General features: G+C 43.3%; 1 protein-coding gene and 1 non-coding gene across 2 annotated transcripts; one reads left to right on the plus strand and one right to left on the minus strand.

The window, feature by feature from the left end:
* The first annotated feature begins 9,764 nt into the window (after nucleotides 1-9,764).
* On the plus strand, nucleotides 9,765-106,369 carry ILRUN (inflammation and lipid regulator with UBA-like and NBR1-like domains). Its single transcript, XM_077754740.1, has 5 exons — nucleotides 9,765-9,909; nucleotides 48,520-48,674; nucleotides 55,240-55,437; nucleotides 85,747-86,075; nucleotides 103,092-106,369. The coding sequence occupies exons 1-5, from the start codon at nucleotides 9,788-9,790 to the stop codon at nucleotides 103,125-103,127; spliced, it is 840 nt and encodes a 279-aa protein (XP_077610866.1). The 5' UTR covers nucleotides 9,765-9,787; the 3' UTR covers nucleotides 103,128-106,369.
* Nucleotides 81,107-81,210, minus strand: LOC144224100 (U6 spliceosomal RNA). The gene has a single exon (XR_013332909.1). It is a non-coding gene; the product is annotated as a U6 spliceosomal RNA (small nuclear RNA).
* Nucleotides 106,370-130,397: the final 24,028 nt, after the last annotated feature.

Consider the following 130,397-nt stretch of genomic DNA (forward strand, 5'->3'; position numbering starts at 1 on the left):
AATAGGCTCCAGGCTCTGAGCTGGCAGTCAGCACAGAGCCCGACGCGGGGCTGGAACCCACGAACCGCGAGATCATGACCTAAGCAAAAGTCGGATGCTTAACCGACTAAGCCACCCAGGCGCCCCCAGAGTTTCAGTTTTATAAGATGAAAAAGTTCTAGAGATTGGCTACACCACAATATGAATATGCTTAACACTACCGAACTGTACACTTAAAAATAATTAAGATGGTGGAGCGCCTGGATGGCTCAGTCAGTTGAGCATCTAACTCTTGATTTTGGCTCAGGTCAAGATCTCATAGTTCGTGAGATTGAACCCTGTGTCAGTGTTCAATCCCAAGGGCCTGCTTGGGATTCTTTCTATCCCTCTCTCTCTGCCTCTCCCGTGTGATCTCTCTGTCTCTCTCTGTCTCTCTCTCAAAATAAATATTTAAAAAAAAATAGTTAACATGGTGAATTTTATTACATATTTTTAAAATTACAATTAAAAGAAAAAAACAGGCATCTAAACAATTTTGTTGTGATGTGTCCCCTCAGTAGACTGTTTCTCAAACCCTGTGGAAAATCATCTGGGGCCTGGATAAGGTCTCCTAGAAGGTCTCTTTGGGCATTCCAGCCCACCCTTCACTCCTTCCTCTCCTCCCAAGTCCTACTTGATCTGTCTACTGCTCATTTGGCACTTGAGTACATGTTGCTTTGTACTGTTAGCTACCTTTATATAGTTATTTGTAGAAATGCATGTCCCTGTGTCTCCCCCATAAGCACTTATGCCCACCTCATTTGAGCTTCCAATCCTGGAGAACAAGCACAGAATGGAAGTTTGGCTTATAGTCATGTTTATACAAATACCAATTGTATAGCTGTAGGTTAAATTGCAAAATTTTTTTCTTTTGTTTGACTTATTCTTTTGTTTCACTTCAGTGATCTTTTTTTTTTTTTGCAGCATTTTCTATATTGAAATGAATAAACTGAGGTCCACAGAGAAGCTTAGTAATTTGTCCACAGTCACACAGCAGAAGTATGAAGGCTCTCTTTATGGGCCACTGTCCCTAACTCAGCCTTGCTGATAATAAGTCAGTGGACACTTGTTTGCTCAACTGGAGAGCTCATTGGGCTGTTAGCTGCTTTCTAGGTTTTGCAGCTTTATGAAGTTTAAGACAGCTAACATGGGGAAGAGAATGTCAAAAACTGAAATGAATTCATGTTTGTCAAGCCCCCAGGTCACCCAGTTTTCTTTTCTTCAAAATGAAGTGTCTCTTAATGTTTTATGACATGATTATTTTATTAAAAATCTGAAAATCCAGATAAAAATGTAAAAATATCCATTATTCCCCATACTCAGAGATTGTTATCATTAATACCTTGAAGTACCTCCTCCCAGACATCTCTTGCACTGATTCATGCATCTGTCAGAAATCAGAGCATAGGTACTACTACTGTTTTCTCATAGCTTTTTATTATTTAAGAATATACTGTAGGGATGACTGGGTGGCTCAGTTGGCTAAGCGTCAACTCTTGATTTCGGCTCAGGTCATGATCTTATGGTTCATGGGTTCGAGCCCCTCATTGGGCTCTGTGCTGACAGCTCTCTCCCTCTCTCTCTCTCTGCCCCCTCCCTGCTTGTGTGCTTTCTCTCTCTCTTAAAATAAAAAACTTAAAAAAAAGAATATATTATAAACATCTTTTTATGTTAGAGATAACAGATCTATTAATTAAAGAATCAAGTTGATCTATTTATTTCTTTAAATATAAAAAAGGACAAAAAGAATTAAAATTATTATTAATTCTCTATATTAATATTGCCAATCTTTTGCTATATATTTGTTTATACAATATGCTAATTTACATCCTTTTTTTTTTCACTTAACATAGTATAGGCAAGTTTTGTTCTAAAAATTCTTCAAGTACACACTTGTTAAAACTTTGGAAAATACAGAAAACTGTAGAAAGAAAAACAGAAATACCCTGCAATTTTCCCACATGATATAATGTTATATATTAAAATGTTATTTCGATATATTTCTTTTCAGTTGTTTACTGTGCTTATTTTAATGAGTTATAGCTATAATCTAAAAAACAGGATTATGCTGTATTTATGGTTGTGATGCAGCTTTCAAAAATTGACACTAATGTAAGGATTTTTTAAATATCATTAAGCATTCCTCAAAAATGTGTTTTCAAAAGAGGTATATAAAATTCTACCTTACCAACATAATTTTGAAATGTTATTTAAAATTTTTATCTTTTTTTTAATGTTTTTTAATTTATTTCAGAGAGAGAGAGACAGCGTGAGCAGGGGAGGGTCAGAGAGAGAGGGAAATACAGAATCCAAAGACAGGCTCCAGGCTCTGAGCTGGCTGTTAGCACAGAGCTTGACGAGGGGCTCGAACCCATGAACCGTGAGATCATGACCTGAGCTGAAGTCAGATGCTTAAGCGACTGAGCCACCCAGGTGCTCCAATTTTTATCTTTTTAAAATGACTACATGCTCAGTGTAAAACCTCAATTAATACAGAAATTTAACATTAAAAGTGAACATTTCCCATAAATTGAGTTGCTAGTTTTAGCAAATAAAAACACAGGATACCCAGTTAGTGTTTGTGACCACTTATATTTAAAAAAAAGTTGTTGCTGGGGTGCCTGGGTGGCTCAGTTGGTTAAGCATCTGACTCTTGGTTTTGGGTCAGGTCATGACCTCATGGTTGGTGGGTTTGAGCCCCGCATCCGGCTCTGGGTTGTCAGTCCAGAGTCTGCTTGAGATTCTCTCTCTCCCTTTCTCACTGCCCCTCCCCTGCTTCCTCTCTCTCAAAATAAATAAATAAATAAATAAACATTAAAAAAAAATGTTGTTTACCGGAAATCAAGTCCAACCAGTTACCCAGTTGTTGTGTGGCAACCCTACCATAAACTCACTTTCTTCAACCATTGGTATATATTTCCCCAGATATTTTGCTATGCATATATTCCATGCACATACATAAACATATATACTTACTCTACTTTTTATATAAATACAGAAGAGATCATAGTATATATGCTGTTCAATAGTTTGCTTTTTAAAAAAAAACTCGGTCTTCTACATCTTGTCATGTTAGCTCATATAGGTCTATTTCATTCTTTAAACAGTTGTGTACATTCTATTGCACAATTATAGTATAATCTAATCAAAGCCTTATGGTTAGTCATTCAGATAGTTCCCAATTTTTCAGCATTACCAAAAATTTTGTAGTGATCATCCTACATATATCTTTGGCCATCTTTTTTAGTTATCTGTATGATATCTAAGATGCAAAGTGCACATTTAAAATTAAATAGCCACTGCCAAAACACCCTCCTGAAAGGTTTTTAAGAATTTGTAAACCTATCGACATTGTGTTTTTCTTCACGTCTTGTAGAATACTGGCTATGATCAATCTTTGCCAAACTGACAGGTAAAAATGATATTGCACTTTCGTTTTAATTTGCACTTCTTAATTATTCATGGTATTCAAAATATTTTCCTACATTTACAGGCCATTTGTATAATTTTTCTTGTCAAGCGCCCATTCATGTCCTTTGCCAATTTTTCCTTTAGATTGTTTTTTCCATCTTTATCCTAATAGCTGTTTGTTTTTAAATTTTTTTAAAAAATTTTTACAGTTTATTTATTTTTGAGACAGAGAGAGACAGAGCATGAGTGGGGGAGGGGTAGAAAGAGAGAGGGAGACACAGAATCCGAAACAGGCTCCTGAGCTGTCAGCACAGAGCCTGACGCAGGGCTCAAACCCACGAACGCTGAGATCTGACCTGAGCCAAAGTCAGATGCTTAATGGACTGAGCCACCCAGGCACCCCTGTTTTTTAATTTCTTAATTTCTTTTTTAAGAGAGAGAGAGTGTGAGCAGGGCAGAAAGGCAGAGGGAGAGACAGTATATGTTAAGCAGTCTCCATGCTCAGCACAGAGGCCAACACAGGGTTCGATCCCACGATCCTGGGATCATGACCTGTGCTGAAATCAGGAGTTGGACGGTCAACCGATTGAGCCACCCAGATGCCTCAAGAACTGTTTATTTATTAAATGATAATATTAGTACTCTGTCCTGTGTATTATATTGTCCTTGAATTATCCTTTTGTCTTTTGATTATGCTCATGGAATTTGTTAATTTTATTTTTTAACTTTGAAGCAAAGTTTAAAATTTTTTACACAGGCAAAACTATCTGTCTTTTCTTTGAAATCATGATTGGAGATTTCTTCCTCTAAGATTATCAAAATTTTCATTCAGGTTTTTTTCTTTTATAAATTTTTTTTAGTTCTTTTTATTTTTTTTAATTTATTTTTGATATAGAGAGAGACAGAGCATGAGTGGGTAAGTGGCAGAGAGAGAGGGAGACACAGAATCTGAAGCAGGCGCCAGGCTGTGAGCTGTCAGCACAGAGCCCAATGCGGGGCTCAAATCCATAAACCGTGAGATCATGACTTGAGCCGAAGTCAGAGGCTTAACCAATTGAGCCACCCAGGTGCCCCTCATTCAGGTTTCTTTCTAATTATTTTTTTGGTCATAGATTCATGTAAAAGTATATTGGTGAAAAGAATGAATCCACTTCTTCCCATAAATATTTTTTCAACAATTCCCCTATTGGTGGACATTTGAGTTATTTCTAACTTTTTACTATTATATGTATTATAATACTTCTAATGAAAAGCTTTTTTGTAAACCTATGATTTGGGGACTATTATATATGAACATTATTAAGGTTACTCACATCAATTCATCTGAATTCAAACTTTTAGGAAAAATTACATCAATTTATATTCCCAGAAGCAGTGGTGTTTGAGAGTACCTGTTTCTCCATATTCTTACCAACAAAAGTTATTATAAATTTTATTAAAGCTTTGACAATCTGATTAGGCAAAAGTGATATCTTATTGTTGTTGTTTTTGAGAGAGAGAGAGAGGACACAAGCATGCAGAGTTGGGGAGGGGCAGAGGGAGAGGGGAAGAGAGAGAATCTTAAGCAGGCTCCAAGCCCAGCACAGAGCCCAAGATCCTTGAGATCACGACTGTGAGATCCTAAGCTGAAACCAAGAGACAGACACTTAACTGACTGAGCCACCCAAGCCCCCCTACCTTATTGTTGTTTTAATCCATTTCTTTAATATAAGTGGCTTAATACATCTTTTAATATGTTTATTGACCATTTGTATTTCTTCTTTTGTAAATTGTCTTTTTGTTTCCTCATTTTTTTAATGTTTATTTTTGAGAGAGAGAGAGAGAGAGAGACAGAGTGTGTGTGGGGGAGAGGCAGAGAGAGAGAGGGAGACACAGAATCCAAAGCAGGCTCCAGGCTCTGAGCTGTCAGCACAGGGCCCAACATGGGGCTCGAACTCACGAATGGTGAGATCGTGACCTGAGCTAAAGTCAGATGCTCAACTGAGCCACCCAGGTGCCCCATCCTTGGTTTTTTTTTTTTCCCCCTACTGGAGTTTGTTTTAAGTTTATTGAATTTTTTAGTAATCTCTACACCCAGCATGGGGCTTAAACTCATGACCCTGAGATCAAGAGTCACATGCTCTCCCAACGGAGCCAGCCAGGCGCTCCCAAGTTATTATTTTTAAGAGTAGGATATCCATCTCTACCTAGAAATCAAAATCTGTATTCACATGATTTTCTTAATTTTTTAAAATAACTTGGTTCTTTTTTTACTTCATCTAAGAGATAAGGTATTTTGAATGGAATCTGGAGATCTTAATGGAATCTAAGAGAAGCAGAATAGCCAGGACTCAAGATGATAGGAACTTCTCTCTCCTAAGCCTTCAGGTCTCTCATCTTTGTTTCTCTCTTCTTTGTGGCACTCTTTCTGCAGATGGGCATAATTACATTTTCATGAGTGCCCCACAAAGACGGTCTCTTCTCTATATTTCTATCACTCACTTTCAGGTAAACAGCCCAGGACTGCCCCACAAACTCACTGAATTCAGTTCCAAATTCCAGAGAGAGAGAGACAGAGACAGAGACAGAGACAGAGAGAGAGAAGAGATGATTGGCTGATCCTAGGATGAGCATCTCCCTTTTGTCCAATCAAGTAGGATCTAAAGGAAAGGGCAATGTAGGACACATATGGCTGCTGGAGGCCACCCAGAAGGTCATTAATGGTTAGCAGAAAAGGAGGTCATTACAGTTTGGATATATACCCAAAAGGTTTCTATGACAAGTTGCTTTTATCATATAATGTACCATAGCGTCTATTTGGACTCTCTCTGTTCTCTGAATCAGTTATGCTGTGGCATAATCTTAGTACTAGCTGGGCTTGGCAATTCTGAATCTTAGGACTTAGAGATTTGGAACCAATCTAGGCTGCCTTGGTGAGAAGAATCACTTTTCTCTCAGAGTTTCAACTTCTAATGATTGAATGGCTTAACTCCTTTAAGAAATTTTGAAACTGACCTAGTCTGGGGAGCTGGGGTTAATTTAAATTTCTTATACAAGATCACCAGCCTGAGAAATTCAGAAAGAAACTGGCTGGTCATAGGATATTCCAGGCAGTGGCATCTCCTGGCAAAGCTCCTGACATAGTTCTGAGATAATACCTGGAAGCCCTTTTGGAATATTGCCATCAATCAGCTTTGCATCCTTAGGGATGTTCAGCAATTTGTCCCTTTGTCTCGCAACCAGTCCTCCTCCATGCTCTCTTTCCAACAAAACAAGGCTACAGAGCCATTAGGTCAGAACCATGCATGTTAATAACCCCTCAGGGTTACGTGGAAATTCACATTTCTGTGAGTATCCTGATTGGCTAACACCTCATTTTCTCCATTTCATATTCCATCCCACAAAAGAATCCTTCAATGGAGGGTGGAGGGGCTGATTCTTCCTTCATACCTAATGTGCCAGCCACCTTGGTCAGTGTTTTTGCATAGTGGTTAGGGACGGGACACTTCTCTATTGTGTGTGACTGTCCCAAGAATTGCAGAAGACGATCATCCTTGGTCCTCAGGGAATTAATATTGGCCAGGGTACCACATCCAATCTCATGAGAACCAAAAATGTTCCCGCAATGTTCAGAATTCACTTGGGGAGTAGTTACACTCTTTTGAGATCACTTCTGTCATAAACTGAAGTTCTGGGCCACTTGGGTCTCTTATTTGCAAGGATCCCTTTGCATTATGTGGGCTGTTTATGCGTGAGTCAAGACTTTAATACTGCATGGGGGTTGGCCAAGAGTTGTTAGTTTTTCTTGGGTCAGTATTCTAACGGAGTTTTCAGGTTTATAAGAAAACAACATTTTCTTCTTTTGGATCCTAGGTCAACACAATATTAATCCATGGATATTGCAAGTTAAGACACTTAGTTTTAGTTAATAGAGTAACATCAATTTCTGATTATTTTGTACATAAGGCCAAACTGAACTCAAAGTATTAAAGGAATTGTAGTAGGACACAGTGGATACAGTGCTAGACTGGGAATTTGAACATCCCTTACTAGCTGTGTAATCTTGGGTGAATCAGTTCCCCCCTCTTGGTTTCAGTTTCTTCATCTGTAAAACAGGGAGGTTGGGCTAGACAGTCTCAGGTTTCTTTTAGGTCTTATATTGGGATTTTTATAATCTGTGTCCCCCATTCTACCACCCATAAGATTGGGACAATATGTGTTCACTTTTTTTTTTTTTAATGTTTTATTTATTTCTGAGAGAGAGAGAGAGCACAGAACCCGAAGTAGACTCCAGGCTCTGAGCTAGCCATCAGCACAGAGCCCGACACGGGGCTCAAACCCACCAACCGTGAGATCATGACCTGAGCTGAAGTCGGACACTTAACCGACTGAACCACCCAGGCACCCCTATGTGCTCACCTCTGAAACACACAGAATTTTCCCCAGTATTAGCAAAATATTCCAACATTGTGATCACCCAAAAATTAGGCCTTGGCAGTGATCTAAGTTCTACATAGGTCTTAGAGGCCTAAGAACTGTTTCTTATAAAAAACTTAAGAACTACTGTACTATATGAATTTGTACATATTATAACTGTCTGCTGTTAAAGTTATCTCTCATAATATATTTATGTTGGAAGGAAAAAAAAACACTGGAGAAGGGTGGTCCCTTATTAGGAAAAAAGAAAGGGCATATATTTAATATTGTAATAGAGGACAAGGGAGATTTGAAATGATGTAGAAGCAAAGCCAGGTAAAGAAGTATCCTGGGCTACTTGTATCATTGTCTTTTTTTTTTCTTAATTTTTAAAAAATGTTTTATTTAGTTCTGAGAGAGAGAGAGAGACAGCATGAGCAGGGAAGGGTCAGAGAGAGAGAAAGGGAGATACAGTATCTGAAGCAGGCTCCATGCTCTGAGCTAGCTGTCAGCACAGAGCGCCATGCGGAGCTGGAACCCATGAACTGTGAGATCATGACCTGAACCAAAGTCAGACGCTTAACCGACTGAGCCACCCAGGTGCCCCTCATTGTTTATTTCCAGAGTTGTCTTATGTTTATGGCCACAGTACTAGTTATTATTTCTTGAAGTGTTTTTTATGGAACAGGCACTGTTTTGAGTTTACATTTTTTATCTCACTTATTTCCTTACAGCAATCCTAAAATCCTGGGCAGGCACTGTGATTATCAATAACTGGTAGAATGAGAATTCTAAATGTGTGTGACTCAGGACCCAGGCTTTTAGAGATATTTTATTTTACTAACAGAAATAGAATGCTTTCTCTTTGTAAAACATCCTAGCAACCCAGACACTACTGTTCACTTATTCTAGTACTGTCTGCTGTTGAAACTGTTACGGAAAACATAACCCATTAGGAAACTGAAAGCTGGGTTTTAGTTTGGCTGCTCCGTATTTTTGGACAAGACATACAAGCTTTCTGGATCTCACCTTCCTTATTTGTAAAGCAGAGAGCTACTTGAAGGTAGACCATTTCTTACTCATCTTTTCCCCTTTGGATGTGGTGGTGTTGGGCAAATGGGAATGCAAGGGGGTAGACAAAATGGTCCCTATGCTGCCTTTCACATTCTTTGATCTTGAAATTGAGCCTTGACCGCGCAGGTGTACCATATTTACGGCAATCTTTTGCTGCTATTTTAAAAACAGAACAAGGCATGCCAAATCCTCGTGACTTAACCTTTGTTTTGAGAGGGTTGGTCTTGACAGTGTGGGTGGGAGATTATGTGTGTTGCTGTCTGCACTTCAGATTGATGTTTGTATCGAGGCCTCCTTTTACTTCCCAGTCTTGATACTACAATTGCATAACAGAAACGGCACTGATAAATTGTAGTAACCATCGACGAGAGTGGCTGGGAACCACGCATTCACGGCACTTAACGATCTGGGAAAGCAGCTCTTAAAACTCATGCAAACAAGCCCTTCCAGGACGAGGGGCAATCCCCTGGCCGAGAGGACTGTGTCCTGCGTGCACTTTGGTACTTGACCTTGCCATGGTCTCTTCTCCTCCCAGGCTTGTTTCCTCACCTGCAAAATGGTGGGCTGTAGACCAAGATCCCGGAGCTTCTCCCGAAACCCCGGGCTTTAACTCCTCCCCTTGAACGTGGGGGCGGGGAGAGGAGAAGGTCAGGCCAGGAGTCACCCTCAGCCTCCGGGCGGTCCCTTTCCTCTTTCCCACTCCCCGCCCCCTCGCTCCACCTCGGTGAGGTCACGCGGGGGACGTCACGAGGTTGTGACGCCATTGAAGGGCGGGACTCCGGGAGAGGAAGGGGCGGGGCCCAGGCGGGCGGCGCTTGCGCAGTGGGCGCGGCGCGGGAGGAGGCGGAGGCGGCGGAGAAGNNNGGACGTGGACCTGGACCCTGAGCTGATGCAGAAGTTCAGCTGCTTGGGCACCACCGACAAGGACGTGCTCATCTCTGAGTTCCAGCGGCTGCTCGGCTTCCAGCTCAACCCGGCCGGTTGCGCCTTCTTCCTGGACATGACCAACTGGTGAGCCGGCCCCACCGCGCCAGCCCTGGGGCCCGCGGGGAAGGGAAGGGACACCCGAGCCCGGCGGCAGGGCGGGCCGGGCGGCACTGAGGGGCACCCTCTTCCCTGAGCATGGACCGAGTATGGGGCAGCCTCAGGGGCATAGGAGAAATGTGGGGACTGAGGAAGACTAGAGAGAACGTACGAGGGGAGTGGGGGGCCACGGAGTGCAGGCGGGGCGGAAGGGAGACTGGGGAGGGGTTCCTGAGGTTCTGTGGAGAATTTGGGGTCGAAGAACGTGGAAACAGGGGAAAGACTTGAGTATCCAGACCATAGGGATGGACCTGGAAGCCGGAGGGCTGTGGTGTTGGTGAAGAGTAAACCGTACAGGAAATCTGAATTTGGGGAGTGGGGAAAAAGCTTGGGGGTATGGAGTTAGGGTCGAGGAAGACAGGGATGAGGGGAAACTCCGGGGGAGAATTAGGTGTTATGGAAGAAGCTGGGGCAATGGAGAGACTTGGGAGTTAGGAGATGAGAACAGATACTGTGTGTGTGTGTGTGTGTGTGTGTGTGTGTGTGTGTGTGTGTGTGTGTGTGTGTGTGTNTTTCTCCATTCTTAGATAAGAAAAAAGGAAAAATATTTTGGGGAAGGACAAGTGAGTACGGGAAGAGAGCTGACTTTCCGTAAAGTTGTGCCAGGGAGTAGTGGGATTTGCTAGTAGTAGATCTACTAACGGAGGACCGAAGAGTGCCAGACTTGGGGCAGGGTCTGGGAAAGCCTTAGGAAAAGCGAAGGAAAGAGAGGGAACTTTCTGAGAGGACTAGAGCCCTGGACTCCAGAATGCCAGATGGAGAGGGGGCTTATCTGAAATACAACTGGGTTGTTTGGGAAAATGGAGAACTTGGCTTAGGAAAACTAGGAACCAAGTTTTTTGGCTTGGAGTCTCCTTGTAGAATTGGGGCAGAAGACCATGGCGCTTAGACCAAAGGAGTGTTTCTTGGCTTTGGATGTAGCGCTGGCTATTTTTGATAAGCAAGACTTCTTTCTCCTTGTTCTCTGAAGAGGGGTTGTTGAGTTCACTTAGGGTGAGTGGTAAAGGAGAGACCATTAGACTTCTTTTGAAGGGATTTCAGGTGAAACAACTCATTTTTCTTTGGTCAGAAAGCCATGGGATGAGTGCCCTTTGCTCTCTGTGTTTGGGCATTCAGTCCCCTGACATGTGGAATCTTGTTTCTCTTGGCATCACTTATACAACCAACTTCCCCTTTATTCCACGTCCACCGAATGCCTCAGGCAATGCCAGAAAAAAGAGTCTGTAAGCTTAGTCTTTATCCCATTTCTCATCTAGTCCTGTCTGGAATGATGCTCATCTTACTTGTAGCTATGGTCACACCAAAGATGATGTGTGAAATTTTTTTTTTCTTTGTAGCTTCATTGCTGGGTCTTACTATTTCATCTTTAAACTTGATTGTTATAGCAAGTGTGGGATTGCATTTCCAGATATTTAGAAAACTTTTTGAGGCATTGAATGCCAGAGATAGTCTTTATAATTAAAGAAGCATTTATGATCCCCACTTATTATCTTTTATGTCTGGGAAGAGAGGGACTACAGTCTACAGTAGTTTTCTGAACGCCAACCTTTGGTGTTTAAATAGCCCTTTAAAGGGGTTATTGAAAACACTGAGAACAGGTATTAAACACTAGTGAAATTTAGAAGTAAAGCTGTATCTTGACGAGGGTTGTTCTTTTGCCTGCCAACTTCCCACCCCCAGCTCTTTTTCTTCCTTGTTTACACTAGTTCAGCATAGGAAACTTGGCATATTGTTGCTGCCAGTTTGGTAGGGGAGGATCATTATTTCTCCCCACCCCCTTGTGAGTTGTACCATTTAAACCCTGCCCTAATAAGTTTTTAGTTCTTTAGAGTCAGTATTTATTAGGATAATTATTGTGGCTACAAAACCAGTGTAATGAATTTTATGTGTATGAGGTGTGTGTGTTTAACTTCTAAGAGTGTTTGTTTTTAGGTTTTGTGAAAGGTGAGGCCCAGTGTGGGTAAGAAAAAAATAACCTGAAAATTATAGTTGCATTATAAAATTTTTATTTGAATTTTTTGGTAAAAAATAATTAAGCTCAGTGTCACAGAGTAGCATGTATTCTAATGAGGAAGCATCTCTGTATGAAACAAGGTGGGATACATTTCTGAGCAAAGTAGTGAGCCATTAAAAGATGTATTCAGGTATTAAAGCAGTTAGAAGTTAGTAGCTTCTAGGAATGCAGGCAATTAAGTGATAATCCAGCTTTAAGCCACCTTATTTTCTGGCTGTAGAAGTCATATTCTTGGTCTTTGATTATAAAATGAAAAATTATTTGTGAACTGAAGGAAGTAAGGCTTACTGTTCTTTTCTTTCTAATGAAAGCAGTTAGCCCCAGTATTGTATTTTAATTTCTATTTTGACTTGGTTAAGTTCATCGTTAGATTATGTTATTCATCTTAATTAATACAATCTAGTTAAAATAAATACAGTCATGCATGCATACTTGGTCAAAACATTTGTGTGTGTTGTTTAAGAAATATAGAGTCTAGAAATATATTGTTTTTAAGTGTCATTTAATGTCTTACTTTGTTGAGATCGTCCTAATACAGGTTGGCAAAATCTCTCAAATTGCTGTGATTAACCTGTTGACTGTGACTTCTTAAGTGCCTGCTCTGGGTTGTAATAAATGACCACCATTCAGTTGGTTGATGACTGTTAGAAAATAACGTGGTAAATCAAAAATCATTATTTTAAAATGAAGGCCATAAGTTTTCAAAAGTGAAACTCAATCTGGAAAGACTTTGCTTTTCTTTTCAAAAGTAAATATTTTTTGTTGTTGTCAGTAACACCTTTTTAAGAAGCTGTCAAAAAACTAAGTTGAATGTTTTGGCCTTGTCAGTTATCTACTCTCTAAAAGATTCCCACCCCCCTCGTCTTTAGTTCATTGTACATTTTATAAATATTTGTAATTTTTAATTTGGAATGAGGTATTGTTTCAGCTTCAGCATTTTGTAGTGTTTCTACCTGAGTTGGCAGCCATGCTGCTGGGATTGGTAGAACCACCTCTTAAAAACACTAGTCAGTTTTCAGTTCCTCAGTGAGTACCGAAAATGAGTAAGTGGTGTGATGAAAAAACCCGGTGTGATGAAAAAACCCAGTGGGCCGAGCCAACCGAAATGACTCATAGATTAGCGTCGCTTTCTCTAGGTGGAATGTCTTGCAGATACACTATGGACAGTGAGTATAGAACCTGGAATTCTAAAGCTGGAAGTTGGCTTAAGAGATTCTCCAGTTCATTCCAGTTTTTCCTGAAGAATTGCATATAATCCTTCCAAGACAGTTTATTCTTGCATCCCTGAGGGCAGAAATTTGCATGATACCTTATTATAGTGTTTAATTACCTTTCTAGTTAGAATTATGTCAAAACTTAAATCTCACTTACTACAGTTTAAACTTTTTCATTGCTTATGCCATCCTTGGAGAAGGAGAGTATCTAATTGACACCTTTCTTAACAGGGCAGAAAGTTTCTGTTCATTCAGATCACTAAAATTTTTTCACTGTTTATAATTTAAACACATTGTTTAATGATTTCTCATCCTTTAAATGTAGTCTAATAGATTTATCTTTTTTCCAGGGGAAACTGACATTCACAGGAGAACATAGGATTACATACGATTTTTAGAAAATTTTACATAAAACATACCATTTTAACCAATCTTAAGTGTACAGTTTAGTGTTACATAAGATTTTAGATTCTCTTCTGGTCCTCAAAATCACTGGTCTCTCATAGTTTTAAAGTGAGTTGTTCTTTAGCATTTGTGACAAGAGGCAAATAATACTTCTAGATTTTATTTTTTAACACTTTTAGATTTTTAGAGGACATTAACTTAGGAGTTAGTACTGGCCTTATTTCTTAGTATAAGTATAAATAAAATATAGTTGACTAGCATGTAGACAGTGTTGGCTATTTATTTGGCTAGCCCTTGGCTAGTTGTGGTGTTGCAACATTCTAGCTTACCTCTAGGTATTTTCAGGAAGTAATGTATATTTTTTGGAGCATTACATGTGCCCACAGTGGATGGAACAGATGTTTTCTAGAAAAGCAACTCAGAAAAACATTTTTGTGAGATCATGTCTTGCTGACTTTGTCAGCATTGTCAGAGGCACCCTACTGGATAAAATAAAGGTTAACTGATATAATGAAACAAAATCAGTTGAACCTCCTCTTTCATAGTACCTCACCTGCCTGGTCTTAATCCATTTTTTCAGTCACCCGCATGATAAATGAATTTCTGATCCCCTTTCTGGTTTATGTGTATGAGTCTAGGAAATGTCTGGAAGCAAGACTTTTGTAACATAAATCATGATATTAGTACTGGGTTCCTTGAAAAAAATGTGTGCCAAGCAGCAGTTTTAGGAAGAGGGTAGGGAAGGATTGCATAACACTCAGTGATAGAGTATTGTATAGTCTATAACATTTTTAAGAAGGTTGAGAGTTCTTTGGGTATTCTTCACTTTTTTCTATCTTTTTTTGAGTGGCACATACGAGTTTGGGACTCTGGGTATAAAAGAAAGTTTAATAAACAAACGTTTATAAATCTAGATTCATTTTAGTTTTAAAAGGAGCACAGTAAAAAGTATGTTGTCCTGCAGGATGTCTTTACAAACAATATTGCTGTGGGTCTTGTGTTTCTGATCACAGATGAAGTGAAAGCTAATCTCCATTACAGCTAGGGTGGGTGGAGATGGTTTCTTCACCATTTCCTCTCTCCCCACTCCTTCCACACACAGTTTCTGTAGCACATAACAACAAAAACTATCAACCAGACAGGATTTCAATAAATGTATTTTGGGTAGCACATAGTGGAACACAAAAGCAGAAGACAGCCTGTATTATACTTTGTGCTCTGATAGGAAAAGACAGTGCCTGAAATGATTAGAGAAAAGTTTTGGGATAATGAGGAAACATTCATATGTCAGTACTGAATTAGCTGAATTTCAGAACAGGTAGGAATGGACTGAGTCAAATAGAACCAATGATTCACAAAGATGGAATGACTGCTATGGGCAGGTTGCTTTCTTAGAAGTTTTGAAATGATTAGGGGATTTGAACTGATGGAAAAGTAGTGTAATGTAGGGAGGATGTTTCCTGAGTGAAACCAGGAAGGAGCAAGTGGAGCAGAACCATCTAGAATATTGGCTTGGCTATAATGCAGCTAATGGGATCAGGAGTAACAAGACATGGAGCTTATTTTTATTTTTGGCTTGGAATATTGCTGATTTTTAAAAGATTGAGGTGAAATTGACATAACGTAAAGGTAAACCATGAGAAAGTGAACAGTTTAGCATATTACCAGTGTTGTACAACTACCATATATATCGAGCTGAAACATTTTCTTTCTTTTTTTTTTTTTTTTTTTTTTTTTATTTCTAGGAGAGAGAGAGAGGCAGTGTGAGCAGGGGAGGGTCAGAGAGAGAGGGAGTCACAGACTGAAACAGGCTCCAGGCTCTGAGCTGGCAGTCAGCACAGAGCCCGACGCGGGGCTTGAACCCACGAACCGCGAGATCATGACCTAAGCAAAAGTCGGACGCTTAACCGACTAAGCCACCCAGGCGCCCCGAGCTGAAACATTTTCATTACCTCAAAAGGAAACCCTACACCCGTTAAGCAGTTGCTCCTTATTCCCTAGAAACCTAAGCCTTGGCAACCACCCAGGTCCATTTTCTCCCGCTTGCCTTTGACAACTACCATTCTGAATTCTTTTCTTATGGATGTACCTATTCTGGATATTTCATATAAATGGAGTCATACAATATTTGTCCATTTGTGTCTAATGTCTTTCAGGTTTCATCCATGTTGTGTAGCATGTATCAGTACATCATTCTTTTTTATGGTTGAATAATGTTTCAACAAAGTATGTGTATACAAGAATTTATCCATTCATCTCTTGATGGACATTTAAGCTGTTTCCAACTTCTGGCTATTGTGAATAGTGCTGCTATGAAAATGTGTGTACATGTATTTGTTTGAGTACCTGTTTTTTACTTCTTTTGGTTATATACCTAAGAGTTGAATGTGTCACTTTTTCAGGAACCACCAAACTGTTTTCCACAGCAAGCTGGAGTATTTTATAATCCTCCTAGCAATGAATAAGGGTCTGCCCCAGTTTGTCCATACCTTGCCAACTACTTGTTATTTTCCTTTTTTTAATTACAGCCATTCTTATGTGTACGAAGTGGTGCCTCATTGTAATTTTGATTTGTGTTTCTCTAATTACTAGTGATACTGAATGTCTTTTTATATGCTTCTTGGTCAATGCATACTTCCTTGGAGAAGTGTTTATTCAAGTCCTTTGACCTTTTTTTAAAAGTTTAATTGTCTTGTTCAGTTGTAAGAGTTCTTTTTTTTTTTTTTTTTTTACAAATAGTTTATTGTCAAATTAGTTTCCACATAACACCCACTGCTCATCCCCACAAGTGCCCTTCTCCATGCCCATTCCACCCTTCCCCCCACATCCATCAGTCCTCAGGTTTTTTTGTCAGCATTCAAGAGTCTCTTATGGTTTGCCTCTCTCCCTTTCCCCCACCATTTCCCCCCTTCTTCTCCCCCTTGTTCCTCAGTTAAGTTCCTCCTAATCCTCCTATACGTGCAAACATGATATTTGTCCTTCTCTGCCTGACTTATTTCGCTCAGCATAACACCCTCAAGGTCCATCCATGTTGCTACACATGGCCAGATTTCATTGTTTCTCATTGCCATGTAGTATTCCATGGTGTAGATAAACCACATCTTCTTGATCCATTCGTCTGTTGATGGACACTTAGGCTCTTTCCATGTTTTAGCTATTGTGGAGAGTGCTGCTATGAACTGTAAGAGTTCTTTATATATTCTGGATACTAGACCCTTACCAGATAAGTAATTTGCAAATCTTATCTTCTATAGGTTGTCTTTTTATCTTTTTATTATTATTATTATTATTTTTGATAATGTTCTTCAGTGCACAGGTTTTTATTTTGATCAGGTCCAGCTTATCTAATTTTTTCTTGTTTGTGCTTTTGGCATTATATCTAATAATCCAAGATCATGAAGATTTATCTATACGTTTTCTTCTAAGAATTTTAATTGTTTCACTTCTTAAATTTAGGTCACTGATCTATTTTAAGTTAATTTTTACATGTGGTGTGAGGTAGGAGTCCAGCTTAATCCTGTGGAGCTTAATTTTGATCATGTCATTTGCTCTGGGACTGACTTCTCATTGACTGCATTACTGCATTAATATGTCCTTTACTTGTATTAAATATACATTGTCTTTAGCTGAACCTAAAAATTGGGCCAAGAAAGTGTGCAAGGTTTTCTAATGGGGGAAATGTTAGGTATGTTCTGTTAGGAACCAAAATTAAATGTGTATTTACTTATTTTTAAATTTATTTATTTATTTTTGAGAGAGAGAGAGAGCATAAGCAGGGGAGGGGCAGAGAGAGAGGGAGAGGGTGAATCCCAAGCAGGTTCTGTACTGTCAGCACAGAGCCCGACATGGGGTTTGATCCATGAACCTGGAGATATGACCTGAGCCCAAAACAAGAGTCAGAAGCCTAACGGACTGAGCCACCCAGACACTCCTAATTGTGTATTTAAAAGGTCAGCTTATCCTTTTCCCCATCTTACCCGCCATTCTCTCTGATTTTTCCCTGTTAGTAGCTCCATTGGTCTCCCAGAGATTAGGCTTGAACTGAGTTCTATCCAATGCCCTCTCTTTCCTGGACACCTCAAATCACTTGCCAAACCTCATTCATTTCCACTCTATAGTGCACTTCCCAACTCTTTTTTTCCATTCCCTGTGCCACCACCTTAACAGGAATACTCTCCAATTTTTTTTTGGATGTTTTTCTACATCTGTCTTTCTTCTCTCCAATCCATTTTTTGGACATAACCACTACCAGATCAATCTTTCTAAATCATGGTTTTGATCTGGATCATTTTTTTTTCTCAGAAACCTTTAATAATGCCCTTGTTATATATCACATAAAGAACAGAGCTTTAGCTTGACATTCAGGGCCCTCCATAGATTGGTCCCTGTTTATCAGCCTCTACCTATCCTGCATACCTTTATGCTGGATATCTTGCTTCTCTCTGCTCCATTCAAACTGGTCTGCTGCTCATTTCCCACACATACTATTGCTTTCCCAATTTTAAACTTTTTTCTTCTACCTAGAATGTTGTTCTTCCCTTTTCTTATTATGCCTCATGAAATCCTATTGGTTTTTTTTGTTTTTTTTTTAATTGGGACACCAGTCATTGTTCGTAGTAGTGCTGTCTTCTGAACTCCAGTCTTGCTTTTTTGGTAACGTTGATCCCATATTCTACATACCCTGGGTAGGAAGACATACCCTAACAGCCTTTGGTTCTCCCTAAACATAGGATGCAGTAAGGTGCGAGGGTAGATTTTATGGAGACCTTGAGGTCCAGTGCTGTTAGAAGAAACCATTTCTATAATCTAAGCTCTTTTTCAGGCTGTTTTGTAGATTTAGTTTGCCGTGAGATGTAAATGTTGTTAATATATGTTTCATGAAAGAAATTAAAATTTAAGTAACAGCAGGAATATTGTTTCTGGAAGCAATTTGAGCCCACTAAAGATTGGCTCCATCTTGGGGTGCCTCAGGACTCAGTCAGTTAAATGTCTGACTTTAGCTCAGGTCATGATCTTGTGGTTTGTGGGTTTGAGCCCCGAGTCGGGCTCTGTGCTGACAGCTCAGAGCCTGGAGCCTGCTTCAGATTCTGTGTCTCCCTCTCTCTCTCTGCCCCTTCCCCACTCACACTCTGTCCCTTTTCAAAAATAAATAAACATTAAAAAAAAATTCAAATTATTTAAAAACACTGTATGGATCAAATGAATCTCATCTTCTATAGGTAGGGTGTATTCCTTGGGCTACTAAGTTGTAACCTCTGGACTAAAAGTGAGAAGATAAAATCCCTTCTCTTTTCCAGATATAGCCAGTACTATCTATTTCTTCTGTACCTTTTAGAAAATTTACATGCCTGTAGAATTTTACATGTGTATATGTATACACATATACTTAGAGAATTTTCCGTGTGTGTGTATTTTTTAAACAGCAGTAGTATTGCAATTTGAATAATTGTTCTTCCTATCCAGTAGTGGATACCCAGCCCTTGTACTGAAGTAGTTGTCAAAATACTTGGATAGGATGATCAAAGAGATCTATGCTTTTCTAAATAAAAGTGTAGTGGTAGATGTAATCTCTTCAGATTTGATCTCTTCAAATACAATAGATTTCTTTCACTGTATTGAGCAACAGACTCTCATCTAGTAGTTGTATGTAATTGTTAAAACTTTGTTTTGCTGTGTTAAGAGCGAAATATGTTAAGTAAACGAGTGAATTCATATGAATTTGCTTATGAGATATTTTTTAAAATTTTTAATATTGATTTATTTTTGATAGAGGGAGAGACAGAACATGAGTGGTGGAGGGTCAGAGAGAGAGAGGGAGGCACAGAATCTGAAGCAGGCTCCAGGCTCAAACACTCAAACTGGGAGATCATGACCTGAGCTGAAGTCAGATGCCCATCTGACTGAGCCACCCAGGCGCCCCAGCTTATGAGATATTTTCAGAGGACACATTTTATAAGGTTTTTTAAAAATTTATTTTGAGAGAAAAGGAGAGAGAATCCCAAGTATTCTCCACACCATCAGTGTGGAGCCTGATACAGGGTTTGAACTTATGGTACTGTGAGATCATGACCTGAGCCCAAACCAAGAGTTGGATGCTTAACTGACTAAGCCACCTAGGTGCCCCTATAAGTTAAACTTTTTAGGGACCCAAAACACAAGACTGAAACTTACTGAAGAGGTTTAACTCTTACTGAATCATCTTGTGCAGATGAAACTAATACATTTTTAACTTGTAAGGGTAATTGATTTTGTGACTGGTTTTCTAATGATTTGCCAGAGCTAATATATGTCTTTGGAGGGGAGCAGTTTATCCATATATGGAACTCATCCCCACTGAATGGTACTGGATTTTAAAAGACTCACTTTAAAAAATGAACAGTTGTGTTTTCTTAGGTGTGAGCCTTGGTTGGTACTATGAAGTGTTTCCAAGGGCTCACACTTGAATTATTATGCTTGAGGTCAGTGATTCACAGCCTGTTATGGAACAATAGCCTACTACTCGATTGATTGAATGATACACAATGTGCTTCTAAAATGCTTTTTGGTTAGGATTAGTTTCTAAAGTAAATTTTGCTTTTTAACTAAAAAAAATGCTTTGATAATGGGCTTTCAGGACGGTAGAAATCACTGGCTGAGGGATGGGGTTTTGCATACAGCTATATAACTTGGAACCAACTGTTTAAAATTTAAAAATAGTAATTATTTTATTATGATGTAAAGTTTTATTATGGCTTAAATCATTGCAAATAATCTAGAAAGTGCCAGTAAGCAAAAAGAAAACAAAAATAAGCCATACTCACAGGAGACAGAGACAGTTTTAACCCTTTCATCTGTATTTTTCTAGTACATACCGTAGCATGTTGTATGTGTGCATGCCTGTGTTTGCTTTATGAAAGTGGAGTATTTACTGTATGCCAGGTACTGTTTCAGTGATTGTTTACTATATAATTTAATGCTCACAGTAATTTTAGGAAATAGTTATTCTCATTTTACAGAAAAGGAAAAGAGGCTCAGTAAAGTTAACTCGTGTAAAGTTACACGGGTGATAAGTGGTAGAAATAGAATTCAGATGTAAGTAGTCTGGGACCAGAGTCTGTGCTCCTCCTGATTGCTGTGCTAAATTTATACGCTTGGTGGGTTTCTAGGGCTGCCATAACAAACTATCACAGCCTGGGTGGCTTAAAACAAAAAAGTTACTGTCTTCCAGTTCTGGAGGCTAGGAGTTGAAATCAAAGCATCGGCAGGGCTCTGCTCCCTTTGAAGATTCCTAGGAAAGAATCCTTCCTTAACTCTTTTTAGTTCTTGATGGCTCCTTTCTGATGGCATTTCTGGGTGTTCCTTGGCTTGTAGCTGCATCACTCCAACCTCTGCCTCAATAGTCACACGGCCTTCTTTCTTGTATGTGTCTCCAGATCTCTCCCCTCCCCTGAAAGACACCAGTCAGTCGGATTTAGGGTCGAACCTAATCTGAACTCATCTGAACTCCTGGCATCTGTAAAGACTATTTCCAAATAAGATCACATTCTGAGGTTCTGGGTAGATGTGAGTTTGGTGGCAACTCTTAAACCACTACAAACACAATTTGTAATCTCCTTTCACTTAAAATCTCGTATCACTATTATTCATTTTTCTTATTCATTATTCATTATCATTCATTCATGAGTTTGAGCCCTGCGTCGGGCTCTGTGCTGACAGTTCGGAGCCTGGAGCCTGCTTCGGATTCTGTGTCTCCCTCTCTCTCTGCCCCTCCCCTGCTCAGACTCTGCCTCTCTCAACAATAAATAAACATTAAAAATTAAAAGAAAATACTTTTTTGTTGGATATCAAGGTTATGTTTAATTTTTTGTCACTATAAATCCAGTATTGAATATCCTTGTAGGTGAATCTTTGCTTGCTTCCTTAATTATTTCCTTACAAGTTTTTCTTAGAATTAGATTGCTGGGCTAAAGATAAACATGGTTTTTAGTGCTCTTAATATTTAATTGCCAAATTGTCTCCCTCATAAAGGTCAGACTAATTTATATTTCCGCCAGTTACTGTGTGAGTAACTGTTCTTTTAATACCTCATCAGTGCAGCATATTGCAATTAAAAATGAGGGTTTTTTTTGTCAGTTTGATAAATAAAAAGTGTGATCTTGTTTTAACTTGTATTTTGTCATATCTGATGAGTATTTTTATGTCCTAAATGTCCATTGTATTTCTTTTATGAATTGGCTGAACATGCCCTTTGTCCATTTTTTTTTAATAAGGAAGCTTGCCTTTTTGGAAAATGGATTTTTTTCCTTACTGTAAAAGTAGTAATACTGAATACAGAAAATCGGCAAGTACAGAAATGTTGAGCAAGACATATTGCTGTAGAGCCTGCTTTTTCACAGAACATAGGTATCTTTCAATGTCTGTATTTCGTGGCTGTTGGTGTTCCATTACTCGAGTATTCTGTAATTTATTTAAGCCATTTATTGATTTTTGTTGCTTTTTGCTATTAGAAATATCTTTTATATTTGCCTAATTCTTTTCTCTTAGTGTTTTTAATATTTTTTAAAATTTTTTTTGAGAGAGACAGCATGAGTTTTGGGAGGGTGAGAGAGAGAGGGAGACACAGAATCTGAAACAGGCTCCAGGCTCTGAGCTAACTGTCAGCACATACCCCGACGCAGGGCTCCAACCCACGAACTGTGAGATCATGACCTGAGCTGAAGTTGGACTCTTAACCGACTGAGCCACCCAGGTGCCCCTCTCTTAGTGTTTTTAAAAAATTGTGACATGTATTTAGAGAAATTCTACAAGTGGGATTGCCAGGTCAAAGCTATGCCCTTTTGAAGGTTTGTGAACATTGCCAGATTGCCTCCATGAAGGATGTAACAATGGTCTCAACAGATAGGCATTAGAAAGCTTGCTTTCTGAAATGATGATTTTTAATTTTTGCTGACTAGATTTATCTGATAGGTAAATGTTTAGATAAATGTTGATTTAGTTTGCATTTCTTTTTTTTTTTTAATATTTTTATTTATTTCTAGGAGAGAGAGAGAGAGACAGCATGAGCAGGGGAGGGTCAGAGAGAGAGGGAGATACAGACTCTGAAATAGGCTCCAGGCTCTGAGCTGGCAGTCAGCACAGAGCCCGACGCGGGGCTCGAACCCACGAACCGCGAGATCATGACCTAAGCGAAAGTCGGATGCTTAACCGACTAAGCCACCCAGGCGCCCCAAGTTTGCATTTCTTTGCTGGTGAAATCTTAAGTTTTATGTGTGTGTTGGCTATTTTTTTATAGACATATATTTTTATTTTGGAAAGAAAAAGTTCTAATGAACCCTGTGTACCCATCGTCTTGATTTCAGTCATTAATTTTTTCTTTTTTTTTTTCTCACCAAAGAACAGTATTTTTTTAAAGCAGATTTCATCTGTGTGGTGGCTAGTTGTTTTGGTGTTTAAAATGTAACAACTTTATTGAAATATAATGTATACATCCTAAAATTTACCTATTTTAAGTGTACAGTTCAGTAATTTTTGTAAGTTTATAGGTTTGTATAACCTTCATCACAAGCCAGTTTTAGAGCATTTCTGTTACTCCCGTCAGATCTGTGCCAATTTGAGGGGCGCCTGGGTTGCTCAGTCAGTTGAGCATCTGATTTCGGCCCAGGTCATGATCTCACAGTTCGTGAGTTCGAACCCTGTGTTGGGCTCTGTGCTGACACCTTGGAACCTGGATCCTGCTTAAGGTTCTGTGTCTCCGTCTCTCTCTGCCCCTCCCCCATTCACACTTGGTCTCTATCAAAAATAACCAAATGTTAAAAAAAAAAAAAAGATTTATGCCAATTTGTTTTCAGTCATCCCCAGTGCCATGCAACCACCATTCTGACTTCTATCCCTGCTAATTTGCCTTTTTTGTTTATTTCATGTGACTGTGAACATGAAATATATGGTCTTTGTGGCTGGCTTCTTTTCTTTATTAGCATAATGTTTTCAGGGTTTATCTACATTGCAGCATGGATCATTAATGGAAGTTCATGCTATTTTATATTACTGCTGAATATTCTACATACATTAAAAAATAATTATTGTTACTAAAAAATCATTATTCCAACAGTACCAAAGACTTTTCAGTAAAAGGAGGTTAAGTCTTTTTTTGATTCTAGGTTTTGTGTCTTTTCCCAGAGACAGTACCTGTTATTGGTCTCTTGTGTACCTTTCCAGATGTTATTCTACATAGCTTTAATACTTTTAAAGGTCTTTGCTTTTTGGCATCTTTGTCATTTCTTTTTAAGTTTATTTTTGAGAGAGAATCTCAGGCAGGCCCTGAGCTGTCTGTGTGCAGAGCCTGATGTGGGGCTCAATCTCACGAACCATGTGATCATGACCTAAACTGAAATCAAGAGTCACTTGATTGATTGAGCCACCCAGGTGCCCCTCCATCTTTGTCATTTTAAAAATTGATATTTGTGAGGCACCTGGGTGGCTCAGTCGGTTAAGCATCTGACTCCAGCTCAGGTCATGATCTCATGGTTTGTGAGTTCGAGCCCCGTGTTGGGCTCTGTGCTGACACCTCAGAGCCTGGAGCCTGTTTCAGATTCAGTGTCTCCCTCTCTCTCTGCCCCTCCCCCACTCATGTTCTGTGTCTCTCTCCTTCAAAAATGAATAAACGTTAAAAAAATTTTTTTAATTGATATTTGTAAGATCTTGGACATATTTTTCTAGTTTTCTGTTTGTGTTTTAACTTCTTAAAGTTTTATTTAGATATATAATTATAAAATGAATATGTGTTTCTTATGAAAAGTTTAAATAATACATTGATTCCTGTGTTTCCCTCCCTCAACTCATTCTGTAAAAGTAGCCATTAAGTCTATTTTTTCAGAGACACTGTGTACCTTTGTAGGCCTATATTTGATCAGAGTGGTCAAAGAGTCCAAATGTATGCTAATAAGTTATTACAATACTTTCCTCCATTCTACATGCAGATTTAAATCCCTCTTAGTTTTTTTTTTTTTTTTTAAAGAATTGTCTTCAATATAGATAGCTAAAAGTCAGTGAAAGTAGTTTCTGATAGATGTCTTTAGGTCTTAAATGTTAGGTCTTATTGAGAAATTTTGTCCTCCAGCGCCTTAAAACAAATTTTGATATATTGTTAAGTATGGACTTTAGGCCAGGTCATTTTACATCCATCATCTGCTTCAGTTGTCAAGAATTTTTCAGAGAGCGTGATCTGTAGGTGTACCATCTCTTGTAAAGAGGTCTTCTCTCCTCCCCTACACTTGAAAATGTGCACGTACACATATAAATGGAACCACGGTATACATACTATATATACAGTAGATATACATTAGGTTATTTAACTTCACAGTATGCTGTGGACATCAGTTTTTTAATGGGTGCATGGTATTTATTCCATTGTGGCTGACATGTTTAATTTAAATATTTCCTTTTTGATGGACAGCTAGTTTCCAGGTAGTATTTGCTTTTATAAAGCTGCTTTGGTACAGGTATCTTTATATACTTGTGGGTACCGTTTTAGAAGTGGAATTGCTGGGGCTGGGTGTATGGGCAGTTTAAATTTTGATAGGTAATATCAAATTCACTCCAAAAATATTGTAACAATTTTCATTTTTACTATCCCTGCAGAAGAGTCCTTGTTTTGCCACACTTTTATCAACTCAGGAGTGATCTGTGTCTTTACATTGTTGCTGGTTGGTAGGTTAAAATGTATTCATTTTCATTTGTATCCCTTTAATTATGAATGAGGTAGGACATCTTTCCATATCTTTATTGGCTATTTGTTTTTTCCTTTAGCTTTATTGAGGCCATTTGTACTTTTCTGTGACTTATTTGTTTTTTCTTCTCTGTCTCAATTGTATTGTTATTCTTTCATTAACTTGTTTGAGTTGTTTATATATTAAGGAAATGAGGTTCTTATTAAATACTTGCCTTTCCTCCAGTTTCTTTTAACATGGCTTATAATAGTTTTTTGTTTTTTGTTTTTTGTTTTTTTTACTCTGTGGCACTTTCTTTGTGAATTTTTATGAAATTGAATCAGGCAATCTTTTCTTTTTTTTCATTTCTGTTTTCGGTTTCATGTTTATAAATCCTGTCCTCACATAATTGTTACATAATTATTATTTACCTCTGTTTTCTTTATGATTGCATGATTTACATATAAATCTTTTATGTAGTTGAAATGTATTTGGCAGTGTGGTAGGAGGTCGATATCCTAACATGTTTTTCAAATGATAAGTTGGTTTTCCCATTTTTTTTAGAAATTCATATTTCCCTCTAAAGATTTGAAATGCTACCTTTATTATGTATCACATGGTTATATATATATACACTTGGGCTTGTTTTTGTCCTTTTCCCTCTGTTTATGTCCAGTTTTCTAGGGTTGAATAAGTGTTTTAAGTTTTGCTTAAAATATTTTTAAAGGCAAGTACATCTCTTAGAATTTTTCAGTTCATCCAAGTTATAAATGCACATAGTTTCCAAGAGTAAAGTAAATTTCTACAGGCTTGTTAAAAGAACCAGGAATTCCAGACCCCCTTTTCCTTCTTTCAGTTCCTGGAAGCAATCTTTTTCAATTCTTTCAACTGATTTTGAGACTTTTGTCTCTCTATTGAATTATTTTCTGTTTTAACCATTACTTGTTTATTTCCCACAGGCAGATGAGGATTTCATTCTTTGATAGCCAGTATGGTGGTAAAGAGCAAAGTTCAGAGTTTTTGCTATGTACTATCAATGTGGCCTTTGGCAAGTTATTACCCTCTCTGTGCCTTGGTTTCTTTGTATATAAAAACAATATCCTTTTTTTTTTTTTACTGAAGATTAATTAATTAATAAGTGTAAATAAAGATTTAGAGTTGTGCTTGGCACATGGTAATTGTTAGTTTCACTTACCCTGTATCCCATTCCCCCATTGTAAGTATTTGCAATTTGGATAAGTCAGTTTTCAGTGTTTATGTTGTTTTAATTGTTTAAATGCTTATTGACACTTGAGCTGTTAGTATACCTAGGTTCATTTTCATTTTCTGTACAATCTTTTGCTGCCCGAAGGGTAATAATTATGTAGACTTTTGGTTTGTCTAGTCTCTTAGATAATTTTTTTCCTAAGTTATTCTTGATGGCCTTACAAACCATGAATCTCTTCTTCATAGGTTCAGACAGTGTTCTGTCAGTTTTACCTTTTTGAAAACGTTTCTTCCGGGACATTCTACCTGCTCTGATCTGGACTGGTTGAGCTCTGGGTGTGCTGCACAGCTCTTACTCTGGGTACCCTGGGGATTTCTTTCACACTCCTCCTACTCCTCACCCTCTGTTGGAAACCTTGTTTCCTGGACCCCATTTTTTTAAACTTCCTGAAAGTGCAGAGGAGATAAAATTTGAGACTTTTGTATTCTTAAACTATACTTTACTCTGATGCTTAGTCAAGATCCAGGTTTGCTTAGGTAACAGTTTTCACGGTTGGAAATATTTTTTCTTAGAATTTTGAAGGCACTGCTCCTTTGTCTTCTGTTTTTCCATGGAAATGTTGAAATGTAATGCTGTTCTGATACTTTGTTCTTTGTTTGAATACTGTCTTTTCCCTCTCTGGAAGCTTTTGGTAACTTTGCTGTGTCCCTGGTGTTTCGAAGTCTGATGGGGATACATTTCAGCATGTATTTTCATACTTTGTGCTCAGCTTTGGGGAGCCCTTTCAGCCTGGAAACTACCCGCTTTTTTTTGGGAGGTTTCTTAAGTTAGTCCTTTGATTTCTTCATTTTCTGGGTTCTCTTTTTTTAGGTCTCCTGTTTTTCAAATATTGGTCCTTCTGGTCTGGTCCTCTGTCTTTCACTTTTCATCTTTTGACATTTTCTTTTGCTCTGTTTTCTCGGAGATCTCAGTGTTTTCTTCAAGTTGCCATTTCTGTTCACTTTTTAGTCTTTTTCCTTTCATATGGAATGCTTTACCTTAAGTATTTGGTTCTTGGCTGTCTACTCCTATTTAAAAGTAGGACACAGAAAGTGGATTGGAAGATGTGGACCTGACTGTAGTTTTTGTTAAGTGAGAGCTTTAAAAAGCCCCACCCATTTCCTCCAGGGTGGGGCATTCACCAGGCTAGTGTACAGTGTTTAGACAGATCTAACTGTTGGGTTTAGGCAAATGCATAACCTCTCCTATTTTTTTTTTTTTTTATCCATATCTTCACCTTCACTTGTAGGGTACCTGGTGCTGTTAATTCCTGAACCTTTGGGGAATCCTCATTTTAAGTCGGGTTGCTTCTCTACTTTTCCCCACTGCTGGCTGAGGAGGATTCAGCTTTCTCAGGTTGGCTAAGTCACATTTACCACTTGTTTGTCTACCTTCCAAAGCCCCAAATGTTGCTTCCTCACTTGTTCATTTTGTTCTTGTGAATTTATGGCTTTCCCCCCCCATATGTTTTAGTTTGTTTGGGCTGCTATTATAAAAATACCATAGACCGTATGGTTTATAAACACCAAAAATTTATTTCTCACAAGATCTAGAGGCTGGGAAATCACAGAACAAGGTGCCAGCAGATTTGATGTCTAAATGAGGGCCTGTTCCTGGTTCACACATGGCTGACTTTTCATTGTAACCCCACGAATTTGAAGGAGTGAGGGAGCTCTCTAGGGTGTCTTTTATAAGACACTCTTCCCATTTATGAGCCCCCCCCCCCATGATCTAATTATCTCTAAAAGCTCCGCCTCATAACAGCATCACATTGGGGGTTAGGTTTCAACATGTGAATATTGGAGGCACGAACATTCATTCAATCTATAGCATCATACCTGTATTTTATTTTATTTAAAAAATTTTAATGTTTATTTTTGAAAGGGGGAGACGGGAGGAAGCAGGGAGGGGCAGAGAGAGAGGGAGATACAGAATACAAAGCAGGCTCCAGGTTTTGAGCTGTCAGCACAGAGCCCGATGCGGGGCTGGCACTCGTGAACTGCAAGATCATGACCAGAGCTGAAGTCAGACACTCAACCGACTGAGCCACCCAGGTGCCCCTGCCCTTTATTATTATTTTTTTAAATATTTATTTATTTTGAGAGAGAGCGCAAGCAAGCAGGGGAGGTGCAGAGACAGGAAAAGAGAGAGAATCCCAAACAGGCTTCGCACTGTCAGTGTGGAGACTGATCCAGGGCTCAAACCCACGAATGGTGAGATATCATGACCTGAGCAGAAACCAAGAATCAGAAGCTTAACCAACTGAGCCACCCATTCACCCTGCATACCTGTATTTTACGGGGGGTTTGGGGAGAGAGCTGGTGCCAGCGCATGCAATTTTTCCTTGGAAACTGAAAGGAAGCATTGGATTTGCCTCTAGAATTTTGTTTTTCCTTTTCATTCTTATTATGATTTATATGATTGGGATATGATATAAAGTTTCAGCATGCCAATTGAATAATTGATCCATTGTAATGATGTTATGTATATAGGTAGCTTTCCTTTGATGAAATGGAACTGTTTTACCTGAAGGATGAAGAACAAATTATAAATCGTTATCACTGGCTATAAGCTTATAGTTGGTTTTTATTTCCTTTTTTATACTTTCATTTCTTTTTTATACTTTCATTATTCATCTTTTCCTCTTTAATTCCTACATTTTCTACAATAAATAAATGTAATTAGGAAAAAATAACCCTAAGTTGAGAAAAGTTGTTAATCAAATCCTTGGATAAAAATTGGCTCTAGACCCCAGTGTTCTTTACCTCCTTTAGGTAATCTGCGGTTACAAACACTAAATTTGGGGAGGGGGGTGTGTTTTGCAGAGTTCACTCTGATATCCCAACTTTTTATTTTGGAGAATTTCTTTTAAAAATTTTTTTCATGTTTTATTTATTTCTGAGAGAGAGAGACAGCATGAGCAGGGAAGTGTCAGAGAGAAAGGGAGACACAGAATCTGAAACAGGCTCCAGGCTCTGAGCTAGCTGTCAGCACAGAGCCCGACGCGGGGCTCGAACCAACGAACCCTGAGATCATGACCTGAGCTGAAGTCGGATGCTCAACCGACTGAGCCACCCAGGTGCCCCACCCCCTTTTTAAAAATTTTTTAGTTAGGGGCGCCTGGGTGGCTCAGTGGGTTGAGCATCTGGCTTCGCCTCAGGCCATGATCTCACAGTTCATGGGTTCGAGCCCCGCGTCGGGCTCTGTGCTGACAGCTAGCTCAGAGCCTGGAGCCTGCTTTAGATTCTGTTTCTCCCTTTCTTTCTGACACTTCCCTGCTCATGCTGTCTCTATATCTCTCAGAAATAAATAAAACATTAAAAAAATTTTTTTTAATTAAAAAAGTTTTTTTTATTTTGGGGAATTTCAAAACTAGAAGAATTGAAAGACTAGCACAATGAATACCTATATAATCGCCATTTTACCACATTTGTTTTATTTTTAAGAACCTTTACTGAAGTACAATTTACACAGCATAAATTATCTCATTAAAAGTGGATAATTGAATGATTTTTAGTAAGTTTACAGAAGTGAGAAACCATCACTAGAATCCAGTTGTCTAAAATTTCATCATACAGTAAAATTTCTTCTGCCTGTTTACTGTTATTCCCCATTACCATGCCCCAACATCAGGCAACTGCCGATCTTTTTTATGTCTCTAAACAGTTGCCTTTTCTCCACCTTCTATATTAGTAGAATCATAATATGTGGTCTTTTGTATCTGGCTTTTTTTTACTTAGCATATTGTTTGTGAGGCATTCGTGCTTTTATTCTTATATATTTTTAAGAATATTTATTTATTTTGAGAGAGAGAATGAGAGAGTGCACCAGAACAGGGGAGAGACAGAGAGAGAGAGAGAGAGAAAGAGAGGGAGGGAGAGAGAGAGAGAGAGAGAGAGAGACAAGAGAGAGAATCCCAAGCAGGCTCCATGCTGCCAGTGCAGAGTCCTGTGGCTGAACTCCCAAACAGTGAGACCATGACCTCAGCCAGAATCAAGAGTCAGATGCTTAACCGACTGAGCCACCCAGGCGTCCCTGGATTGCTATTTTGTATTTAACTTTTTATTTTTTACAAAGTAACTACCATTTTATATTTAACTCTTTTCCAAAGTAACAACCACTTACATTCCCACCGGGGATATATACATATAAGTATACTGTATATAGATTTATATGTGGGAATATATACATATAAGTATACTGTATATAGATTTATATATTTTTATTTTAACCATTTGAGATAAATTGCAGACAGGTTGACATTTCAACCCTTAGCCCTTCAGCAAAGATCTTCTAAGAACAGTGGCATCATCCTGTATTACTGTCACTCTCTAGGAACTTAGCATGGAAACAGTAGTATTATCCAATATGCATTCCTTGTTTAGATTTTCCAATTTGTTCCCAAAATGCTCTTTATAACTTTTTTTTTTAATCCAGGATCTTCTCAAACATCTCATGTTATACTTGTCTCTTTACTTGCCTTCAGTCTACAGCAAGTTTCACTCATCTTTGTCATTTGGATGTTTTATGTCATTGACATTTTTTGAGTCCAGCCCATTTGTCTCTAGTGTGTCCTATATTGTTGATTAGTCTGATTGATTCCTCACAGTTACGTTCAGGTTAAACATTTTTTTTGTTAGAGGTAATACATGGATGATCCCATGTCTTCTGTTGTGTTACATCAAGAGGTAAATGTTGTTGCTTTGTCCCATTATTATGCTAAATTTGAATATTTGGTTAAGATAGCATCTATCTCTTTTTTTCCTTTGTAATTAATAAGTAATCTGTGAGACACTGAGTGTATCCTTTTCCCCAGCAGTCTTTGTCCCAGCTGTATTAGTGTCCATTGATGATCCTTGCCCTGAGTCACTTATTGCCTGAGTGGGTTGCAAAAAGGTAAATTTCTAATTCTATTGTTCCTTCTTCATTTATTGGCAATTCTTTTGTAAGGATATTGTTAATTTTTAAGTGAAACTTATCAAATTCAAGTCATGAAGGATTTTATGGGGAATGAAGATTTTTGGTTATTTATTTATGTATTTTTAGAGAGAGAGCATACATGAATGGGAGAGGGGGCAGAAGGAGAGTGGTGGAATGAGAGTCTCAGGTAGGCTACATGCTCAGCATGGACCCCGAATGCAGGGCTTACTCCCATGACCTTGGGATCGTGACCTGAAGTGAAATCAAGAGTTGGATGCTTAGGGTACCTGGGTGGCTCAGTTGGTTAAGCATCTGACTTCAGCTCAGGTCATGATCTTCCAGTTTGTGAGTCGAGTTTGAGTCCATGTTGGGCTCTGCTGACAGCTCAGAACCTGGAGTCCGCTTCAGATTCTGTGTCTCTCTCTCTCTCTCTCTCTCTGTCCCTCCCCACTCATGCTCTCACTCTCTTGCTCTCTCCCTTTCTTTCTCTGAAAAATGAATAAACGTTGAAAAATAATTTAAAAAGTTGGATGCTCAACTGACTGAGCCACACAGGCATCCCTTTGCTTATTTTTTAGTGTATCTTAATAATGTGGAACTAAGTGTATTTGCCTTACCTTCAGCCACAGAGGATCCAAAGAAAAGGTACCGGAGAGAGAGATCTCCTTGACTTTTGTGAAGCCTGAAATATATAAGCTCCTTCACTGTGGTTCCATTATTTTAGGGTGTTTGCTGCTCTTCTCTCTTTGAGAGACCACTCTTTTAAAGGAAGAATCAGCAAAAGCTATAGAAAATTTTTTTCCTCAATTTTTTAGTTTTTCTTTGTAAACCAAATTGGATAGATCCCCTCACCCCCCCACCCCGTTTTCTTTTGGATGGATTTGTGAGTTTTTGGTAGTAATCTAACTGGTGATAAATATGCAATGTCATGTAAGTAGCTATTTTTTAAAAACTCCTTTTCTTCTGTGATGTATAAAAATGCCACAGTTGGATAAGCTGTCTAGACTGAGTACTTGTCGTCTGTAGCTAGTTGCCCAGAACATGAAAACATTAAGAGTATGTGACATTGTTTGCAAGTGTCATAGAACTTTTAAAGGAAGCAGTCTTTAAATGCTGTCTTCCTTGTTTTTTCTCAGTGATTAGTTACCAAAAATGGTAGTAATCTCTGACATATTTATGCTGTCATTTTATTAGTGTGTAAAAAAGAGGGGAGGGAGGACTTGTTCCTCTCAGGTTTGTGAGCTGTCATAAAATCTTGCCTTTACTGCATTTCACCAGGTTCCATCTAATTCAGTTTAGTCTCCTAACTGTAAGTATGTAGCTTTTTAAAGGTACCTCTCTCATATGTACCAGAGAGTATCCAAATATAACCATAGAGTATTTGGAGATGGGTTGGCTGAAGAATGAGTAGAGTTGGCATTAATGCCATGTGGCATTATTTGGTAGTGATGATAAATTGCATTGGCTTTGTTTATCACATTACGTAGAACTTGGTCAAGGTTTATTTTCCTTTTTGTTCTTATGGGAGAAAATGATTGATAACATAAGGGCTTTATTTAGAATCTCTCTTAGATGACATGTACCATAGTATGTGTTTTTGGAGATGAGGTATACTGAGGTTTACTTTTATTATCTCCAAAAATGGTATGGTTAGCATTGTTCTTTAGGGGAGATGAAACTGGAGAGGCTTTGAAGCCGGCCTCTTTAGCATTACATCAGGGAAGTGCAAAGGTAAGACACTTAGACAGGTACAGAGCATTTTAATTAAAGGTGTGTAGTATTGTAGTATTTCTTTTCAAAACCCATGCATTCTTCTCTGTATGTGGAAACATTTGAGAATGGAATATTTGTTTATAGTTTAGCTTTTAGGCACTTTGTCCTTTCTTAAAAAATAACACTCTCCAAAGTTTCTAGTATTAGCTGTCTGACTAGGCTGCAGGATAAGATGCATTTGACCACTGCTGGCTTATTGTAAGTTTCCTGTTGGTAAACATACTTTTGAAAACCATAATTATAGATTTACCTGATCATTTCGTAACTGCTACTTAAAATTATGTCCCAGAGAAAGTTTCATGAACAACAATAAACCACAGATGTTTTGTTTATGAAGATAGCTTTTTGTCTGAATCACGTTTTCTGTTCGTCATTCTGGGACTTTTTGGGTATCCTACGTTTAATGTCTCCTCTGGGCCATTCTAGTTAGTATTTTAAAAAATTTCAGTTGGCACTGAACCTAGTGATTGTTTACTTTTTAGGAAATATTCATGAGTGTTAAGTTGGGGGTAAGAAAAATGGGAGTTATTTCTAAATGTGCATCTTTTAATGGGTAATTGAGTCCTTAAAAGCAGAGTTATGATGAAGGAAATGACTCAGCACTTTTTAAATTGTGATCTTACTTTAGTCTGCTTTCATGTTTATAGTTTTTTTCCTTTTATGATGGATATTTTCAAATATATAGTGAGGTAGAAAGAATAATGTAACAAATAGACATTCATAGGTTTTGCTGCTATAGTAAATTCCCACAGACTTTACTTTAGTGGTTTAAAAAAAACACCAATTTATTATTTTACAATTATAGAGTTCAGAAGGCCGAATGGGTCTGACTAGGCTAAAATAAAGGTGTTTTCAGGGCTGTGCTCTTGTTGAAGAATCCATTTTTTGCCTTTTCTTCCTTCCAGGGGCCACATGCATTCCTTGGCTTATGGTCTCATTTTTTCATCTTCTAAGTCAGTGAGTCCTCACGTTGCTATCTCCTTGGTTCTCTCTTCCAGTTCCCTCAGACCACTCTTAAATAAGTGATTACACTGAGTTCCCCGGGATAAACCAGGATGATTTCCCCAGGATAAACCAGGATGATTTCCCCATTTTCAGGACAGCTGATGAGCAGCCTTACTTCATGACCCTAATGCTTACATGTTATGGAGAGTAGGACATAATGGGGCTGATGAAAATATTCTAAAACATGGTGATGGTTTTACAGTTCAGTAACTTTACTAAAAAAATCATTGCATTTGTACAGTTGAAATGGGTGAATTTTATGCTATGTAAACTATATTTCAATAAAGTTTTGTTAGTAAACTTTTAGATGCTCTTTTTTAGCAGTCCAAATTTCTTTTCTTTTCTTTTTTTTATAGTTTATTGTCATGTTGGTTTCCATATAACACCCAGTGCTCATCCTAACAAGTGCCCTCCTCCACGTCCATCACCCATTTTCCCCTCTTCCCCACCCCCATCAACCCTCAGTCTGTTCTCAGTATTTAAGAGTCTCTTATGGCTTGCTTCCCTCCCTCTCCTTAACTATTTTCCCCCTCCTCCTCCCCCATGGTCATCTGTTGTTTCTCCTGTTCCACATATGAATGAAAACATGGTATCTGTCCTTCTCTGCCTGTAGAAGTGCAGATTTCTTAATGAAACTTATTGGTCCCATCCTAATTAAGTTTTGTAAAGTTGTGGTAGAGTGCATATAACCTAAAATACACCGTATTAATCATTTTTACACATACAGTTCCGTTGTGTTAAGCATATTGCACAACCAACCTTCAGAACTTTGTCATCTTGCAAAACTGAAACTTTATACCCATTAAACAATAACTCTCCATTTCCCCCTTCCCTCTGCCTCTGTTAGTCATCCTTCTACTTTCTGTTTCTGAGTTTGACTGCTCTCATATAGGTGGAATAATTGTGACAGCTTATTTTACTTAGTATAATGTTTTCAAAGTTTACCCATGATTTTCCTTTATTTTTATTTAAAGTTTTATTTAAGTAATCTCTACATGCAGCTGGGGCTGGAACCCACAATCCCCACAGTCCAGAGTCTCACACTTTTCTGACTGAGACAGGTACCCCAGATTTTCCCTTTTTAAAAAAATTTTTAAATGTTTATTAAAATTTTTTTTTGATGTTTATTTTTGAGAGAGAGAGAAGGAAAGAGAGAGAGACACCACAAGTGGCGGGGGGGGGGGGGCAGAGAGAAAGAGATGGAGACAACAGAATCCAAAGCAGGCTCCAGGCTCTGAGCTGTCAGCACAGAGCCCAACGCGGGGCTCGAACTCACAAACCATGAGATCATGGCCTGAGATGAAGTTGGATGCTTAACCAACTGAGCCATCAAGCACCCCTAGATTTTCCTTTTTAAGACTGAATAATATTTTGGGGTGCCTGGGTGGCTCAGTTGGCCAAGGATCTGACTCTTGATTTTGACTCAGGTCATGATCTCAGGGTTTGTGAGTTTGAGCCCTGCATCAGGCTCTGTTCTGTCAGAGCAGAGCCTGCTTCAGATTCTTTCTCTCCCTGTCTCTCTGCCTGCCTCCTGCCCTCCATCTCTCTCAAAATAAATAACCTTAAAAAAATAAAAGACAATAATATTCCATTGTATGTGTATACATTTTATTCATCCATTCACCTGTTGATGGAGACTTGCGTTGCTATCATGATTATCACCTTTTGGCTATCATGATTAATGTTCTGAACATTGATGTGCAGTTATCTCTTTTTGAGATTCTGCTTTTAGTTCTTTGGGATATATACCCAAAAGTGGGATTACTGCATCTGAGTTAAGTTTTAATTTACCTTTCCAACTCCTCCTCTTCCTCTTAGAATTGACTTTGCACCACATGTATAGACTATCTATCCCTGAAACACACTATGTAATTTTGGATTAATCTAGACATATTATGTTGTAGGTGACAAAATCATTCCATTTTTATTTTTTACTTTTATTTGCTTATTAAAAATTTTTTAAGTTTATTCTGATAGAGAGAGGGTGTGCGCCAGCATGTAAATGGGTGAGAGGCAGAGAGAAAGAGGGAGAGAATCCTAAGTATGCTGTTAGCATAGAGCCTAACATGGGACTTGATCCCATGAACCATGAGATAATGACCTGAACCAAAATCAAGAGTCAGATGCTTAACTGACTGAGCCACCCAGGCTCCCTTATTTATTTATTTTTAGAGAGAGAGAGAGAGAGAGAGAGAGAGAGAGTGTGCTAGTAGGGGAAAGGGGCAGAGGGAGAGAAAGGGAATCACATTCAGCACAGAGCCTGATGTGGGGCTCAATCCCACAATCCTGGGATCATGACCTAAGCCAAAATCAGGAGTTGGGCGCTCAACTGACTGGGCCACCCCAGGCGCCCCAAACTCACTTCAGACTAGATAGTGCTAAAGGTGTGTGTGTCGGGGTGGGGGGAGGTATTTTAAAGATGTTGGTATGTTACAAGAACCCAAAGACCTGAATATGTTTGGGCTTCAGGAAAAACCGGACTTTAAAATATCTCAGGTTTCTGGGGTACCTGGGTGGCTCAGTCGGTTAAGCATCTGACTTTGACTCAGCTCATGATCTCATGGTTGGTGAGTTTGAGCCCCACTTCGGGCTCTCAGCTGTCAGTGCAGAGTCTGCTTGGGATCCTCTGTTTCCCTCTCTCTCTGTTTCTCCCCTGCTCATGTGCACATGCTCTCTTTCTCTTTCTCTCAAAAGTAAGTAAACATTAAAAAATTTTTTGAATGTCTCTGGTTTCTTTCTGTCTGTTCTCTATAGGTGTTTGCAGTGCTCTTCTATCTCTGCTGAACGGAACCATGACTGTCCAAAGCTCTCATATATGTAGTTTATAGTCCAGAAACTTTGGGAAAAGCTTTCACTTCCAAATTCTGGGGTGCCCCCACCCTCACTTAACTATGGAATGGCCTCATTCTGTCCTGAGGAATCATATATGGAAGTGAGAGCATTGCATAAACAAGTAACAACTACACATGCTCTCACATCCCTCCCCAGTGGGAGATGAGTCCTAGTCAAGTCTAGCTATCACACTGTGACTTATTGTCAAAGGTGCCCCATCCCACCAGCTGAAGACCACAGGATGATAGTCGTGCTTTCCCTATTTTGGTCTTGATTGGTCCAGATAAACATTTGCATGATCTTGCAGCCTGTGGGCTAAATGATAATTTTTTTTAAATTGTTATCATTCCTCTGCCCTCTGTAATATAATCCCATCATGAGAGGAAAACCAGATAAAAAGGGGAAAGGAAAAATACTGTATTTTGGTAACAGTTTATTCCATTTATTAAGCACCTTCTATGTGCCGGGCACTATTCTCAGCCTGGAAGTTGTATGCAGAAAGAATACAGAGCATATACTATCTTTTATAGGACTGGAGCAGTAAAATACAATCAACAATTCTTGTGGTCACCTGTTAACTCATTTCACTGTTAGAAGATTGAGGCTTTAGCCTGGCTTGCCCCCCAAAGATCCCTCATGTCTAATATTACTCAGGGCCACCCTTGAGAGGAGCACAGGGGACAGGATGGGAGATAGTTCTTTTTATGAGGGCTGTGCTGCTTTAGCTTTCTCCTTCCAATAGGATACCACCTTTTGGACCTAGGGTTTGACCAGGAGTATAATAATTACAGCCTCCTGGGGCGCCTGGGTGGCCCAGTAAGTTGAGCATCCGACTCTTGGTTTTGGCTCAGATCATGATCTCATGGTTTGTGACTTTGAGCCCTATATAGGGCTCCACACTGCCTGTGTGGAGCCTGGTTGGGATTCTGTCTCTCTCCCTCTGCTGTGTGCTCTCTTTTTCTCTCAAAAATAAATCACACTTAAAGAATTACAGCCTCCTGATGATGGAACTTTTTTCAGACTTCACTGCTTATCCATTGCATACTGGTGCACTCCCTTTGAAACCCAATGCCAGTAATAATTAGGCTTTTTAGTCTCCAAGATTGCTGAAGAGAATACCTGGGAGCAGGTTTAATTCTCTTTAGTTTTGCTTATCTTCCTGGCTTAAAGGCCTCTACCTCAGGGCACAGGTGGAAAATTCTGGGTTTAGAGCTTTCTCCAATCTCTGTGGAATGTGACTCCTTTAAATTTACCCCCTTCCCAGCCTCATTTCTGTAAGATACACTTTATAATGGGAGGGGATGGCAGTTTGGGGGAACCCCGTGAGAAAGTCTTGAAAGGCGTTATCTACATCCTATTCATCACGGTCTCACTGTTTCTTAGTGACACAAGGAATTCACTTGGTGAATTTCAGCAATTATCTGACCATTAGAGGTTTCGGATCTATGGCTCTAGGCAGAAAGGCCTTTGCTTAATTATTATATTCTTGTCTTGTTTGTCATATCTTCCCTCTAGGATGCTGGATTGGACAAGATGGCGTTGTTTGCAGATTGGATTGTTTTGTGGAACCTTACTGAAGTTAGCATCGTCTTCTGTGGGCAATTTTTTTTTGTTGTCCAAAGCTCCTAAAGCACAGTGTAGCTTTAGAGTGCATATGGAGTGTAACCAACTGCTTTGCCACGCACAGGGACTGCTGGCTTCCCAGCCCAAGTGGGGGGTGGGGAGGGCTCTTTTCATTTTGTCACACACTTAGGGTTTGTCTCTTTTGCAATACCTCAGGCTTGTATCAGTTAGGACTTTATTGGAAGTGGTGAACAGAACCTAGTTGTCAAACTAGCCCAAGTGAAAATGAGAATAAATAATGAGGATACTGGGACATATCTTAGAACCTAAGTTAGAAATTCATTTGGGCTTCAGAAACAACCAGAACCAGGGACTTGAGTTTTGTCAGTCCTCTCTTTTTCTGGCTGCTTGTGAGTTTGTGGTCTTTTTTTCTCAGAAGCCTGCTTTTCTGTGTCTTTTAGTCCCATGGGCAAAACATGGCACTAAAAAGCTTCAGGTACTCAGGGAGAGATTGCCATCTCTTTCGGCTCCAGTCCCAAAGTTTTTGGGGAAGGGTTCAGATAGATTCAGCTTTGGATCAGGCATTCTTTCCTGGACTAATCAGTTGTGGCGTGGAGCAGACTGATTTATTAATGTTATGTTCTTATTTTATTTCTGCTTTCCTTCAGACAAGGAGAGCAATTCCCAGAGAGAAGAGGCATGCAGCTCTTCTTCGTCTATGGGCCTCTGCACATTCTCTTCCTCTGTCTGACTACTCCTTCACTCCTCTAGGTGGTTAACAGGTCCATCAGTTTTGATATTTCTGGTTAATGAAGCTTTCCCTCAGTTCCTAAGTTTGAATTAGGTTATTTCCTCCTCTGTACTTTCATATTCCTTGGTTATGTTTCTTCTCTGACATTTATCACCTTGAGTTGTGATTATCTGTCCTCACGTTTTTCTTTTTCTTTTTTTTTTTTTTTAAATGTTTTATTTATTTCTAGGAGAGAGAGAGAGCGTGAGCAGGGGAGGGTCAGAGAGAGAGGGAGTCACAGACTGAAACAGGCTCCAGGCTCTGAGCTGGCAGTCAGCACAGAGCCCGACGCGGGGCTTGAACCCGCGAACCGCGAGATCATGACCTAAGCGAAAGTCGGACGCTTAACCGACTAAGCCACCCAGGCGTCCCTGTCCTCACGTTTTTCTTAATAGACTTTTCGTTCCTTCATAGCAAAGACTTTGTCTTATTTATTTTTATGCTTACAGTTCCTATGGTCATGAGTGAATTAAAGCTTAAGTAAAATAAACAAGTAAATGCTGCATACTCATTAATTGGCAAAGACGGGGAAATTTTGTGTTTATAATGTACTTTGATGCATTCTAAGATACATACTGTTGGTTCCTTTAGTCCTAGAGACTATTTGGTGGGATCAGGAGATATCATTTAGGGTGATTTTTTTTTTTTTAATGTTTTATTTCTTTCTGAGAGAGAGAGAGACAGCATGAGCAGGGGAAGGTCAGAGAGAGGAGGAGATACAGAATCAGAAGCAGGCTTCAGGCTCTGAGCTAGCTGTCAGTACCGAGCCTGATGCGGGCCTCGAACCCACGATCCGTGAGATCATGACCTGAGTCGAAGTCCTATGCTTTACTGACTGAGCCACCCAGGCGCCCCTCATTTAGGGTGATCTTGAGCATGAGGATAGTACACTTGAGTTGTGGTGAGGTGCCACGCATGTCTCAACTTGTTCTCCCACTTGATAACCCAAATCTGAGCTTCACCATTGATTGTACTTGACATGTAAAGTGTCACCAAGAACTAGGGTCTTAAATAGGCAGGATCCTACCCACACCCAAGAGTTTGTCCAGCTTTTTTTTTTTCTCTTAAAAATAGTTGATCTTCAACATGTAATGCTGGGGCAAGTGAATAACCACAGGCAGAAGAATAAAGTTATACCCCTGTCTTACTCCTTATACAAAAATTAAAATGAATCAATGGCCTAAATATAAAAGCTAAAACAATCAAACTGTTACAAGAAACATAAGGATAAATCAGCATGACCTTGGATTTAGCGATTGTTGTTAAGATTTGACATCAAAAGCATGAGCAGCAAAAGAAAATATAGATAAATCGGACTTTGTCAAAATTAAAGCTTTTGTGTATCAGAGGACATTATTAAAAAAGAGGAAAACCAGCCTATTTGTAAGCTGTCTATCTGATAAGTGTCTACTGTCCAGAATATATAAAGAACTCTTACAACTCAATAGGAAGATAAACAGCTCAGTCAAAAAATGAACAAAGGATTTGAGTAGACATTTCTCTGAAGAGGATATACAAATGGCCAAACAAGTAAATAAAAAAGATGTTTAAGGTCATTGGTCATTAAGGAAATGCAAATCAAAACCATAGTCAGATATTACTTCATATCTAGTAGGAGGCTATAACTGGGAAAAAAGAAAATTGTTGACGAGGATTTGAAGAAATAGGAGCATTTGTACATTGCTGGTGGAAATGTAAAATGGTTCTGCTACAGAAACAGTTTGGTGGTTCTTCAGAAAGTTAAGCGTAGGAGTGCCTGGGACTCTCAGTCAGTTGAGTACCCAGTTCGTAGTTTCGGTTCGGGTCGTAATCTCAAGGTTTGTGGAATCCATCCTCACGTTGGGCTCTGCACTGAGCGTGGAGCCTGATTGGGATTCTCTCTCCCTCTCTCTCTGCCTCTCCCTGCTCATTGTCTCTCTCTCTCTGTCTCTCTCAAAAACAAAAAACCCAAAACCATAGAATTACCATATGACTTAGCAGTTTTACTTTTATGTGTATATCCAAAGAAATGAACCCATATGCTCACACAGACAGTTGAATATGAATGTTTGCAGCAGCATTACTCATCATAATCAACAAGTAGAAATTACCCAAATGCCCATTAACAGATGAATGGATAAACAAAATGTGGTGTGTACATTTCATGGAATATTATTCAGCCATAGAAAGGAATGAAATACTGATCAGCACACTACAATTTGGGGTGAATCTTGAAAACATAACACTAAGTGAAAGAAGCCAGACACAGAAGGTCACATACTGTATAATTCTTTTCATGTAAGTTATCCAGAATAGGCAGATTGGTGGAGACAGATCAGTAGAATAAATAAATAAAGCCAGGGGGAAGGAGGAATCATTAATGATTAGTTAATGGGTATGGGGTGTTCTTACTGGGTATGAGGTGATGAAAAAGTTTTGAAACCAGAGGTAGTGGTTGCACAACATTGTAAATACACTAAATACCACTAAAGTATATACTTTGGTTACTTGTATGTTATTTGAATCTCACCTCAATTTTTTTTAAAAAGGGAAAATAGTTTGATCATGACATATTATCTAAAGGCACTTAGAAACTAAACTTCTACAATGCCAGTGTGGATATGACAGTGTCTTTAGAATCTGCGTTTTTAAAAAATAAGCCAAATTTATTATCTCCGATGACAAGAATACTCAATGTAAGTTGACTTTGGGATTGCCAGATTTAATTTGATGGTTTATATCATCAAGGACACAACAATTATTTCCCTCTTTCTGATTGATCATCCTTAGCATATCAACCTCATCCTCATTAAGTCTCCTGAGTTCCCAGTAGGTCTCTTCATGTTCCCAAGATGAATTCTATTTCCTGAATTTTCTTGATATATTCCAGTGGCAGGAAAAAGGGTTCCTTCTCTCTTTTTTTTTCATTTGCCCTTTTACTATTAACTTTTCAAACCTACAGAAAATGTTAAGGAATTGTAGTGCTTACCCTTGTACTTACCACCTAGATTCAACAGTGGTAAACACTTTTTTCATAATTTCAAAGGTCAAATTATGTTTTTCTCTATTTAAATGTCTTTTGAATCATGTGAAAGTTACAGGCATCACAACCCTTCATCCTTAAATATTTCATCATGCTTCTCCTAAAAATAGGCATTCTTATAAATAACCACATGCTAAGTTACAAAAACAATTTACAGAAATTTTTACTAATAAAAAATATCCAGTCTGTGTTTAAATTTCCTTATGTCTCCATATGTGTCTTTTATAACCCCTTTTTGTGTTTTTAACAAATTAGAATGCAATTAAGGACCTTAAGGACCGTGTATCCCTTTTGGTCTTACATTTCTTTAAATCTAGAACAGTGGCACTACCTTACCTTTTCATTGCAGAATGCTTGATTTTTACTTCCTATTTGGAAAAGGTATAACTGCTGATGGTAGTTACAAAGATCAACTTTAGGGGTGCCTGGTGGCTCAGTTGGTTGGGTGTCCGACTTTGGCCCAGGCCATGATCTTGCTGTTTGTGAGTTCGAGCCCTAAATAAACATTTAAAGAAAAAAAAAAGATATAGAAAATAGCCAGGAAAAGAGAAGAAACAATCTTGGACTTGCTAGGGCTCTAAGAAGGGGGTAAATTTGGTGTGAACTTGCTCCTCTTAATGAAATGTTCACAAGTTCTTTTTTTTCTTCTCACTGTCTTCACATATTAAATAGTATCATCCACAAGTTAACTTTTAGGTTTGAAAATACTGAGTTTTGTTTAGCCCAATTCCTATTCCCTACCTGCAGTCATCTTTTTGGTTTGATGAATTTTTAGTTTTTTGGGTTTTTTTTTAATATTTTTATTTATTTTTAGGAGAGAGAGACAGTGTGAGCAGGGGAGGGTCAGAGAGAGAGGGAGATACAGACTCTGAAATAGGCTCCAGGCTCTGAGCTGGCAGTCAGCACAGAGCCCGACGTGGGGCTCGAACCCACGAACTGCGAGATCATGACCTAAGTGAAAGTTGGACGCTTAACCGACTAAGCCACCCAGGCGCCCCTGAATTTTTAGTTTCTTAACAGTAGTCACAAGTACTTATTTTTTGACTCTTCTTTCTGATCTCCATGTTTGATTCCCACTGAGTTGATGTTGGAAAGCCCTAGTACGACCCTTACATATTTTACTAATCCCTTTTCTAGTCAGATTTTTCAGTCATTCAGAGATAATTGCAGTCACACTGGTAGGCTTGTGGCCTTAGGAGCAGTATCATTGGCATTCCACAGGTGAGAGAAACTTCTTGTAGTTTGGAATAAGTATTGCTCACAGTCCAAAGATGCTATTGTTTGTGGTTAGCTGGATTAGTTCATTATTCTGATTTCCTATTTAAATAGTGCCCAAAATTTGGGTAGTTTTCTTTTTCTCATAAATAATTTGGATCTTTTTGAGTTTTTTGTTCAGAAGTTGAAAGAGAAGATATCTAATTTTCCTGAGAATCTGAGCTAATACTTAGACTTTGGATATTCCCTCTGAATTCTGATTTCCTGATTTTCCTAACTCTTTCCTACCTCCATATTTTTGGGTGATGTTCCTGACTGTATATTCAGCACATAGATGACTTTTCTTCATAAGATCAGTAATCTGACCTATGTATGTATACATAGTACAACAATAAATGTTCTGTGTTTGTGAAGTTTTGCAAGATTAGATACTTGACCATTTTCAATAGTTCAATTTAAGGGAAGGGTTACAGCTAGTTTGTTTATAGAATTTGTGATGGTATTTATTATGTTCTTAAGAAAATCAGGTGTTCAGGGCGCCTGACTCAGACAGTTGGCATCTGACTTCGGCTCACGGCATGATCTCATGGTTCATGAGTTTGAGCTCCACATCAGGTTCCATGCTGACAGTGTGGAGCCTGCTTGGGATTCTCTCTCTTCCCTGCCCCTTCCACTTACTTGCTTCTTCTAAATAAATAAAATAAAATAAATTAAATTAAATTAAAAAATAGATATATAAAAGAAAATCAAGTGTTCAGAGTGTTCCTAGATAATTGGAGGGTTCTGGATAAGTTAAAAGGTTTTTTTTTTTTAATGTTTTTTATTTATTTCTGAGAGAGACAGCATGAACAGGAGAGGGTCAGAGACAGAGGGAGACACAGAATCCGAAACAGGCTCCAGGCTCTGAGCTAGCTGTTAGCACAGAGCCTGACGCGGAGCTCGAACCCACGAACCATGAGATCATGACCTGAGCTGAAGTTGGACACTTGACCAACTGAGCCACCCAGGCGCCCCCAACATTTTATGCCTTTGAATAAATTCTCCTGATAATTGACGCTCTAGTCTAGGGTAAGTTATTTATCTGTCAGTGCATTTGTGGCCTCCTCTATAAAAGCAATACTGCTTCTGAGTTACAAAACTGCATTTCATCAGGGAACACATATCAACATCATCAAATTCTTCTACATGAAATCAGGTTAACCTGATTATGAGTATAGTTGAAACTGTGTTGTGCACCAAGCCCATTTTTCATTCAAGTAGGAAAAGCTGCCTTGGGCTGATAGCCTCAGTATGAGAAGCAGTTGGTGTTACCCTTTTTGAATGTCCCTGGTTTGCTGCATGCAGTCTGCTGGACTGTAGGCTTTGTTAAGGTAGGGGCCTCACCTGTCTTGCAATCTCTTCTGTCCCTGGTCTCAGGTTGAGTGCTTAGCACATGGATAAATGCTCATTATTAAGTATTGGTTGAATGCCAACCTTAAGGCATTTATACACATTATCTCATGCATTCTGCACAGCCAACTTTGTAATATAAAATATAAGCCAGCCTTCTAATAAAAAAAAACTCAGCTTTGTAGATGAGTAAAGTGACATAGATACATAGCCCCTTGTTCAAAGCCCCACAGCCAAGCATAGGAGCAGCCTCTAAACAAAGCCGTTTAAAATTTTACCATTTTAACCATTTTTCAGTGTACAGGTTTGTGGCATTAAGTATATTCACAGCCATCACCATCTTCTTGACCTGTGCCCTTTTCCCATTGGCACACTGCCTGCCTTTGCTCTTCTGGGTGCTTTTGGTTTAATGTGAAATCAGGTTAAAATTTTTTGAGCACAAACAGTGAAGGAACCTGGAAGCTTAAACTTTCAGACTACGCTGCATACAGAGTCTGTTTTCTCCCTTTTCTCATTTCCTCAGCCAGCTCTATTTCACGTACAATTTCTTGTTAGGTAATAATAGCTGAGTACGTTGATTTGAACGGGAATATGTGCTATCATATCTACTTGTTCTCCCACTGAATTGGAGCTGCTTGGTCTATTTCTGCTGTTGCTTGGTCCAGTCAGGCAGTGATCTAAGTGGTCCAAGTGGTGAGAAACTGTGTACCCACATTTTGAGCTGTGTAACGTATGGGTTAGAGCACCACTGGGCTAAAGTTCACTCTTGGCCTTGTACTTGGGAAGTTAATTTGCTTTGTCATCTCTACTCCTGCTTCCTGCCAGGAGTCCAGTTTAGTACTTTCAGTTTCACTTTGGGATTTAAAAGTGTTTCTTAATCTTTCTCTGGCTGAATTACATATATGATACAGGTGCAAAGAAATGGTTTTGTTGGCTTAGCTGTGGGATGTGTTAGTATGTGTGAAACAAGATTTGAGTAGGGGGACAGATCTACCGAAGTAGGTAGTTGAACTTGTTCATGTTTCTACTGCAGTGGTCTTGAAGTCCTGTCTGATATCAGGCAGAGCCAAGCGGTGAAACATGACAGATGCTGGGGCTGAGAATTGGCAATTGTCCTGAGCGCACAAATAGTTTCTTCCCTCCCAAGCATATTTTACAGCCAAGTGAACAGAAAACAATTCAGCAGGCTACTTGCTGGAGTTCCTGTGGCAGAAAAATCATCTTTATAAAAAGGTAGACACATCGCTTTTAGAAAAAGTTTTCAGAAGAACAAAATGCAACTAGGCTTATTTTTCTTGTCCTCATTTTATCCCTGATTCCTAAATGTAAGACTGATTCCAGATACACTCCTAAGGCCTGTTTGTGCGTGGTAGAGGCTGGGCGTCCTCAAGTTTGACCAGTCACATATTACTCATTTTGGATCACAGTCAGCGAAGGAAGTTGCCGGGAAGACTAAAGTCCAGACCTTCCTATTGAATAGTCGAACAAACAGACAGTTTGGCCCCTGGCCCAGCTCTGCTCTATGTAAATTTTATCTGTTACACACACAACAGGCAGGCAGTTGGTGGTGGTGTAATTCCAGTCATTACTGAGTAATATGACAGGCCGCCAATGCACGAGGCTTGACCTGAGGCAGCTGCTCTAAATATAGCCTCCCTTTCTGGCAGCTGCAAACACCTGGAGGAGCAGGCAGGCCCCCAGCAGAAAAGTACTTGCTGTTAATAGTATGTCTGTTGAACAGTTGTATACTGTCAGAGCTTATTTCATGCTATGTTTATGCATAATTAAAAACAACCCACTGGATCCATTGGTTTATGGCTGGGTTATGTGTAGAAAAATGCAGTTTGTGGTGTTGTCTACTGTGCGGACTGGAGATGATGTCACTAATTTAAGTAAGACCTTAAGAGGAGCAGTTAATGTAATTACTAACAGTTTCTTTGATCTCTCTAATGAATACAGCTTGCTCAAACCCCTTAGTGGCCTTTGGTTTCTGGCATAGATGAACATGCTGTCAATCATGTATTTCTGTTCAATTAGGGACTCTGGTTTGTATGCTTGGTAGTTCCTTCTGACATAAGGGGTGTATGAGTAATTAAAAAGAACACCGACATTTACAAAATAGTGTTTCCAAAACAGAAACTACAAAGGCTTATAAAAACATGTAAGAGATACTTAACCTTTCTAGTAATAAGATAAAACAATTTTTTAAATAAGAGACATCAATATTTTAATTTTAAAAAAATTTTTTTAAATGTTTATTTTGAGAGAGAGAGCAAGAGAGCTAGTGGGTGAGGGGCAGAACAAAAGGTAGAAAGAATCCCCAGCAGGCTCCACACATAGTGCAGAGCCTGATGCTAGCTGGATCCCATGACCATGAGGTCATGACCTGAGCTGATATCAAGAGTCAGACACTTAACTGACTGAGCCACCCAGGCACCCCAAGAGAAAACCATTTTAAGGCCTTATTGACATTTTGCTTTTTACCTGTCAGATTGACAGATCTAAAATTTTGGAGGAACACTGTTAATGAGCAAATGAGGAAATATCCACTCTCGTACATTCTTGGTGGGAGCATTCATTAAGTGTACAACTTTATTGAGGGAAGTTTAGATGCCTGTTAAAACCACAAATCCATACCCTTTGACCTAGCAGTATCACTTAATAGGAATTTATCCTACAGATGCATTCGTGTATATATAAAAATGATATGTGCTTTAGCTTATTTATGGAAGAATTAAAGATTGGAAACAAACTCAGAAGTGGACTCTTACATAAGTAATAATGTATCTGTACAATGGATACAGCTCTAAAAAACACAATATTCATTCTGTACTGATATAGGAATGTCTTCATGGGAATAAAGAGAATAAAGCAAAGGGCAATGCATAATATACCACTAATTGTGTAAAAGGGGAAGAAGAAGGAATATACATCATTTGATTGTATGTGCATAAGGAAGTTCTGGAATGGTATTTAAGAAAGTGATATGAACAATTATGGCTGTGTGCATGTAGGAAAGAAGAGATAAGATGGCTATTTTTCACTGTACAAAACTTCCTGAACTGTCTGCATGTATTGCCTTTTCAAAATATTAAGTACTTTAACTGCTTTTTAAAATCGAGCTTTTTTGAATTCTAGTCACAGTCATAGAGGAGCTATCTTTCTCTTACCCATACTTGCTATCCTTGTGGGTAAGAGGGAGATTTCTTCATATTGTTGCTGATGACGCTAATGTTTGTTACTTTTTACGTGGGCACCTTGGGAGAAAAGTGATGCACAGATTTGTTGGTCCTGGGGTTTTTCCTGTTGTCCTTCAGTCAGAATCAGTAGATTTGAAGATTTATATACTAGGAGCCTTCGGTTCTATAATAAGTCCTGAGAAATAAGTTTTTTCCATTTGTTTGACAATCAGGATAATATACTCTGGACAGGACTAAAGACTTTTGTCTTTTCTTTTTGTTTGTAGGAACCTACAAGCAGCAATTGGCGCCTATTATGACTTTGAGAGCCCAAACATCAGTGTACCCTCTATGTCGTTTGTTGAAGATGTCACCATAGGAGAAGGGGAGTCAATACCTCCAGATACTCAGTTTATAAAAACATGGCGGATCCAGAATTCTGGTAAATGGATAATAGGCAATTCTTCATTGCCCAGTTTCCTTTTCTTCAGTAGTTAAAAGAACTAGGGAAATGTTTTAGCTTAAGCTATGTGCTTTTGTAATTCTGAGCTTTTTCGTATACATGATGTAGGACTTTTTGTGCTGGTGTGATGACCAAACATCAATGAAATGTCCCCTGCTTTAGATCAGGAAAAATAATTTAGATCTTTCATCCTTTTTTTTTCTTTCTTTCAGTTTAAGTCTTGATGGCTTCTAAACAATTCAATATTCATTTGACACCAGGAGCTAGGCCTGTGTGTGGTGGTGTACCTGTACAGTTCTACTCCATCATTTTAATTCTGCTCTAATTAATCTTCCAGTTCTTTCCAGCAGACTAGAAGAGGTACATCCTTGAATAGAACAAGGCAGTGAGAAAGAGCTGTGAGCATCTGCTCTTTTGAAAGCTCATTTCTTTATAACCATAAGGATGATTCTTTATGAAATTTCATCGAGGTATCTCTCTGTAACATTAATACCACCTTGAAAAATAGGGTAAGAAGTGTGGGGATTTGCTCAGAATGGAAAAGATGGAAAGATTGAGAAGTTTTTTTGAAGCATTGTTTTGATGTACTGCTGACTTTTAAGGAAAATTAAAAATAAGTTAACAATAGTTCTTTGAAAATAGTATCTGAATGTGTCTGGTAATGGTTAATTATTACCTTTTACTTGTTATTATAATGACTTTTTAAATTTGAGTGGGTGTAGTATTGCTGGTTTCATCCAGTAACAATGCTGCTGACTGGATGAGGATGCTTTAACTTCCCTGTTACTGAGGACTGAACAGGGAAATACTGAAAGATGGAAAACTAGGCAAAAGGCATATTTAGCTAAAAATCTTTTTTGGGTGTGGGGGAACTCTATCTAGCAAGGTGTGATGTGAGCTGATTCAAAACTCTTGGGACTCAAACCTATAAAAGTGATCTTTTATTGACTGTTTACTTTTCAGTTCTTTAGACTTTATTTTTTTTTTACCATGGGGAAAAACTGGCTACACTAGCCTTTTTATATAATAACTGATGTACCAAATTGTTATTCATAGTTTCTCTGGCTTATCTAGAAGTAATTCTCCCTTGGATGGAGGTTCAGTAGGTGACTGAGGAAATGCATTCGGTCTGGATTGACCGGTGGTATAGATGACTGGGGGCATTCCTGGCTGTATACAGTTTTCATTAGCTGCTTTTCCCTTTTGGTTATAATGGTGTAGGGCATTGTTAGTTTGAGAGGCACATGGTAATATGGGAAAATAGCCATGTTTTCTACTTTTTTGAAATTCTTATTTTTTTTCAAAGGTGGTTTATTTTTGCCTAATTTCTTTCCCTTTGGGGAGTGTCTCATTTCTTTCTCACTCTTCTTAATGTTGTTGACCTTTAAAAATATTATAACGGGCGCCTGGGTGGCTTAGTCGGTTAAGCGTCCGACTTTCGCTTAGGTCATGATCTCGCGGTTCATAGGTTCGAGCCCCGCGTCGGGCTCTGTGCTGACTGCCAGCTTGGAGCCTGGAGCCTGTTTCAGTGTGTGACTCCCTCTCTCTCTGACCCTCCCCTGCTCACGCTGTCTCTCTCTCTCTCTCTCTCCTAGAAATAAATATAACATAAAAAAAAAATTTTTTTTTAAATATAACAGCCTCTTTAGTTCAGCTTCTGTTCATTATATTTCTGCTCTCAATTACTAAAACCTGCTGTGTTGCTGGTCAAAACACCTTTTGAAACTTATACATGAGGGGCGCCTGGGTGGCTCAGTCGGTTAAGCGTCCCGACTTTGGCTCAGGTCACGATCACATGGTTTGTGGGTTCAAGCCCTGCTTCAGGCTCTGGGCTGACGGCTAGCTCAGAGCCTGGAGCCTGCTTCTGATTCTGTATCTCCTTCTCTCTCTGACCCTCTCCTGCTCATGCTGCCTCTCTCTCTCTCTCAGAAGTAAATAAAACATTAAAAAAAAAAAAAAGAAAGTGATACATGAATAAGTTTTATTTTGTTATAAATTTAATCTAAGACATCACTTATTTGTGGTGAAAACACTGAAAATAAAATGGTCAGGCTTTCTGTGAGTTCTTTATAGTGTTTTTAAATATTGAAAGTTCTTAGAGTACTGCTGAAATATTTAAAATACTGTTGGGTTGTTCCTGGGGTGCCTGGGTGGCTTAGTCGGTTAAGCGTCCGACGTTTCGCTTAGGTCATGATCTCGCGGTTAGTGGGTTCGAGCCCCGCGTCGGGCTCTGTGCTGACTGCCAGCTCAGAGCCTGGAGCCTGTTTCAGTCTGTGACTCCCTCTCTCTCTGACCCTCCCCTGCTCACGCTGTCTTTCTCTCTCTCTCCTAGAAATAAATAAAAATCTTTAAAAAAAATAAATAAATAAAATACTGTTGGGTTGCAGAAACCATTTTATATTTCAGGAAGCCTCTGGATACATGTGCTCACTCACTAGACAGTTCCTTGAGTTACTGGGAGATGGGAGAGATTGATCTAAAATAGCTAGAATGTCAAATCAGAGCCCCAAAGAGCCTGCCTTTTATCTTGACTTGGAGAGAATCCGTATTGGTGGGCCTCGCTGCGTTTTCTGCTTGCTTTTGTGTAGTAACTCCAGTTTGAAGTAGCCTCCAGCTCTGCAGTCTTTCTTCCTGTTAAAGGACATTTCTGTGCCTGAACACCTCTCGAAAAGTTGGGCAGCACTTGGCTGGAGATTTTACCCTTCAGGTTACTTTGAACACATAGATTTTTGTGTCCTTCTGAAAATTGTTCATCCAGTTGTAAAATAGTTTTGTATCTGTACACTAAATGCATTCCATTTGATTAAGGAGAAATTGGCCTCCCCTAAGTAGTAGGTGTGTTATTGAAGAGAAAGAGGACAAACATGCACGTATACTGGTTCTTCAGCAGCATCCTAATCAGGCCTGAGTTCTTTCTGGAAATAGAGTAACACAGAGAAAGGGCAGGCCTTCTCCTCTGGCTCTTTTACTCTCATTCATAACCTTCTCTAAGAGATTAGTGCTCACTGAAATAGTTTCATAAACAACTTTGATGGCATCTTTCTGCTGTTATGTTTTAGGCATGCCAGGCATTCAGATACACAACAGATGAGATTGATTGGAACTGCATATAGCTGTCCTACCAGTTTCCCCAAAGAAGATGGATGTCACACATTGTTTAAAATTCAGCTTTTAATACTGTTTAAATCCTTAGATTCAGATCATAGAAAAACCTAAGTGAGACATTTAATGACAGATACAGGATCCCAGGATCCAAACTTTTGGCACTATTTAAGAATTAGAAGCTTGGGAAGTTCGACCAGGAAACCTTACAATTAAAATGGAAAGTGAAAATTGGAAACTGCCCCTCCAAGGTGAAAATAGATAGTTTTCCTTACCAACACTTAGAGCTTCCCAGTAGTTACAGCCATGCTCTCTTGTCTAACCGCAGTGACTGCTAAGCTGAGCGCGTTATGGTAACTCTGGTGTTTCTTGGACTTCGGTGAAGTAGTTGTTGTGCTTGTCATGTGAGAAAGTGGCTTCAGTGTCAACTTTATTTTTTGTGAGCATAAAACAAGAGTTGTCCTTGAGAAAGAACAACTATTTTCTCCATTTTTCTTTTGGCTCCTTAAAATACTTGATTTCTACCTTTCTCTTCAGTATGATTATAGAGAAGGTAATTCTGCTTCATCTATTCAGCAAATTTTATTTATATTCCTATAACTTTATATCAGGTACAGGGAGGAAATGGTGACAAGATCAGTGAAAGTCCCTATTTGCATGTAGCTTAATTTGAAATGGAATCTCCAGACTTCTAGGGGTTAAAAAATATAGGGGATCTTCACTGAGGTTTTTTTACTTCCTCATCACTCTTTGGATATTCTTTACAGTCTCCAAACTATTTCTATAATCACTTAGACCTAGTAAGCCCAGGCTTTCTGGAACTGATGCACTTTTATTAATTTTGCCATGTTCTCTATCATCTCAAAATTGCCATATGTCAGGATTTTTTTGTTTTGTGTTGACTTTTTATTTTTTTGAATAAAATTATATTCCATAATAACTGGAAAATCCCAGCCTTGATCCTATGCATGCTTATGATACTTGGGAAGTCAGAAAACACAACTTAGTCTTTATTTTCTTTTAGATGTATCTATCCCCCATGAAGCCATTTTGTAACTAAGACTTAATTTGAAACCCTGTTGTATTTATTATATTTTTCAAGTCCAGATTTTAGGTATGCTGGTGGTTGATACAGCTCACCAGTATTTCCCTTTCTTCTGTATTAAGAACTGGTATCTTTGATCTTTTTAGAGTTTACCTATCCTACCAGGCTGAAAAACTGTATGTTGTGGTTGTGAACTCCATTGGTAACTCTCAGAAGGGAAATGATTGGTTCTTCACATATAGCAGGTTAACATTTCAGAGTTGATGGTGGATAATTCATCCAGTTTTTTCTTCTACATGCCCTCCAGGTAACACATTTCTAGAGTATCTGGCATACTACAAAAGATGAGGACTGTAATTGTATAGTTTGTTGATCATTTACTGTTAACCAGAGAACTCAGTCCCCCTGGAGTATGGCTGCACCGCCCATTTTGCGTAGCTGACAGGTCTGAGTGGCCCTGTTAGCTGTGGTTGTGTGCTCAGGACAGCCAAGTATGTCCCACACCCAGAGAGCCTTGTTTTCCTTATTTTCTTAGAAGTTCAAAAACAGATACATTCTTGGGTTTTCATACAAATAGATGTATTGTTTCAGGTGTGTGTCTATGGGTGTGTGTTTGAAAGAATAATTGCGAATTTAGCCCTAAAACAGCAGTGTAATTTTCCTCTTGATCTTGGTCTTTAGAGAGACTGACATTTTCCAAGGTGCTTCATGCCATCTGCTACTATTCTCGACCTAAGACAAATACGCTTTTGCCAAGGCCCTAGGCCCCAGAAATGAAGAACAGAATTTGCACGTATTGCCAGGTTGTCATCTACAACCTTTCTACCAGCAGCAGCTGCCCTTTGTGGTGGTAACTTGGGAGGGCGCTTTGCCGGCAGGTGGGTTTTTAGGAGGGTGTGACAAAACACAGCGCCATTGCTTCATCTGCTACAGAGTGTGCTGTTCATGACGGGGCTGAGGTCTCAGCCGTGCAGCTGTAGTTGCTTTTTTCTCTGGTTCCCTTTTCAGTCGTGAGTCATCAGGTATATCAAAACCGGCCTGGCACTTTGGGAGTTTGGTACTGAGGCATGCTAGAGTACTCTTAGAAAACAAATCTCAAGCCTGCTTTGTCCTGAGAGTCTGGCCATATCTATCTTTTCACAGTGGTGTATTTTTATAATGAATGTGTATATCCCCCCAGAGGATAATATAGAGGTTTGTTTGTTTGTTTCTTTCTTTCTTTCTCTCTCTCTCAATGTTTTGTTTTTGAGAGAGAGATAGAGACAGCGTGAGCAGGGGAGGGTCAGAGAGAGAGGGAGATACAGAATCTGAAGCAGGCTCCAGGCTCTGAGCTAGCTGTCAGCACAGAGCCCTACGCGGGGCTCAAACCCACGAACCGTGAGATCATGCCCTGAGCCAAAGTCGGACGCCCAACCAACTGAGCCACCCAGGTGCCCCTAGAGGTTTCTGTCTACAGCGAAAAGGAGTATATTGGAGAAACTTCACAGGAAAGATAATCTCTAGTCACTGTGTGGCCCTATGATTTGTTGGAACAAAGTATATGGATTTCTCATTTTGAATTAGTTTACATGAAAATAGGTACCCAGGGAAGAGGTGCCCAAATAAGATCTTTGTCACTTCCAAAGGAGGAAAGATATTCCAGCCAGTGCTTTTCTCTGCATTGCTATTCTACAAGTACGTCTGGCTGCTGTCATCACCCCTTAGACCATAGTCCATTGTGTTGTTACCAGGGGAGCTCGCCCGTTCCTTCTTTCCTCGCTACTATTTGAATCTGAAAATGAAACTTTCACTTGATGCCTCTGTCTTGTATTTGCAGAGTCTCGTGAGTCTCTTCATAGTTAAGGACTCCAGAAGAGAAGTCATACATCAGGGGAAAAGTTTTCAAATGAAAATAATACAGGAACTATTCCTCATGTGTTTCATCCTCTTGCCTTGATAGAAAAAGTGGGGACAATCAGATGTATTTTTACTTTGAATGTCAGCTTAAAAAGTTCAGGTGAAAATGGGCATGTGTTACCTCTTAGTAAAGAAAGCAGGCCTCCGAAGATGTGGGCCTGTGCTTCAGTTCCATGGCTCTCCATGGACATCATTCCTTGGTTCTATGGATTCACTGTGACGTATCACCTTCCCTGGGGTCCCCTGAAACCCTTCTTCTTGAGGAACTGACTTGCTTTGGTCATATGTCCCTTATCTTAGGGATAGTTTGTTGGTCAGAGGTTGTTAACTCTGATAATCCTTCTGATCAGTCTTGTGACATTATCTAGCTCAAGGATATGTGGCTAGGTTCACGTATGTGTGAAAGACCGAGAAAGAGGCCTCTTCTACAGTTTTGTAATGAACTGCACCCAGCATAGGACCACTAATTGCCTAACATTTTTTTCTTTTGCTTGAACTCAGGGGCAGAGGCCTGGCCTCCAGGGGTTTGTCTTAAATATGTCGGGGGAGACCAATTTGGACATGTGAACATGGTGATGGTGAGATCGCTAGAGCCCCAAGAGATTGCAGATGTCAGCGTCCAGATGTGCAGCCCCAGCAGAGCAGGAATGTATCAGGGACAGTGGCGGATGTGCACTGCTACAGGACTCTACTATGGAGGTGAGTATGTCCTTGTGCAGCCCAGGGTGAAGGAATTAAGGTAATATCTTACAGCATTCCCAGTGTTGCTCACAGAGCCTGTCAAATTACGTAACAAGGCATGGCCTCTTTTAAACAGTCACCCCATGCAGGTAAATGACTTGAATTTAATGACTAATTGATTCAGTCTAATGCTCTCCCTTTTACACTAGGAAGTTAGTTAAAATTTAGCGAAGTGCATGAGTATATATATCTTGCATTCTAAACAGTGATTTAGTAGTGCTGCTCTTTTTCTTATATAATCTAGTAGATGCTATAAGAATACTGAAGGCAGTCCTTGCTCTCAGAGTCTCATTAGCTCGAAGTCATGTAAAAAAAGAGAATGCACTAAATGTGCGTTCTTCTCCCAACCTGAGGCCCTGTCAGCACCTTTCACTCCTTCTCTTTATTGCCATACTTTTTGAGCAGAGTGAGCTACACTGTCTCTTCATCCCTTTTTCATCTGTTCTTCAGCCTCGTCTGTTCTTACCCACTCCAGTGAAATGAAAATCACAGACTACCCAGTTTGCAAATCCGGTAGGCACGTAGTCTTCGCACTAACTGACCGTCTTTCGTTTGGCACCTACTCCAAATGGTTTTTGAAATGTGTATCTTCCTAGACTCACGTGATACCGGTCTTGTTTCTCCTCCTCTGGATGGTCTTTCTCTGTGTCTGTCTAGTCTCATCTTTGCCCTGGGATTGCTAGATTCTGAGCTGGGTCCTGTTCCTGCTCAGTTACCTCATCCCTCCACATGGGTTCAGCTGTCACCAGTACAGCTTACGTGGCGATGTTCAGATTCCTGTCTGTGGCTGCAGACTCTTTTCAGAGCTCCAAACCTGTGTTTTAACTGCTGATGGACAGAACACTTGGACATCCTATAGATTTCTGAATCTTAGTATCTCCCAGATGAAACTTACATTCTTCTCCTTAGCACCCCGCTGAGGTGATCAGGCAGGATCGTTGGGATCACCTTTTATTCTGTTTTACTGTCCTTCATCACAGATCAGTTCCTATTGGTTCTACTGTGTCCCGTGTCCTGGTAATCCAAAGAAAAATAAATGGTAAATAGTTCCTGCCCTCAGGGAGCTCTTGACTGGACTCAAGGCCAGTTGGACCTTTGGCATGATTATAGGGGGTCCTGAAATGTTTTCGTAGCCACTGGAAACTTTGTGTATTTTTATAGCCTCAAGAAATTTTAATGTTAGGGTGTCTTCATAGTGCTTATGTGAGATCATTCTTTGCCTAAAACCTTCATGCCTACTGTAATGAAGCCAACTCCCTTGGCATGGGGCTTAACGCTCCTCACGATCTGGCCTCGTTTTCACTTTCATCTTCGGTCTCCTCTTCACTCCCCCGCAGCCAGTACCCAAAGATGCCACATGCTTTCACTTCTCCCTGCTCTTGCTCGTGTTGTTCCTATGGCCAGAAACCTCTTTTTTCTTCTTGCCAGTAAACTTCTGCTCATCCTCAGGGCCCTGATGAAGTCACCGTTCCTTCTTCCCCCTTTCTGCCTTGCTCACTCTCCTCGCTGCTTCATGGAAATCCATCCCTCCTTTTTTCATGAATATTATGCACAGGCATGATGATGTTCTTATTAACACATTGTATTTTTGGTGTTTTTATTTTTTAGTTAATTTTTTTATCTTGAGAGAGAGAGCATAAGCAAGGGAAGGGCAGAGAGAGAGAATTCCAAGCAGGCTCTGCACTGATGCAGGTCTCGAGCTAACAAACTGCGAGATCATCATGACCTGAGCCAAAGTCCAATGCTTGGACAGACTGAGTCACCCAGGTGCCCTTAGGTGTTTATACTTACCCTTTTCTCCTACTAGACTGTGAATTATTTGTTGAATAACAAATGGATATGCAGTCATGTATTAGAATGCAGAAATCATTTGTCCCTTTCCTTCTGGATTCTCTTTTCAGGCCATTTCTTCTAAAAACCTTTGTACCTACACAGTTGGAAGTACAGTTGACCCTTGAACAACATGGGGGGTTAGGTGTGCTGATGCCCTCGCACAGTCGAAAATCCACGTGTAATTTTTGACTTCCCCAAAACTGTACTAATAACTTTTGTTGACCAGAAGCCTTACTGAAAACATTAAGTCGATTAACACATATTTTGTAGTTATATGTGTTATATACTGTATTCTTACAGAAAAGTAAGCTAGAGAAAAGATGTTATTCAGAAAATTGGGAGAGAAGATACCTTTACAGTACTGTACTGTATTTATATATATATAGATATAGAAATCCACATATAAGTGGACCCACATAGTTCAAATTTGTGTTTTTCAAGGGTTGACTGGTTTCTCCCACTACTGAGCTCCCATTGCACTTTTTTCCCCTTGCATTTTCTTTTTACTTCTCCCTTCCTTGTCTCTCTTTTGCACTTTACCTCTTTCTGCCCAATTAATTTGATGAATGTCTCATATCACCTTTAAAATTTAGGGTGATATATGTCTTAATTTATCTTTGCAACTTCAAAAAGTTGAGCCCAATGCAGAGTGGCGATCTTTTTTTAAATGAATGTCAGTGTTTTTAAAGAGCGGTATGACTGCATATGTGACTTTTAAAAAAATCCATTTGATGCAAAGATAATTGCTTCTTACTGTTTTCAGGTGTTTGAGAATTCTGCTCGTATGTGTGGTCTGTGTGTGTTTTAGTGTTAAGATCAAAAAAGTTATCACTGTGTGGGACATTAAAATTTATACTTGTAACATTCCTCTCAAATTCTAGAAGTAGGTAGAGTACAAATATGCTAGCTTTGGAGGCAGTAAAGAACTTAGAGCCTTTCTTGGTCATATAATCTGTGAGTTGTTTCTTAGGACTTTGTGAAATATAATACCTTCAAGAGATCTTAATCATTTATCTGGTTCCATCATTTTCAAAGCATTGTTTTAAGTCAGTAGAATGCTTTCCTTTATAAATAAGCATATATGAATGCCCCCTCAAAAAAGGAAAACATAAAAATGAAACTGGTTTTGGACACCTGGGTGGCTCAGTCAGTTAAGCATCTGACTTTGGCTCAGATCATGATCTCACAGTTCCTGAGTTCGAGCCCCTATGTTGGGCTTGCTGCTGTCAGCACAGAGCCCATTTCAGTTCCTCTGTCTCCCTCTATTAACTGCCCCTTCCTCACTCTCATGTGTGTATGTGCTCTCTCTCTCTTAAAAATAAATAAACATTTAAAAAAATGCAACAGGTTTTGTGGAGTTGGGAGCCTCCTTAACCTGTGTTTGCCTGCTCTGATGACCTCCACTGCTTTGTGGAGTAGAGTTAGCCAACAGTTCATCTTCTCTAGTAAAGAATTTAATTCCATTATACAAACTACTTCATTTCATTGAATCCAGATTACTGTTGATTATAACATATCCTGATAGCAGAGATGGTACATTACTGGCAGCATGTGAATATAATGTACATAAAACCACAACTATTATGCACATATTAAAAAAATAAGCTGCCTTGTTAACCATGATTGGCTCTTCCCAGTTTTTCTGCTCATTCTTAGTTTGCAAACTCATAGAGTGTACTGTAGTGGTAAGAGTTTGGAAAGTGAGTCTAGGTTGCAACCTGTGCACAAACTTGGACAAGTTAGGTAACTATTCAGTGTTTGATCTTTCTGTTTTAACAGCAAAGCTTGTTTTGTTTTTGATGGGTGATGTCTTTTATAGTTTTTAGATGGTTTCTTTTTTTATTTAAAAAAATTTTTTTAATGTTTATTTTTGAGAGAGAGAGACAGAGCATAGGCAGGAGAGGGGCAGAGAGAGAGAGGGAGACAGAGAATCCGAAGCAGACTCTAGGCTCTGATTTGTCAGCACAGAGCCTGATGCGGGGCTTGAACCCACAAACCGCAAGGTCATGACCTGAGCCAAAGCCGATGCTTAACCGACTGAGCCGCTCAGACACCCCTAGATGGGCTTCTCTAGAAAGAATCCATTCTCTTTATTTTTATAATAACATGTTTCAGTTAATTCCTCTTCCTCAAAAGGGCTTTTTGCTATATTTAATAATTTATAAAGTAGATCCCCTTTCCCGATTTTAGATTGGTTGTGCTCTCCCAGAGTCTCTCCAGAGAGGTGCTCTTGGCATGTTGTGTGGACAGTTCTTCATTATGTGGGGCATGTTTATACGACCCTTGGCCCTCTCTCACTAAATACCTTAGTTTTGCGTATTCATCTTTACCAGCAACCTCCTTCTGCCACGCACGTTTCTAACTCCCTTGGTCGAGTACCACTAAGTATCTGATTCCTGGCAGATTTGTTTTCAAGCCCAAACCTTTTCTTTTATCTTCTTTTTACAGATTTTTGCTTCTTAGATAAAAGCCACCTGTTGTCAATACCTGCTATATGTTAGGCATTTTACTGGGCTGTGTACCTATAAATCACCTTATAAGGGAAGTATGAGCTACATTTTATGGCAAGGAAACTGAAGACTAGAGATAATTAATAATTTGGGGTTCAGTGAAAGTTATAAATTATAGTTATAAATTAAGAAAAGTAGTTTTATGATCTTTGTTAATTAATTTAGCTCTCACTACTGCATAGGATTCACGAAGACACTTTGGCTCCAGGGTGTTGATTTCTTGTCAAGGTTTAGGGAAGATGGGGTTTATAGTCGCCACATCTTCTCCACATTTCCAGAGTGAGTTGGGAACGAGGTGTGGGGGGGTAATATTGGTGGGGCGGTTCTTAGGTAGTTGGGTAAATACCAGTTTATCAGTTGCTCAAGAAGTTTCTGCCTGCTAGGAGATGCACAGTTCTTATAGGACACTTGACTCTTGGGAAGCAGTGAGCAGCGTGAGGGGTTGTCACCATTTTAGTCTTGATACCAACAGTAACACGTTTCTCTCCTCCTAATCGAGTGCCCTCTTCCAGAATTCCATAAGAGAGATTTGCCCCTGCACTGTGATGGTTCCTTGTAAATTAGAGGTGTTCTAGTTGTTAGTAAGCTAAGATGAAGTACTGGTGTGGTCATCACGTGCTGATGAAGATTTCTATCACTTGAAGTAGCTCCTCTTGTTAAATAGTTCACATGGGTCCCTGGGGACATTGCACATGTGCATTAAATACTCAGACATAATTCATTTAGTTTCTCAGAGGTTAGGAATGGAACATCCCTTATTAAGCTCCTAAACCATAAATGACCCATGTATTAGGAAGTATATTGGGTGCTCTCTATAAACCACACTGTTTATTTCTTAAAACCTTGTTAACTGCTTCTTCCACCTCCTCCTATTATGGAATGTCCTTCCTAGCCAGGTGATGCGGGATTGTCCCTCCTCATTCTTCTCCTACATTTTAACTGATCAGTGTTATAAAAGAAGCTCTGATTTTATACAAACTTCTATATTCCACACTGTGTCTTCTATCTAGATGCTTCTCTCGGCATTTCTGCTAGTTCTCTTGCCCTTTTGCGTGTTGAACACACCTTTTTTTGTTTGTTTTAATGAAGAATAATTAACATGCCAGTATTGTTTTAGTTTCAAGTATGCGACATAGTGATTTCATATTTATATACAGTTGCCATATATTTTTATACTGTTATTTCTTTGTATCTATGCATCTGGTTTTGTTTGGTAAATTGTTTTGTTTTTTAGATTCCACATATAAATGAAATCCTATGATACTTGTCTTTGACTTATTTCACTTAGCATAGTACCCTCTAGGTCCGTCCATGTTGTCATAAATGGCAAGATTTTATTCTTTTTTATGGCTGAGTAATATTCATTGTATGTATATGCCACACCTCCATTATCCATTCATCTATTGATCAACATTTAGGTTGCTTGCATATCTTGACTATTATAAATAATGCTGTGATGAACATAGGGGTACATATGTCTTTTCAAATTAGTTTTTATTTGTTTTTTTATGAATACCTGCTGGGTTGTATGGGAGTTCTATTTTTAATTTTTTGAAGAAACTCCATGCTGTTTGCCAGAGTGGCTGCATCAGTATACACCAGCAGTGTATAAGGGTTCCTTATTCTCCACATCCTCATTAAAACTTGGTATTTCTGGGGGCAGAAATTTCTACAGGCTGTAGAGCATGTGATTCTTGATCTTGGGGTTGTGAGTTCAAGCCCTGTGTTGGGCATGGAGCCTACCTTAAAAGATAAAACAAAACAAAAACTTGATATTTCTTGTCTTTTTGATAATAGCCATTCCTACAGGTGTGTGTGGTATTATATTATGGTTTTAATTTGCACTTTCCTGATGGTTGGTGATCTCAAGCATCTTTTCATGTTGGCCACCTGGATGTCTTCTTTGGAGAAATGTCTATTTAGTTGACTTTACTTTTAGAACCTCTCTCTTTTATATGTTGGACTCAAAAGGTTCTCATTTGCTTCCAGAAGATCCTTAATAAGGCACTGTTTCAGTTCTGGTCTTTAGAATTCTGCACTATCAGAAAAATGAGGGGTGCCTGGGTGGCTCATTTGGTTAAGTGTCTGACTCTTGATTTTGGCTCAGGTCATGATCTCATGGTTTGTGAGATTGAGCCCCATGTGGGATTCTCTGTCTCTCTCTCTGTCTCCTCCTCGCCCTGCCTCTAATGTTAAAAAAAATTTTTTTTAAAGAAATATGAGCAGCCTTTGAAAACAACAGATTTCTTTTTTGATAAAGAGGTGCCTGGGTGGCTCAGTAGGTTGAGCATCCAGCTTCAGCTCAGGTCATCATCTCGTGGTTCGTGGGTTCAAGCCCCGCGTCGAGCTCTGTGCTGATAGCTAGCTCAGANGCTAGCCTAAGCTGAATGTGACTTGTATGAGAAATGTTCTTATTCTTAGAAAGGACATTTCAAAATGTAAATGAGATCTAAAGTCTTTAAATATCTTTATGTTTAAGGTTCATGTTAAGTCTATAAGGTGATGTGCTATTTCAGCTTCAGAGAAGGAAGCCTGCTGTTGGTAGTAGTGCCTCACAAGATGGAGTAATTATTTGTGTCTGGGTAGTTCTACATGAGTCAAAGGCAATGTGAAATGACTGTACTGTTCAGATTAACTTCTAAAATGTACATATGTGGGTCATGAACCTCTATGGAACATAGAAAAATGAAGAAATAAAATGAAACAGTGACCCATAAAGGACAGTAAATAAAATATATGCATGTCTAAGTATGAAGCATTAAATGTAACTAGTTTGAAATTCAACTGCAAGTAGTTTTAATGTGTGCTGTTAGTGCTAACAGTTTGCTTCATAATTAGTTTTATTGTTTCTCTGTAGGCCTAATATGTATATGTAAGGATTTGGCATAAGGGCAAAAATATAATTTGAAAGCAGCATCTTTTTTTCTTATGGTAGGTAAAGCCCATTTGTTACCAGAAACTTCTCTAATCTGGAGTTAGTTTCTAAGGATTCTAAATCTGGGGATTGACAGTTCCTTAAAAATGTTTTTAACCAGGGGCGCCAGGTGGCTCAGTCAGTTAAGCATGCCACTCTAGATTTCAGCTCAAGAAGTTCTCGCAATTCATGAGATCTAATCCTGCGTCAGGCTCCATGTGCTGACAGCATGGAGCCTGCTTGGGAATCTCTGTCTGTCTGTCTCTCTCTCACATACACACACACACACACACACACACACACTCTCTCTCTCTCTCTCTCAAATGAGTAAACATTAAAAAAAGTTTTTAACCAAATCTAATTCTTATTGAAATATTAATATACTTCTTGTTAAAGAGAAAAGTGGTTGCAAAGTAACTTTTATATTGATATAAAATATTTAAAAATTTTAAAGATTAAATAAGCATAATTTGCTTTTAAAAAGCTGTATATGTAATCCTTTTTTGTGTGTATGCACTGGTAAGGGATATAGCTGAGGCTGGAGCTAGTTAAAAAGTGTTTACTTAATATAGCCCTATCATAATAAAACACATAAAAGCTGCACTTCTTTGATTCTTAGGTGACAGTAATTTTCATATTACCTTCTTTTGCAAGGGGAGGGGTAGAGCCATTACATTAAATGAACACATTTAATTATATATATTGATTTCAGAAATAATAAAAATGAGGAAAAAAGAAAAATGAAGAAGATACAGTACATTTCTCCTTCACAAAAAATGTTTACATATATGCTGAAATTGATTCACCTGAGAAATTCTTAAGGTTTTACTGAATTGTTGTCTGATGGAAATTCTTATTAAGTGCCATTGTATATGCTTTCACCTGAATCAGGCCAGATCATATCTCTTATAAAAGTAAGGAAGCAAGCATAATTGCTTTCCATTCAAATCATGGTGAATACTTAATTTGTCAGTATGTGCTATAAACCTGCTGAAAATTGTGTGGTTATTTTTTAGCAGAATGATGATTAGTGTTTAAAGTGATCAGTGTATTGGTCTCAAGCTTTATCTGATATCTTTTTCACATGCAGTTTATATTCTTTATTACTGCTCAGAATGTAGCCATTACTTTATTTTTAGAAGCCTCCCATTAGTCTTGTAGTTAAAGGTGGAAATCTGTGAAGAGGATGGATGGCTCCTTACTGAAAAGCAAATTGCATTCTGTTCTTGTAATGATGCTTTGACACTAGCTACATAATACTCGAATGGGTTTTTCCTTGAAATGGCAAAGATATTTATCACTTAGAAATTAGTTCATTCTAGAAAAAAATACTTTTTTTAAAGCTCTCTCCATTTTTATTTTTCTCCTTTTATCTTTAAGACCTTATGCTTCCCTTTATTTACAAAGAGAATGTCAATGTTGGACATTTGGGCTCTAGAAAAGGAATGCTGTGTGAGCCTGTTAACCCCTGGATTTTGCTTTGTAGCGATTAGTGTCCTTCCACTTCCCTCTTGTTTTCTAAGAGTTTTGGCTTATACTTTGTTTTGAGATGGCCTTGAGAGCAATTGATTTTTTTTTTCAATGAGAAAATGACAGTCTCTTTAATATATGGTTTTTTTTTTTTTAGTTTTACAAATAGTTTATTGTCAAATTAGTTTCCACATAACACCCAGTGCTCATCCCCACAAGTGCCCTCCTCCATGCCCATCCCCCCTCCCCCCCACATCCATCAGTCCTCAGTTTTTGTCAGCATTCAAGAGTCTCTCATGGTTTGCCTCTCTCCCTTTCCCCCACCATTTTCCCCCTTCTTCTCCCCCTTGTTCCTCAGTTAAGTTCCTCCTAATCCTCCTATACGTGCAGACATATGATATTTGTCCTTCTCTGCCTGACTTATTTCGCTCAGCATAACACCCTCAAGGTCCATCCATGTTGCTACACATGGCCAGATTTCATTGTTTCTCATTGCCATGTAGTATTCCATGGTATAGATAAACCACATCTTCTTGATCCGTTCGCCTGTTGATGGACACTTAGGCTCTTTCCATGCTTTAGCTATTGTTGAGAGTGCTGCTATGAACATTGGGGTACATGTGAGAGCAATTGAATTCTAGAGTGGGTTAGGCTGTGGTTTAGTAGCCACTTCAAAGGAATTTTTCCTTTTTAGTTTTAGTTTCTTTTTTATGTTTAGAAATCAAAAGTGATTAAGAAAGCAGATCCTACTTCTGACCTAAGTCTTACTTGAGGACTTTAAAAAATCTTTAATGATACATTTTATGTTAATCACTATAGCCAAAGTATGATCATTTGAATATTAGGCTGTAGCCACATTTCAGGTAATCAGTAGCTACATGTGGCCTCATTGGACAGCACAACTCTGTAAACTCTAAAGTGTTGTATTTTTTCTTGTTTAAGAAATTATATAGAATTGCTGGTGGTCATCTTTTAAGGAATTTGCCACTGAACCCATCGGAGCCTAGAATGTTCTTTTTTGGAAAATTTTGGATTACTAATTCGGTATTTTCATAGTTATAGATCTGTTCAGATTATCTATTTCATCGTGACTTTAGGTAATTTCAAGATATTGGTCCTTTTTACTAAATTGTCAAATTTTTGTGTGTAGAGTTGTTTGTAGTATTCTTTGTCATTATAATGCCTTCTGGGTCTATAGTGATTATCTCTCACTCTTGATGTTTTGTTTCCTCTCTTTTTTCTTGATAGATTTCTTAATTTATTGGTCCTTTCAGAGAACTAGCTTTTGGTTTCATTGCTTTTTCTGTTTTCAGTTACATGGATTTCTGCTCTTAATTTTATTTGTCTTTTCTGCTTGATTTGGGTTTATTTTATTCTTTTTACAGTTTCTTAAGATGGAAGCTGAGGTTGACTTGAGACCTTTCTTTTCTAATGTAGGTGTTTAGTATTATTTTCTTAGCCCGTTCAGGCTGCTGTAACAAACTATTAGAGATTAGGTGCTGGGGCACCTGGGTGGCTCAGTCGGTTGAGCATCCGACTCATGATACTGGGTAAGGTTGTAGTGGTCATGGGATCGAGCCCTGTGCTGAATGTGGAGTCTGCTTGGAAGTCTCTCTGTCTCTTTCTCCCCTCTCCCCTGCTTGCCGTTTCCTCTCTCAAAATAAATGAACATTTAAAATTTTTAAAAAAGATTAGATGGCTTGTAGACAACAGAAATTTATCTCCCACAGTTCTACAGGGTGAGAAGTCTAAGATCAAAACTCCAGTAGATTTGGGATCTGATGAGAGACCACTTCCTAGTTCATAGTTTTCGTGTGCTCTCACATGGCAGAAGGGGTAAGGGAGCTCGCTGGGGTTGTGTGTGTGTGTGTGTGTGTGTGTGTGTGTGTGTGTGTGTGTGTGTGTGTTTAAGGCAGTAATCCCATTCTTGAGACCTCATGACCTAAGGCTTCACCTCCAAATACAATCACATGGGGATTAGGTTTCAACATAAAATTTTGGGGGTTGGGGCACAAACACTTAGTTTGTAGCAACTGTAAATTTCCCTCTAAGCACTACTTTTAGCTACATAGCACAAATTTTGAAATACTGTATTTTTACTTTCACTCAGTTGAAAATATTTTCTAATTTCCTTTGAGACTTTGACCCATGGATTAAATAGAAGTGTGTCGTTAAATTTCCAAGTGTTTGGTGATTTTTCTGTTACCTTGGTTTATTAAAAAAAAATTTAATGTTTATTTATGAGAGAGAGAGACAGAGTGCTAGTGGGGGAGGGACAGAGAGAGAGGGAGACAGAATCCAAAGCAGGCTCCAGGCTCTGGGCCGTCATGTCAGCACAGAGCCTGAGGCGGGACTTGAGCCCATGAACCGCAAGATGGTGACCTGAGCCGAAGTTGGATGTTTAACTGATTGAGCCACCCAGGCGCCCCCTGTTGTCTTGTTTAATCGTTTCTAGTTTCGTTCCATTATGGTCAGAGAGCACGGTTTATGATTTTGGTTCTTTTAAATTTGTTAAGATGTTTTTGGTCAAGAAGATCTTATCTGTCTTGTTGGTGAATATTTCATGTGTACTTCAAAAGAAGAAACATCATTTTTCCCCCAGTCTGATAATCTCTGTCTTCTAATTGGTATGTTTAGATTATGCAAATTTAATGTAATTATTTATATATTTGAATACAGTTAAGCCATATTACTTGTTTTCTGTTTGTTCTCTTAATTAAGGGACTTTTAAGTCCCATTACAGTGCTAAACTTACTAGTTATTTGTGACTAAATTCTCTTAAAAGTGTATTTGTTCTGACAATAAAAGAAATAGAAAACATAGAAAATACAAAAAATATAAAGAACTAAGTAAAACATTTACTCTTCTATATAAACACTGTTAATGTATGTGTACAAATATTAAAAACAACAGTTTTTATTTTTCAAATTTATTATGTTTAGTTGCATAGCCTACTTTTTTTCCCCTACTCACTAATATCTTAGGATCTTTTTCCCTGTTACTAAATTCTTTCAGAAACATAATAGTTGAATACCATTCCATTGGATTACTATAACCAAATATTTGTAGATAATTTTTTAAAATTGAGGTAGAATTATAAAGTGTACAACTCTGTGACATTTAGTACATTCACAGTATTGTGCAGTCATCCATTATTTAATTCCAGCACATTTTTATCACCGCAAAAGGAAACCCTGTACCCATTAAGCAATTACACCCTATTGTCATAGGCTCTGGCAACCACTAATGTGCTTTCTGCCTCTATGAGTCCTTAATTCTTTTTGCTGACATCGGGCAAAGTATATAAATAATGATCAAATAATAAATGTATTAGCCAGCCATCTGAGAAATAGAATCTGGGCTGCTTGCTAAGAGTGAACAAACAAGCAATAACTTATTTGGCTTACAAATTCATATATATATGTGTGTGTATATATATATATATACTTTTTTTTTTTTCTCTAATAAAATAGAGCAGTAGAGTAGGAGGATGAGCTCTGAAGTCATACCATCTGGGTTTGATCTCTAGTTCAATAGTAATCAGCAATGTGACCTTTAGGAAATTATTTAATCGTTTAGTGACTCTAGTTTTTTAATCTACAAGGAAAACAGTACCTACATCATAGGGTTTTAAGGGAATTAGAAGAGTTAATCCACATAAGAATTTACAGGACAGCATCTGTCATAATAAGCACTGATTGTTAGATGTTATTATTTTAGTATTATTATTATTATTAAAAGATATGACTATATTGTGAAACCCTGTGCAGTAATCATTCCTCAGCTGTTAACTTGTTGTGTATTAACTTCTTAGTAAAGTTTCCTTAAAGCTTTTGTCCCCTCATATATCCCAATGATCTGGGGGGTTTTTTTTTTGGATTCCTAGTGGGATCTTGAGGATGGAGTGAAATATTATAGATCCTAAAACCAGAAAGGTGTTGAACATCTGTGTGGAGTACCCAAGGCAAAAGAATATTCAGCTTAATGTGAAGAAAGTCCTAAAATCTATAATCTAAGCTTCCACCTTAGGAAATTAGAAAATGAAAAGGAAATTAAATCTGAAGTAACCAGAAGAAGAGAAATAATAAAAATTAGAGCAGAAATCAATGAAATTGTAAATAGAAAATCAGTAGAGAAAATCAGGAAAACCAAAAGCTGAGTCTTTGAAAAGATCAATTAAATCAGTAAGCCTCTAGACAGGCCATCTAAGAAAAAAAGGGAAAAGACCCAAGTTACTAAAATAAGAAATGAAAGAAGGGACATTACTACAGATCCCATGGACACTAAACAGCTAATAAAAGCATATTATGAGCAGCTCTGTGCCTAGATATAAATGTACCAGTTCCTTGAAAGATACAGTCTGCCAAAGCTTACACCAGAAGAAATAGGAAACGTGAATAAGCCTTTATGTATTAAAGGCATTAAATCAGTAACCTTACAAAACAGAAAGAACCAAGCTTAGATGAGTTTACTGATGAATTCTACTAAACACTTGTGAAATAAATTATACTTTTCTAGAATGTCTTCCAGAAGATAGAAGCAGAGGGAACATTTCCTAACTCATTCTATGAGACTAACATTATTCTAACACCAAAACCAAAGCTATTATAAGGGAAAACCATAGACCATTATCTCTCATGAACATAGATGCTAATATTCTTAACAAAATAATAGCAAACCCAATCCAAATGTACAAAAATAAGTATACATACCATCACCAAGAGGAATTTATACCAGATATACAAGACTGGTCCACCATTTAAAAATCATTGGGGCACCTGGGTGGCTCAGTCGGTTGAGCATCTGACTTTGGCTCAGGTCATGATCACACAGTTTGTAGGTTTGAGCCCCGCATTGGGCACTGTGCTGACAACTCAGAGCCTGGAGCCTGCTTCAGATTGTGTCTCCCTTTCTCTTTGCCCCTCCCCTGCTCATGCTCCATCTGTCTTTCAAAAATAAATAAACATTAAAATTTTCTTTTAAAAATAAGTAAATGTAATCAATCCATCACCTCAGTAGGCTAAGAAGAAAAATCAAATGTTTGTATCAATAGATGCAGGAAAAACCATTTGTCAAAATTCATGATTAAACTTAGGAAAACTAGGAATAGAGGAGAATTTCCTCTATTTGATAACAAACATGTACAAAAATCCTTCAGCTAACAGTATAATGGTGAGAAATTAGAAACTTCTCTTAAGATCAGAAATAAGGCAATAAAAAGGCCACTGCTTCTCAGCACCATACTGGAAGTTCTAGCTAACATAAGACAGTTAAAGGAAATAAGGTATATAGATTGGGAATAAAGAGATGAAACTGTACTTTTTTGCAGATGACATGATTATGTAGATAATCTGAAAAAAGTGACAACTCCTGGAACTAATAAGCAGTTATAACAAGGTTGCAAGATACAAAATTAATATGTAAAAGTCAATTAATATCCTGTATACTAGCAGTAAACAACTTGAATTTGAAATTAAAGGGGCACGTGGGTAGCTCAGTTGGTTGAGCGTCTGACTTCAGCTCAGGTCATGACCTATCTCACAATTCGGTTTGTGAGTTCGATCTCTGCAGACATTACTGTTTGTTAGCATCCTCCCAAAATGAAATACCTATGTATAAATCAGTCATAGTATGAACAAGATTAATATGAGGAAAACAACACAGCTCTGATGAAAGAAATTGAAGAACTAAGTAAGTAAGGAGGTTTTCTATGTTCATGGATAGGAAGGCAATATTGTCAAGATTTAATTTTAATTTCTTTAAAGCTATGGTAATTAAGACCATGTGGTATTGGTGAAAGAATAAACAAATAGATCAATAGAACAGAATAGAGAGTCCAGAAAAGGACACAAATATAGTTGTCTAATCTTTGACAAAGAAGGAGACAATACACTGGAGAAAAGATAGTCTTTCCAACAGTTGGTACTGGATCAAGTAGATACCTAAGTGCAAAGAAATGAATCCAGATACAGACCTTATATCCTTTGAAAAAGTTAACTCAAAATGGGTCATAAACCTAAATGTAAAATAGACATCGCACCAAAGAAGATACACAGATAGCAAGTAAGTTTATGAAAAGATGTTCGTTATCATGTCATCAGAGTTAAAGTTAAATTAAAACAGGTTACCACTATCCACCTGTGAGAATGCCCCAAATCCAGAACGTTGACAACATCAAGTGCTGGTGAGGATGTGGGGCCACAGGAACTCTCATTTATGGGTGTGAGTGGGAATGCAAAATGGTACAGTCACTTAAGACAGTTTGGCAGTTTCTTACAAAACTAAAAAACTCTTGCTGTGTTTATAATTGTTTTATTCTTAATTGCAAAAACTTGGAAGCAACCAAGATGTCCAGCAGTAGGTAAATGGGTAGATAAACAATGGTACATCCAGATAATGGAATAATTCCCAGCACTAAAAAGAAATGAGTGTTCAATCCATGAAAAGGCATGGAGGAACCTTAAATGCATGTATCTAAGTGAAAGAAGCCAATCTGAGAAAGGTACATTCTGTACAGTTCTCTCTTTTTTTTAAATCTTTATTTATTTTTGAGAGAGAGAGACAGAGTGTGAGCAGGGGAGGGGCATAGGGAGAAGGAGACTGAATCTGAGGCAAGCTCCAGGCTCTGAGCTGTCAACACAGAGCCTAACATGAGGCTCAAATTCACCAAGCTGAAGTCAGACGCTTAATCGACTGAGCCACCCAGGTGCCCCAACATTCTGTATGATTCTTATGTGACATTCTGGAGAAAGCAAAACTGGAGACATTAAAAAGATCAGTGATTGTCAGGGGTTGGGGGCAGGAGGGATGAATAGGCAGAACACAGAGGTTTTTTTAGGGCAGTGAAATTATTCTATATGATACCATAGTGGTAGATACTTGTCTACCTTATATACTTGATAAATGTATATAAATATACATTTCTCAAAACCCATAGAGGGCTGCTTGGGTGGCTCAGTCAGTTAAGCATCTGACTTCGGCTCAGATTATGATCTCACAGTCTGTGAGTTCCAGCCCCGCATTGGTCTCTGTGCTGACAACTTGGAGCCTGTAGCCTGCTTGGGATTCTGTGTCTCCCTGTCTCTGCCCCTTCCCCACTCACACTCTGCCTTTCTCTCAGAAACAAACAAACATTAAAAAAATGTAAAAAACAAAAAACAAAAAACAAAACCCCAACATAGAATGTACAAGACCAAGAGTGAACCCAATATAAAGTATGGATTTGGGTCATAATGAAGTGTCTGTGTGGGTTCACTGATTATAGCAAATAAATCACTTTGGTGTGGGATGTTGATAGCGGAGGAGGTTCTACATATGTGGAAGCAGAATATACATGTATCTTCTCAGTTTTGCTGAGAACCTAAAAACTGCTCTAGAAATGAAGTCTTTTTTTAAATATATTTTTTAATGTTTTATTTATTTCTGGCAGAGAGAGAGAAAGAGACAGCGTGAGAGGGGAGGGTCAGAGAGAGAGGGAGACACAGAATCCAAAACAGTCTCCAGGCTCTGAGCTGTCAGCACAGTGCTGGACATGGGGCTTGAACCCACAAACTTTGAGATCATGACCTGAGCCGAAGTCGGATGCTTAACCGACTGAGCCACCCAGGCGCCCCACTTATTTTTTAAATATTTTTTTAAATGAAATAAAGTCTTAAAAAGTAATAAAGTCTACTAAAAATGCTTCTCTTCAATTATAAACGTTAGAAAATAACTTTCTAGGGTCACCTGGGTAGCTCAGTCAATTGAGCATCCAGCTTTAGCTCAGGTCATGATCTCACGGTTTATGGGTTCAAGCCCCGCTTTGAGCTCTGTGCTGACAGCTCAGAGCCGGGATCCTGCTTCAGATTCTGTGTCTCCCTTCCTCTGCCCTTCCCCTGCTCACTCATGCTCTCTCTCTCTCTATCTTAAAAATAAACATTATTAAAAAAAAAAAGAAGAAAAGAAAATAACTTACTAGGTCAAGTGATCTAGAAGGGCTTTCCCTAATCTGCAGTATTTTAACTAAATAGATTCAGATTGGTAACGGGGGAGAAGGTTCTGCATTTTTAGTGCAGTAAATAAGCATAAACTCTGGTGGAGTGTGACTTGTGCAGTGTGGCATGAGTGAGGGTTCTGTGTGGGAAGGATTGGGAGATGGAATGGAGGTGATAGTGCTCTGAGGAATGTTTACACCACTGAGTCATCTGGAAGAGAGATGGGTAGCAGACTATGAGGGCCCAGACTAAGAGGCCCATGAGGGGCATTTGTGAATTCTGTGCACCTCAGATGTGAGTGAGTGGTGAGACTGACTTTCTTTGGTAGGACTGAGAAGTCCAGATGGCCATGAGTGAGCCCTGTGATCCTGTGTTTGTGGAGTTGCTAGACCTACATTAGTTTAGGGATGACTACTCATTCATTTCTCCAAAGCTCTGTGCCCAGATTCGAGCCAGGAAGATAATTTGGCCGAGTAAGAGTGTAGTGGAAATGGAGAGGAAAGGGTACTTGTGCAAGTTGTGTAAGACCAAAGAAATGAAGAAAATGAAAAATGGATTAGGGAGAGAATGAAGAAACCTTTAGGAGGTTCTGCTTTGTCACTCACTGCCTTTGACTCTGACTTCTCAGGGACTGTGGTGTCTGTAATGTAATTCTTTTTGGAGAGAATGTTGAGAGGGGGAGGGGTTTTGTTTTGCTAATTCTTGCATTGGTCCAGCTTGGATGGTGATGTTGACTTGCAGCAGTTTCTCTGAAGCCAGAAACAAAGCCTGTCCTCTTTTAGAAGTAGGGGGAAGGGAGTGCGGAGTTAATGTAGTGCATTACTAGATCTCTAGGACAGAAAAGCTTTCACCAGGAATAACTAATTACCATCCGTAATGCTATTTTATACTTTCTGTCCATACTCCTCTCAAAGATGACATTTAAATTTTTAAAAAAGACAAATAGGGCCCCTGTCTTGTTGATAGCTTTTAAGATTCAAAACATACATAGTAGCTGTAAAAGGTATCAGATTCCTAAGTTAAACTTCACCTTAGAAGTATGCGTACCAAAGGAGCAGTCTTTTTTATTTTTATTTTTAGATGTGTAAATTTGAATTTGGTAAATTAGTTGATAGTCTAAAATTTGACTTTTTGGTTGTTGAACTAAATACTTGGAGGTACTTCTCAAATACTCTATTTTAAATTATCCTTTGATGAAAATACTGTAGATGTCAGCAAGTACCAAGTTGTATCCCAGTCAGACTGGTTGAGAAATTCAGGAGTAGTAGTGAAAGAAAAAGAATACCAGCCATCTTTCTACTCGTTTACATATAGAATGGATAGTATTTAAATATTAAGTCCTTCTATCTAAGTTTTTCTTTAAATAGGCTCCATGCCCAGCACGAGCCCAGTGTGAGGCTCGAACTCATGACCCTGAGATCAAGACCTGAGCCGAGAACAAGAGTCAGATGCTTAACTGATTGAGCCACCCAGCCACCCCTCCAGTGTTCTTTTTAAGTGCTTTTCAACATAACTGCCAAAATGATTGTGAAGATGTCAGCTTAACCTGTGTATTTTTATGCCAGTTGCAAGAGTTTGGCTATTTATGTGCTCATAGCTATAGTTTTAATTCCCTACAGTATTCTTAAGCATGGTTGTATTTTAAATTTTACTGCTTATTTATCAAAGTAATCTCTACATCCAGTGTGGGGCTCAAACTCACAACCTTAGGATCAGGAGTCACATGTTCTACCGACTGGGCCAGCTAGTCACCCCTACTTTTGATCTCAGCTTTCATGGGATCGAACCCCACATCAGGCCCTGTGCTGACAGCTCAGAGCCTACTTGGGATTTTCTCTCTGCCCCTGCTCTGTGCTTTTGCCTGTTCTCTCTCTCAAAATAATATTTTTTAAAAATAATAAAATTTAAGTTAATATTTTAACTTGCTTCAATGTACTTGCAATCTATATTAATTTTCTGTAGTTGTGCTGTTACCCACTCAGATTATACTTTATAAGTAGGCTATAGAAATTGAAATAATGAGGATGTTAGTATTTCCATCTTTTCTGTCAGAAATAGTTGTCTCCGTAAGTATTATCTGTTTGCTGATTGGTGAAGCACTCAGAACTGACCGGCAGTGGGAGTGCTGCATGGTGTTATAGATAAGCACTAGATTAGGATTAAAAAGAGCTGACTTCTGTTTCTGTTTTTGATTCTGCCACATAATATATTAATGATTGACCTTGAGCAACTAACTTAAAGTTACTGGGCCTCAGGGTATTGTTTGTTTTAATTGTGGTGAGATACACATAACAAAATTTACCATCTTAACCATGTTTAAGTTCAGTGGCATTAAGTACTTATTACACAGTCATCATTACCATCTGTCTCCAGAATTCTTTTTATCTTGCAGAACTGAAACTCTGTACCCGTTAAATAATAACTTCTCATTTCTCTCTCTGTCTCCAATCCTTGACATCACCACTGTACTTTCTGTCTCTGTGAATTTGACTCTTCTAGTACCTCATATAAGTGATGTCATACAGTATGAAAGTATTCATCTTTTTGTGGCTGGCTTATTTCACTTAGCATAATGTCCTGACGGTTCATCCCAGTTGTAGCATGTATCAGAATTTCTTTCCCTTTTAAGGTTGAGTAATAATCAGTTGTATGTATATATCACACTTTTAGATCTATTCATGTGTCTTTGGACACTTGGATTGCTTCCATCTTTTGCTCTTATGAATAATGCTGCTATGAACATGGATATAGACATATTTCTTTGAGAGCCTACTTTTAGTTCTTTTGGGTATAGACTTACAAGTGGAATTGCTGGACCAGATGGCAGTTGTATTTTTAATTTTTTGAAGAACTGCCACACTGTTTTCCATAATGGTCTCACCATTTTACGCTCGCACCAACAGGTCACAGGGGTTTCAGTTTTTCCACATCCTTGCCAACACTTGTTATTTTATTTTCTGTTTTTTGATAGTAGCCATCCTAATGGGTGTAAGGTGTTGTGAGTTTTGATTTGCATTTCCCTAATGATAGGTGGTGTTGAGCATCTTTTCATGGCTTGTTGGCTATTCAGCTTGTCTGTTCAAGTTATTTTTTTAAATCAGGTTTTGGGGTTTTTTTAGATAAGAGTTCTTTATATATTCTGGGTATTAACCCCTTATCAGATACATGATTTTCACATTCTTTCTCTGTGGGTTGTCTTTTCACTCTGTTAGTTGTGTCTTTTGATGCACAAAAGTTTTTTTTTAATTTTTTAATGTTTATTTTTGAGAGAGAGAGCATGAGTGGGGGAGGAGCAGAGAGAAAGGGAGACACAGAATCTGAAGTAGGCTCCAGGCTCTGAGCTGTCAGCACAGAGCCGGACGCAGGGCTCAAACCCATGAACCGTGAGATCTTGACCTGAGCCAAGGTCGGTGCTTAAACAACCTAGCCACTCAGGTGCCCCTGATAACACAAAGGTTTTAATTTTGATATAGTCCAATTTATTTTTTCTTTGGTTGCATGTGCTTTTTGTGTTATATCCAAGAAATCATTTCCAAATCAGTGTCATGAAGCTTTCCCTCTATATTTTTAAGAGTTTTATACTTTAAGCTGTTATGTTTAGGTCTTTGTCCTTTTATTTTATTTTATTTTTTAACGTTGATTTAGTTTTGAGAGAGAGACAGAGGGTGAGTGGGGGAGGGGCAGAGAGACAGGAAGACACAGAACTCGAAGCAGGCTTCACCTTCTGGGTTGTCAGCGCAGAGCCTGATGCAGGGCTCAAACCCATGAACTGTGAGATCATGACCTGACCTGAAGTTGGATGCTTAACTCACTGAGCCACACAGGTGCCCCAGATCTGTTTTTTGTTTTTTTTTTTTTAAAGCTGTATTAAGTAATCTCTGTACCCTACGTGGGGCTTAAATTCACAACCCCAAGATCAAGAGCTTCATGCTCCTCTGACTGAGCTAGCCAGGCACTCGGGTCTTTGATCTATTTTGAGTCAATTCTTAAACATAGTGTGCAGGTAAAGTTCCAACTTTATTCTTTTCTATAGGATATTCAGTTTGACCATGATAGGATATTTAACAGTGCTTGTTGAAAAGACTGTCCCTTTTCTTTTAAAAAAATTTTTTTAACATTTTAATTTTATTTTTGAGAGCAAGAAAGAGTGTGAATGGGGTAGGAGCATAGAGAGAGGGGGAGACACAATTCAAAGCAGGCTCCAGGCTCTGAGCAGTCAGCACAGAGCCTGAGGTGGGGCTCAAGCCCACAAACTGTGAGACTATGACCTGAGCCGAAGTTGGCGCCCAACTGACTGAGCCACCCAGGCGCCCCTGTCCTTCCCTTTGAAGTGGCCATGCCAGTCTTGTCGGAAATCATTTGACCATATATGTGAGGGTTTGTTTCTGAATTCTCTTCTCTTGATCTGTACATCTTTTTACCAGTACCACACTATTTTGATTACTGTAGTATTATAATTTTTGAAATCAGGAAGTGTGAGACTTCCAATGTCATTCTTCTTTTTTCAAAATTGTTTTGAGAGCAATCAAAGGGTTCAAGTAACGACTGCCTGATCCCTCTATTGCTGAGGTCCCCCTTATCAAGCAACCTGTAGCCTAATGGTTTCATTCATTGATGATTATTGCCTGAATCATTTCACCAGGGGTTACAAAGTGATTATTTCTTCCACCTACATTAGCTGGAGTAGTTCTGGGATAATAAGAAAAATTTTCTTCGTCAACAGTGATATCTTGCAGTTCAATTTTACAATCAGGCTAGATTCTGTGCTTGATTCTTTACCTTTTAATTGCCAATTTTTAGAGGAAGGAGTTGGTGTTCTAGTTGCTTTCAGTGAAACTAATGAATGAGGAGGAAAAGTTAAAGGTCGTAAATACCCTTTTTTATACGTATTATAAACTCTTAGATTTTATATATAAAATCTGTGTTAGTTCATTGCAGTTTAGGGATCCAGGAGTCTCCTTTGTTCACACATAGACCACATGTTCTTGATGTAGGTGGTCTTCAGGGCAGTCTGCTATCAAGTAATATGATTGATTGAAAACTGGCTACTGTTTTGTGGTGTTGTCTTCCATACCCCAGGTGGTGTTCACTGACAAGCTAATGCCTGATCTTATCAAAGTAATTGATTTTTAAGTTATAGCCTTGAATGTTAGTTAACTTGCCTAAGTAAGGAGGTATTTTCTGCTTTTTGTTTACTGTCATTGTTATAGTTCTCTAGCCGTAGACCTAGCCAGTCATCAGACATTACTCTTAACATTGAGTAACTTCCAACATGGCAACACGATAAACTTTTTTTTGCTTTTTAATGCTACTTAAATGGTGCTAAGTAGTTGTGCATAGATAATTTGCTATTTGTTGTGCACCTGTCCTATGCCAGTCACCATCCTACAAAATTGATCTCCAATCCTTACTGTGTTTCCCTTTGACCTAGGTTTGTTTTGTTTTCTTTTTGTTGTTGTTGTTTGGTTGTGGTTTTTTTGGTTTTGTTTTTTTTTTTTTTTCCAGTATCTAAGACATTTCTATTTCTCAGTCACAGTTTAGGAATGATGTATTTAGAGAAGTCTCCCACTACTGCCTCCTTCAGTCAGTCCCTTCCTCCCCCTGTAGATACTCATTTTTATTTTAATTTATGGTTGATCTGATCACTGTTTCTTTTGCAAATACTAGCCAACAGATATAAATGTGACCTTTTCTTACACAAAAGTATCATAACTAAAGATCTTGATCTGCATCTTACTTTCTTCTCCCCACTTAGTAATACATTCTAGAGATCACTCTAGAAATCTTCATTTCTTTTTATGTCTGTGGAGTATCCCCTCTGGTAGAATGTCATCATTTTTCCAGCCAGTCACTATTGATGGACATTCAAGTTTTTAAAAAATTCTTGCTGTTAACATATAATGCTGTTATTTTCTTCCTCCAGTTTCTTCCCCATTTCACTGCTCTACTTCATAGCAAAAATTCCTTGGAAAATTTTCTTTCAATAATGGCTGTCTCCACCTCCTGATTTCTGGATTCATGAATTCTTTCCATCAGGCTTCTGTCCTCACCACTCCACTGAAACCCCTCTTTCCAAAACACCAGTGACCTGCATGATGCTGTATCCCATGCTTTGTTCTCACTACTCAACTTACTTGAATTGTTAGCTGCACTGGACCTGATTGATGACTCTGTCCTCCTGGAAATACTTGTGACTAGGACTCTAGAACACCATATACGTCTGTGAGGTTTTTTTTATTCCTTATTCTTTTTTGTTTTTTTAATAAGATAAGAAAGGCAGAATAGTAGGAAATTTAACAGAGAGGGGATGTTTGAAAATGAATACTCCTATTCTTTTTTTTTTTAATGTTTGCTTATTTTTGAGAGAGCACAAGTGGGGGAGGGGCAGAGTGAGAGGCGGACAGAGGATCCCAAGTTGGCTCTGTGCTGACAGCAGAGAGCCTGATGTGGGGCATGAAGTCCCAAACCAAGCCTTAATATCATGACCTGATGGATGCTCAGCTGATTGAGCCACCCAAGCGTCCCTGTGTTTTTTTATTCTTGAGGCTGTCCCTTCTCTCTTTCTTCTCGCCCTCTTATCATTGAATGAATGCATTCCTCTTTCCTGTGGTGTCAGCTGGTGGCTGGGCCAGCTGGACCCACTTCAGGGGAGAGCTGTCAGTACCAGAAGGGAAATAGGAAGGGCTGGAGTCTCTGCATCTAGAAGTTGAAGCCAAGAGGGGGAAGAGAGGAAGGCTTCTGGTTTCAAAGGTCACCTGAAACAAGCCTGGAGCCTGACACAACCAGATTTATTGATATTAAAATGGCAAGGGCAGGCACTCCAGGGGAACTGTGGAATGCCACACAAGAGGGAGGAGGGAAACCGCCTTTGTAAGGTTTGGGTTCTTGCTCACACATTCTGAGGAAGCTCTAAGGGAAATGGGAATCAATTTTGGATTTGCAGCTATTTCTGAGGCAGGATTAGAAGGGGGATTAATTAGTGTTTGAGTGCTATCTTGAGGCAGGGGCAGTTTAACAATTGGGTTTCCTCAGTAGTAGATGCTATATCAAAATGGATCTGGGGGCATCTTGGGTAAGAAAGCAGTAGTCACTCAGAAGGTTGTTACAGCATTTTATAGCTGCTACATGACCTTGGGGGAAATAATGTTTTCTGTTAACTTTGCACCTGCCTTTATCTATAAGTAAATGTCTGTACTTCCAGCCCATTTCATGGTAGGGTTATTTTTTTCCTTTTTCATTCTGAGCTGATTTCCGTCTTTTATCTTAGGTATATTTTTACTCTTTCAGTTTCAAAGCACTGATTTACTGGACTTGGGAAGTATAGATTCTTGTTTCCTATGACTGAAGCAAGGAATTAAGTACTTAAATGATCACTGTAGTCTCCCACCCCGTCTCCAAATTAAAAAGCTCATAATTTGTACATAGGAATTGATTTGGGAAAATTGTGAGGTGTAGGAATAGTTTCTTTGTTGTTGCCATTTCAGCTTTTCTTTCTGAGCCCCTCTCCCTGTTATGGGCTCCAGGGACCCTTCTCATCTCATCTCATCCCATCCAGGCTCTCGATACTCTTTCTTAGGCCCTTTTCTCTCCCCTTTGTGAACTTGACATATTGGTTGAATTGATAATGAGGTTAAGTTAGCTTAATATCTCCCTTTGAGGGGTATTTGCATTTTAAAAGGAAATTCCTGAGAATAAGGCCGAAACCAAGTAATAAGGTTCTAATGCTTTTGTGGCAGGATGGGGTGGGGAGTGAGGATGGGTTGAGAAGAGGCCCATCCTTCAGCAGTCACTCTGAGCAGCTTATGAACTGGAGCCTGGTCAGCCCTCTTCCCCCTGAGATGCTGTGGTAGGCAGTGTTTTGGTAGACATAGCGAAAGTGTATGGGCATGTGTCATGGGAGCAAGGCCCTGTGTGGAGTAAATAATGTGGAAATGGAGATCGAAGTCGAGGCTGGCGAGACAAGTGCAAGCACAACTGGAAGTGCCTCCTTTTCACAGTGGTACACAAACACTGCTGCCTTGGTAGTTCCCAGAGACAGACACAAATATGTTGAGACTTGATCATAACACTGACCTTGGAACTGCTTACTGTCTAGGAATGTTTCAGTCCATAGACTACCAGAGCTCAAACTCTCTCCTTTCAAGCCTCTGTCATGGAAGCTAGGCAGTACATATCCAGCCCTCCTATGGAGATGAAATGTGAACCCATAGCTTTAGCCCAGCAGTTTGTCTAGAGCCTGTTTACTTCTCCAGATCCAAGTTGTTTCATAATCCTCAGGGGAACTGTGACATTCCTCTTGCACTTTGAAGATGCATTGAGCTTTAGGATTTGAGTCCACAGCATCCAAACCTAGATGTGACCTCCATGGTAGTCTTCCATGACTAAAGCCAGGCCGTGTCTCCTGGTGTGACGTTCTTGTTTCATGACTCCTGGGGACAAGTACAAGATGTTTGCTCTAGGGATCAGAAGCCTACAAGATTTCAGCCCTAGCCACAGTTTGAACCATTTTGAGTATCTTTGTAAACTGAATTTGTAAAAGTCATGCTTTCTCAAGTCCCTTGCCTTTCCCTGGGGATGCCTCGACCAAGTGGAGCATACTGATGTGGCAGATTATTGCTTTCTCAGAGTACTTCTGTCTGCATCTTGTGCAGGCCAGAGGCAAGCTCTGGATGTCATTGGGCAGCTTCCGCCCAACATGCACATCAAGATGATGGCTCATTTGTATAGTTGTTGCTTTTCTCTCTGCTCGAAGACTATTAACTGGCCCTTACTGCTGTACTAAAAAGGGGTTGCAAAGAAAGAGAGACATCACACTGCATGTGAGAGTGAACTCGTGTCTAGCTGCATGGACAACCTGTTTGAAGGAGGACCTCAACATTGGCACATTACTATTAACTAAATTCCAGACTTTATTTAAATTTTTTAAAAAAAATATGGAACACTTCACGAATTTACGTGTCCTCCTTGCACAGGGGTCACATTAACTTCTCTATATCGTTCCAGTTTTAATATATGTACCGCTGAAGCGAGCAGACTTTAGTTTCTATCGGTTCTTCCACTCATGACCTCCAGAATCCAGCCTAGGATACCACATTACATGTAGTTATCTTTCAGTCACTTCTGATCTGTGACAGTTTCTCAGTCTTCTCCATATTTTTCATGACCCTTGATAGTTTAGAGGAATACTGACAAGTACCCTTTATAATGTCACCCAATTTGGGCCTTTTTGATGTTTTCCTCAATTTAGACTGATGTTACAGGTTTGGGGAAGAATACTGCAGAGGTAAAGTGCCCTACCTGGGGGCATCTGATGTTTCCATGACATCACTAGTGATTAAAATTGGTCACTTGATTAAATTGTTTGGTTGTCAGTTTATCCATTGTAAAAGTTATTGTTTTTCTCATTCCCTACTCTGTTCTTTGGAAGCAAATCACTTGAGGCTAGCCCACACTCAAAATGGGTTGAGAGATCTATAGAATTAAGCTCCATCTCTTAGAAGGAGGAGTATCTGCATATATTATTTGGGGTTCTTTAAGAAGGCTTCACTCCCAGCACAGAGCCCAACACAGGACTTGAACTCAGGATCCTAAGATCAAGACCTGAGCTGAGATCAGAAGTCGGATTCTTGATCAGCTGAGCCAGGCCCCCCTTATTTTGAGTTCTTACGTAAGGAAATTTTTCTCTTCTCACCAATTTATTTAGTCATTTATTTATATCACTTAAGGATTCGTGTGTATCTGTTTTATACTTTGAGTTATAATCCAGTACTGTTACTTATTTTGTTGCCCAAATTATTCCAGCTTTGGCCAGAGGGAGATCTTTCAGGTGGCTCCTCATCCCTTTGACATACTCTTATCCTTTGGGGTTTTTTTGAACACTTCCTTACTTTCTGATACTACAAAGATATTCCAGGCTCATCTTATATTTTCTGTGACTTACCCCTAGAATCAGCCATTTTTTTTGAGGACCCGTGTTCTTTTTATTGGAGAGTGGTATTCAGAAACCACTGGCCACTGGGTATGTTTAGTGCTGTTAGGGGAGTCATTACTTCTAGGCCTTCTTGGCAGGCAGAACTGAGTAGCATGCATATACAAACTCACCTCTGGATATAGACAGATCTATCATTGTGTCTGTGTTTCTTTATCTGTATATATATCAAGATAAACATGAGTTTATATTGATGTCTCTGACTTTAGTAGCACAGAGTTTATTTTAGAATGTCTTCCTTTCTTGCTCATCTATAATATCCTCCTTCAACAATAAGAAACCTTGCTCCCACCATTTCACTGTTCATCCCCAGCACACATGTACCCATGCTGTACCTGTATTATAACCCATATGCCCACAAGAAACACATTTATCAGTTTGAATATTGTACTGATTTTTAGCAATTCTATTTTAGTGGACAAGTTGTAAATGTTTATCTATGTTTATTATAATGTGATTTGATCTGTGATGCTAGCTTTTAGATATATGCAATGTTTTTAACATTCCTACCATATTCTGAGATGACTTTGTGTGTCAGGATGGTTCATTAAGATTATGGAGTCAGGCTTCAAGTAAAATATTTCCCTTGTACTCTGCATTTCTGATAGTCTAATAAGAAATAAAAAGTTCATGTTCTCTCTTTAAAATAATTTATCATACGTTTCTACAAAAGGAAGTTTATACTTATTATTAAAGTTATATACTTACTAAAGGTTTCACATATAAAAGGGACAGGTTGAATGAAACGCTATTTACAGTACCATCTAGCTCCAAAGTCCTGGCTCAGGAGCTTTTTGAAAACCACCTTAAGGCAAGACATTCTAAAATCAGTTTCTCCATTTGCTTACTAAGCCCTGAATGTGTAGGCTTGGCACTTGGTTCTACTTTATTGGCTACTTTTCTAGGGCATCCTGTTGGCCCATTCTTATTACTGGTCCCAAAGATCATTTATGTTTGTGGATAAAGATACTTTGGCCTGGGAAATGGAAGTGACAACTATAATTTTAGTTCCCTGGATTCTTGGGTTCCCAAGTTCCTGTTGAAGAAAAATAAATATGAGCTGTACAAACTTTCTTAGAGTTGAGCGTTCTCAGTCACCATGTAAGTTGGCTTTTAACTTGAAGTTTGATCTTGAACCGATCACTTCTACCTCCAGACCTCAGATCCTTTATCAAGAAAGTACAGCCATTCCATTAGATGACCCCTAAGGTTCTTTACAGCTATGATTTTATCATCCAAGTAATAAAATACATGGGCTGGCACTTATCTCAGTAATTAGGGCATGTGTCAAGAACTGGAAATGGTCAACCTCTCTGAAACAAGCTTATTGGGTCCATTTCTGTCACTCTTTTTACTTGTTTAACATATACACCATGTGTGGGATGAACACATTCTGAAACGTGAAAGCTAGCAGTATTACCTACATGGCTGAGACTGAACCATGTAAAAAGCGAAAGATTTATACGATCTGAAGAGAAACCAGAGTATGAAATTGAACCACGTAGAAGGAGTATTTTGCTGTTCGTAATGATCCATCATGGTAATAATGTTGGAGTATCAGAACTGGAGTGTTCATTGTTGGTGTTTATAAACCAGTGGTTTCTTAAATGACCTTCTCTTTACAGCTACTTTGTAAAATCTGTGAACAGTACAAAAGAATGGCCAAAGTAAAGAGAGTGCAGTGACTTATGTGTGATATGGCTCTATGAGTTATGTGAAAGAAGCTTTAGTTCTTAAAGCCTAGGGAAAAAATGTCATCAGTCTCATATACTGATAACAGTCTTCAGAAGACTGTCTTTCCTCATAAGCAGAGTGAAGGAAGCACATGACCTGTAGATATGAAACGTATCATGTACTTACAAAAGGATTTTGGAAAACAGGTGAAAGAGAACAAGTAAGAATTAATACGCTGTGGGACAGGGCATATCTTTTTGGGGAAAACAAACAGTAGAGTGAAGAAATGTTGCCTTTGGTTAGAAAGCTAGGATAGGAAAGCATGGAATGAATCTCCTTCAAGTGCCTGCCATTGAATTGTTCTTTAAGGCCTACATCATGTTGGTTTATGAGATTGACTTTGAGTTTTGAAAGTCCTCTGACCCACTGTCTGGCACTGTCCCAGAGTTCTGAGTGAAGTGGCATGCTGCATATCCTGGCTTACAGTGTTAATTAACAGGTTGAACTGTTATGGTACTAGTTTACGTGAGGATTCATCTTTGCGTTAATGAGAAGTGTGTCTGGAATGGATTCCCCTTCGTCATGCTAGCACAGCTGGTGGCCACAAAGAATTGCTAGTTCCAGAAGTGAACAGCAGGTGTCACTGCATCCCCACTTACTAGGGTTCTGGCTCCTAGTTGTTTTCTGGCAACCAAGTTTTTAATAGAGCCTTCCTCAGATACAGAACCCAAATTGAAAATTGAGAATAAGCACAGCCCAAGAGGGTTTTTCTCAGTTTCCTTCACTATACTTTTTAGTGTATTTCCCCCTAGGCTTAATATTATCTGTGTATCTGTTTAGGTAACTAATGAATTTTATTAGCCTTTTCTTATCAATCATTCAGCAATTATTTCAGAGCCTTGGACAACTTTTCTTTGTTTCATCTGGGTTCCCACTTAAAAGCTTCTTGGCCTATCTGCAGCTTGCTTTATAAAAAGCCTTCCAGCAGGAAAGTTGATGATCTCTAAATTGATCTCTAAATTGAGGTGCCAAACATCAAAGGAGACAACCTCTTTCTTTATTCTTCTGTTTGAACCCTTAGTTTTGGCAGTTGAGGAATAACTGAATTATGACCAAAAGTCCTGTGGTGCATCTTCTAAAACAAATCTCTTATGATTTCACTGTAGATGGTGGGGTTTCCCTCTATGACAAAGGCAAAGTTGGTGTTAAATTGGATTATTTTAGAAAGTCTGGGACATACCACATTTTTGGATCCTTTGATCACATAGATTGTTAGGGGAAGAAACATCCTAGGTGATATTTGTCTTAATAGCCAGGGTTAGTGGTGGTTTACACTTGTGTCCCAGTGTCATTGTTAATAGCTTACCCCCTTTACTCTCAGTTGTCCTAGTTTAGACAATGAGTAGTCACGCTAAATTGCTAGAGGGAGGGGACAGTTGATAGGTTGCTTATTATAGTAATTATAAGCTTTTTTGGGCTCAAGAATTATGCCTGCCCTAAGTTTTCTAAGTTACAGACATTGAAAATAAAGCAACAATAACAAAGAGCGTACAATTCTGGGAAAGTAGCTTTGGGTTTCTACCTACAGATCATTGTTCTCTGGAGCAGTGATTTCCAGATGTGGCTGTGCATCAGAATCTGCTGGTAAACTTTTTACATCTAGTTTCATGGGCCTTAAAATAGACCTCTACTGAATGTGTACGGGAGTTTGAACTTGACATTACCAAAAATGTAGAAAATCACGCAGTGCAAATGCACCAGGCTACTTCGTCAGCAAGCTTTTAAAATTAGCACAAAGAAGAATATTTCTTCCTATGGTTTGGGTGGTGTTTGGGGTTTTTGGTGGCACCTGCTTGGGCCTTAAGGGTATGCTTGTCATTGACGTGAGTTGCCTTTTTGTTTCAGATGTCATCTGGGTGATTCTCAGTGTGGAGGTGGGTGGACTTTTAGGAGTAACGCAGCAGCTGTCATCTTTTGAAACGGAGTTCAACACACAGCCGCATCGCAAGGTAGAAGGAAACTTCAACCCGTTTGCCTCTCCCCAAAAGAACCGACAATCAGATGAAAACAACTTAAAAGACCCTGGGGGTTCCGGGTTCGACTCGATCAGCAAAAACACATGGGCTCCTGCTCCTGACCAAACCGAGCAAGATGAGAATAGACTCTCACAGAACTCTGTAAATCTGTCCCCCAGCAGTCACGCAAACAACTTATCAGTAGTGACTTACAGTAAGGTAGGTGCCCTCGGAGAAGAGGAGAAGGGGTAGGTGGTGGGCCTTGGGATTGTGATACCCCTTCATGGCAAACCTAGAAGCCTAGAATGTTCTTTAAGACTGCTTAGCTTTCCTGCCAACAGCAAGAATACAAAAACCTACCCCTTCTCCCCTCCCCCCCCATCTTCATGTCCTGTGGATGTTATTTTATCCACATTTATAATTTACTACTGTCTCTCTGCTCTGGTTTGGGTGTTGAAAGAACACAATTTTTTTTTACCTTTAGCATTAAAAAAAAAAAAAAAGAAAGAAAGAAAGTCAAAATATCACCAGCCGTCCTTCCAGTATAAATGTATGCTAAGCCTAGAACAACAACATACCTTTGGAATTTACTCCTGCTTTGCTGCTTTTGGGTTTAGGGGGGCTTTTTGTTTTGTTTGTTTGGAGTGGGGCTTTTGTTTTTCCAAGGAAAAAAGACAAACTCAATTATTTATCCTAAATATTGTTGTTGGGCTTTCTTTTCATTTACCTTGTTTGTATGTCATCTTATCGATGTATTTTCAATCTCTTATGGCCCATCTGCCTCCTCACTTACAACCAAGAGTGGTCCAAGTGATATTTTGACTTTTTATATGTGGGGCAGTGAGAGAATTAATTCTTGCATTCACCATGATGTTAAAGATTCTGATTGTTCTGAGACACTTCTCTGGGTGTTTGATTCTTTGGTCTGTTTCTCTCCGTGCTAGCTGATTAAGCCACGTCTTCCATACTCTGCTACGGTGATGATGGTTCTTGGTTGTTGGTTTTGGTTGGCTGAATAAAGCCCTGATGCTGAGAGCTCACTGTTGTCGGTGTTTGGTATGGCAGGGCCTGTGAGCATTCCTTTGCATTCTTCTCTGATTAATAATGCTGGGTAGTAGGCCCAGCATCCCACCTATATGGTCATATAACTGTAAGTCTGCCCTTGCTTCATGTTGGCATTTACCCTCAAATTTTTAAAAATAAAATTCATGTTTATTTGAGGGTCAGATTGCTTGTCCGTTGAAAGAATGGTATTTTTCTGACTAATGCTTTATGTATGGTCAAGATCAAGAGGCAAATTAAGAAAAGAAACCTAGTGACATGAATCCTTTTTCCCCACTCAGTTTAGTAAGAGACTTCATTCAGTAGTGATGTACCAAAGGATTGATTTTTTTGGGTGTTTGGATGGTTGTTCTAAAAGATTCTGTGACATCATGGTAGTTGTACAGGATATAAAAGAAGTTAATTGGCAAGACAGTAAATTGCCTGTATTTGAGGAAAGACTTCATGTCAAAACACTGTAATAAAAGGTTTCCCTCCAAGCTTCTATTTCTTCAGATTTTTCTTCCTCAAATTTATTCATCTAGAATATGACTGTTCGAGGCGGGTAAGTGAGCCAAGCCCTAGGGTAAGCACAGCCTGTTAGAACTGAACCTTGCAGTTGAGTTTAATAGGAAGATGAGGAGGCAGAACCAGTTGTTCCAGTACTTTGTATAATGGAAGCCCCTCCCCCAACGGTGAGCTGCCTGGCTCGTAGTCCCTGTGGTACTAGGAGAGGGGCTGGTGTTCTTGGCCAGGGCACTGCACTTCTCTTCCTAAGCTGTGAACCTGTTGGTTGTTTGCAGCTCCTGTACGGAGATCCTGTAGGGACTGATGCCTTTTGATCAATCTGTGATAGATAATTGCCCTGGCCTGCGGGGTGGGAGCTCGGGAGAGCCTGAATNAGCTAGTTGAGGCTATTGAGATTTCCTGAGGTTGATGAATTCATGGTATGTTACCTAATTTTTTATTTTTTATTTTTGTCATGAACTCTGTAGGATCATTTAGAAGTAGTATTTGCAAGAATCTCAGAGAAAGGTTCTCATTGGAGATGATATTCAAGGAGACTATAGGCTATAATACATTGAGAATATGGCACTTAGGTCCCAAAGAGAAATTGGAGCCTCCTCCCTTGTTTCTTAATTTAAGCAGAATCTTACTCAGAATGCACTTAGGTGAACATCTAGCAAGTTCTCTAAAAGCATTTCTGGCTAGAGCTGAGTCAGCTCCACCTTTTAAGGCCTCTTAGGAACAGGGTAGGATATAGACAGTCATCAGTAAGTATTTATTAACACATCCGTGTACAGTTTAGATCAGTGTACATTGTTCAGTAGGAGACTTGAATAAATGAAGTGACCCCTACCAACTAGTAGCTTACGGTACAGTAGGGGAGGTGAAACATGAACACAGCAGTTAGAGAACAATTTAGTCAGGATGAAGTATGGAATGAGAACAGCAGTCAAAACGTGTGTTGTAATTTGTGTGTATGGCCTGTGGATTCAAGTTAGGGCAGAGAAGAAGAAGAGATGGGTTGATGGAAAAGGCTTTTCAGAGGATAGATTTGGAAGGACAGACAGGAAGGACAGTGGAGGAACAGTCTGAGTGCTGAGGGCACAATAGGTAAGAGACGTGTGGTCAGGAGATGTGGATGATGGACAGCAAGAGAAGGGTTCCATTGTTTGCATTGCTTTCATTTAAGGAGCAGTGGATGAAATAATAACAAATGACTTGGAAAAGATTTGGGACTATACTTAGATGGATATCTTAAAGCACAGATTATTCATAATTCTAAACATTCATGTTTGGCTTGAGAATATAGATTTACTTATTTATTATTAAATTTTAAAAAATTCTTTTAATGTTTTTATTTTTGAGAGAGAGAGAGAGTGCACGCATGCACGAGTAGAAGAGGGACGGAGAGAGAGGGAGACACAAGAGTCCAAAGCAGGCTCCAGGCTCTGAGCTTTCAGCACAGAGCTCAGCGTGGGGCTCAGACTCATGAACCGTGAGATCATGACCTGAGCTGAATTCACTTAACCAACTGAGCCACCAAGACATCCCTAGATTTATTTATTTTTAAAGGCAGGCATGCTCAAGTATGCTCAAGAGTGTACTTGAAGGGTATACTTGACACAGTGATGAGATCAGGTATATACCAGAGTTATTTTTTTAGCTGTTCCTATGTGCCAGATGTGTTGCCAAGTACTTTATGTGTATCATCTCATTTTTTGACAAGAAAACAAAACCTCAAAGGGACTTAGTCACCTGCCTAGTATTACATAGCTATTGAGAGGCAGAGCTGGGATTCAAATCCAAGTTGCCACATTACCAAAACTTATTATTAGTAGGTGAACCTGGGCTCTCCCTGGATCCTCCTCTTGGGCTGGAGGCTGTGTTGAGTGAAAGCATTTACTGAATTGATGATCAGTATCATCAAGGAGTGAAAAGAAAGCAGAGTTGAAATAAGATGAGTCGCTCTAATGTAAACTGAAGATTGCGTGTTTGAAGAGTGCCCTTGTTTGTTGAATCTTTAAAGTAGTGACTTTTTTCCCTGGTTGATAAAAATAAGAACTATTTTTATAACTCTTGGGGTACATAAACCTTGTGGTATTTATGATAATTAGCACCCTTTTATTTATAAATGAGTGGAAAGGATGAAAGGGACCCTTGGGGCTCTAGAGTTGGGGCATGTGTTTTCAGTTCACTCCAGGGTGCCATCTTTATTGGATGGGTAGGAGGAGTACCTCATGCCCTGGTGTCCAGGATCAGAGTTGGCAATAGATTTTTGACTTACTCTAAAGAAATTCCCTACCTACCGTTAAGGCTGAGAAACAACATGATGCTCTTAGAAGCCCATGACCATGGTTATAGTAGGTAGATATAATTTCCTGCTGCTTCCAAAGTTACAGTTTAACTTGCTAAGGTTGGTAGGATGAGATGAAAAGATTGCTTCATGCACCTGCTCCACGAGGGCTGTGTGGATATGTCAACATAATGGCACGGATGTCAGTGCCAGGAACTGGACACCTCTGGAGCCCTTCCCCAGCTGCACTTGAATAGCCATAAGCTCTCTGTACTTAGTGCTCCATGTCCCAGGGGAAACTCTGGGTGGGAATGCCTGCTCTAGCTCCATCCCACAACCCAGAGGCCCTGGCCCCTCCCTGTGTGAGAGCTGTCAGAGGGAGTCAGGAAAGTAAGTATATGCTGACCTGCTCCAAAGATTCATAAATCTGACTCCTTGCTTTTGTTAGAAATTGGCTGGCCTCATTGTCAGCTCAGTTGTGGTTGACCTGTCCCATGTGAACAGTCAGATCAAGTATTGGTGAAGTGTAGGAGCTATTTTAATGAGCCCTTCTATGTGATTAGCTCAGGAGCCTCAGAGGACAGAGGATAGGTGCTCACTCTTTAGACTCCAGGCTAGTCTCACCATGAATTCTAGCTCTTTGGCTCATCTCTGGAGACGAGGATAGCTTCTGTTTGGACAGTGTGAGAATAGTTAAAAAAAAAAAAAAAAAAAAACTTACAGAGGTGTGGAAGAAGATAAGTCCTGTTAAAATTAGATGCTTCTTTTTCTTATTTGCCAATAATTTTTATTCGATGTCTAAATGTTTTCTAAGAAGGCCTTACAGAGGGAAAAAAGACCAGCCAAACAATCTGATTCAGGACAGATGGCAAGGAGAGTGCGGCTGTCAAAAACCAAGGGGCTGCTGTTCTTGAGGAAGGCCAAATGCTTCACTTCCTTCCCTCCCCCACAAAAAAGAGTAATAATTTACACTGGGGGAGCTGAAAATAATCCCAATTCATTTATTTTGTTACATGGCCCATAGCTTTTATTTTGTGTTTATTCTTACTTTAAAAAAATGTTTGGAACTGGTATATGTCATATACTCCTCCTTTAAACTGGATTACAGTCTGAGCCACTGTTATTACTTCCGCCAAATGCTGGTTCAGAAGGAGAAACTGGTTATTATCTTTGTGGGGAGGTTCATTGTACTCCTCCAGCGTCAGCCACTGCCGAGTGCCATCTGCCCTGCCTGCCCACATCCACCTGCTTCCCTTCCTGTGTCTCTGACAGCCACCCTTTAGTCCGTTTTGGATCTGGAGCTAGAGCAGGAGTCAATCTGCTTTTATTGCATCAGAAGTCCACTCTCTCCTAACCTGCTGCTTTCTGTGTTGACCAAGGCACAGAGGAATTATCTTCTCTCTGTTTAAGGGAGAGTTCAGAAATCATAGTAGACATTCCCAGGGAAGGTTTGGAAAAGGCAAATCTTTTGCTCTGTGGGCCTGAGGATATAATGGCTAACGGATCTTATTATCTATTTGAAGTAGCCAGTGAGTTTCACATAATAATAAGGGATGGGTTTGGGGTGACATAACGGAATTGGATTCAACATTTGCCCAGTTCAGAGGGCACCAAATTTGACCGGAAGGCAAGTAGGTGGTGTCCACAGCTGTGCTAATTGGTGCAAGGTGATAGCAGTGTAACCCTCTCACTGCCATGAAACTTGAGTTTCCGTTCTCAGACACAGACCCTTTCATGAAAGGTTTAAAGATGGTTCAAAGCAAAGCTAGAAGGAAAACTTGTGTCACTTGGTATTTTTTTCCAGCTTGTGTTTTCCTCTGGCAAGGGACAGGTAGCAAAGGCCCACGACAGCCAGCCAGAGGCTGATCAGAATGCAGTAATTAGATCTATGAAGCTACCATTTATTGAATACTTGTTATGTACCAGGCACTGTGCCAAGAACTTTTTAAATTTAATTTTTATTGTGAATATTATTAGTGTGTACATAGTTTAAGGAGCCGCGTAGTTCTACAAAGCTTACTGCAAACCCCCAGTCACTTCCCGTCCCCCCACTGTGTGTTCCTCAGAGGCAGCAGGCTCAGCATTTGACGTGCAGTATTTCCTTTGGTGCACACAGCAGTACCACAGTGCAGGCACCACTTTTTTCCTTCCTTTATAGTTGCTGAGACTTGAGGTGCACGGGTTCCATGATTTGCCCTAGGTCATGCAGCTAGGAAATGGTAAAACTAGGATATGAAGAAAAACAATTGTTATTTACTCCCGAGCCTGCTTTAACAGTGTACTACATTGACTCCCGATCACATATTGTGTTCAAGCACATATTGTTAGCTGAGCTAACAGCTGTGGGTTTGGGAGAGGGTGCTTTCTATAACATGTTGCTGCCTTTCACATGAGGATCAAGCCAATTATTGACTGATACTATGTGACTTCTCTACTATTAAACCGCCTCCCATCATAAACTACAGAAACCAGCCTTTCTCTCTAGCCTCCCAAGGGAAAAGATTCCCGAGAACCTCCATAGTTATGTGGGTTTAGATTTTTGTTGACATTGGTATTTGCATTAAGTCACTCTTGTAACAGCAGCATCTATACCTCTTGAAGTCACAAAACCCGTCTATAGACCTTTATTATGGTCAAAAGAGACAGTCTGAAGTTTTACTTTTCTCAAATGAATTTAAAACCTCCCTTTGAACATGTTTAGTATTTTAGACCTAGAACATACTTAGGGGCTATCTTATTCCCTTTAAAGGCAGATTTTATTTCTTCAAAAGCTATCTAGAGAAAGAATACTTTAGGCAAAGGGACAGCCAGTACAAGCCCTGTGGTTGAAGTTTATTTTGGTTGTTTAAGGAACAGAGTGAAGAAGAGTAGAGAAAGATGAAATCAGAGGATGGAAACCAGATCATGGAGGGCTTTGTGGGCCCCTCTGTAAAGCTTTGGGCTTTTCACTCTGAGGGACGAAGGAAACCGTTAAAGGGTTTTGAGCAGAGAGATGATAAATAAAACCCCTGTTTGGAAAGTGGATATAAGAGACAATGGAGTAAAGATGTGAAGAGTAAAAGGAGTAAAGAGTAAAAAACCAAGGTGTTTTTGGCCAGAGCCACTAAAAGGATGGAATTGCCATCAATGGAGAAGGAAAAGACTGAGGTAGAGATGGGGAGAGGTCAAGAGTTCCATTTTCAGCACATTGGCACTTTCTTTAGATATCCAAACAGAGATGTCAGGTGGGCTGTTGTATATCCAAGTGGCATCTAGAGCTTAGTAGAGAGGTCTGGGTGGAGATTCAAATTTGGGAATTATGACATATGGATTATATCTCTAATGCTCTGAGACTGGCTGCAGTCCACTAAGCGATGAGTGTAGAGCACGGTTTCTCAGCCGAAGTACTAAGATTATTGACATTTTAGGCCAGATATGTCTTGAGGTGGGGAACAGGGGCTGTCTAGCAGCAGTCCTGGCCTTTACCCAGTACATGCCAGTAGTACCTCCCCATTCCCAAGTTTAACAACCAAAAATATCTCCAGACATTGTCAGCCGTCCTCTGGATGGAGGGATGACAAAATTGCCCTACTTGTGAGCCACTGGTATAGATAGAGAGGAGGTTCACAGACTGAACTGCACTTAATACTGTCCATCTAACAGGTAAACAAACTTTGTGTTAACCAAAGCACATTTACTGCATGTATTCTTAATTCATAACAGGCTTGTGACTTCTGTAGTTATACTCTTCATTTGGCAAAATAGTAAAGAAGTTGTAATTGACTTGCTGACATTTGTATAGAAACTTGGGGGTGGGCCATGGGCTGGAACCCAGGGACCCAGTTTGAGTCTAATGTTCTTCCAGATCACACTGTGATGAGGTTTGCTGGCAGAAGCAAAGTCTGTTGGTTGTTCTCTGAAGGTATTTTTTTTTCTTTAATGTTTATTTATTTTTGAGAGAGAGGGAGTCAGAGCATTAGCAGGGGAGGGGCAGAGAGAGAGGGAGACACAGAATCTGAAGCAGGTTCCAGGCTCTGAGCTGTCAGCACAGAGCCTGACGTAGGGCTTAAACCCACAAACTGTGAGATCATGACCTGAGCCAAAGTCAGATGCTTCACCAACTGAGCCACCCAGGCGCCCCTCTCTGGAGGTAGCTTATACCCTTCGTGTCAGGTTGTAGAGACTTCCTCATTCATCATTAGGAGCTCCAAAAGAATTTGTGATCAGGGAGGAAGCACTGCAGCACAGAGGAACCTGTCCTTGTTGGCTGGCCATTTAGTACATTGTGTACCAGAAGGGGATTGTCAGGAAACTCTGGTTTAATGATATTACCATGACTCTCTTTTGAAAACCCAGAGGAGCCAGGAAAGTCCTCCCAGCCTTGCTGGTGTTTGCGTTGGCAAGGGTCATGTGTGCGTTTTAAAAATAAATTAAGCAAACACCATGAGCCTTAGAAAATGTCTTTTGTTATTTGTAACATTACTATCCAACTGAGAATAAAAAGTATCTCCAAGAACTCTCCCTTTTGTACCTCAACAGCTTCAAAGCTGTTCAGCTCCATTTTATTTGCTTTGGGGCTCTGAGCATTGTTTAAGACTGGTCTGATGTGGGGCAGTCCTGTAGCTGAAACAGAGCCAGTGTTCCCAGGATTGCCAGAGTGGTTTTTTTTTGGTTGGAAGGGTGCATTTTCTTTCCTATATTCTGAATTTAGCATTTTAATTTCTGATGGAAGTTCTCAAAGTAGGACTAGTGAAATTACAGATTCAGACAGAGAAGTGAAATTCACAAGTGTGAGAACCTGTCTCCTGGTATAGATGCTTAGGTTTCGGATGATGTGTCCTCACTCAAGTCCGCCATGACTGTGTCCTAGCAGGATGAGTGTTGACTGGAGGTGAAGAGCTGTGGGGACTCAGGGAAAATGTGTGCTTCCTTAGAGCTCAACTGGAAGCGAGACCTCTTACAAAGCTGTGGATGTTCACTTTCAAGGCCTGAGGGTCTTGGGCTCTTTGCCGTGATTTCATTACCCAATGGCCAGTTAAAACTGTTTGCCTTACACAGAGATAGTTTGATATTATGTAGTTAATAAGTGAGGCCTTCTAGGTTCTTATCCTTATCTTCAAACACTTTACTGTCTGATGACATACATGTGACTAGCTCATAGGAAAGAATGGCCAGTAAAGAGTGTATTGAGTTCCAGTTGACTTTTAAGGAAATGTACCAATGTATTTGGAGGAAAGAGAAAGCAGTGAGGTGTAGAGTAGCAGGAAAGTGATACCTTGGTAGATGATAGGCTCAAACTGAATTGGAGGGAAGAGGAACCACATGCAGGAAGGCCCAGAGGCATCCACAGACAGGCAGGGTGTGTTCATGGGACACTGGCCAGCCTGGCTGTGGAGTGAGGTGTGCTTAAAGAGGGTGGGGCGAATTTTGGAGGAAGACCTTTGAAAGCCAAGCAAAGGAGAGTCAATGTTTAATGTGAAAGGAAGCAGAGTAACAGCAATACTCTGTTATGAAAAGATGAAAGCAAATATAGCTGAATGAGGCCAAGGAGAGACCATTTATTCTCTTTCCTCAAGCGGTCAGACACTGGGGGACAGGGGGTGATGCTACGAATTAATTGTAAGAGAGACGGGAGAATACAGTAGCTTGTAAGGAAAGGGTAATTGACACCAGGCTACAGGAGTTTGGATGGAACTTCTGAGAGGAAATAGGACCAACAGCCTCACCCAGTGCTTCAGCAGGACCCCAACAGAGCAGCCAGCCCCAGTGGTGACAGGGCTGGGAACTTGGAAAAGCTTCTCTCCTTTTGGGCATCCTCCCCAGTGAGGCCCTTATCAGTTCTTTCTTCCTTTTTAGGAATCTCCTCTACCCTAGGAGGTGGCCGTGAGAGAGCTCTGTCTGCCAGCTTATCACCTAGCACACTTGCTGTTACATGGGATTTGGGAGCTAGAATTCCACATTCCAATAACTTGTTCTGAAGTCTTTACTGAAAGGGGAGGTCAGACCCAGCCAGCATCCTTCATCTCCTGTAGAACTTTAAATAACATGTTGTCATTCACAATTATGTTTGAGTTTTATTCTTTATGGTGATTTTCTTCATTCGCCATGGGGTAGGTGAAGGCTCTGGGAGTTGCCGTTGGCCATGGGAAGCTTTGGATGGATGGGAGGAAGAATGGAAGGAGGGTGGGAAGATGGATGGTAAAGGGAGGAAGAATGAAGGCTGCATGATGAAGGATTGGATGGGTGGGTAGGGGGGAGGATGGATGGACAGATGAGGACGTCCCAGCATGGGTACAGAAGTCCGTTAAGAGCAGCAGAAAAACTGTCCACAGAGGTAAGTATAAAAATGGTTTTACAGGGCTTTTAAAAAAAAAAAAATCCATTACAGTTACAACTGAGTCAAGCTTTGGAGCAGTTTTGGCACAGCGAGAAGACTATGAACTGAGCCTGCCCCATGATCAGCCCTCATGCATAAAAATAGGTTTCTTTTCTTTTTAAAGTTTGTTTATTTGAGAGACAAAGTGTACAAGCAGGGAGGGGCAGAGGGAGAGGGAGAGAGAGAATCCCAAGCAGGCTCCACGCTGAGATGGAGCCCAACTTGAGGCTCAGTCACATGATCATGAGGATCGTGACCTGAGCTGAAATCAAGAGTTGGACACTTAACTGACTGAGCCATGCCCTGGTTTATTTGCTTTTCTTTGGCTGATTCTCCTACTCGTGCTCAGCCAGTCCATAAAATGTACCTTGGACATTTTGAGGACTGTCACACAAAAGAGGCTTGAACACCGGTGTTAAACCATCTGCAGAAGTCCCTGTCATGCTGACTTGGCCCTCCTATACCACTAGGGAGCCTCCTCGAGCCATTGGCAGCCAGCCATTGAGGGAAGGGTCCTGGCTTGAATACTCTTGAGACAGTCCTCATTGCCCCGCCCATTACTCCAATAGAGACTATTTCTTTTAATGTTTATTATTTATTTACTTATTTGAGAGAGAGAGGGGGAGAGAAAATCCCAAGCAGGCTCCATGTTTAGCAGAGCCCAACGTGGGGCTCAATCTCACAATCCTAAGATCATGACCCAAGCTGAAATCAAGAGCCGGATGCACCCCAGCTTTATTTTATTTCTAATTAATGAAGAGACGAACATGTTTAGTCAGGGCTTCCTCTGTCTCTGGCCCTTTCCAGCCAAGCCAGCCCTGTTTGCAGGACCTCAGCACACCATGTTTGCAATACAGGATCAGGACAGAACTTAGTACTAAACCCTGTATTCTTCTGTGTTTGCATTCAGTGTACTTAGTGATACAAGAGGAGCACTAGGTGGACGCAGCACTGACCAGAATTGGCCCGGGAATTGAGGAGGAGGAGGAGGGCCCTCTCGGTGTTACCTGATGCTGCCGTCAGTATACACCGGGACAGCATGTTATTTCACAGCCCTGCAGCACACGTCCTGTCTTTTTATTAACCTGTGTGAACCTTTTTATTTATTTAAATCACAAATTAAAAAAAACAAAAACAAAATAAAGACAGGCATGTGAAAGTCTCCATGTTGTGGTGCTTTATCTAAACAGCTAGCTTTCAAACAGCAAAAGTGTAACCTAGACAGCCCTTATAAGGCATCCTTGTTTCATTAGACATTTCAGCTCCCTTTATTCCCCTGCCGGAGTGTTAAAAACCAGATGACTCGCCAGTGCAGAGTGGTTCACTGTTCATCCACTCATTTGTTGTACGGATACTTGAGTTTCACCATACGTTAAGGCATAAAGAATTGGCAGAAACGGTTTCCACCCTCTTCAAGGGCATCTTGCTCTCCTGATATCCCTGTACTTCCTACTGTTGAAAATTGATGAAGAAACTTTTAAAAAAATATTCTAGCTGAAACAGAACCAGTAGTACCTTGGTCTTACTGGTGCTGATACACAGTTAATGTTTTCCCTCAGTGACAGTTTTTAGTACTCTTTTTTGGAAAAGTTAATTTGATTTCTCTCTAATTGTAGGAGAACTTTTGCAGGTACACAAGTTCAGTGCACATAGGATCAGTGATAACCAGATCACTGGCTGGGAGTGACTTTGCTTTTCCACAGGGGCCACAGTAAACTATTGTGAAAAACAAATCAGAGAGAGAGAGAGAGAGAGAGAGAGAGTAATTTAAGGTTTGCTTGAGAACAGGATCACAAGTACTGGATCTTAATTGTCTGTTTAGGAGATTGTGGTGAATGGGACTGAGCTTATGTTTCATGTCTGTAAATGTTGTCTTTTGAAAATGTTTCAAAATATGTTAGAAAATTAGCCAAATTAGGGCTCTCTGTAGTTTTTCCATAGTGGAACTAGAGTTCCGGACCTAGCCCAGCTACTGTGATGATCCGGCTTAAGACCGAGGTCTTCTCCCAGACACCAGCAGAGAGGCCACTCTGTCACAGCTGGAGGGGGATGGCACTTCTGTGCTTTGAGAGGGCTCGCCTGCCCTGTAGCCAAGTAGAACTTAGGTCCCAGGCCTCAGAGCTACTGCAGCTATTTGGTGAAAAGCTTAGGGAAGTCTGACGCACACAGGCAACGCCTCAGTCCTTATGGACCTAAAGGCCATCTCTCCTTTGCCGGGACCACCTTCTTGTCCCCCAGTAGACATAGCCTTTGAAAGCCTTGAAAACTGCAAGTTAGATGGGCCCTGGGGAGCTGGCCTTTAGACCTGGAGTCGGATGCAGGACTACTTTTCAGGATTTAATTGTTCATAGCCTCTGTTAGCATGGATAAATCCAGCCTTGCTGCTAGTCCCTGTGTGGTGAGAGAGAAGGGTAGCCTTCTGCATCAGATTCCTGAGCTTTGTAATCATGCCAATGGCCTCACTTCACTTGAGTCCTTTTAATTCAGGGCTCTGTGGTAATTGCCATCTGATGCATCTATCCCTGTTTTCCTTATTAGTAGAGGCACAACTCTTCTAGGAGAGGTGTTCATTGATGCCAGGTTAGTTAAAATATTTGGCATTTGCTTTTCCAATGGATAGAATTTGAAGAGTTGCTAGGCCCCAGAGGAGAATGAATATTATCTCTGTTGCCAAACCCTGCTTGTAGGCTGGGGTAGGAGACATTAGCCACCAGAACCTGTTACACTGGGTCTTGGAACTCCAGTGCAACCTGAAATGTGGATGGGCCTCCCGTTTCGAATATACCTCCATCCCACTGTTAGGAAAGGCACTTCCTGCTTGGCCTCCTGCCATCGGGTGCCCTGGACAAGCTGTTCTTGGCATCTCTGCCAGGCTTTTCCTCCACAACTGGTGTTGCATTGCCTGTGTTCTGTGATCCATTTGTGACACCTATAATCCTGCATGTGGGGAGTCTAGATGATAGAGTGGTTTTGAAATAGAATTGGCTTCCTCTCCCTTCCTTGAAGTGATGGTAGTTCATTTGGCAGGGTGTGGGGCAGGTGAGAATAGGGTTTGTTCCTCAGGCCACCTTTCTGCACCAATTAAAACATCCAACAGCTTCCAATATGCCATTCTTTGGGTGAAAGGGAATTGGATAGCATTTTTTTTTCCCCAAAAAGGCCATGGAAGCTCAGCTACTAAGTAGAGGGTCAACAGGTCCATGATCTAAGCTAGTTACATGCCACACCAGATGTTCGAGGGCCAGGACACTCTGTTAGAACTCTGAAGTTGCCCATTATGTCTTTTTTCCTCTCTGCCAGTTACACAGGACCCATTTATTTACCTGTAAAATGGGAATGTGCTGCATCTCCTTGGCAAAGGCACGAACTCCCTTCCCTAACGCACTCCACACAAGTCTCAAGACTAGTACTTGCTTTAGAAAGGCCCATGTGAAGTGTGTGGAGCTTTGGTCTGGAAGACAGTTACATTTAGGAAAAAATACTTCGTAGACAAGAAATGCTGTTCGTTTTTCAGGTTTTCTTTTCTCTGTGCATTTTTTCTGCACAGAGATGTGTGAGCATTGTATTAGTTCTACATCTTGTGGGGACCTGGGCCTTTATTGCTTTCTTTGGGTTGTTCCAGATGAATAAATGTTGGGAAGTACTGAGCACAGCTTGTTTTAAGCTTCCGTACTTTCTACCTCTGGTGTGTGTGACCTCCGACCACGCCCTGTAGAGTCTGAGAACCCTTCGCTCCCCCAGCCCACCCTTGTCAGTCAGGTGGTACCATGGCCCCTGAGATGGTTACAGCCTCGGCTTGCCTGCTGGAGGTGTGGTTCGCCTAAGGGCTGGCAGACATGTGGCCATTTTAAACACCTTTTTTAAAAAACAAAAAATGTTTATTTTTGAGAGAGACAGAGACCGACAGAACACGAGTCGGGGAGGGACAGATAGAGGGAGACTCAGCAGGCTCCAGGCTTCCAGCTGTCAGCACAGAGCCCAGCGCAGGCCCAGATCTCACAGTTTGCGAGATCATGTCCCGAGCTGAAGTTGATGCTTAACCAACTGAGCCACCCAAGCACCCCAACATGTGGCTATTTTAAACACCACTGCTCTAACCAGTTCTGTGTCCTTGATTCGGTTACCTCTCTGAGTCTGGCTTGTCTTGGATCTTTGTGAGACTTACAGAGAATATGTTCTAGTGGCACAGCAGCACCTGGCCTGGAGTTGGTGCTCGGTCATGTTGGCCTGCCCACCTCCAAATCACCTCATCGGGATTTTTTTTTTCCCTAGGAGAGAGAGAGAGAGCGCGCATGAGCAGGGGAGGGTCAGAGAGAGAGGGAGTCACAGACTGAAACAGGCTCCAGGCTCTGAGCTGGCAGTCAGCACAGAGCCCGACGCGGGGCTCGAACCCACGAACCGCGAGATCATGACCTAAGCGAAAGTCGGACGCTTAAGCGACTAAGCCACCCAGGCGCCCCATCCTCATCGGGATTTTTGGTTCAGTGATGCCAGCCGCCAAGCGGCTAGACACATACTTCTGGTCTTCTGAGGCTTTGTGTGGAGGAGGGGAAAAAGCAAAAGCAATTTCAGTACCTTCCACTGAGATCACCATAGAAACTTTAATCTCATGTTCCCTGTTCTTGGCAGCTTTGACCTCTGGCCTAAGCATGACTAAAGGGCATTCTTTCCATTCTTCCGTGGAGTCCTGTTTTTCAGCCTCCTGAGTCAGGCACTATGTTGACTCCTAGAACTTTTAAGTCCTGGGGAGATTTAGAGAGGAACCTGAGGTCCTGTGAGGGGAAGGGACCTTAACCAAGGTTAGTTGGTGAGCTGGTGCAAAGCTGGGAGAAGAACCCAGATCCCCCTCTCTCAGTCCTGCACGACCTATTCCCACTGCAGTAGAAACAGAGAGGGTCTTACATCTCTAGCCTAACCACCTCCAGAGAGCCCAGCCCCTCCTAGGACCTGGGAGGCTGTGACCAGACAGATGGCATGACCCAGACACATGTGTCCCGAGGCCTAAGCAGCTGTTTTAGAACCAGGTTTTGGAAGAGCCAATACTCCTGTGACTTTGGGGTGTCCGACAGACACCCCAGGCAGTAGTCTGGGAAATACCTGTCCTCTTTGTTTTGTTTTAATGTTTTATCTATTTCAGAGAGAGAGAGAGAGAGAGCGTGAGCAGGGTCAGAGAGAGAGGGAGATACAGAATCTGAAACAGGCTCCAGGCTCTGAGCTGGCTGTCAGCACAGAGCCCGACACGGGGCTCAAACCCACGAACCTTGAGATGATGACCTGAGCCGAAGTCAGATGCTTAACCAACTGAGCCACCCAGGCACCCCTGTCCTCTTTTAGTTATTAAGTCACCAAGTGCTTACTGAGAACCTGTTGGCTGAGACGTGGAAGCAAACAAAACAAAGTCACACTGAAAAGGATTCTAGTAACTGGCAACCCTGCAACAGAGCACTGTTTTCCCTCCATAAAGAAATGTGTCATGGGAGGCAGGGGGCGCCTGGGTGGAGCAGTCAGTTAAGCCATCCAACTCCTGATTTCCGCTCGGGTCATGATCTCATGTTTCCTGAGTTCAAGCCCTGCCTCAGGCTCTACACTGATGGTATGGAGCCTGCTTGGGATTCTTTGTCTCTCCCTCCCTCTCTGCCTCTGCCCTGCTCATGCTCGCTATGTCTCTCTCTCTCTCTCAAAATAAATGTTTAAAAATGTTTTTAAAAATGTCATTTAAAAAAAGAATCAAATTCTGACTGCCCGCATCCCATCAGGCTAATAGAAAATGTGGTATTTGTCATTTTTATGCCTTCTCGCCTCAGATTGTGCCTAGATTCAGGATTTTTAACTGGTTGTCAAGCATTAGGAAATACCTTCTGGTCATTTGTCATGGTTATGGCTGAGGCACCTGCTCGTGATACCCATTTGGTCCCTTTGGTCCAATGGCCCTGTTGCTTCTAGGCCACTTTGGGGAGGAGGACCCTAGTGAGGCTGGTCACCAGTTAACTTTTGCCCTTCTCAGTCTTGGCATTGACTGGTCTTCCCAGGGAGCATGCTCTGGGAGGAGGGTGGGAAGGTGGAGGGAGGCACAGGTCATCCTCCAGCAAGTTTATGCAGTTGCTTTGGTATTGGCACATCTTGGTGTCTCATTCTTAACATGAGGGGAAAATGAGACTGAAGCCTTTTCCACCCAGTCAAGCAGCACAGAAAACAGAAAATACCTTTGGGAATTGAGAAGAAGCCTTATCATGTGGCAAGGGGAGAGGCAACGTGGGGAGAATAGAAATCGGACCTGGGTTAGAAACTCGGAGGGCGCCTGGGTGGCTCAGGTCATGATCTCATGGTTAGCGGGTTCGAGCCCCACGTCGGGCTCTGTGCTGACAGCTAGTTCAGCGCCTGGAGCCTGCTTCAGATTCTGTATCTCCCCCTCTCTCTGATCCTCCCCTGCTCNTCTGCCTTTTACTACCCCTGTGGCTTCAAACAGGTCTTTTAGTCTCTGCAGTCCAGTGGGCATGAGTTATGAGCACACCTATACTTAACCTGGCTTTCGGGGTGAGACTTAGAGACAGTGTATGCAAAGGTCCTGTACCATGCCTATTTTCTAGGTGCCCAGTAGACACTTGGTGTTTATGCTACAGTATTGTTGTCGGTATAAGGGTCACGAGCCAGAAGGAGCCTACATCTGCAGTTAAGGTGCTGAAAATGGTGTACAGGGATCTTTAGCAGAAAGGTTGAGACATTGTTGTCCAAACGGGAGAAGGCTTTGTGAGCTGGGTGGAGGAACAATGGCACTGATTGATCTAGAAGCTGAAAGATGATGAAGATTGTCCCCATGGCCTCCCGTCTCTTTGGATGCTGTGCTGGAGTGAGAACACTTAGCACCTTGGAACGCTGATGTTTGGCCTCTTGAGATTTTGCCTGGCGAGGACACCCCATGGGCTTTGTGCCTTGGGCTCTGCTTTTGGCTCACTGGGAACCAGAGATTCTTTCACTTGGTTTGATTGTCAAATGGTACCTGCTTTGTTTACCATCACTGACTATGTTCACTCTCTTCCAGGGGCTCCACGGGCCTTACCCCTTCGGCCAGTCTTAAACGGGTGTCGTCAAGAAGAAAAGTTAACAAAAGACAGAAGGCCTGACTTTGGGTGGGGGGGAGGGCACGGGGTTCCTCTGGATTGCAGACCACATCGCATGGACCCCTGGCTCGACCCCCCCATCCTGGAAGAAGAGGAAGAAGCAGAACAGACTAGTTTTGAGTAAACTCAGTGCGCATGTGTGAGTGCTGAACCGCGGGAATGGTGTTGAGGCTACTAAGAAGAAATCCATGCAGCCACCTTGGGTTTTGTTTAATAGGCGTCAAGTCTAACAAGTCATTAGGTTACTCGGGAAGGAAAAAATTTTTAAATGGGGGGAAAAAAGCCATCTTTTTAAACAAAAATTATTTTGCCTACAGACAGGTTGTAGTTTTGAGCACATGTTAATTTTTTGCCCTCTTGCCCCACTTTTGTTTTTAGATAAGGGATAATGTGCCCTTTATAGATTAGCTGCTTGCTCTGGAAGCGATTCAGGTTCAAAGCTGGTGTGGCATGTGTGGGGGCTCTCCGGGTCAGTGCTACAGGAGGACATCTCCTGGGCCACATGACTCCAGAAGCTTCTGACCCCATTTGTTTTTAATGGCATCAGCCAATGAATTCTCACCCTTTTCTTCTTTTCTCTTTAATCTTCTGTTGACTTACACCTTTAACATTTGTATTCGTCAACCCCTGTGGCTTGTTACCATCAGAACCTCTCTGAAGCCCAAACCTCCCTGCATGGCCAGCAGAGTAAGCCTTGAGGACAGCTCTCTGGTGACATGGGAGTTTTCGGGCCCGAAAGGTGTCCTTCTGCACACACTTAACAGTTCAAATTGCTTTTCTTCCAGGTTTCTCTTGGCAGAGAGGACTGCCATCACACTTAATGCTCTTTTGGGTTCTTCATACACAGTGGCTCCCCATTCACTCTGGGAACAGTGCCTCTGTGCTGCGTACATGTGTGTGCCACGTGCACACACACACTGGGTGTTGGTGCCACTCACCAGCAAGTGTGCAGCAGGCGGGTGGAAGGGTGTCCAGGCTTCTGTTGTCACACAGCTCCCTTCCCTGTGTTTCCCTCCCATTGTCCTTTGTGGTATTTTCATAGCCTGTTAGTGGAGGCTGAGCTGTTACAAGGTATGAAAATACAGCCCCAAGTGGGGAATTGGCCATGGGGGACGGGCCACAGTTACTGACCGTTTGACTTGAGAGACCACATTTTGGTGAAACGAGAGCACCCCTCCCTGAGCTGGGGGCTTGGTTACTGGGAGGAGGTGGATAAGGGGCAGCCCAGCCAGAGCAGAGGCTAATTGGCCGGCTGCCCACATGGGCACGTGGCCCCACCAGCATCCTATGGATTCCAAGCAGGTTGAGATGTGGATCTCTCCGTGGGAAGCTTGAACCAGGCTAGAACAGCTGTCTGCCAAAGATACAAGAATATGCAAAGTCCCTCCTCTTCTCTTTTCTTCTCACCCCCTCCTTCCTTTGAGTCTTGGTTGGTTTGATAGCCGGGGATATGGATCTAGGGTGTGATTGTAGGGTCACCTGCATATTACCACCCCCCACCCACACAGGGGGTGTGAGACAAGCAGGGAGACCAGGTGATGAGTGGCTGCAAGGGGTCATATAGCCTGGGTGTGGGTGAGGGTCTGCCTGCCCGTCTGTCTCTGTCGGGGTGTCTCAGTTCCAAAAATGTGTGGTGTTTGTTCCTCCTCATCCTCTTCTGAGACTGTTGTTTTTTAAAGCTTGATTGTGGGAGAAAAGCTTGTATGAAATTTCCCCCTTCACCTCCCCACCTCCCAAAAAATAAAAGGCAGGATAAACTTTGGTCCATGGGAGAAGCGCTGGGGAAGGTGGAGCCTGCCCACTGAGAAGGGCCGTGCCTCTGGGTCTGGGGCTAGACTGATAGGGCTCACCCTGGAGCACCCATTTGTAGTGCATGTGAGTGCTCCATTCCTGAGCAGAGCGGGGGGCGGAGGGGTGTCGGGGTCCCTGATGGGTGCTCAGGCCATCACTGGCCCAAGCCAGGGGCTCACGATACCTTTTTGTCTGAGGGGCCTGTTAGGCCTAGATCGCCACTACTGTTGGTGCCAACCTCCTGGGACACTGCCACCCTGGAGCCCACACGTGCCCAGTCATTTTGCTGGTTTGATAACCCTCAAAACAGCACACCTCCAGCTGCTCCGGGCAGGATCGTGGAGGTCTTACATCGCCTGGCTTCCTGGCTTTCTCATCTGCCCTGCGCCAGGTGCCCCCTCCCCATTTCCCAGGAGGAGGTACCTGCCTTTATTCAGCAGGGGTTTTCATATGTCACCATTGAGTGGGTCTGGCCCTGCAGAGGCATCCTGTTCCTTCTCTTGCTTGCAGCCAACGTGACTTTCCCCAGCACGTTGACTTCCCTCCCAAGAACAAACCGTTGCTGTACACACCCTTGGAAAGGGGACTTCTTACAGAGGGCCAAAGCAAGCACAAGCCATGGAGTAGGGTTGAGGGAGTCCCATTCATTCTGCTCCCTCTCGCTGGTTTGGGTTCTGAGCAGTGCCTAGAGTTCCCCTCTTCCCCCCTGCCTAGAGTGGTGGTAGGGGTGCCCCTCTCAGCCCCAGTAGGCTCTGCTCCTCTGGGCCTCTTCTGCAAAAGGCAGGCTGCCTCCTAGGCAGGACCACCGATGTCTGGCCCCCATGAGATGAGGCAGACAGCATCCTTAGGTGCCTGGGCCCAGCGAGGGAGGCAGAAGGGCTCAGGCCTGGAAGAACCTATTGTGTGCATGGAGTGAGGTGTGTGTGGATGTGTGTACGCGTGCATGCTTTTTTTTTTTTTTTTCCTTTTTGCCATGGGGACAGTTGAATTTGGGGTATTTTTCTACAAGAAACAGCCTTCTCTCCCCCAGTTAGGATTGGCTGTAACCTTAAGCTCATCATAGAACCTCACCAAAACAGCTAGTGTGACTTGAGGGTGGCCAGGATGGGATCCCCAAATTCATTTGGAGCCCCAGCAAGAGAGGACGGTGGGGTCGCCCGGGCTCAGAAGTGCAGGCTGATTTCCCACCCCGCCCTGCCTTGCCTTTCCTTCATTTCCTTGGGTGAGTGCTGGAGCAGCAGTGGCTGCCTCTCCACCTGGACAGTGGTGTGGAGCAAGCACGCTGGTGGGTGTGTGTGGTCGGGCCTCGTGGTGCCTGGGAGGAGACGAAGATGGGGAGGCTTTTCCTTACTGTATAAATGAATATTTGTATGATTAAATTAACACACACACCAAAAAAAAAATACTATTTTCACGTGTGTCGGTGAGTTTTATTGTACCTTCAGGCACCCTGTGTACCAGCTTTCCCCCACTGATGTGCACTTTCTGATCTCTGGGTCTTCCTTTTGCAGATGGGAAAACAGAGACACTGAGGCTCATTGCATTTGGGAAATTAGTCCCAGGGTTATAATTCGATCTGCTGCCCTTCCTGGCTCAGTGTTCAAAAAGATGAGGAAACAGTACCCAAGGGCCACCAGGTACTGAGCATCTGTGGAGCGCTTTGCTATCCCCAGTGCATAGGAAGAGCCAGCCAAGTTAGTCTCAACCAGCCAGTAGGCACCATTTGGGCATTTACTGTGTGGCAGGTCCAGAGCACAGGTAGAGGAACAGCACAGGGAGAAGGCACAGCATCACAGGCGCCTTTCCTCCTGTGAAGAAAGGGTTGAGTTGGGGTTCTCCTTCTCAGTCCCAGCTGGGCCCCTAGCATCCTGGATTTAGATGAAAGAGGAAATGCATCTTCCCTTACATGTCTCCTGTGGTTGTTGAGTATAGTTCTTGGATGCTCCAGGCGCTCCTTCTGGCATCTTATGGATTAGGTAAATTTTTGTGGACTGGCCTGGGAACCTGAGAGTCAGGTAGGGACCATGTTCTAGGCAGTTGGCAAACAAATTTGAACCTGTCCCATGTACTTCTGTGAGATAAGCTTGTGACCTTGGCCAGGAGATGGGGAGGAAGGTTACATGATGGTCAGATAGCATGAAAAAAACATAGTTGGCATCATGGCAAATGGTGGTTTCGCTGGATCCATCTCCTCGTGTCTAAAGCACTTTTAAGAGTGCAGGACTCAAGTCACATGATCACCCCTGTGTTGAAGAGAAAGATCAGAGAGGAAGGGAGTTGGCTTGAGTGGTACAGGCTCAATAGCCTCATCTCCCAGATGTGGGCATTAGTGTCACCTCATTGCAGACCCAAATTGGGCCTTCACCCTGGCTGGCAAAGCTGTGTGTTCTAAATGATGGTGGCCCTGGATGGGAGCCGAGGAGGGGATGTCCTGGCCATCTCCCTGTCGGCCGCCCACTGCGGGAACCAGTGGCCTCAGATTCAGGAGAGAAATGGAGGCACCGCATAAGAACTGGTCTCTCCCCTAAGGGCCTAAATGCAGGACTCTGGTTTCTCTGTTTAGCCTGATAACCAGAGCCCAGGGTGTGGGAGACTGGCCCCGAGACCCCAGTGGTGAGCGCCCTTCCCCCAGCCCCCACCTAGCGCTGTGCTGCGACAGCACACCAGCATCCTGCTTCCTTCCAGGTGCCCTGGGCTGTTTGTTCTCTGCAGGAGAGGTGCCCCCACCCTGTCACCTGGGTCTTCTGGCAGCTCAGACCCCTCCCAGGCCTTCCTCAGCACCCCTACGGCTGGACACTTATTTGCCTGGCAGAATCTGTTTGTCTTTGGGGCTGTAACCTGTCAAGAAGTCACCCGGCCCTGGGAGAGGGGAGCAGGTTTGAGGGTAGCTCCTGGATCAAGCCATTCCCACGGGGGCTAGGTGACAGGGAGGGGGCTCTCTTGCCTTGGTGGGTGGCGTGGGGGAGGCAGTCACAGTGGCCGAGGCCCAGCCCTCCTGGTAGAGCAAACAACTCCTCAAGCCACTTCCCTGCCCCAGCTGAGGTTTTACCAGGGTGCCTCCCACCCTGTTCTCTAGAAGGCCCCTCCCGCACTTGCTCACCTACTTGCTGTGACCCGGCCACTTTCTCTGACACCACCTGGTGTCCAGCCCTGGCTGGCGGCCAAGAGAACAGGCACCCAGGGCACTCATGGGAGTGGAGCAGGGAGCAGGCACGACTGCTTTGAGACGGGAAAGTGTGTTTGAGTTTGGGGGTCAGCGGGCCCAGAGAACGGTTTCTGACAGGCTAGCATGACTGACGGGTCTCAGATGCCTCCTCTATAGAATGCACAGGACGTGTTTAAAAACCGGGCCGGAGGTGGAACTCCGGGAAGGAGGCCGGGGGAGTTAACCTCCTTTTTAGCCCAACTAAGTCTGCAGTGCTGTGATGTGGGGCAGTACTCCTCAAACTTGTGTGTGTTACAATGCGATTTCTGATGTAGTAAGTCTTGGGGAAGAGGGCGAGGTTCTGTGTGTTTAACGAGCTCCCAGGCAAGCGGACGCTGTTGGTCCTGGGACTGCATTTTGCATGGAGACAGTAGAGGATGGCCTGAAGGGGTGCAACCTCCCCCCCCGCCGCCGCTGGGCCTGTGAGACCAAGCCAGATGTAGCCAGTGCTGTGTTGGTCAGGCCCACTAGAATTGGAGGGAGTTGAACAGTAATACTCAGTGTCTAGAGCAGTAATATTCAAAATGTGAACAATTTCCCAGGGTTTCCCAGGCTGTGATTTCTGCCTTAAACACTACTTCTGGCATACTGCCTTTCTGCACAAACAACAAATGTCTGGGTGCCTGCTCTAACTGTGGTTCTATCAGTTGGCCGCTGTTGACCAGCCCCTATCCAACTGTTTCCGTGAATTCCCCCTGTTCAATCCTCACAACCATGAGACAGTGTGGCGCTCCGTCTGTGAACAGGTAACTCCTCATGACTTGTGACCCTGGAAGTGCAGGTCCTGTGGAGCGTGCAGCCTTATTCCGAGACCATCTGGGAGGAAGGGGCGCTTTGGCTGAACCTGAAGAGATGGGAAGGGGGTGGAGGAAACCATCTGCAGGAAGGTGGGAGAGCGGCTGGTGTACCAAGTCCCAGAAAGGAGGTCAGCACCTCTATGAGGACTCTTCCTGTGGTCCTGTTTCTGTCAGTATCTGGGGAAGAGGTAGAAGAATGGCCTTCCCAGTAGCCATTCGGGAGAGTTCTGCTGCCCTTGTCCCTTGGCAGTTCGTGCACTCTTTCATTAAGCATTATTTACATGCCAAGCACTGTTCTAGGTGCTGGAGATAGAGCAGTGACCAAAAGAGACAGAAACCCCTGTGCTCACAGAGCTGATGTTCTAGTCAGGGTGGACAGGCAAGTAACAAAGATGTAGTATGTCAAGAGGTGACAGGTGCTATGGAGAGAAAACAAAGGGTAGGGAGCGCTGGTGAGGGAGAGGATTGCTGTTGTATACAGGATGGCCAGAGGAGTCTTCGCTGACGTGCATGAAGAACACCTTGTGGATACGTGGTGTAAGAAGGTTCTAGGCAGAGCAGCAGATGCAGAGGCCCTGAGGCAGGAATGTGGGCTATTGCAGAGCGAACAACAGTAGTAAGAAACAAGGTCAGAGCAGGGGCTGGGGCGGTGGGGGTGGGGTGAGGGGGTAAGGGTGGTCAAGTCATGTGGGGCCTTGAGGTGATTGGAATGGCTTTAGCTTTCACTCTGGGGGAGACAGGAGCCATTGAAGCATTGTGAGCACAGGGAGGGACACGTCTGACGTCCTTTAAAAGATTTCTCTGGCTGCTGTGTTGAAGTCTCAACACTAGGTTACGAGGGCAGAAGCAGGAAGACCCAGTGTTGACTGGGTGCTGTCAGTGGGATGGTGAGAAGTAGCTAGATCTGTAGAATACTTTGAGCACCTGGGTGGCTCAGTCGGTTGAGTGTCCAACTTCAGCTCAGGTCATGATCGCGTGGTTCGTGAGTGCAAGCCCCACATCAGGCTCACTGCTGTCAGTGCAGAGCCCGCTTCAGATCCTGTCTTCCTCCCTCTCTGCCCCTTACCAGCTCACACTCTCAAAAATGAATAAACATTAAAAAAGAAGAAGAAAGTGGAGCCACTGGTATTTGCCGATGGGTAAGACGCCCAGTGTGAGGAGAGGACAGTGTGTGAGATGGAGGCCTGAACAGCCGGGACCTCCCTACTGGATGGAGGCGTTGCTGCTCCCCAGGACAGATAGGACAGCGTGATCCTCGTGGGTACTATCAGGAATCCCGTCCAGACCTGCACCGTGTGAGATGCCTGTTTGCATCTGTGGGAGGTGCCAGGCAGCCAGGTGGACTTGCAAGTCTGCGGTGCCCAGGGAAGGGGGAGCGGGATACAGTGTGGGAGTCATCAGCCATTAGGCGGAATTTAAATCCTCAGGACCGGAGGAGCCGCCCATGGAAGGAGTGCCCGCAGGTTTGACCTCCTCTGTCAGCGCACTCTCTCAAAGTCTGCTTGTTGCTCTGGCTCCCTTGTGATGATCTTCTCTGACCAAGAAGATGGAGTCAGAGCTCTGGTGATGGCAGTTGACCTCTCTTGTCCTGGCAATCCCTGTCCCGTCCCTAGACCCTTCTGTCCCAGCCCTCTCTGTGGATGGATATAGAGTGTACGGTGGCCAGAGGCTGTCCAGGCCAGGAGTGGCTCCACCCGCGAGCCAGGTGACAGGGGCAGGGAGGAGTGAAGCCAGGGCCCCAGTAGGTTCTAATTTAGTGACAGTCTAGGGGCCCTGGAGCCAAGTTCTAGGAATTCCTCCTGCTGGGCTGTGGGAGAAGGAAGCCCGAGAGAAGATGGGGGCTGTGTCTGAGTGGAAGCCCCCAGCCCTGGCCAAACAACCAAGACCCCCAAGATCCCTGAAAGGCTGGGCTGTCGCTGCTTGGGGTCTCTAAGCACCCAGGGCCATCCACCCCCCACCCCATACAGTTAGAAGGCGGTGAGGCAGCAGGGGCCTGGGAGGGACCTCAGCTGAGCTGTGAAGGGATACCTTTCCAGGAGGATGGGGGGGGGCAGGATCTGTCCCTTGGGGGTGCCTGGAGCATGGCCGCCTCGGAGCTGGTGCCGGGTGGGCCTGAGGCCGGCAGAGGGCGCCCTGTGGCCCAGGGCCTGTCTGGAAAGGAAGGACCCTGCCCTGGCCTGGCTCCCCCTGCAAGTAGGTTTTCCAGATCCCCACCGCTGCAGGGGATGCTGCCCCTGCTCTCCACGCCAGGTAGGTGAGCTCCAGTTTGTATCTAGGCCCTGCTGCTTTTCCATGGTGTGACAGGTCAGGTTATGTGCCCGGAACCTCACTGTCCTGCTCTATAAATGAGGACAGTTCCACAGATTGCATGAGAATTAAAACCCATCCTAAAAGTTTAGCACCATACACCTGGCACATGGTAAGTGTCCAGTATGAGGTGAGCTGTTGTTCTATTTGTGTGGCCTGCTGGGTGTGGGAGGCCCAGGCTCCTGAGGACCGGGGACTGGGACACTGGGCATCTGGGGGGCAGAGTCCAAAAATATCCATAGCCTGGTTGGGAGTCTCCCCCTGCACCACAGCCTTTATTTCAAGCAAATCCTTGCGGGTATTTCTTGGGTGGGAGTTGGGTTGCAAGAAAGGACCATTGTAGAAGGAAGTCTTGGAGATCCTAATTCCCTCTAAGAGGCTCTCAGGGGAAGAGGCCGTGTCGGTCGTGCGGGCAGTAGGCTCCCAACACACGTTTGCTGAGTGGAGAAACAGATGTGTAGGAGAGGTGGCCTTGTGGGGGGCTGGCCTGGTTCCTGGAGGCAGACACTGCCCAGCCCAGCTCGGACCCGGACGGCGGCGGGGCTCCTGGAGGGAGGGGGCAGCACAGGTGCGCCTGACGTTGAGATGGCCGCCTGAAACCCAGGCCTGGGAACTGGTTTGGCCGCTGTGGTTTACCACTTCCGAGGGTGGAGCAGTGGAGCTGACACGTTTGCTTCCAGCTGCCCTCGAGGGCCCAGAGCAGAACCAGGGCCAGGGATGGAGGCCAGGCCACAAGTGGGCACCACGATGGCACCCCACCCTCACGGCAGGTGCTGGTGTCAAAGAGCACAGCCATCCTCCCGACATCTCCAGCTCTTGCTTCTGCTGCATCCGTCGCTGAGTTCTCTCCTCTCATACCTCCTGGCTTCCCGATAGTTGAGCACATTTTAACCGGAAGCCATGGGGGTGAAGGCTTGGGGCTGGGGGCAGTGGTGACCAAGATAGGTCAGAAGGGCAGTCGTGTATGTATCCCGCCTCTCCCAAGCTCCCCCCGCCCAGCCACGTGGGTCATCCAGGGCTGATGAAGACACGTCCCTGTGGGAAGACAGGACTTAGGAGATGGGAGAAGTGAGCAGCAGTGGGGCACTGGCTTGGCTCTGTCCTGGGAGGGGGCCCACAGTAAATGTGCCACGCAGGAGGGTCTGGGACAGTAAGGCGTCTCCCCTGCAGCCCGGGGTGGGGACAGTGACCATTCCCCAGCATCCCCAAACACGAGACCAGGAAGAGCCTGAGAGACCAGAGAAGACACTGCCTTCCCCAGCGTCCCACAGCATGTGGGTCACTCCTGGCCCAGGCTGTCTCCAGGACACCTAAGCCGGGGGGAGAGCCACGGTCCTCCAGGGGAGAGAGAATCAGTGACTGGCACACAAGGACCGACTCCAGCTGGCTCCAATCCCCGAGCCGCACAGCCAGGTGTCTGGTGGGGCCCAAATGAGGTGGTGGTTGGGCCTGAGGGGAGGCAGCCTTGGCTCTCAGCACTCTTTTGCATGGAGTGAAGAGGAATTTGCATCCTCACGAAGTTACAGCTATGGGAAGAGAAGGGGGCCTGGGAGCCCTCCACCTGGGAGTCTCCTGCCTCCCCTGCGAGGGGTGGGAACAGGGGAGCAGGCCCAGTGCCAGCCAGCCCCCACCTTACGTGGTGCAAGCTGTGTCCCAGCCCCACTGGCTCAGGATTCAGGGTCGGAGGAACAGAGCCCTCCACACCCGCATGTGCCCAAGCACGTGCACAAGCGTGTGACCCAGTGTACACGTGTGGTGCTCCACTCACACCAGGAGCACGTGTTCACACTGCACAGGTATGCCCACCTGCTGACACAGGTGTGCGCTCATTAGCTTAGGTCCTGCCCGGACACACCACCACACCCTTAGGGTCCTGTAGTCTCACACCACCATGTGCCCGCAAAACATTCACACCCTTACGCATACTTAATAATAGCCGGTAGTGTTTTGTGTTTTAGTTTTTGCCATAAATCACATGTATTTGAAACTTCTACATTTCAGCCTCACTGTTAACTCTGTTGTTGTATACTTTACATACGTAAAGAGCCCAAAACAGACGGGTTCAGCTTGAGGACCTCTTTCCAAACAACACCCACGTCCCCGTCACCCACATCAAGGTCTAGATCATGTCCAGTGCTCCAGCAGGCTCCCACGGGTGCCTTCCCATTCAATGGCCCTCGCAAGAACCAATATTCAGTTAGGGTAAGCACCCTTATAATTCCCACTTAAGAGGTGAGGAAACTGAGGCTCAGACCCACAGTCCCACACTGTGGGTGGGATGACGTGGCCAGATGGCCATGACACTGCATAAATACCCAGCGATGTGCATGTGCACACCCTCACGTTCATACAGAGCCACGGTCACAAAAGAGCTGGGAAGGCCTAGTTTGTTTTTTCCATGAGGAAAGCAGCGGAGACAATTTAAGCTTTGTTTTCAGTCTGCCCTTAAAAGGGTGCGTCTTGGCTCCCGCAGATCCGCCAACTCTGGTGCCCTCGGGGGCTATGGCTCCGGCGACGTCCGTGCACCGGGAAGCAGCGGCCACTCAAGCGTTTTCCTCACGTCCTCCATGTGCGGAAGCACTGTGGCTGAAGCTGGACATTCTTCTCTTATCCATCCTGTTAAGAAATAAATACTGAGCAGTTACCTACCTTGGACTGAGCCTTGTCCTAGGTCTTGAGGATGCAGTGGTGAAAACAGACAAAAAAAAATACCCTGCATCATGGAGCCAACATGTGTGAAGTATGTGGTATGTTGGATGATGAGAAGGGATATGGAGAAACGGCGTAGCAAAGGGAAGGTGAAGTGCCACTTTATTTTTTTTAATATTTATTTTTGAGAAAGAAGAGAGAGAGAGAGAGAGAGCGTGAGCCAGAGAGGGGCAGAGAGAGAGGGAGACACAGAATCTGAAGCAGCTGTCGGCACAGAGCCCAACATGGGACTCAAACTCATGAACCATGAGGTCATGAGCTGAGCTGAAGTCGGATGCTTAACCAACTGAGCCACCCAGGCGCCCTGATGAAGTTCAGCTTTAAATAGGAGGTCAGGGGAGGCCCCCACTGAGAAGGTGATATGTGAAGAAAAGATGTGAAGCAACCGAGGGAATGATCATTGTGATGTCTGGGAAAAGAGCATTCCAGAAAAGGCGAACAGCCAAAAAAGGGGGAAAGGTGCCTGTTGTATTTTTGAGCCAGTTGTGGATTTTGTGAAATGGAGATTCTGGCTGGCGTTTCACCTTGCCCCACCGTTAGACCTGTGTGACTTGGAGGGAAACAGTCCCCATCTCTGCGCTCTGTCTCCCACCCACATGATGCGAGGCTTAGACAGTGAGCTGCAGTGCCCGCCTCAGCACTGTGCCCTCAAGGGCCTGTTCTAACCAGCAGAGAAGCATCCATGGTCTCCCCCAGCTCTGGTCACTGGGCCTAGCAGAGTCCCACAGCAGTGCCTCTGGCCTGGCCGCCCTCACTCCTGGGCTGGCCACAGCCTCAGTCCGTGGTCCTGACTCCTCTGGATGCAGTGGGCAGGGCTCCCATAAGGGAGACCTTGGCAAAGTTCCTAGATATTAGAGCATTTTCTAATACTGGCTCTGTGTATTTGGGAGAAGGGGTGTTGTTACTGGAGATTTGTGTGTGCCGTGGATATCGTATATTTATCTGCAAACTTACTGGTGAGGGGGACAGTGGATGAGAACTGAGTTCAGGGTCCCTTCAAACTCTACCCTCCCTGGACACTCCCAGGCATGGCTTACCTCTACAGGGACTCTCTCCTGGATATGCCCTGATCTCCCAGGATTGGCTCCACATCCAATGAATTGGCTTCATCCCCTTTGCTTCTCAAAGGCCTCCTTAAGGGAAATGGTCACCCAAGACCGCCTAGACAAAGGAGATGGCAAAGAAGAAGATATTGACAGACCCTCTTGAGTCATTTAGGAATTACATTTGGCTGCAAGTACCATAGTCCTGAAAGACAGTGGCTTAAACAAGATGGAGATTTATTTTCTCTTATATATAAAGTCTGAAGGCAATTACAGGGCTGGCTTTTCATCCTCAAGGCCTCTTCATGGTCATAATGTAGCCACCATGGCTCTAGCCATCACACCCCAGTTCCAGGCAGAAAGGAGGAAAGACTGAATCAGTCCTCTTTTTAAGGAACTGCCCCGGAATCCCTACCTAACAACTTCACGAATCTCCCATTAGATAGAACTTGGTTAACTATTCCTTCTGTCTGCGAGGAATGCTGGCATTACTTTATCCAGGAAAATTAGGGTTCCGTTAGTAAGAAAGAAGGAGAGAGTGGGTACTGGGAAGACAACTAGCACTCTCTTCCGTATGCATGCCTGCACTCTTCCGTCTCGGTGTTCCCTCCACCCATGGGGCCCTCTGTCCTCGCCCCCACCCTTCTATTCTCTCGTAAGGAGACCGCAGTGCATTTTCTGAACCTGTTGGGGTTTCCAGTAACAGAAACCCCCCAGGGCTGCTCAAGAGAAGGGTATGCATAACATCAGCCATGCATGGGGAGAGACAGCATCGCACAGACCAAGACCTAAAGAAGGTGTTTCCAGGCTCCTCTAAGTACCAGGAAGATAAACCAGGGAAAAGGTGGTAGATGTGATTAACCAGGTGGTCAAGAGGCACCAGGTACACAGCTGGCACCCAGTAAATGTGTGTGAAGGGGGCACCTGGGTGGCTCAGGTGGTTGAGTGTCTGACTCTTGATCTCGGCCAGGGTCATGATCTTGTGGTTCGTGAGTTTAAGCCCCACGTCAGGCCCTGCGCTGACAGAGCGGAGCCTGCTTGGGATTCTGTCTCTCCCTTTCTGCCACTTCCCCACTTGCTCGCTCTCTCTCTCAAAATAAATAAGTAAACTTTTTAAAAAATGTGTGTGATAAATGTATGTAGCCCCCAGGGAAGTGGCTGTAGACCCCCAGAATCCGAAAACTGTAGACCCTGGAGAGGCAGGTGATAGAACACAGCTCCAGACGGAAGGCCCCAGGTCAGATGTCAGGTGTGAGAGCCCTCGGCCCAGGGGCTGGCCCCAGCCCGGAGAAGCGACAAAAGGGAAACTCACAAGGAGGTGTGGGGAGGGGCTTGTGTATCAGTACCGCAGTCATTCAGAGGGGCTGCCTAGCAAATGCTGAAGCTCCAAGGCTGGCCTGAGTGGATCCTCTAGGTGGTCCCCTCTGGTGGGTTGGGTCCCGTGCGTGGGGTTGAGTGGTGGGCACCTGACGAGGAAGACAGGGCCTCCCTCCCCAGGCAGCCCCTTCTGGCCTCTCACTGGACCTGGAAGGGAGCCAGCGCTGTCCCCAAACCAACCGTATGGGAGAAGTCAATTTCACCCCGAAGCGCAGGGACCCTAAGCCCTGAGCACATGCCCTCGTGGAGAAAGCTGCCTCGGGGTGCTAGGGAAGGAGTAAGAATGGGCTAGTGCCCCAAATTGTCTCCCTCCACGGTCCTGCTGCCGGAGACCTTGTCTCTCACCCTGATGTCTCTGAGGCCTTAGGAAGATCAAAAACTCCTCCCTGACGAGCTGAGGACCGATCTGCTTGCGGTATCAGTGTTACTGAGTGACAATACCTTATGTGTCTATGTGGTGCATTTTCTCATGCAGGGGCTTCCTGGAGCCTCCTATCTTGTCCCATGACAAGACTGAGGCTCAGAGAGAAGGCCAGGCGGCAATGACTAAGGGGGGGCAGTCAAGGGTCTTGGATGCCAGGTAAGGACTTCCCCCCGTGGCAGCAGGGTGAGCGCCGTGGGTCTGTCAGCTGTAAACCTCCACGATAAAAGAGCACACCCTCATCCACCCCTGGAACCACTGTCCTTTGATCCTCCTGACCGCGTTCACGAATGCTCTCTCAGCGGTTTCTCCTGTTGGTCGACCCAGAAAGTATATACTCTCCCATTTTACAGTATAGGAAACTGAGCCCTAAGGAGGTAGAGACCCTTGCCCAAGGTTTCAGAGCATCCAGGCCTGGTCCTCTGGTTCCAGGCTTGCCATTGGTGCCCAACGCCCGTGTGGCAGTGCTGGGAGGTGGGTACGAAGGTAGGACGTGAGCTTCAATGTCATTCAAACCTGGCCAGGTGTCACCTGGGGCGGTTCACTGATCGGCTGGGCCTCAGTGTCCCCACCCACAAAATGGGACTAGTTCCCCGCTTCGCAGAATCTTCGTCACACTACACTGGGCCCAAGCTCACCAGGGGACTCCACCCTCCTCTCAGGGCCAGGCAACAGCTGGGGGGCAGCTCCCCACTGTGCCCCGTGCCCCCTTCCCCGCCCTGGCCCCGTGCCAGCTAGGCCCGCCCAGGCCACATCTTCCAGATGGCACCATAAAGCCACCCCCAAACGTGGGCCACCCGGGAACAAACAGTCCCTCCCCAGCCCCTCCCAGGACCCACACCCCACCAGAGCCCTCATCCGCACGTTCCCTCCCAGGATGCCTTGTGCCTGGGGCCGAGGCTATGCTCTGTCCTTTCTGGGAAGGAGGAGGGAAGCCAACTGGGGAGACTGAGGCCAGGGCAGGGACCTGTGAAAACTGGACTCAGGACACCTGAGACCACCTTTCCCCTTTCCCTTCCTCTCTCCTCTCCTCTCTGTTCTCTGCGCTCCCTCTCCCTTCTCAAGAGACACAATCCGACCCCCTTCCAGTCAGCTGTTGTGACCTTGGGCAAGATCAAAACTCGCTGAGCTCTAAATGTTTCCCTCTGTGAGATGGCCCCCTTCCTGGGCTGGCTGTGGAGGCTGAAAGATGCTGGCCTCCCATCTGCCTAGGCCCCTCCTGTGGCCGACTGATGTGGCAGAGGCCAGGGAGAAGGGGAGAGGAGGAGGGGGGATCCTTCCCCACGTGGCCTGGGAAAGGAAGCCTGGAGCACTGAGGTTCAGAGGTTCAAGGCCCACAGCCCCTCCCCCTGCACCCCCAGAAACTCATCCCTTTAGCTGATACCCTCCATCCTCTGAGAAGCAGAAGGCCCTGTTGGAAAGAGCTCAGGCCTCAGTTTTCCCTTCTGTGCAATGGAAGTGTTGAGGTGGGTGTAGGGATGGAGAGGTGGGCTGGTAAAAGACCTGGCACCTATGGCTGGGGACCCCGTATCTCAAACGAATCAAACGCCCTTGTCAGACCTGCGCCTCCACCCCCACCCACCTCTTCCAACACCTTGATCACCGGGACTCGGGCTTCCTTCTCGGAAACTTTGATCTGCCTCCACACTCAGCTTCGCTCGGGCACAGAGAGTCTGTCCTGTACAGTGAAGTCGGTAATTACAGACGGCCTGTCCACTATTGTTTCCCTTTGTGTCACGTGTGCTGGGAGGGAGTCGAGCACAGTGGCTCTCGGGCCACACTGCCAGGTCTTAAGTCCTCACTCTGGGTCTGCCAGCGCCGCTCCCTGGGAAGTAACGTAGCCTCTATTCTACTCTGCCTCGGTTCCCGCGTCTGTCAAACGGGGTTGATAACAGGGCGATGTGTGGCTTCAACAGTTAAAATGTGTAACGTGCTGAGAATTTCGAGGGTCTGCGTGTGGTCTTGTCGTTGGTCTTGTCTGCCTTGTGAGAACGGGGCCTCCCCGAGGCACCCGGGGAAGCTCCCAGACGGGGCAACGCAGAGGAGCAGTAACTGCAACTCAGCACGCTGCACGCCGCCAGCCCTGGAACATGGAAGGGCGCAGCTCCCAGGATCCTGGCTGAGGCCTGAGCAGCCTCAGGGCCGGGTGAGAGGCACCCCGTCCTAAACGCTGCTTCCCCGGGTCTTCTGGGCTGGAAGACAAGCCAGTCCCGGCGTGCACTAGGCCAGGTGACCACCCAACCTGGGAAGGAGCGGCAGGGGCATGGGGATTTAGGCTCCTCGTTCTTACCCACTTGCCTTCCCTGGGCCTCAGTTTCTTCACCTGTAAACTGGAGATGAAGGCTTCCTCACGAGGGTGTGCCGATGAAATGAAACAGCGTATGTAAAGAGGCTGCCCGGTCAATGTGACAGTGTTGGGGTTGGCGATGGAGTGTAACTTCAGTGAGGGGGACACTGGGAGTCCCTCCCCACCAAGACAGGGCTTTGTGGGACCACAAAGGACCCCAGTGACAGTCTGGGCTGTCAGCCTCTGGGCTTTCAGGAGACCAGAGAGGGAAAGGAACTTGTGGAGGTTGCACAGCAAGGCAGAGGCAGAGGCAGAGCTGGGTCTTGAGCTCCCTGGTGCAGGCCGCTGGCCCAGCAGCCTTGGGGCTGTGAACAGTCTCCAGCCTCAGCCTCCCTCCAGCCCCCCGCCTTCCCACCCACCCCTGCCTCGGGCTCTGAGATTCATGGGTAGGCAAGCCCTCACTCTGATTAGCTCCTCTACAGGCAGCTACAGGCAGCTCACCTCAATCCGGCCCTGCCCCAGCTTGTTCATCTCTGAAATGGGATCAGAAGAAAAACCCAGACAGGGTTGTTAGGAGGGGCCAGCGGTGACCCAGGGCCCCCTTACAGCACTTACTACGCCTTCCCCACCTTCCCTGAGTTAGCGAGGGCAGCACTGAGACCCCAGGGAAGGCCGCTGAAGTCGTCTGTCCACCCCTCCGCTCCCGTGCGAACCTCACACGTGAGGGGCTCCGAGCCCAGCACCCGTGTGGGGCATGGAGCACGTGTGTGTGTTTGTGTGTGTGTGTGTGTGTGTGTGTGTGTGTCCCCTCCTCTTCCTCGCACCTCTCCAATCCCAGCCCATCCCTCAGGGCCTGGCCCCTGCCCCCCGCCCCCCTCCGCAATGCTAGCCCAGCCTCCCAGGCGCCCCTTCCTGCTCCCAGAGTCCTTCCTGTTCACATGGGGCTGCTGCTCGCAGCTCCCCTGGGGGCAAGGCGCTAGGCACAAGCAAGGACAGCGGGGTGAGGGCTTCTGGGTGACACCCGAGATGCCCGGTGATCCCTGCTTCCTGCAGCTGCTGCCAACCACGTCCCAGACTGGGCGCGGGACACCGGCTTCCCCTGACGCAGGAGTGGCGTCAGGCGGCACAAGGGGCAAGGGGCACCAGCGAGGGGTAGGGCAGATCGCGGGCCACCAGGCCGCCGGGTCCAGGGACGGGCGCAAGAGTGGCCAAAGGTGGAGGGAGGGGCTGGTCAGAACAGCCTCCGTGGGACTGACGGTGACCCCTGCGCAGCCCAGCCCAGCTGCAGGCGGGACAGAGCAGCGATCGGCTTGGGCGTGGCTGCCTCTGCATCCTACTGCTTCTTACTGGCTGTGTGTCCTGGCGGGTTAATTAGCTTCTCTGGGCTTCGGTGCCCTCCTCTGCGGATGGAGGTTCTCACACCTGCCCCACAGGATTATTGTGAGGATGGGGGACATTATGTGGAAAAGGCATTTGCTCACAGTGCCTAGATCATTGAAAATGTTCAGGAAGTGCAAACAGCAATGTTATTATTATATTTATTGGCATAAATGCACAGAGATCATGAGACTGACTTGAAGCCACACAGCAGGCAGAGCCAAAGAGAGACCAGAGACTCCTGCTTAGTAACTGTAGCAAGACAGCAAAGCCTGGGATTGTGCATTAGCACCAGGGCAGGCTGCCTGGGCTCACAGACCAGCTCTGCCACTCAAGCGGTTGACTCCAGGCAGCCTTCCTAACCTCTCTGTTCCTCTGTTTCTCCATCTGTGAAATGGGGATATAATATATAATGTACCTGCCTCATAAGGGTGCTGGAAGGATGCAACAGTTAATATGTGTAGAGGGCAAGGGGCGCCTGGGTGGCTCAGTTGGTTGAGCGTCCAACTTTGGCTCAGGTCATGATCTCACAGTTCTTGAGTTCAAGCCCCGCATCAGGCTCTGTGCTGACAGCTCAGAGCCTGGAGCCTGCTTCGGATTCTGTGTCCCCCTCTCTCTCTGCCCCTCCCCTGCTCATACTCTGTTGTTCTCTTCTCTCAAAAATAAATAAACATTAAAATTTTTTTAAAAAATATGTGTAAAGAGCATGGAAGGATGCCTGGTGGTACCAGAGGAAGCACTTCATAAGCTGATTAGTTAGAGTGCTGTGTGACCTTGAGCAAGTCCCTTTTCTCTCTGGGCCTCTGCTACATCCCTGCAAAACAAATTAGACTAGTTCAGCTGGAGGCTCCTTCTAGTTCTGTGTACATAACACCCTCTCCTTTTTTTTAAAAAATTTTTAAAATTTTATTCATTTTTCAGAGACAGAGACAAAGTATGAGGGGAGGAGGGACACAGAGAGAAGGAGACACAGACTCGGAAGCAGGCTCCAGGCTCTGAGCCGTCGGCACAGAGCCCAACGAGAGGCCCAAACACACGGACCACGAGACCATGACCTGAGCCAAAGTCGGACGCTTAACAGACCGAGCCACCCAAGAACCCCACGCTCTCTCCCTTCTTGCCGTCCTTGCCCACCTGAGGACAAGACCCCTCCCCAGCATCTATTCTCTCTCCCTCTCTCCTTCCCCCTCCTCCAGGATGGCAGCCAAAGGGGAGAAGCAGCCTTAGTGGTGAGGGAAGTAGGGAGGAGTCACAGTGTTGGGCTGGTGGGAAGAAGAGCGATAGATTCCTCCCCTCCAGCCCTCCGTCCTGTTTCTGTCACTGGTGTCCCAAGGATGGGCTCCAGCCCCGGCTCGTCTCCAGCTGGGTTGGGGACCCCAGAGGCAGGCCTGGCTCACCCCTCCATAAGGAGAGGGGACCCTCAAAGGAACCCCTCCTTGGCTTGGCAGAGCGGGGTAGGCCCCGCCTGAGAATAAAGACAGCAGAGGCCACGCGTCAAGCCCTGATCCGCTGTGGGACCCGGGCGGCCCTCCTATTCTCTCAGAGGCTGTCTTGAGTTCTGAGTGCGGGGCAGACAATGTCTCAGCCCCTCCTGGAGCTGGCAACATGGAGGTCACAACCCGGGGAGGTAAGAGCTCAGTGTCCCCTGCCCCTCAGAGGCCCTGCACAGGTGGCTTGTATTGCCTCCCCTCTCCTACGGCCTGCCCTGCTTGGCAAGGCTGAAGTCACTTCAGAGAAAGGGTGAGAGGGATTGGAAACCCCAGACGAGGGTGGGGTGAGAGTGTCTGGAAACCCCAGACAAGGAAACAAATCCTACTCTCGGTCACCCCTTCCCTGACCTTCCTTCCCACACGCCTGTGGCCATTGTTGTCCAGAGCAGTTAGGCCTCACACGGGAACCAAGAGGAGGGAACCCAGCCCTGCACCCTCCCGACACCCTCTGTCCTCCCCAGGGACATTCCCAGGCCTACCTCAGCCCATCCGCTGTTCTCCCCCCCCCACTTCCTGTGATAGCCCCAGCCCCAGTCCGTCTATCCGTCCGTCCGTCCGTCCGTCCGTCCATCCATCCACCCACCCCTTTGCTCCATGCACAGCTGTTTGCCAGGCACTGCACTTACAGGCCAAAGCCCTGTCTCTGTGGACCCCTAGCCCCGTGCCAGAGAGAGACCAGAGAGGGATTATTGGCTAAGGTGGGATATTGCTGTCATCTCAGGGCCGCAAGAATGGCAGCATCGGGGACTGCTTCTCAGAGATGATGCTCACGGAGGCTGAAGACAACAGATGCATCCACAGAGCAAGTTGGGAAACGAGCCGCTGTCAACCCCACCAGAGCAGGGTCCGTTTCATTCATTCGTCCCCGTGTCCCTGTGTCTAGAACAATGTGACATGCAACTGATGCTCAGTATGTGCGAGAAAGAGCACTTGTTTAGGGAGAGCTTCCAGCAGCTTCTAGGGCTGCACGTGTGGTCGCAAGCGGAAGCATTATGGGACCACCGGGGCTGGTCCCTCTGAGCCTCCCGGGCCCCGCGTATGCCTTCTGATTGCTCCGAGGGCCATGGGGAGCCATGCGAGGATTGTAAACGGTGGAGTGACAGCCCTCACAGCACCTTCCTTCCTTCCTCTCCCCTCCCCTCCTCTGACTCTGATCCAGTGTGTGTTCCCGCAGCTCCCCTTTCCTCCATCCAGCAAGTCAGTGTCTGTGCATTTGTGGCAATAAGCACATATCAAGCACTTACTACGTGCCAAATGTTTTGCTGTGAGCTGGAGGTGAATCAGGCCATCCTGCCGGCAATTACCCTTGATCCAGGGGGAGGACTCTTAATCCGGAGTTCATGGAGAGGTTTCAGGGGGTCTGTGAGCCCCTGGAACTGGTGTGTGCGTGCGTGCATGCGCGTGTGTGTGTGCGTGTGTGTGTGCGTGTGTGTGTGTGTGTGGTGGGGGTGGGTAGAGGGAGGGAGAGAGTTCAGAGGTGGGGAGTCCACAGCTTTAGTAGATTTCTCAGGAATGATCGCTTCCTCGTATAGGTCAAGACCCACAGGTGTGAGGCAGAAAGGTCCTGCCCCTGACATTGCATCTAGAAGAGTCCAGGCCCCCGAACTTTGCAGTCTTAGCCCAGCCTTGGCTCTGCCAAATCCTCCTCCACCCTATGTCAGAGGCTGGCCATTCCTGGCAGCAGGCAAGGGTGCCAAGCGCTTCCTGGCTGGCAGTGCCGCTGCCCCGCCCCCTGCCCAGGCCCCTGGAGCAACCTCGGGCGTATTCGTATTCGTTTTAGGAGGTTCCTGGGAGCACCGCGGCTGGCTATCGCTGTATCTGGGAAGTCACCATGGGGGGTGGGGGGAGGCGGGGAGCAGGGCTCAGGCAGTAGCATCTGCAGTCAGATCCACACGGCCAAAGGGGCTCCCTGAGTGAGGCAGCCGGCAGAGGGGCTGGGTCCCACCTTGCCCGCCCCTCCCCTCCCACTCCCTAGCTCTCAGAAATGCTCCATTTCGGGGCGCCTGGGTGGCTTAGTCGGTTAAGCGTCCGACTTTCGCTTAGGTCATGATCTCACGGTTCGTGGGTTCGAGCCCCGCGTCGGGCTCTGTGCTGACGGCCAGCTCAGAGCCTGGAGCCTGTTTCAGTCTGTGTCTCCCTCTCTCTCTCTGACCCTCCCCTGCTCACGCTGTCTCTCTCTCTCTCTCTCCTAGAAATAAATAAAACATTACAAAAAAAATTAAAAAAAAAAAGAAATGCTCCATTTCTTTTCAATACCCCGTTCCCTCTTCGTTCATATGCTTAATGTGTTTCATCTGTTCTTGGGCACCAAGGGTAGGAGAAAGTTTAGGAACACAGGGCTCTTGTGTCGTTGCGCTCGGCTAAGGGGAGCCTTGGAGGGCTAAACGGGGCCAGAGGAGGCCCATAAGGCAGCGAGCCCTGGACTAGGCAGGCTGCTCCCCACAGCCCCCCCAGGTGGAAGATGAGGCCCCACATAGGGAGAGTGCTGGCCGGTGGCTGGAGTCCTCTCAACCGAGCTACTCACCCTGGCAGGAGCAAGGTGAATCTCACTGTCAGAGCTCCGTCTTCCTGGAGCCCAGAAGGGGACATCACCTTGAAGAATATACCCAGTGCATCTCCATCGCCGCCCAGGGGAGAAGGTGCCCTAAACCCTCAATTGTGCCTCGGTTTCCTCATCTGTCAAATGGGGACAATTCAGAGCTCAACTATAGGACCAATGTGAGAATAAGTGAGTTAACATGTGTAGCATTGCTGTTGATAACCTTCATCTAGGATTGGCGGTGCCTTCACCGTGTTCAATATATTATTAAAAATTAAGAGAGGGCCGTGCATGCATGGTGAGTGGGGGTCATAAACCCAGGATTGTGGTATATCCGACTAATGTGGGTCCTAAAAGAAAAGCTTCTGAAGTACTTGGCACGTGCAGACTGTTCCCTAAACTCTGGCCATAGTCTCCTTGAGTGACCCGAAGTCCCCACAGGGGACAGAGCCCTCTGGGGATAAGCCTCTCCTTTGCTCCTGTCCTCTGCTCTTTATGACATCCCTTCAAAGAAGGGGTCCTCATTTCCTTTTTACTGAGCAGAGAATCAGGCCAAGAGGGGAAGTGATTTGCCCAAGGTCATGCAGCGAGAACGCTGCAGAGTTGGAATTTGAACTTGGCCTTGAGACTCAGTGTCTTTCCCAGCAGCCCAGCTCCCTGCGGCTTCTTCAGCTACGTGGAAATGGTGCCGAGGGTCCCGACGCCACAACCCCACGACCCAAGGAGAAGGCCCACCCAACAGCCCGCTAGCTTGAGCCACCTGCCACGTGCATCCTGTCTCCTGTCTCCTCAAAGCCCATCGGGCACACGTGTGCCCATCCCAGCCCCGGGACTCTGCCTGCTACCTGCCCGCAGAGGCAGCTGCTGTTCCCTCCTCCCTTCCAAGCCACTTGCCCCTTGGCAGAAAGCAGGTGTGTGTTGGGAGTGAAGGGGTAGAGGGCAGAGAGGAGCCTCTTCTAGAAGAACATGCCCTTAAGGTCAGGCAACCAGTAGAGACTTGGACATCCAGAGAAAGACAGAGACTATGTGGGGTGGGTGAGGGAGCGCGAGGACCATGATGCTGGGCAGGGGTGAGATTCTCAGCCTCAGAAAAGACCCGGCAGGCCCCTTGGCTGCAAAAGGCAGAGTCAAATGGCCACGAGCATCTGCCCTCCAGGCTTAGCCCACTTCCCAGAGCTGCCCAGCAATGGCCATACTGTCGTGCCCAGGGCCCTGGCAGCGCCCCAGGTGAGGGGCAGCTGGAATGGGGAGGGGCACGCGAGTGTCCTGACTGGGCTCTAACTCCATTGGGCTCTGCTGCTGTGTGCTGTGTGACCTTAGGCACTTCACTGCCCCCTCTGAACCACGGTAAAAAAGGAGTCTGTAGGACTGGTTGATCTCTATCCCCCTCCTGGCTCTGCATTCTGTGTTGGTGATTCTAACCCCACAGAGAGGGAGCAGGGGAGTCTCCTTTGGATCTTGATTCAAGCACTGCCCTTTCAGGCAGGCCTTCCCCGGACCGTCAGCCCCCTCACACACACCTAAAACTGCCCCAACACACCTGTGTCTTTGCTTTATTTTTGCCCCGTGGCAGCGGTGACACCTCTGACACACTCCATTTCCTACTTATTTGTGTTTATTTATCATCTCTCCCCAGCCCACAAACGTCAGCCCCGTAGGAGAGTGACATTGGTCAGTCTGAGCAGCTGCGCCCCAGTGCCTGGCCGTAGTAGGTGCTCAATAAACATTTGCTGAGGGTGTGACTGGAGGCATGTGTTGCCGAGGAAAGCCGGTCTGGGCCAGGAGGAGGAGGAGGCGGCGGCCGTGCCTGCCCCCCTGGCATCGAATAGGAACCGCTGGCTGAGACATCTGAGGGAAGGGATGAGGGCACTGTGTCCAGGAGGCTGGTGCAGGGGGTCGCGTGGGGAGGCCAGGGGGTGGCAGCGCCAGGGAGGCACCCACCCGGCAGGCTCGTGGTCTGCGTGTGCACCAGGAGGCCCCCTGGGTGTCTGAAGGCAGGGTCCCCCTCCCAGCCTGGGTCCCCCCATGCGGTGTCCGGGCAGAGGCCGGGCGGAAGGCGGCTTTCCGCGGCCGGACACAAAGGCCTAACAGTTGTCCCTCGGAAAGCTCGTGCCCCGATAAGGTGGGTAAATTTCAAAGGGGCTAATGGGGTAGGGGGTGGGCAGGGCTGCTGATAGCAGGGCCGGGGTGCTGCCAGCGGCCTCCCCCTGCACCCCACGGCCCACGGCCCAGCCCCGCAGGCCGCCAGAGAGCAGAACAGTTTCCGATTGTGCTCTTATCTGGGCCTGCGGTTTCGTGAGGCCCTGCTGGCTCTGCGCTAACGGGGGGAAAGGCGGCCGCAGGTGTGGGCGGTGACGCGGCCCCTCTGTCCCCACCCCCAGCAGTGGGGGACCTGGCACCCCTGAGCGGCAGGAGGGACCGGCTGACTGACGCACTGCACCAGCCGGGGGAGGGGGGGCCCACAGCAGCTAAGAGCCGTTTGCTTCAAAGCCACGCCTTACCGCAGAGGCCGCTTCCCTCTCTGTGCCTCAGTTTCCTCCCTGAGGTTCCCATGGGCGTGCTAATGATAGGGGTGCTACCTCAGAGGGCTGTGAAGACGATGAAATAGATAGATGAACTCCATAAAGCCATCGGTGTGGCATCTGGCTCACATGTGCCTCAGTGAGTGACGTGCTTGGCACAGAGGACCCAGGAGATGCAGGGGCCAGGGCTGCGAGGCCCTGAAGTCCGGCTCCGTCCACACTGCTTTCCAGGCCTCATCTCCCTCCACTGCCTTCTCTTTCTGCCGCAGCCATGCTGGCCCCCTCCCTATTCCACAAGCACATGGGGCACAAGCCCACCTCAGGGCCTTTGCTCAAGCTTTGGTGCCTAGACTGCTTACAGATAACCACAGCACGCATGCCTTCATCTCCTTCATGTTTTTGCTCGAATCCCACCTTCTCAAGGGGACCTGCCCCGACCACTGACTTTAACGCTGCTTCCCACACCCCGCCCAGCACTCCTGACATGCTTCGCCCTGTGTTTCATGGCATTCGTCACCTTCTCGCCTACTATATCATTTACTCATTTATTACGTTTACTGTTGACTCTTCTTTCCCCTCCGGAGTGTGAAGCCGGGGAAATCCAGTGCTGTTTCCCAGCGAAACCACGCGTGGCCCACTGCGGGCCAGGAGGCCACATATTTGTGGAGTAAATGGATTCACGTGGCAGAGACCGGGCCGAATTGAGGTTGCGCCTTGGGATACCACCCTGCTCTACTGTCACAGGTGCCTGGAACCAGTATGGAGGATGGTGTGTGTGTGTGTGTGTGTGTGTGTGTGTGTGTGTGTCCTGTGTGCCCCCCAGACAGGCTGGCAAGCTTGTTCCTCAGGCTTGGAGGCCACCTCTGGCAAGAGCTCACTCTGGCTTAGTTCCCAGGGAAACCTTGGGGACCCTGAGGGCTCTGCTGAGGCCCTGGGAAGGGGTGAGGCCTCCTCAGATGGTGTCCTACGTGTGAATCGGTGATGGGGGGGTGAGGCCACAGGGAAGGGGGTGGTGTACAACTAGGCGTTCAACATGGAGAATGCTTGCCTGTCTCCTCAGCTCCCCGCTTAGGGGTTTGGGATCTCTTTCTGAGGGGTCTGAAAACAAGCAGGAGAAGGTGTTGGGCGGGGGAGGGTTCTGGGGAAACCAAGTCCCAAGCTGGGGAGGCCTTCGGCTCCTAGAGGGTGACACACCGTAGCTGACTGAGTAGAACAGAGATTTGTGAAGCCAGATTGTGGAGGGAGGGAGGGAGGCTGGGGGTCATCTGTGCCCACTACGCAGACCTGCACTGAGTGGCCGTGGTGACCATTTCTGGCCGTCCCGCCCCCCACTCCCCACTCATACAGGATCTGGCCCAGAGTAGGTGCTCGAGGAGTGCATGCTGGTCTGAGCAGAGCCACAGGTCATGGCTCAGGGTGCCCAAGGCCCACCCCCGGACCCAAGCGGCACCCTGCATGCTCCAGTCGGTGGAAATGCCACCTGGCATTCATGTGGTCCCTGAGGACACAGCTCCACCCATAGGCTATTCCTGGTCTCCCTGTCCACCACTTGGCTGCTAGACATCGTGTCCTGGAGAGACCCCAACAGACCCCGCCTGAATCCTGCCTCTGCCACTTTCTAGCCTTGACTTTGAGAACGTTTAAGGAGCTTCTGGTCCTCATCCTCTCACCTCACCCACAGGTGCTGGACTCATTAAGATTAGAGGATGGGGCGCCTGGGTGGCTCAGTCGGCTGAGCATCTGACTCCCAATTTCAGCTCAGGTCATGATCTCACGATTCATGAGTTCGAGCCCCACATCAGGCTCTGCACTGACCGTGTGGAGCCTGCTTGGGATTCTCTCTTTCCCTCTCTCTGCCCCTCCCCTGCTCATGCTCGCTCGCTCTCTCTCTCTCTCAAAATAAATAAAACTTTAAAAAAAGATTAGAGGAGATATGGGGCACCTGGGTGACTGAGTCCATTAAGTGTCTAACTTTGGCTCACGTCATGATCTCACAGTTCACGAGTTCTAGCCCCAGATCGGGCTCTCTGCTGTCAGTGCAGAGCCCACTTCAGATTCTCTGTCCCCAGCTCTCTCTGCCCCTCCCCCATTCATTCTCTCTCTCACAAAAATAAACAAACATTAAAAAAAAACTCCTAAATGGATTTCTGTGGAACTTCTAAGCCTTTGTTTTAAAGAAAGAAAGAAAGAAAAAAAAAAAGATCAGAGAGATAGCATCTGCCACACAGGAACACCAGGTGGGGGGTGATTCACATCGCAGTCCTGCTGTGTGCCCTTGGGTCTGCTCCCTTACCTCTCTGGTCTCAGGGTCTTCCATGCCATGAAGGCTGCATGGTGTCTGGGTTTCCACAGACCAGGCTTCCTGCCCCTATGGTCCCATCTGGGTGACCAGCCTCTGGCTCCTCACACCTCTGCCGGGGAGTCCTCCCGAGCTGTTCCCACCTTCTCGGCGCTGGAGCCTGCGACAGAGGGCAGGGCCTTGTGGTCCCTGGGTGGGGGCCGCCCCATCTCTCTGTGGCTGGCATGAAGCCCAGCCTTGTCCCTTCCATTACCCTGAGGCTGCAGGACCCAAGTGGGAGCATGCAGGAACAGAGCGGGGGTGGGGAGACAGAAAGAAAGCTAGGAAGGTGGCAGTCTGACCAAGGACAGGCCAAGGCCGCCTGCCCTTTCCAAAGTACCTCCAACTGCCATTGTCAGTTGACATTCACTCATCACAGCACCCTCTCCCCAAGGTAAGCAGGGCAAATATTATCTCCATTCCACAGAGGAGCTGAGGGAGGCCTGGAGGGGGCCCTGAGCCGCCTCGCAGTCACCCCACCAGTATATGGGCCCCATCCAGCGCTCTCACTGGAGCACTGGGGGAGGGGTTGGGCCGCCGGCACCAGAACTCAGAATCTGTGTGCTGGCTCCCACGCGGCCCCAGCTCCAGGGCTTCCTGCCCTCGACAAGTTAGCATCTTGTGGGGGGGGGGGTGAGAATAATTGAGCACAAAGAACTGGGAAATGGGGGGTCGGTAAGGGCCAGAGGCGACACGAGAAAGCTTTCTGGAGGACATGACTCTTGAGATGCGGCTTGAAGGACGAGGAGTAAACCCAAGTAGAAGAAAGTCAGCTCAGATCCATTTGAACAATAGAGGACATTCCTGGGCTATCACAGCACACTCTCCCTGGGCTGGGGCGCAGAATCCCGCGTGGCGAGGGACAACGTGCTACCTCAGTGGGCCAGAGAAAAGTTCCAGGATGAAGTGATGTCGGGCCAACGTGGGTGGCGTGTCCCCGGGCCTGGAGGGTGCCCACAACAGATGGGTGCTGTGTGGATAGAGGGAGAGAAAGAAGAGGCACATTTCACCTGACGGGAGCAGC

The sequence above is a fragment of the Crocuta crocuta genome, unplaced genomic scaffold (assembly GCF_008692635.1).
Source record: "Crocuta crocuta isolate KB4526 unplaced genomic scaffold, BGI_CrCroc_1.0 scaffold132, whole genome shotgun sequence".
In the NCBI taxonomy this organism is placed as follows: Eukaryota; Metazoa; Chordata; class Mammalia; order Carnivora; family Hyaenidae; genus Crocuta; species Crocuta crocuta.

What these genes read in the sequence shown, in the direction of transcription:
- ILRUN (XM_077754740.1), top strand. Translation starts at nt 9,788, where the DNA reads ATGCAGAAGTTCAGCTGCTTGGGCACCACCGACAAGGACGTGCTCATC. An exon ending in ATGGCGGATCCAGAATTCTG is followed by an intron (nt 48,675 to 55,239) that starts GTAAATGGATAA and finishes GCTTGAACTCAG; the next exon opens with GGGCAGAGGCCTGGCCTCCA. An exon ending in CAGTAGTGACTTACAGTAAG is followed by an intron (nt 86,076 to 103,091) that starts GTAGGTGCCCTC and finishes ACTCTCTTCCAG; the next exon opens with GGGCTCCACGGGCCTTACCC.